This window comes from Sceloporus occidentalis, unplaced genomic scaffold, assembly GCF_023333645.1.
Source record: "Sceloporus occidentalis isolate IW3139 unplaced genomic scaffold, rSceOcc1.0.p SCAF_26, whole genome shotgun sequence".
In the NCBI taxonomy this organism is placed as follows: domain Eukaryota; kingdom Metazoa; phylum Chordata; class Lepidosauria; order Squamata; family Phrynosomatidae; genus Sceloporus; species Sceloporus occidentalis.
The window spans coordinates 8696894-8801454 of NW_028317006.1; the positions used below are offsets into that span (position 1 = coordinate 8696894).

General features: G+C 40.4%; 3 protein-coding genes across 3 annotated transcripts in view; 2 read left to right on the forward strand and 1 right to left on the reverse strand.

Annotated features, from left to right (window-relative positions):
- The window catches only part of LOC149300127 (rab11 family-interacting protein 1-like), a 22682-nt gene extending 20452 nt beyond the window's left edge, over positions 1-2230 (forward strand). Inside the window, exons 5-6 of the mRNA XM_089485562.1 lie at positions 168-380; positions 2189-2230. Of these exons, the coding sequence (XP_089341688.1) occupies positions 168-380; positions 2189-2230 (255 nt within the window). The remainder of the gene's footprint in view (positions 1-167; positions 381-2188) is intronic.
- A 3381-nt stretch (positions 2231-5611) lies between these two features.
- Positions 5612-10249, forward strand: LOC149300128 (transcription factor IIIB 50 kDa subunit-like). Its single transcript, XM_089485564.1, has 4 exons — positions 5612-5765; positions 7308-7367; positions 7829-8150; positions 9589-10249. The coding sequence occupies exons 1-4, from the start codon at positions 5612-5614 to the stop codon at positions 10247-10249; spliced, it is 1197 nt and encodes a 398-aa protein (XP_089341690.1).
- A 3589-nt stretch (positions 10250-13838) lies between these two features.
- Positions 13839-102074, reverse strand: LOC149300129 (adhesion G protein-coupled receptor A2-like). The gene is made up of 19 exons (XM_089485640.1): positions 101923-102074; positions 59556-59627; positions 38321-38392; positions 36528-36599; positions 34498-34569; positions 32999-33162; positions 31735-31948; positions 28202-28366; positions 20923-21121; positions 19524-19673; positions 19235-19396; positions 18628-18834; positions 17997-18186; positions 17459-17667; positions 17167-17294; positions 16479-16602; positions 16152-16297; positions 15472-15561; positions 13839-15060 (listed from the first exon to the last, which is right to left on the reverse strand). Exons 5-19 carry the CDS (start codon positions 34563-34565, stop codon positions 13839-13841), a joined length of 3438 nt encoding a protein of 1145 aa, XP_089341766.1. The 5' UTR covers positions 34566-34569; positions 36528-36599; positions 38321-38392; positions 59556-59627; positions 101923-102074.
- Between the last annotated feature and the right edge of the window lie 2487 nt (positions 102075-104561).

The following is a 104561-nucleotide window of genomic DNA, read 5'->3' on the forward strand; positions in this document are numbered from 1 at the left end:
AAGAGGAACAGGTTGGCCTTTATTGTGATAGTTGGCGCAAAACATCAGTCTGTGCATGATGGCATTTACATGGCACACTTATTTATCTGAACTTTTGGATGAGTGCAACTTGCTTGCTGGAAGTCAATGTATTTCAATCACTTCTTTACGTTCCTGTTCTATTCCAGAAATATGACTCCTCCGATCCATCTTACGCTTATGCCCAGCTTACACATGACGAGCTGATACAACTGGTCCTGAAGCAGAAAGAGACCATTTCTAAAAAGGAATCACAGGTACGGGAGCTGGAAGATTACATTGACAATCTGCTGGTACGAGTCATGGAGGAGACTCCCAACATCCTGCGGAACTTCGCAAATCAAAGCAAGAAGGCCGGCAGGGTATAATCCCAGATGTTATTTAGACTGATGCAGTACTGCTCTCTATCCGTGTCTTAGACCAAATCGGGGCACAAAGCATATGCCTAGGTTACTGAGCGGGACTATGGTGAGATGTACCCTTAATCAGATAATAGAAAAATCAAGCATCTTCCTTTAAGGCTATAGTAGATAAATGTATATGGTAACTTATCTAAGGAAATATTTAATATCCGTTACTGTAAATCTAAATCTCCTTTTGATTTGATACCCTGAAAGTATCCATTAAACTGATGTCTTTTGCATTTTTATGGGTGGGCTCTGGGGAAAAATGCAGATAGTGCCTAATCACATAAACCTTCTAAAGATGTCGGCACAGTCTTCCATATATATATATAAATATATCGTGCCTTAACCTTTCCCAATGTATAAAGGTGTTTGCCTTTTCTAATAAACGTTACCAAGTGGTTAAACGGGCTACCCAGCAGAACTGTTCCAAGTGTCTACAGCACGTCCATAAATAATTGCTTCATGCCCAACGGTGTTTGCGATCCCTTTTGGTTTCGCCAAAATGTCTAGGATACACTCGCCCAGTTGTGACTCAGCTTCTAAAAAAAATAAAGTTTCATGTTGCGCTTCAATAAAGAAGCTTTTATCTACATACTCGCAGACCTGCAGTAGTCCGTATCTGTGCAGTAATAGCTGCCAAGAACCTGCTTTCCTTATGACTTCATGTGCATTCCACGTTCTTTCTGAAATCTGTTATATGCTGGTCACAAATCTAGGTACTATTACTCTGATCAGCGAGCTGAATTGAGGTTGGGTCGAGTTTCTGCTGACTGGCTGCAATAACTAAAATTCTAAATCCGTTTTCTGTAATATTGTGCCTTGTATATAGTCAAAACTGTAAATGGATCAGAAATGATGTCTAAGGTGTCTTCATGGTAAATGTATATTTCTATTCAAAAGCTGATGTTTTTATATGCTAATCTGCATTTAAAAATGAACAAATTGCATTTACAGTTATCGGACCCAGTGCACTGTATTTAAAGTACGGTACAGCTATTGTATGTTGCAAAGACAATCAGGACTCCATACATGCCTATTTTCTTAGTGGTTAAACTTCTTAAATAATAAAACGAAACCAGCCTCCCCCCCCCCCCCCATACGCTGATCACTTACATGAGGGTGGATATGCTGTTCACAAGTGGTAAATAGTATTGAATAGCAGCGAGTATACACTGTGTTTATTATGAACCAGGAAACCTCTTTTTAGGTAAACCTAGAAAATATGCAGTTTCACCTGCTTGCCCCCAACTGTCTTACATGGCTATAAAGGGGGCAACTTTAGCAGAAGTCTGCCTGACTTGACCCTTGAAAGTTGGTGAATATATTGCTCATTAAACGGATTAGAATGTAAGTGGATGGAGGGAACGTGTTTGGCATTTTGAGTTTATTCTTACTCTGTTAACACTAATCACTGTGATATTTAGCATAACGTTTTTCTTTATGATAAGCTTTGTAGTATAACCATGTACAAAATGCTTAAACATGCGTTTCCATTAAAGTCTTGCTTGAGACAGAAGTTGGATGAAGTAGGTGACAGAATCTTAAGAGATAGAAAGCAAAGATGATTGTCCGGAACACTAGGCTGTGGGGTTTGCTTTACCTCTGATATTCAAACTTGGACGCGTTCCGCTGTGTCCTTTCTCTGGCTTGCATACTCTTTAATGCAGGCCTTTTAGTACGGATGCCTTCTTGAGTATGGGCCTTGTTGGCCAAATCTTTGGTACTGGAATGATCCCACTATATTAAATATTTTCCTGTTTCAGGATGAGACAGACGGGAGGGTCAGTTCATTGCGAGGCGATTGAAATACTCGCCAATGGTTTTTTTTATGGTTTACTTGAAGAAGCCTGGCAGAGTTACACAGCGGTTAGAGGATTCGCAATGCGTTTTCTCATCTCGAATGCGTGTTTTAACGGTCAAGGTTTTGTTTTGCAACACATAATGGTTTTAATGCAACCTTCGGGTTTTATGAATGGAATCTTGGTTTTGGTGGTGTAGCTTCCAGCAACACTAAGCCAGCACTTTATTAAGACTTAATGATATACACACTGGATTTTTTTGTAGTATCATTGGTATATTTATAAAGAGAATAAATGTATTACTGTATTTTGAATCTGAAAAAAATAAAATAAAAAGAAAACCTATTTTGTGTCTCTGTGTCAAAAGAAAATACAAAATAATTCATGCCACGGAAAAAACTGTATTGGGTTATTCTTTTGCAGTGTGTAACAATTCATGAATAAACCAGTGCTATCATATGGATGGATATAGAGAGATATATATAATATAGGAGGCAGATATAAGTTTTAGGAGCTGGTTGTTTTGTATGCATCCATCAAGATCTATAAGGCATACAGAATATGTAAAGCATTTACCGGAAAAATATCCTGATAACTTCAGCCTGATGTACCATGCATCAGCAGGGAGCTCTCAATCATGACGCAGAGAGGACGTGTTCGTATTACTTTTTCATTGTAAAGGACGTTACACCGAAAAGGACATACTAACTTCTAAATAGTAAGCTAGTTTGAGCATGGTCCAGGGCTGTTATGCAAAACATGTTATGTCCGGTTTTCCTATTTGAGGAAGATGATGGCGCTATAGAAATCATATGTAGATGTTTGCATGTGATGCCTTCACTTTTTTTTTGTTGTTTATACGCAGCTTTGTCCAGTAATTGGATCGCTTCCTGCGTGGCCACATAGTCTAAAATGACAGCAGTTAATTTAGACAAATGGTGAAGGAAAATGCAATTGTTACTTTAGATTGTTTAATTGAGCAACGCAAAGTGGATCCGCATAGAAAGGTACACAACAAGCAACAGTGTTTCCAACGGCTGGCTGTTTAAAATCTGGAAATGCCAAGACTTGATCGGGTAAAGTCCCAGTGTGTCCCACCGGAGATGAGGCTTTGCTCGCCCGAGTACTCGTTACACACCCTGGCTTTTAGTATGTGCCGGGCTGAACCTGAGTACCCTCCAGTAATTCCAGGCGCTAGATACAGAAAAAGGAATATAGCCAGATTGGTCCACAAGAAGATTGGAGTTTTTAATGAAAGGTGATGGATTTGTTGGGCCATCACAGAATAATGAATGTAAGGTCACAAAAGCTTAGATGGCACATGAGCCAAAACATAGCACTGATCTAAGTAGACATCAATCTTTTAAGAGGGGCGGCTTGTTTGGAAAGTACCTAGATATAAGTTTCAAATTAAAAGGAACATTTTTTTATTATTATTATTATTAATGGTATCAGATTAAGTTTTTAAAAGTCATGTGTCCTTGCCATGAAGAATCAGTGTGGTTACCTGAGCGGGGAAAGTCACCCAACATATCGCGATTGACAACAATGGCAGCCTCCAGAAAGTTTATTGGAGCGAAATGAGGAATAATAAAAAAAAAAAAAAAAAACAGGCTTGTCAATGCTAACCTACATTGCTGTATACAACACTGGATTTTATGCTCAAGGTGTGGCGTGCACGGCAGTTTGTGGATCTCTCCTTAAGACCCCTGCTTCACTGTGATGCTGAGAAAGGAGCAAGTAATGTGGGTGTACAAAACCAAGTCACTGGGTGCTGGGAAAGGTCTATTCATTATTAGCAGCTTAATATAGTGCCATCATATTCCACAGTGCTGTACAATAGTCTGCACCACGATAGCAAGGTGGAGCTAAGTTATGTGGGCCAGGAGGTGGGTGGAGCTTTTGGTGGGTGTGGTAAATTTGATAGCTGCAAAGTGTCCCTGGAATTTCTTTTTCTCTTTCAAATGTTGGTAGCTATGATATTGGGTCTTAAACTTTAATGAATGAACCAGTGCAAGCCAGGGCCAACTTTAATTCCAATGAGGTCAGAGGTCAATGTATACTGTGCCACATACAGATATTTTATGGATACTATATGCAACTTATCGTAAGCTGCCTTCATTTGAAGAATGCAAAAGGAGCCTCCCATGAAGCAAGTGGTCCTCTTTCTAGCTCTGGGACACCCTTTAGTCAGGAAGCATGTCCTGGAAGTGCCCAAGATACTTTATTCCAGGAGACGTGGACTCTATTCTCCCCAATGTCTCGTAACTTTCCTCAGCCTGGTTCTTGACCAACCCCAACCACATGCTGCCGAGCCATGTCCAGGGCCTGCTTTTGGAGTGTGCCAGCTGTGCGGCCTCACAGGACAGCAGGGGCGCCAGGTGGCCGTCACATCACCAAGGTGTCTTTAAAGTGGGGCAAAAGGGGCAGCTGCCCCTGACCCAGTCATTCAAGGAGGGCCCATAGCAGCTCCCCTATGAGATCGCGATAAACACGACCCTGGCCCCGCAGCTCATGCTTTCTCCTTAAACAGAGCAGGAGCAGCACACTGAAAGCTCCAGGCGATTGACGAAGTAAGGGGGTGGAGACTGTCTGGAGAAAGGTGTGAAATATGAATAAATGAGTAAGATAGTTGTGTGGATGAATTGTGTGATTGAGTGAGAGAATGAGTGAATTTGTGTGTGGATGAATTGTGTGAATGAGTAACATAATAAAAATGTGTAAATGATTTATGTGAATGAGTGAGAATTAATGAATTAATGTGTGGATTAATTGTGTGAATGAGAGAGAATGAATGTGTGGATGGATTGCTTGAATTATTTGTGAGAATACATTAACGTTTTGTGTGAATGAGTGAGAGAATGACTGATTGTGTGAATAAGAGAGCCACTGTATTTTAAGTGTGTGTATCACACATGTATGACACCAGCTGCTGGTATTTGATTAGGAGCGCCACCTACTGCCAGCTCTAGCAGTCCTTTACCTTTTATGCAATCAATTCAACAGACTGCAAGTGTTTATAGAACCCCATATTAACCCTCGCTAAATCTTTTATCCAATGGGCTTTAATAAAACCATCAGACTCTCCAGCAACCCGTCCAGCGAAGTGCGCTAACAGAATTGCTCTTACAGGAAATGATGTCAGATGACGTAGTTTGCTTCCGTGTCTGTAGCGCAGGCGCCATTTCGGCGTAGCCGCGTTAACTTAACAAGCGAAGACCGTGGTCTCCGGGAAAATGGTTTCTTCTATGCGGTTGCGGGTCGCCTAATGGAAACCTAGTTTTTAGAACTTTGAAAGCGTTTACGATTAGGCTCCCTGGTGCAGCTAAACAGTCTATTCTATAGAGAAATAAAGGGGCCGTTTTCCGTTGTCTGGTGTTTTGTAGAATGTCGGGCCCCAGGGGATGCCCGGACTGTGGCTCCTCTGACATTGTGGATGATGCTCATTACTCCCAGGATCAGCTAGTGTGTGCGGACTGTGGCTTTATCCTGAGCGAGGGTCTGCTCACCACAACACATACAGAGGAGGGCTTTCTGCAAGGTGATGAACGCGCTGTTATATCGCTGTATGTTATATCGCTGTATGTTATATATACTAACCTGGAGTGCCTGTATAGCGTGGAGGAGAGAGGGGAGATGTGATTAACGTTTAAATACTGAAAGGGATTAAACAATGTACAGGAGGGAAGGTTATTGCAAAGGATGGTAAATGTTAGAACAAGAAACCGTAATCTAAAACTAGAGGGTCAGATGTTTAAATGTAACGTAAGGAAGCTTTTTTCACTGAGAGGATGGTAGATAAGTGGAACAGCCTCCCATCTGAAGTGGCAGAGGTTAATAAAGTGTGAGAGAGTTTCAACATGTATGCAACAGGCATAAAGCAGTGCTAAGAATCTAAGACAAGCTAGAGGACTGATTAAGGACCGAGTCTTTACATCAGGAAAAGTGGGCAGACTAGATGGACGAATGCATTGTACGCTCCTGTGTTTTACCCCTTGCGTTCCAGAGGGGCGATTTGCTATTTCTTGGTCAGTTGCACGGAGGTTCTAGGTGGCATTGAAAGTTCTACGATTAGTAGGGAGATGGAGAGCTTGACAGGTGCTCTCGTTACCATAGGAACCAATGGGATGTTCTTATAAGCCTGGCTAGTTTATTGGTTGCAAAAAACAAAAATTCTCTGCGCTTCTCACCCTAATAAAGTTGGCCACAAATATATAAACCTAATATAAATGAGAGGTTTATTGGTTGCCATGGTGATGTCGCATTACTTCCATATTCTTAGTTTGATCGCTGGAAGAATGCGTTGTGTGTGTTTTAGCGTCACATACTATATTACTATATACCGTATTTATTAACCTTATTCTAGCCGCTCTTCACATAAAGTGTCAATGAACAAGTAATTGGCTTTACAGGGGAGTTTCAATCAATTCTTACCTCATGGGCTGCCCTGTAACAATATCTGTTCTTAAACACGATCCTTAAAACTAATGATATGTGAATACATTGTCTTATTTACATAATACGTTATCAAAGCTGTAGTCGGATACACGACACGTTTTATCTGCAGGTGGGCCGTGTGGTCAGAGCTTGTAACTTAAAATATATATATTTCGGGTGATGCTGTTAAAATAGAACGGGTTAAACCAAGGAGATATGTTTTATTTAATGCATGGAAACTGTCTCTCTGTATTGGACTTTTGATGTATGTCGAATGTTTTCAGAGATCTTTATAACATTTTTCAGGTGGAAGAAGAAAAACATGATGGGCTTCAGCCGTCTTACTTTGCCTTCTAGCCGGTTACAAATATCTTAAAACCAATAAATTCTGGGTCGATTGGAGGCTGTGTTTCTTCTTATCCCACAACAGCGTTCCTTTAACCCTGTCTTAGAGAATAAAAATTTAAGACAATATTACTTATTTCTGGGAAGCTGGCTCTGGGTTATTACTGGACGTTAGTAAAGGTGTCCGTGGTATAAGAAAGAGAATAAATCCGGTGGGTCTGATTATTATTTAACCTGTTTCTGAATTATTTCATGTATGCTGACTGACCTGTGATCATATTTGTTTCTTCTTTATATCCAGCTGTAAGGTTTTCAGAGAGTACTGGCGAGCGCGATACCATAAGCAGGAGTAAACTCCACGGTAAGAGTAACTTTTTACTTTAAAGGCACAGATATTGCTTATCGAGGAAGGATAATGTAAGCCAAGCGTGTATCTGGAATTACCTCCCTATTCTTCACCTGGATGGCTCTATTTGGTTGTAGAGCTTGATGACTGTTTGAGAGATCGCACACAAGTCCAGGTGGTAACCTTTTCAGTTTCATGTTCTTGTTACTATTATTATTTATTGTTTTATATATATAGCACCATCAGATTCTTCGGCGCTGTACAATGGGTAGACATACGAAGTAGTATATAACGTAACAAGATGACTTACAGAAACAGGTGGGGAGGGCCCTGCTCAAACCGGCTTACAGTGTAGAGATGTTGGCTGATAACCGTAGCGTGATATAGTGTTTATCGCATCAATGAAGCCGGATCGTTCAGAAGCAGTAACGTAGCAGCCTGCTGTGGGATCGCTAATTGTGTGCTTCGTCTCACAGGCATAAAGCGAGTAAGAGATCTTTGCAAAGTTTTGAGGCTGCCAGATAGCTTCACTGACACCGCGGTGTCCTACTATGAACAAGCGTTCAGCCATCCCACGTTCCACTTTGTCACCCTGCAGAAGAAGGAGATAGTGATGGGATGCTGTGTGTATGTGACGTGCCGGCAGCACCGCTGGCCTCTCACTATGGGAACTGTCTGCTCGCTGTTATACGCAAAGAAGGAACTCTTTGCCAGCGTATATCTGGACGCGGTGCAAGTTCTGAAGCTGGATGTACCGTCTCTGGGCCTCCAGGACCTGGTGAAGAGCCATTGCAAGAGGTATAATATGCCATTATTTTTCTAAGCGCATGCAAGAGGCTCTTTGGTATTTAAATCCGGTTCACATCACCGTAGCATGTAGTCTTTTCTGAACACAGAATGAATGTGGAGCTTTCCATGTACTCCGTTCCAAAATGAATACATATCTAAATAAACCAAAATGTTCAAACGTTCTGTATCCCATTACCACTCTTGGAACGAAATATCGTATTTCAAACATTAAGAGCTAAATGCTATAACCCCAATTATATTTTGTTAGGAAAAGTATTAAGTCAGAGACTTCTCAGCTACATGCCAGGTATCTGCAACTTTTTAATCTATATATTTCCTAGCATTTAAAGGGGAAGTCTCATGGAAACAGATCTTTTAACATGAGCATGAAATGCAGTGCTTTATACCAAAATCTTCCTTTATCTGCAGACCTGGAGGCTGTCATTGTTGCCAATCATGATATTATGACGACTTCTGGCTGATTTTGAGAGACGATGTCTCTCCATTGCTGAAGTCTCCCCTGTCTCAGAGCATTGTTACACTTGAATGAAGTCCAAGCTTCTATTTGGGCACTCTTTGCCACCAGAGTCGGTTCAGAAAAACAAAGATTAAAGTAAAAGAATCCCATAGAGTCCTCAGACCTTTGATGACCTCTCCATGCAGGTTGATCGCTGGCACTTTGGGCTCTAGATCCCTGCAACGGGAATCAAAGTGAAAAGATGGAAAAAACTACCTGGCTAGTACCTCGCAGTATGGCCAGCGAGTGCCTAATGCACCCTGGGTCATTGCTTAATTAATTGTAATGTCACTCATCGAACTATAAGTGTTTAATACTAAAGAAATAGCATAATATCTAAAGGAGCACTTTAAATGGACCAATTGGGGTTAAATTTAGAACTCATTATCAGCATTATTCTTAATATCTGAAAAAAATTGATTGTTGCAACCCACACACTTATTATGAGATTGGAAGTACTTTATCCTCGGCTCCAGCAGCCCGTGGTGAAACCTGCCATCATGTTGAAGCCTGAGGAGACCAAAATGTAGACATACTGCCCTAAGATATCCAACTTCTGTGTTTTTTGTCTGCAAATTCTCTACCGTGTTGTTTTAACCCCTGTTTTAACCCTGTATCAGAACATGTACTGGTCAGTTTTAAACTGTGTTTTTCACTTGCTTGGTCAGAAATGCTTTTGACTTGATAAAGGGAGGACTCCCGAAAGCTCGTCTATTATTTTAAATACTGTTAGTCCAATAAAAAAGGTATTACAAGATTCTGCAACATTCTGTTTTTTTGCATTCTTATACACTGGACTAATACGGCTACCCCAAACTACAACTTCTGAGTCAAACTTTTTGGGTTATGTCAGCGCTGCCACGTACAAAATCCTTGACGTTTGCTGGCGTAAAAATACTTCCACATTTATTATCTGTATTCTCCTTGCAGTTTCAAGTTATTTCAGAACTCGTTTTCGGCTCCAAGAGGATACGCAGAAGATCTGGAGAAGGTGCTAGAGAGGACTTTGCAGACAGTAGAATTGGCAAGTGACGTATGGCTGGTGACCGGACGTCACCCCATCCCCATAGTCAGCGCAGCCGCCTACCTTTCCTGGCAGTCACTGCAGCCGTCACGCTTGTCATGCACGTTTACACGCTTTTGCAAACTGTCTGATGTGGACTTCCCCCCACCGGCAACAAAAAGGCTGAAGGAACTTCACGAAATCTTCCTCAAGTTGGCCGCTCAGCTTCCTTGGCTGAAGGTACTGCCTCTTAATAAGAAAACTGTAGTGCAGCACCTTGGCGACATCCTGAAGCATCGTACGTACCTTCTCAGACGAGCCCTAGAAGCCACAGATACAGGGGATGGAGACGGAAAAGCCGATACATTGTCCCCTCATGGTCAGCCAATTCCAGCTACGTCTTTCCTACCTCCGTGTCTGACACATCCACCAAAAAGAAAACACAGCCAAGCATTCCCCCAAGACCGACAAGACGTCACAGGGGACGAGGACATTTCTGACAGTGAGATTGAGCAGTACTTAAGAACCCCCGCTGAAGTGGAGGCATTTAAACAGGCTCAGGAACAGGCACAGACTCTTAATCCTTAAAGTTGCTTTCGAGATTTTGTTAGCACTTGAGCAATGTACGTAACTGGCTTCCGATGTATTGGCTGACCTTTTTATTGTTGCACATAAAATGTATGTTAATGTAAAAATACACTGAATTATAGAATATCTCAAGTTTTTTGTTTTTTTTCTGAAATCAAGAGAAAAGTCACGTAAAAGCTAAACTTCCAGGGAGACTATACATGTATTTATTTAATTGAAGCCTCCAAGATTTCAATACTTAATAGACCAGCCGATGATTGCAATCATCCCAGATAGCTTATATATCTGCATGTAGAAGTGAATGGAAATGCTTCCAGCACACTCATTCCAATGTATTTAAACCCTTTTGTTTTTATTCACTTCTGTCCCCCAGAAGAATACGATTCCCTTAAGATTGATAAAACAAGAACTTATTAATTTGACTTTCCTCTCCTATCCTTATTTTGATTATCCATTTACAGTCAGGATATAAACTATAACACCGAGCTTTATCTGCAAGGTGCTATTCAGTACTATAGCTGATGAGCCAAGTTCTTTGTGGATATTTTTAATACAATTTTATTGATGATCACATATATATATATATATATATATATATATTTCTAAATATAGACAGCCTCTGTTTTTGTGTATCAGATAAACACAAATGTTATTACAATATCCATCCAAAGTCATTGCAGTTTGAAACTTTTTAAAATATTTTTTTAATATAAAAAAGACGAAGTACATCATTTTGGTGACATTTCAGAAAGCACAGTACATACTTTGGACATGTTTTCTTTGGTGCAGTATAGTTGATTGTTGGTTAATCCTTACAGGTGGAACAATCTTCACGCAAAAAACATTTTAAACAGACATCTTCAGAAGTGCATTAAATCTGCTGGTTTTGATGATTGATCTATCAAAGCTTGAATAATGTTGATTAAAGTGTCAGTAATGCATTAGTGTAACTGGGTTTTATATAGAATGGGCCCATGGACTGAAGTTTAGACAGATATGAACGGTTTTGAGTCTTGGCTGTGTGTTTATTGCTCTAAAAAGCACCTCCTCTTAGCAGGCCATTAGAAAAAGAATATGCGGATTGTGGTCATATCGGGGATAACTCTCCTGTAAACGCTCATTAGTAAATAAACCACTGGCCGTGATCTTGCATATATAAACTGTAGTGTCGCTGTCTCTTAAATATAAGCTAAAGTGTTTGCGGATCTTTTTTATTGCCACCTGTACAGTGAAATCATTCTAAAATGCTGTATTCTCCATGCACCACCCTTAATTGTCTACTTGCATGAAAGATATACATTAAGTGCATAATGCAAGTAATACAAACAACCGAACAGACGTGAAACCAGTCTGGCATTTGGGATCAGGGAGTTGGTATTTGGTATGGCGGACGGTGGCTCCATGATGCTTCTCCAGCCGCATATAGGCGAGTTCATATAATTGCAAAACAAAATTGTTCCTCAGGAGCCGTTCAAATGATGGACCATATTAATCACCAATGGTGGCTTCAGAGTGGACATTGGTCACCACATATTCTTCTCTCAAAGGATAACACAAATACAATGTGATGCTTTTCTCCCGGGATATTTCAATCCCCTTTGGAGACTTCTGTAATTTTATACTGCCATTTTTTTTTAGCAGGCAACACATTACTTTGATTTCATAACTAACAACATATTTTGTACATTTAAAATGAATATATATATATATTTCTAGTATTGCATTGGTAAAGGAATGTACATTATTTATACTGGCCAAACCTTTTTTGGCACTGGATGAACCATTTAGAATAATCCCAGTCTGGTTCCAGTCCTAATACACATTTTATACACAAGGACATAACACACATAGCACATGATGCATTTTTTGGCACGTAGTCCACATAACTGCCCAATTATCTACAGATTTGCTATAATCTAAGAACTTTCCAAATACAGCTTTTGTGGGCTCTATAAAAAAAATCTATAATTAAAATAGAGCGTTTGTGTTAATGTAATGATCCTCCTCTGAAGCCAGGGGGGGTTTTGTTTGCTAAAAAAGGAACATTTTGACTCCCTGATATCGCTATGCAGAAGTAGGTCTGATGTGGCCCTGTGCAGTGCATAGATAATGCAGGAGCTTTATTAAAAACTCTCTAAATAACCTCTGTCCTCACCAAGCCTGTCTACATCACTAGCCCCCAAAGGACACATAAGTGGTAGATTAGTGTTAAACGTCACGGAGCTGTGTGTATCACTGATCTAAAAGACCACCGCGATTTCTGACCACAAATTCTCTTTATTACACATTAAGCTTTTTATTCTGGTTTTAAGGCACTTGTGATCTAAAACGCAGCCTAATATGGCACATGTATGTAATATGACATTTGCCACGTGTCTTATTTGATTCACAAGGAATTTATTGTATGTTGGCACTAAGGGTTAATCTTGTACTTTGAAGTGGACCAAGAAGGCAGACATCATGTAACCACATAATATCCCTTCTAGAATTTTCTATATAAGTATAGTTATTTTAGAGCTTGGCAGATCTATATACATAGACATGTTGATTATTTTTTTTTATAACAATAGTAAACAAAAATATTGCTTTTCTGTGCTTTAACACAAAAATAATACTGATACAGAAATGAACACATTTCTGAAAAATTGCTCCTGATCTATCTATACAATATTCAATATAGTTCTATATTTGAAAAATAAACATTTCACTCTGTTTTATATAACAATTATAAAAAATACATAGATACCATGCAAATTTGATTTACGAACAAGTGTATCTGAAGGCTGATTACTGTGATTGTCAAAGATTTTGCATAAATGTTATGCTGACCGGGATTTTAGAAGAAGGAAAAAATAGGACAAATAATCTATATGGGTGATACCAACGTGCAGCTTTTCTGGATTTCTCCATTAGTCCTCTCCACGTGTAAGTAATTCAGGCACTATTTAAACCAGAAACCATGGCACTGAAGAATTATACAGAGATTGAAAGAGAAACAAGGTTTGGGAAATATTTGGAGGAATAAGAACTTTGGAAAGTTAGAACGAAGGAACCATGGAAAAGGGAGTCCTTCAAAGTGCTCTAATCAGGTGGTCTCCTTCAATCATTCCACTTAGAGAAGAAGCTGACTGAAGATTCTAGTATAGGGCACTAATTACTATATAAATGAGTTTTTTCACATTATATGTGAATGCGTTCGACACGGTTGTGTGCGGCTACTTTAGAGCTGAAGTATTGTCCAAGCAAAATATATTTTTGGATGAAGTCAGAGATACAACCAAAGGAGGAAATCCTTATCACATCAACAATGCTGATAAATTTTATCCAAGGCACATCCCTTGCACGAGGCATGTATAAAAAAAAGTTCTCCAGGGGTCACAGGCCACTGGTCAATAAAGTATACACTGGCACAAGCGCATTTTGGCACATATTCTGGGCTCTCTTCAGGACTTCGGTCATCTCCACCATCCACTGTGTAACCACAAGCTAAGTCTGGGGAGAGCCCAATTTCTTGGCGTGTTGATATAGACTGGTGAGCCATGTCTGTAGATGACATTTGAAGCACCTGCTATTAACACTTGGATACAAACTACACAGTAGTCTCGCTTTTCCAGAGGCCAGTCTTCATGGTTGCTGAATTTTCTGTAGTTGCTAGATTGATGTCATACTCGCTACCCTTTAGTACCCCATTCTGGTTGGCGGTGTTGAGAGGGTATGACCTGCGTTTGGTTTCTCTTTCCATGCTGTTGGCTTGTTTAAGGTTGTCCCGACTTGCGCTTTTCCTCTGGGCCCTAGCAAAGTCTTGAGTTGGGTGTCCGCTGCTATCGCTTCCTTCTGAGTGAGTTAAAGCTCCTTCTGGATCCCTGACAACTACCCCTGCCCTGCCATTGTTTAAAGGGCTGTGCCTGCTGTTGTAACTTTCTGAATGGCTGTTGTGGATGCTGCCACTCTCACTGGAGGGTAGATCAGAAGATGGGCCGCGAAGCACCTTTAACCTGTGATGTTTCCCTTCCCGATACTGCTTAGTTCTGCTCTTATGGTTTCTGCGCCCATGAAGGTTGTTCATATACCTGCTGGGAACAGTAATGTTTTTGTTATTAGTTGGTTCACTGTCTTCACAGCTGGGTGGCTTGGGCGAGCAGCTCTCCACCTGATTCTGGGCCACCTGCAAGTTTGTTATTTTACAAGGTCCATTATTGGAATGACTGCTGCTGCTCGGTGAGGATGAAGACTTGACGGAATTAGTCAGCTCTGGGTTACACCCCATGAATACCTGAGGAGAGTCATCTACTGGTGAGCCAGTTTGGACATACGCCTGAGATGGTAAAGTTTCTATGTATCTTGGACAGCAGGCAAACCAAGAGCTCTTCACATCCTGCCGTCGTACACAATGGTGAAGGAACATAAAGATTCCTAGCACAACTGCCGTGACTCCATAAAAGCAGCTGAAAATGACATTGAAATACCAATCCTGTGACACAGCCAAAGCCCCAAAAATCCAGAGCACAATATACAGAACGTGGACAATCACCAGAGCCCAGAACTGCACGTGCAGCGAATACACAGCATCAACGTCGGTTGGCGGGGATGCAGAATTAATGGTCACAGATATGGAACTCGAATCGCTCAGGAGGTGGCTAATGCCGCCGGGTTGCTGATGTGGGTCACTTGGCTCTAGAGGATCCTTCTGGTCAGTTGGTTGTCGCTTCAAATTTATTCCTGCACACAGTAGGTAAATCCAAGTGACAAGGAGGATAAGGGCAGCTGGGACATAAAAGGCTCCAAGACTTGGCCTCCATACCAAACAGCAGCTGTGTATGACAAGACCAATTAGTATACAACCAGTTCCTATTTTACAGACAGGAAGACACTACAAGACACATGGAATGAGCAAATTCGCTGTGGAACTGGGAAAATAACGTCCAAAGAAAGACTATTGTCAATCTGAACATATGGTTTGCCTGTAGATCATCATTAGGGGTTAATTCCTAAACCTACAGGAGGTTTATTCACTAAAGCTGGTGTGGGTAGGTTAGTTTAGAGGATAGCAGTTATAGCTCTTTAACGTGCATCATGAAGGGCCAACACTGGAAAGTGTCCACTGCAAAGGAGTGTTGGTTTTGTATAATGCACAGTTTAATTTGTGTTACAGTTAAGTATTAAAACCATCCTTTTTATGTAGTGACACAGTAGACAGATTATTTGGCTAGTAGAGTACTCACTAGGGATTGTTTTCCCTGTAGTTGTTAATGTTCACAGCAGCTGTGATCCCGCAGATGATTAAAGGAATACCACCTGCGATCAGGTAAAACCTGCAAAAAGAAAATATAGTCAAGAGCCCCGCTTTCTGGTGTGTTTTGGTGCAGGACACCATATTCAGTAAGATGAAACCCCACAGCTCTCTTTCCAATTCCCACTTTAGTGAATAAATATCGGTGTCCTGGGTTTACAATATCAAAAAATATTACAAGAGCCTTTCAGACCCATTTTGGTTTGGCACATAATATGGTAGGCCATTAGAACATGATTTAGAAGTCTTAAAGGTACTATGGCTAACATTATACTTTGGATGCTGATTCCTTTAAGTCCCTGGATATTCTTACAGTTGAGACCCCGTCACGCTCAAAGCACAAGAGCAAACTCTGGGCACACCTGACCTCATCTGGGTGCGCTAAAAGCTTATGGATAACATGATTATTTAATAAATTAATGGCACTGGTCATCCAGTCCTCCATGACTTTTCTCAAGTTTGGACAAATACAGTGTCTTCAGTGATCTGCGTCCACAATCATGTTCCTTTCTTGTACAGGTTACCTGGCACACAATTGGGGAGGTACATGGACCTTTTCAATGCTCACATAGGATAACCTGGTCACTGACCTGCCCATCAAAAGGTGATTACCTGAGCATTGGTCGTTGTGGGGTTTGGACAGCTTCCCCTTCCGGTTGTGGCTGAGGTTTATAGGTGAGCTCTTTGTATATGACCCTGGCCTTCAGACTCATCCAGAGCAAGGTGGACAAGGAGGAATAATGTAGAATGATGCTGACCTGAGACGGAATGTAGGACTTGATTATCAGAGAACAAAGCTGGACGTCATAAAAAACAACTAACATTTGCGTAGTCACATTTGTGTCACGTGTTGGATTTATATTACATATTACAACTGTATATAACACATTCATCATAGACATACAACATCAGTAACTTATTGCTACCCACAATACTAACCGCCTGGCAGACAACGAGGTATCCAGTCAGGTTGATTCCGCCTGCAAACACGGCTGACGTCATTGCAATATGGAAACAAAGGTTCAGGAGCATGTGCCAGCCCTTTCTGGAGATCTGTATAGAACTACATTCATAATTAAAAGCATTAAGTGTTTGGATATCAAGTAATTGATAACAAGTAACAATCTAATGGCATATAATACTGAATTATAACATCCCTCTATAACTTCTCATTATCTAAATGCTCGGTATGGATCCCTTACACAACTCTTCCCACTGTTCCATTGGAATCCTCCATGTAACTATTCTTCTAACATGTAATGGAAATCTAGAACTCTGGCCTCAAATATGTTAGATCCTGCATCTTGCACAAGAAACACTTATTGTTCCATATTTTCTCACAGCCCTCATGATCCATTGCATTAAGCACTAACCCAGAGCTAGCGTTCCACCAATCCAATTTCACAAATGTCTCCCTTTGCTGGGTCACCCATAGGTGTCCATGATAAACCTTCCAGGAAGGGTTAAAAACAAAAAGGGACAGATCTAGGGCTGAGCATACACTGAGGCAGCAAATTCAGTATTAAAGGGGTGATGAATGCGAGTGACCCCCTTTGGCTCAACCCTGCAGCCACCCACGCCAACACCATTATTTTTGACATGTTCTTCCTGGCTCTCCTGTTCATACCTGTGATGTACTATGTAAGTAATGATGGTGGTGAAGAGGCAGAGCAGAAGGATTGCAGTGCAGGAATAGATGACGGGATGGAGAACTTCAGTGCCGTTTTTAACTGGTTCGGAAAATGTATTCAACTCCTGCTGGGGCAGACAGATATTACAGATGACAAACAGTTATCGATATATGAGGCAAGGGGAAATTAATGTCAGGAGTCAATGGGACAATTTGGAAAAATGTCCTTTCACTTGAAATCCTGAAAAACCATATGTCTATCATAATGTCAGAAGCTTTGTCTACTCACCGTCAGGATGGCAAAGTTGCCAAGCTGCTGGCACTGCATGCTGGTGATATTAGGCTCCTCTGACAAAAGGCGGCATCCCTCAGAACTCCAGCTTCCATAGCCTTCCAGGGATTTAAAGTTCCATTTGGCAGGGAGAGGATTGGAACCCTTCACCAAGTGGCGGAGAGTTACCGTGACAGGGTCTGTTAGGTTATTAGATCCACAATCTCCTGAGAAAAAGTAGAGATTTTTCAAATTCCCTGGAACTGCATGGCCCTTAACATCATCACAATACTAAGCATTTTAGAACGCTATAAACAGAATTAAGAAAGACTGATCACAACATGATCTGACAGTATAACATTGCTCTACAACATTGAGAAGTAACGTTTAAAACATAATCTGCTAAATGTTCTGTCTCATTAATTTATGGTGTTTTCTTAGCGGCAAATAAAACGCTTGAAATCAAAATAAAGAAAAAAACGATTATTATAAACATTAAATGTTAATACTGCGGCATTTGGCTTTTGTTCAGAAATTTGGAATGGAATTAACTTACGAGTTCCCACATATATGACTGGAGTGGAGATACTTCGCCTTTTTCCATCTTCAGCAAGTCGAGAGGAGTTTCCTACACTTCTAAACAGCTTTCCATTCCTGAAAGATAAGACTTGCAACTTGCAGCTTGGTGAAGATGTGGACGTGAACAGGCTCGGAGGCAGATGTACAGATGCCAGGGCAAGGCTGTTCTGTAGGAGATAACAAGAAATTCAAATTCAGACTTTGGCACAAGGGATCTGAAATCGCACCAAGATGCACCTTGCTGACACAAACATTAGACAGATCCACCATATTATATATATCATATGTTGTAATAGTGGTATTTGGCGGGTAAATGTGTTAAAACCAGTTTCCTCAATCACCTAATCACTATGAACTCTTACAAGCAGCTAGTGTGGGGGGCTTAGAAGGACGCTTCACTCAGAATGTGATTCAGAGAAAAACCACCCTGGTTAACAGATGATCTGTGTTCAATGGCATCAACTATTAATACATCTCAGGATAAATGTTCCCTGGTCCACAAGCATTAAATAACATTTAGTGAAAAAGCTATCAGACTAGCCTGTCCTACTCCACTGCTGGAGAACGTGGCTTCTATAGTCCCGGGATGTCACACTCTCTGCAGTTACCTTGACGTGAAAGTTGGGCAGGGAGATGTTTCCTTGTCCCGTGGTACATCGGAACTTGAGCCGTTGCTCGGAGTGAAAGTCAGCCTCCCCTTCTTTTTTGTGTATCTCCTGCCGGTGGCCTCCTCTTCTCTGGTAAGCCGTGCAACTCAGACCAACAAAGCTGTGGGGTTTGATAAGGTAGGCCTCCAAAGCGATGTTACGGGTGCTCTGCCAGGAAATGAAGAAATTAAATAAACCTGTGAGGTTTATTTTCCATCTGCTGGAGGATTTAGCTCACACCTAAATAACACGCAATCAATACCAAAATAAAAATTATACTATCATCTACAAAGTACTGTTGTACCCTCTATGTTAAATTTAAAACATCTGAAATTAAATGCAGGACTAGAAACATTATTAATGACCCAACTTTGACCAACTAAAACTTTGCCTAATTCATAATAGGCAAATGGTCATGTGACCCAACACCGGGCAGAGATATGTTTTACCATGAAAACCCTTCTTGATTTTATGAGATTAGATGATCAGAGGAAAGAATAAAGGCGACAGCCTATCTGCTTAGCATACAAGATTTTATTTTGTAATATTTATCCACATGGGTGCTCACCACGGACAGATCCTGGGAGTTACTGCTAAGTGTTAAGCCAGCGATCTTCTCCACAGTTTGGACAATACTGCTGCAGGCTTTATCTTCTACCTGGGCCATCCATAGGATGTGGTCATCAACCTGCATTAGGTTACTAGCCATCTCCAGCATGACCTCTGCTAGCTGGAAGAAAAACGGCACAACAAATGGCCATTGGTAAAACATTTACAGTAAGACGTGCCTTCCATTGGTGAAGAATAAGAGCATTAACATGTCTTACAAAGTAAAAATAATAATCAGTCTCTTTTACCTGTTTAACGTGGTCTATTTGGCGAACAAACTTTTCCATTATTTGAGCCACATAAATCACATCCATCATGTCCGAGAAGGTGGCGGCCTCGGCTGTGTATATCTGCAACTGGTGAGCTAGGCTTAGCACGTTAGAGGCATTAATGTGCATCTGAAGGACACAATAATCCGAGTCATTTAATGCAAACAATGACTGTTCATAATGTCAACATCCTACAGCAAGGTCATCTTCTGCTGAGCAACTGGACAACATTAACACTGTAATCTCAGATCATCTTTGTGTATATATATACCGTATTGGCTCGAATATAGGCCGCACTTTTCCCCCCCACTTTAAGTCTTTAAAGTGGGGGTGCGGCCTATATTCGGGGTCTAGCGACGGGCAGGCAACGGGGTTAGGATACAGATCCCCCGCAGCGGTGCAGGGGACCTGCATCCTACTCTCCGATACGCTCAGACAGCCTCCCCTGCCAGCACTTCCCACAGGGGGGGGGTGCCGGCACGGGAGGTTGTCTAAACGCATCATGCGGACCGTCCGCACGATGCGTTTTACCTCTGCCCCCCCCCGACTTACCGGAGCAGACTCCCGGGTGTCTTGCGGGGCCGGCGGGGGACATCTACGCAATACGCGTATACAACTTCCGGTGCCGGCACAGTGCAGCATATCTCGGGGGGGGAGGACAGTGGTAGCATATCTCGGGGAGGGAGGACAGTGGCAGCATATCTCGGGGGGGGAGGACAGTGGTAGCATATCTCGGGGAGGGAGGACAGTGGCAGCATATCTCGGGGGGGGGGGGAGGACAGTGGCAGCATATCTCGGGGGGGGGAGGACAGTGGCAGCATATCTCGGGGGGGACGACAGAGTGGCAGCATGTTTTTTTGGTGCTTTTTTTAAAGAAAAAGTTTTTTTCTTTAAAAAAAGCACCAAAGTTTTAGGGTGCGGCCTATATACGGGGGCGGCCTATATCCGAGCCAATACGGTATATATATATATATATATATATATATATATATATATATATATATATATTGTGAGGACACCACTCCTAATTATTGAGTTTAGGTGTTTCAGCCACATCCATTGCCAACAGTATATAAAATCAAGTACATAGGCAGCCATCTCCATAGACTGGCAGTAGAATGGGTCATACTGAAGTGGCGCTGTCATAGGATGCCATCTCTGCCAGTCAGTTCATGAAATTTCTGCCCTGTCAGATCTGCCCCGCTCCACTTTAAGTGCTATTATTGTGAAGTGGAAGTGTTTAGGAGTAACAACAGCTAAGCCATGCGGTACTGAAGCCTGTCCTCTGTAGTATCAATCACCACATACTTTTGATCATACAGTTTGTATATACCGTATATATATATATATAGATATTACGCAGCTCAGATAAACATACCTTGGCCAGTCTGTACAGGACGTTGGTAATGTCATTGGTATATTGGCAGTTAGAATAATCGCCTTCCTCCCAGTGCCCAGAACGGTCGCAACGACGGGATGCTTTCCTCTCCGGCATCCCATCATTCAGGGTGATGGCGGTGAAGGGATACGGTGGGCATGTTTGGTAAGAAGTAATGCCAGCCAGTGTCCGTGGCCATCTGTAACGCAAAAGGTAAACAATCCACGCTGTAAAACATCATTTCTACTAAGAACAGCATCGCACTCAGCATTCATAAAAATATAGGCGACATGCTCCAAAGGAACAAGAAATGGACGTGCCTATATGAACGCGGGTTTCTTCACGGAAATACCTGTCTCCAGGGACAATTATTATAGGAAAAATGACGGCTTCTTCGGGCATCATATCTACAGCCCTCTCAGGCAATTAGCATACTGTGACTTCTGACAGGGTAGTCGGCACACGCACTAACACTCGTTTTTATGGCTATCCCTATATTAACGTAAGTTAAAAATTTTACCTCTTCATTTTCCAGTAATGTATTGCCAATTATATATGTACAATTATACCCTCTATAAAGTAGCATTTTGACATCTGCACGATGACAGATTCATTGGAACTGCATCGTTTAGTCACTGACACTTTTAGAGAAAATAAAACATTATGATGAGGCGCAGGTTAAAGGGGCTGGCAGATCTCGGTCACAAAACTGGGGGGGGCAGATTCTCCTGTTGGCGAGACCAGGCTTCCCGGTGGTAAATACATCACAGATCTCAAGCAGCAGCGCAGGGATCTAAACTAGCAGGGGTACCAAGACCATACTCCTTCCTATGCTTTTAACCCCTTAAGGACCGGGCTCATTTTTCGTTTTGTACCCTGTGGGACCGAGGCTGTTTTGACACTTTTGTGGTGCTTGTGTTCAGCTGTAATTTTCTCCTCACCCATTTAGTGTACCCACATAAGTTATATATTGTTTTTTTCAGGACAAGATGGGCTTTCTTCAGATACCATTATTTTGATCGTATCATCTTATTTACTATAAAAAAAATTAAAAAAACATGGTGAAAAGTTGAAAAAAAAACACATTTTATGACTTTTATTTGAAAAATCTTTTACTCACCTAAAAAAGCAAGTAAAAAAACTAGCTAAATAGATTCTACTACTTGTCCTGAGTTTAGAAATACCCAATGTTTTTATGTTTTTTTGCTGTTTTTTGTAAGTTATAGGGCAATAAGTACAAGCAGCGTTTTATGATTTCCAAATCTTTTTTAACAAATCTGGTCAGTCTGCCTCCATCTCCTCTTTGGAACATCTTTGAAGCCGGTTAACTCAATTTAACCCATTCAAACCATATATTTTTGAAAACAAGACACCCCAGGGTATTCCAAATGCTGTTATTTTAACCCTTTCCATGCACCAATTATACAACTACACTTTGTCAAACTTTGTAATAGTAATTTTTTTTATTTTTTTTTCACACAAATTGTACTTTAGTTATAGATATACAGGTCCTGGTATATGCCACTGTCAAACAACACGCCAATGTGTGTTCAGGAACATCTCCTGAGTGCAGTGATACCCGACATGCATGGGTTTGTCGGGTTGTTTCAGATTTAAAATGCCACATTTGGGAAGTGCGCTTTTTTTCGCCATTTTGGTCAGTCTGTACCTATGCCCTATCTTTGAGCTAGGCCACTCCAATTTACCCCATCAGCCATTTTTTTTATATATTAGACACCCCTTGGGTATTTGAAGTGCTTTTATTTTAACTCTTTGTTGAGATTTTTGAGAAATTTTAGCACTTGCTCAAAATAATAAACTTTATTTTTTAATTTTATTTTTTTAATACTTTTTTAATATTTTTTTTTACACATTTTGCTGGTACTGGATGGTTCATCTAGTGACATCACTGCATAATTATTTTTAAATGTTAGCACATTTTTTTTAAAAAAATTTTTCCATTTTTTATTTATTTTTATTTTTTTTGAATATTTTACTAATCACATAGTGATTAGAAAGCTGGGCTCCATTGACTTGCATGGTTGAATGCAGTACCTGTATTCAACCAGCAAGTGGAGCCAGTTCTCTAGAGGGTCTGGAGACCCTCTAGCGAACTTTTTCGTCTTTATTGTTTTATTTCCCGGGCCGCCGCCATCTTGCTTGATGGCGAAGATCACCGGCAGTCGTTGATCGCCTCCTAAACGCTTTTAAAACGGGCGTCCGCCGCCATACAATGTATGGCGGCTGTTGACGCCCCGGGGAGGGGCCAGACATGGCCCCCGATGCCGATCTCGGCCTTGCTGAATGCCTCGACATCGAGGCATTGCAGCAAGGCCGTTTAAGCGAAGAAAGTGATCCTTGATCACTTTCTAAGCTTATTTAATTTTTTGACGGTTCAGGACCGTCAAAGGTCATTTAGTGACCTTCTTGTTATGACGGTCCTGAACCGGCAAAGGTCGCGAAGGGGTTAAGCATGTTTGTGCAGGTGGGGAAGACCAGGTATATATTTAACAGAGCATTAGGCACCCTAGGGGCAGATTGTGTAAGCCTAGCAAGACTCCTAGGTCACATATGCAGAAACATTGTAGCACAGCTTCTGCCTATAATCTCAGAATACCTATCTCTATAAGAATATTTGGGCGGTATTTTTTATTATTCTGAAAATTGCTTATTTTGCATCTAGTCTTTCCATTTTTTACCTTGGTCTCCTTGGTCTTGTCTTAAGATTCAGGATAGCTTTATGCCTATGTTTACATTCCCTCACTGTATTAGCTTCTACCACTTCTGCTGGGAGACTGTTCCACGGACCTCTTAGATCCCACACTGCTCTCCTAAATCTACGTTATATGTAGGTTACAACGTAAGTCTCATTCTCCACCAGCAGAGGGCGTCATTGCAGCTAGGGACATTAGATATTATTTTCAGCAGAAATTGAGGCCAGTGAGGAATTCCATCCAGCTTAATGTGTTTCGAGGTGCAGTTATTATTATTATTATTATCCTTTATTTATATAGCGCCAACAGTTTACGCAGCGCTTAATACAATACATAAATTCAAGGGATATGACAAGACAAGAATTGACAGACTAAGACAAACCGATACATTTGGTGGAGAGAGCAGTTAACTCAAACATAAATAATCCCGTCGTACAAAATAAATGACACTCTTGCACAGACAAGTAATACAGTAACAATTGCTCAATTTCGATAATTGTTAACAATCTAGATAATTCAGCACTTTTTAATCTTGATTAATGTTACAAATATTTAAAATATAAAGCTAATGATAAGACTCACAGATACAGTACAGACGGTGGTTACAATACTTGCCCCCTGTGTCTATATGATACATATTCTATGATAATTCGAGGGAAGAGATCGGCAACATCTCAAACTGTAATAAAATTTTACAAATTCTGCACGTTTGTAAAGTACTTTATACAATAAATACCATATTATTTTTCTCCTTGTGTAAGGAGTTTGCCATGCGTTTCCCTTAACTTTACTTCAACACCACCTAATATGTCTTTGTTTATATCAGAGATTTGTTTCTTTTATATTTTTGAAGGAGCTTCTGTGGAACACAATGCCCATCATAATAAGCCAATAAAACCCTGAATGTTGCCTGTTACTAAAGATTACTGAAATATTTAGCATTCAGCACCAGATGGAAGACGAGGACGTCTATAGCCAGACTTCGCTAGGATCTAAGAGTATTTAGTCTATGCGCATCCAGAGCATCCAGTCTAAGAGCATCCGGTCTATGCGTAAGAGAATTCCACATAGATGACCCCAATGACCTAAGTGTCACTTCCATTAACCCAGTGCTGATGACAGAAAAACACGGTAACTGGAAGCCGCCAGCTTCATCAGGAGCCTCAGTAATGTGTTAATAGAACAATAAGTGCCATTTATATTTCTTTATGACAAGAGGCGTACATTATATATTTCTTTCCTTTTATGTTTTGTGGCCCAGATCATTAGTGTTGCATTCTTTTTACATTTCCATGTTGAAACCCTAAATCCCAGTTCCGATTGAATGACATCACTTTGTGTTATCTGCATATATTTTGGGATTTTGCTTTGAGTGCCGGTTCCTGATCTCTGATAAGTAAATTTATAAAAAAAAAACAACAGGCCGGGGACAGAGCCTTGGGATGCTCCACTTTTGTCCAACTAGAAACGTTCCATTAACTGCAACTCTGTATTCTGTTTCTCATTCTTATCATTTCTTATCCAAGTACAGATACTTTCTGCCAGGCCTATGTATTTGAGGATCTCTCCATACTGCCCCGTGTGGAAGCCCAGTCTCATGGGTACGGCGTGGGCACTAAGTAGGGTGTTGTCCAATGCCACCTCCCTGTCCACAGAATAGCTGCCCTGGAGACCCGCAATTAGCTCCAATACCCAGGAGCAGGTATGATCATAACACAGCCTTACCTAGAACCTGAATCCAAGCTGAGTACCACCTTCTTACAAAGCAATGGAAACAGCATGGAGCACGGTGGAAAAAGTTGACAATAACCCATAACGGATACCCTTTGGGGAACATACTAAGCGATTTGCCCCATCACTACAAAGGGAAGCTGGAACATGATTCTGCATATGATCTGCTGACACAGCATCTATCCAGGCTGAAACACTTAGAGGTAGTCTAACCCAGAACCTCTCTTATTTCCCCTGGTACCCTCTTATACATCCTTCTCTGTTTTTAAAGGTATGAGAAAGAAGGGCAGTTGAGGAGGGGGGATGCTTTCCTAATTGAAGCCACATTGGCTGTGCCGATAATTTATATTCCATAAAGGAACAGACGCCGCTTGCACCGCACGGCATTCGGCTCTTTATTCTGCAGCCAAGCAAAATTCCAGCACCTTGAATTTTACGCCCTGCGTTTTCTGCCAGGAGAGACTATGTGAAAGGAGCCTTCTCTGTAGTGCGTGCTAATAGCTAACAGATGAACCCAAACCTGCCGATTTTAACACCTTCGCTGCCAAAACCAATGGCACTACCAAACTACCGGCTAGTTAAACTCTGATAAAGTTGCAGATGACATGTGTTAAAGATTATTTATTTTAATAGAACCCAGGACCCAAAGAAATTCCTTAATGCATACATCAAAAAATAAATACGATTCACATAGCCAAAGAGGCAGACTTTTTGTTTAAAGAGAAACATGTTTTAGCGGTGTTTTTAAGGTGACTTTATGACCTATTAATAAGAAAAATTGATATATTGCGGACTATAGCCATAATGGAGATCCTACTGGCCCAACACATAAAAAAGATGGACACATGAGCCTTCAAGACCTCACCGGCCCCTTATTCAGGTTAATAGACCTCTGAGGTCATGAAACTGAATTCTTAAGTACAATGTATGTCGTTCCTATACACATTATTGTCACTTGACTCATACCCAGCAAGCAGCTCCCAGAAAAAAGGATGACATCAAGGGAGAAAAGAGACAGAGAGAGAACTGGGTCCACCAGAGGGAATGCCCCTTCTCAAAAGGGACACTTGGCAGGTATGCATGTTGTTTTAAACACAAAAAATGTATCATGCTACGAGAAAAGAGCCTGCTGCTTACTCTTTGTAGAACAAGTTTAGAACAATTACAACGAATGTCCCGAGAGAGAGATACTCCAGCTAACTGACACTGAGACCGAAGAGGCGCAGAACAGAACAATGATATAGGCTTCCATTATTAATTCTTTAAAAGAACGTGGAATGCAGCTTAGTTACGTGTCAGTAAAGTGTCCATTGAGCCTGTCAGTGGATCTACACGTATGTGACTGTGTGGACGTACATCTTTAGTTGTAATGTAGCCGAAACTCATACAGAAAAAGGACAGCTGTGTGGTTTTAATGTAGAGAAAGTAATAATGTTTTTAGCCTGCATTTACACCCTGACTGGATCTTCTCTGTCCTCCTTAGTTATATATTCTGCATGGTCCGTTTGGTGAATGCGTGTTGGACAAAGGTTCACTGGGGATGTTATCTGTACCTAAATTTTTCGACTTAACTTTACTTCAACCTTTACTCATCTTATGTTTCTATCTAAGGGCACATTTAAATTCCCCCCACTGTATTATAGGTGCTGAGCCGCTAAATGCAGCAGTGGAAACCATTGCTATTACTATGATCAGTAGTAAAAACATTTCCCAGAAATAATGTTTTAATCACATAAAATTCTGTCTCGTTAGAATATTTTTTGGGAACACAAAGCTGTCACGTGGCACAAAAAGTTTATGGTTATAAAACATATCCAACATCTTCAAAGTGAATACGGTAAGTACTTTCTAACATTATATCCAAGCCTCTGGCATGTTAATGTATACAATAATATGTGATGAGATGCACAGAGCAATTGAGTGGAGACCCCCCTCTACCTTCCAGACCCCTGTCAGCCCTCAGGCACATTTACCCATCTTCAGAGTCCTCTTAACCGCTTAATGGGGTCTATTTATGGCAATACACGAAGACACCATGGAGACATAGTGCTGTTTAAAAAAACTTTTGTTAATCCATATGGCACATGGCTGCTCCTTGAAGAAGCTACTGGAGCCAACATTTACGAGCGTAAAATTGCCTCTCCACATGGGCATGGGAGCTGTTTGCTCAATACTATTTCTGTTGTTGTAAGCATCTGCACGATCAGTCTCTTCTACCTTTTCTCTAATTTTAGGGTCTTACGGCCACATTATTATATGATCCATTATTTCCAATTATGTGTTTGTGCGTATATATATATATATATATATATATATATATATATATATATATTTGATTTTCATTCTGTCAGGGTATTATTGCTCTCATTATTCATATCTGTAAGAGATAAGATTTTTTTCGGGGCTATATTATATTTTTAGCTTCGCTAAAATTTCAAACAAAAAAAACAAGTCCAGTTTATAGTAAAATGCATGTTTATAGGTATGAGGGGTAAACGTGTTGCTGGGAAAGGGTTACAAATCAACACTAACCCAGACTATTGAAATATTAAGGTTGACCGCAGATAACGGTTTGGCCCATATATCATCATTTATATAACCTTGTTTCCTTCATAAGATTTCAGTGTGTCTACCCAAGCCGTTCATGAATTCCCCTACCACATTAACCCCTGTTTCCTGTGCTGGGAGGCCATTGTAATCATCACCGATAGTGTAAAAAAGGCTATTTCTTAAAGCCGTCCTGCCCAGCGATGTGTTATGCAACTGAGGTTCTGCCAACAGTGTAAATAGATGAATATGAGACGAAGTCATGCATAATTATCTTGAATTAGTACCTGAAGTCCCCCCTGTTGTTGGAGACCCTTTCAGCCGGACAGTATGATGCAGAGGTCTCCAGAACCACCAGTTCTACTTTCTTGCTGACATTGCCATGCTCCGTAGCTACAATGCATTCCCACTCTCCGTTGGCTGATAGGTGGATGTTGAAAAGAATAAGCTCACTGGAAGAACATAAAGAAAATTATAATCAGAAATAGAGTTTACAACGGGGTGAATCATATCAGAATTATTTGAACAATGCTACTTTTGTTTTTTCATCCTATTTCTTTCTGTGCTTCAAATGCCTGCTGGTCAGCCTTGAGAAAAGGTATAAAAGGACTCAGCAGCTGAGTCTCCTGATTAAACACAGAAAGTAAGAAACATTTTTCTAAAATCATGCCAGGTGCCCCCTGTGGCCAAATGCAGAATAGCACATACTAAAAAACATGGTCGAATCGAAAATCGGAATTCTTCATGGAATGTCTGTATGAAAATAACAACTTAAACATTGCGTTTTTAATATGATTTAACAAAAACTAGTACATTGTACATCAGCATGATTGACCAAACAACATTTTAAAATAATAGCTATACTGGCAGATATTCTGATTTGTCTAAAAACTGTAAAATAGTAGATGGGTAGTATAGGGTAAAATATAAACGACATTGTTATTTAATATAACGAAATTAGTTTTTACAAATAGCTGGTAAATATTGCTTTTAAAATTGGCCGCTAAATTGTGTAGTCATAGAATGGAAACTTAATTCTAATTGGAATTCTACATAGAAATATCCTAATGTGTTTTTATTTTGTATTAACATTTTTTGTGAAGCTAAAATGCCCCAAAAAGTTGGTACTATTGTTGTCTTGACTGGAATCCAGATGATTCTGGCAGTAGTTGCTGGATTTTCTATCTTAGAATAGAGAAGTACCTGGAGTCAACAAGATGAGGGAGACATAGCGACTAATATTGTTCAGATCAAAATACAATTTTTTTCCACCAAAGGGAGAGAGAGAGATATTCAATCTCTCAAGTTATTTCAGTGGTTCATTTAATATAAGCCTACGTACTTACATTTCAGTTTTCTCCTATTTTATTCAGCTTAATAAAATACAAAGGTTTTTAGAGTTCAGGAAATCAAAACCATGAGAGGTTGTTTATCTCTGTGTATCATAAACGGCCTATGTATGGCTTGGGGTCTGGAGTGTTTCTAATTCCTGATGACCTTGGAGGACCTTGGAGGAATGTGAACACTAAGCTTCCTAAGCAAGTCTAGGAGGCACCTTTGGCCGAATGCCCTGATGTGATAACCCACAAGCCCTGTAAAAGGCCAAGAACAAATGGATGGGTGCAAGAACACTGAAGGATAAAGAGGGAAGTGGTATAAATTTCATAATACAAAAACTGGCAGTGTCTTCTGCCCCATAGAATGGTCCCTCACAGATGATTCATATAACGTAATTCATAGAGCAATCCAGAATGTCTAGGTGTTTGGTTTCAACCTTTACTTCGTTATTTTCATCACAGACATTAAGAATGCTGGGCTACAGGGTCAGGCTGGCAACGACCAGAATGAAGAGCCAAGCCAAGCCCAGCCAAATGGCTGCTTTATTTTCATATCCAAGGATTTATTGGTGCATGGACTTTACTCAACATAAATGAACATTGTGCACCCTACTATTTACTAATAATCACCAAAATGAACAGAAAATAGACTATATCAAGCACTAGAAAAAAAATGGTTTTCCTATAACACGAATGGATCATATTCCAGATGATCCATAAAAAGGCAACTGGTGGTCGATTTTAAAATCCAAGTACAGACTTGCCAACTTTTTCTATGCTAATATCAATGTAGCACTAAATACTATGCGGTTATTTCCTTACAGACCTATTAAACTAAAAAGTATTTTCACGAAATTGTACTTTAAAAAAATAACATTTGTCTTTGTTTTTAAAGACTTTTGGGGCTACTTTGAAAACACGTTTTCATGTGAATTCAATTTAAGGAGTATTAAACCTTAGAAAACTTTAATGCAGGCCAATAAACATTGGTGGGTGGCGAATGTTTCAGAGACTGTGCTGTAAATGAACTATTAAAATAAAGAAGCTTATTCAGACCATAGTATATAGGCTGGCAGATCGTGGGTTAATAGAATCAAATCGCTTCGCCAATTTTTTTCTTCAGTGCTAAAGAAAGCTTTCCGGAGTTATTTTTAAATTGACAATGGTGAGAGTTGTTAATATGGTTTATTTGTATAATTTTTGATAATTCACTAGCAGGTCATTTCTTATAAAGGAAATTAGCATTTTCTTCCATACTGAATTTTGCAATTTGGGAGATTTGGGGGAAAACTATGCTCTTTAAAAGCTTAGCAGCTTAATAATGAATATTTCCTTCCCTGCACATTCACTCTCGCTTTCATTACCTACAACCATCGGTCTGTGACAAATGGAGCTCCTGTCCAAGACCTGAGCAATAGCTTTCTTCTCTGTTTATTGAACAAGGAGTGAAGATATCTACAACAACCCCATGGCAAAATCCATAAAAATAAGTATAACCACAATGCAAATGACAACTAGGTGCAAATGTACATAGAGGGGGCACTGGTGTGGGTACTATTTCTGGTGGGGGGTAGGTGTTTCTTCTTGGTCTACAGTTAGGACAACCATGAAAGTTGGAGACCAGTTTATGTTCTTTCATGATTATGTACTAAACTGTGGAAAGCCACAACCATTCTAGCACATAGGATCTATATGTGAGACAGAAAATTTGCACTGGAATGGAAGCTCTCCAACCCATCACGTTGGTGCAAAATAGATTTTTTTTTATTGGGCTGTAGTTATAGTTTTTTAGATGTCTGGAAAAGAAAGGCATCTAGATAGATAGGCGTAACATGTTATATGTAAAAAAAAAACCCCAAAAAACAACATAATGACTCTGGAATCTGAAGTCTAGCACAGTTTACAAACGAAACAGTGTTTTGGAAAAGCCTGTGGGATCTATGTAACACGTGTTTATTTTCAAGTGTTATTTTGCCTGAACTTTAACAATGAAACATGTACAGACTAGGTGGGCCAAGTAACTCTTATCTGAATTCGGTTGCCAAGTTTCTTAGAGCACCTTGGCAGAAGAAACGTACATCCGATAGGAGCCCCTGAACGCACAGGATGTGCCTTCACGCTGGGAGGAAACGGCTGATTTGCCAGCTAGGAATAAACAGTTTATCAGCGCTGGAGTCAGCAGGATGCACAATCCTAATACCAGGACCATGTGCTAAATTTAAACGCAGACACCAAATGTAAACAAGACATTCCTGGTCTCCCTTAGCTCATGTCTAACATGCACTAGAACAGCCAGAACTGATTCTGGAACTGGAATGTCATATGTTGCATTGTCCGTGACCCATGTGACTTACCACACATGACACATAGCCCATTTTCTATAACACACTACATGTATAAGGAAAAACAAGAGAGAGTCCTCCTGGCAATAGCAGGTTACAGAATAATCATGTAAACTCTATGGTGAAAACCATGAGCAGTACCTCGTAATGTAGGTGCAGTCATGGATTATGGTATCTTCCAGTATTATGCCAAGCTCCTCGTCCTCTTCTACCTGCTTCCCGTTGTGGTACCAGATGACTTGGCTGCGGTTTCCCATGTAGCTGGCTGTGCACTGGATGGGCAGACGGTCCCCCTGGAACACGACTTGCCGCAGAGATGGAATGAGGTGATGAGTGTGAAGTTCTGGAGTCCCCTCTGTGAGAGAGAGAAGAGGATCAGCTCCTGGAGTCATCAAATGAGCATACTATTCTTAGAATAATTTGTTTGTGGAAATATTACAATAAATATAAAGACGCTACATAATATAATATCTCCTTGATTGTATATGTATGTCCACCCAGTCCCTGGTGCTACTTAAACTGTAAGCTCTACAGGACAGGGACCCCCTTTCTTGATGTAATTATAACTATAGTTCCCAATCAAAATGTCTGTAGACTGCTGTACTTAATATATGACGCAATTAGTGTGTCTCCTGGTATTATTTTGTAAACTGCAAAGCACTACTACTGTATATTAATACTTTATAAATAAAAATAGACACATACATTATACCCGAACCTCATGGCTGTAAATGGACATTAGATAGGTGTCTTCCTCGTGTTTTAAAATGTATACTATATATCTAAACACAAATAGTACTGTGCCCTCCACAAAAATAAAGCAACTTCTAATTCATAACGTGATCAGAAGTAAAAGCTAAATTATAACAGTTTACCATACCTGGGAACTCCCAGGGTTTGACCCGGAGATTGCTGGGTGAGCGCTGCTTCTCCGGTTCTCCGGTTCAAGACCTGAATTCTCCAGGTCGTGGGAGCGGGGTCTTGACACGCCCCACTCCCCGCCCATTTTCCTTTTAAATGGGGGTGTTTCCGGCTGCCGCCAGCAGGAGTGCCCCCAACGTCAGTGGGAGCTCCTATCAACGTAAAGCACGGCGCCAAGAAGTTCACAGGTATGCAGATCAGTCCATCTATTTTAAAATATCTTGTATGACCTCAAACATTACTCATTCCTCTATTCGGAACGTCCATTGCATCAGATAAATAACCTCTACCAATTTTGTACTTTGTTAAAAAGATGACAGAAGAATCCTGCAGTGTTCTGCTTGCTACGTGCTATGGGCTCAAGGATGGCCAATGGGCCTGATACTGGTTATAAGTGGTGTTTTAGATTGTAGACTGCACACAAAGGTTGATATTCAACCAGGTTACGTGCGGTCTTGTGGTCATCATTCAATGGGTAACTCACCACAGTGTAGCTGATTTTCCTTCAAGTTCCTCAGAGGCCGATCTCTAAGAGCGCTCGGATAAACACATAGGGTCCTGTCTGACACTTGAGCCGAGCCATTCCTGGTCCACGATGCCAGCCAACGCAGATTACAGTCACAGGTGAGATATTCTGATGCCAAATCCCTGTTAAAGTAAAAGCGTTTATTCCACTAGATCCCTGCCATACAGTATTAAGGGTGCATGCTTCCTCAACGGTTCCGTGACATACGACAAGTGACATGGCCTGGAGCTGTTGTAATTCAGACACGTTCAAAGCCGAGTGCAATGCAGATGTATAAAGAAGAAGGCTGCACAGTAGGCATAAACACTAGTACACACTCACTCCTCACTACACATCCAGAATCTCTGTAACAAACACTAATTCATTAGGCAATTTATACTGGGATTTTAATTCTACATATGCACTGATAAACAAACTAGGATTGAACTCTAGTTCCATCAATACAATCCAAGCATAAATAAACTTTTAAGCACTTGCTCTTGTATAAATAGGATTTGGAGAAGTTTTATCACCACTTACTGTGTAATGTTTCAAAAGATCCATTTGGACTTTTTACTCAATTTATTTTATACATAAATAAATAAATATTAGGATTTTCTTTCCACTTGATGGTAAGCATTATTCGACATGCCTATGTGTTTGGTCCATTTGACAAAGACAGACATTTAGCTGTTTTGCAAACACTGGACAACCTTTATGACCTGATAGTCCATTAAAACTTACATTTGGCTAAATAAATTCCAACGTTGCTGAGAATTTAACCCAGATGTAAAAATGTAGACTATCATAACCATCATACTTGGTGTTCGTCCAACTAATTAGTGCTTGGCAAACATTCAAATCTTGAGTTGTACAGAACTCAGTAACTACTCATAGTTGAATTATCTACACTCAAGGTACTTGTTTGGGTTGGTCCAATAGTTAATCCTTATTAGTAGTTGTACCTTCCTTCCCTATGTCATAAAAACTGTATCATCCTTACTGTTTACCAATGTAGCCAAAATATATGAGAAAAAAAGAAGTTCCCAAATAGCTAATTCCGTTGCCCTCTTATATTGGCTCATCTCCTACTGTCCTCACTTTAACCATGCCCCCCCCCCACCAAAACATGCCCTGGAGACCAGATCCTGTCACTATGTTTGGATGCAATAGTCAGTCTGAATATACATTTGTTTAGTCAACATTGAATTAACACATTTTCTAATTTGTATTATTGTGTTATTCATTATTGTGACTTTGAGGCTGTAGAACACAGTGAAACACTCATACCCATCAATTATTCTGAGGGCCTAGAAAACTGGGACAGAGACATTTGGGTACAACTTCTAAAGAGAAGTTATGTTGCCCAATTATTAATGTAAAGCGCACTACATAGCCTGACAAGGAAAAATAGGAACAGAGATTTTAAAATACTGTTTCAGATTTACGTAATTCGATACAAAAACATAGATACTTACACAACTTTCAAGGAGGGCATTTCATCAAACACCCCTGGATTAAGGCTGGAGAAGATGTTTCCTGACATGATGCTACAAAACAATTAAGTGGAATTAAACCATAAAAGAATTATAGTTTCCTATAAACGGTGTGACACAAAGTGTGGAAAAAGTCTTATCACTATAGCAACCAATGGAATCTTATGGCTGAATGGACCAGTCCATCAATTGCTATATATGTATATATATATATATATATATATATATATATATATATATATATATATATATATATATATATATATATATATATATATATATATATATATATCACATGAAACTAAGATGACTCTTAAAATACTACTTCTACAGCCTATTACTATTCAACTTTTGTAACCCATCAGAATAGTTAATCTAGAATACTAGCTTTCTATACTCGCTGACGATGCTGACAAGCTCTGCATACCAAACGTGTGATTTCAGGTTGGTATACTGTCCAAAAAATGCTAAGATTAATGCAACTCGATGGGAATTATTAGATCAGGTAGACAACTTGAAGCCAAGAAAATCTCTATTCAGATCATTTCTTGGGAGTATTACTTCAAAGCACAGAAGAATATTAGTAATGATTCAAACACCAAATCAGTGAATGACTTCTAAGATTGTGATATATTTTATTGGCCAAACTCATCCATCTAATGACATTTTGTAATGTTTTCCAGACAGCAGAAGCATGTTCATCTAGAGCTAGTATGGCCAAGAACATCCATTAATTTTGGATCAGTGAAATTCATCACTTAATAGTAGTAAAACGGCTTCAAAACACGTTTTCAGCTTAAAGAGAAATGCACATCTGGCATTATCTTTAAATCCCCGCTGATGCCAGCAGGAGAAAACATCTCTTCTCCTGTAGAACGAGGACACAAACTTGACACTGGAGGAGCTATCCAAGACTTCTCTCCGGTAGCACAAACTCACTCATTACAGAGTCTGTAACTACATAAATACTGCTGGAGACACTCAGAAAATTATACAGATGACCATCACACAAGGTGGTAACGTTACAGCCACAGTAGCGAATGTTCTGGATGTCTGCCCCTGTGGGTGCTGGAATTATAGGTTTTATTTTAAACTACAACCCCACAGCTCCTCAACAGCTGGAAACGGAGCAGCGTGTGTGCAGCGGGATGGATCTTTCTAATGCCACAAATAGCGCAAAAAGATAGAAGAGGAAAGAAAAGGAACAGAGAGGATGGTAATTTAACCTTCTCAAAATAGAAGTTGGTCTCACAAATGCTTAGTCAAGAGGTTTTATGTGGATGGTAGTGTCAGATGAGTTCTGGCATTTTAATAGTGGGTATATTTTAAGAAATTGGTAAATGATCCTCTGCTTTGTGGTTGCACAAATAAGAGGGTATATTCTAGTCCCCGTATGGACCCACTGCCAAGATATACAAATGCCTGCTTTTCAGATTTTTTCAGTTTGAAATTTTCCTAGACTGACTGTCCTATGAGTATCGGTACAGATAGTTCAACCATAAAAAATACATTAGGTGATCCATAATATATAGATACCTACTAATCAGGAACATGAGAATGAAAGTACACATCATATATATCAGGAGGCATGCAATATATATATATATATATATATATATATACATTTATACACACATACACAGACTGAAAAATGTTAAGGGAACAGGACATTCTCACAGCAGACATATAAGTTAGTCGCTGACAATGAACACTGAAAAAGAATAAAACCTACAGGATAACAACAATTTTAATAAAGCTCTATTGTATGATTTTATCATTAATTTGCCAAAAAGTAAAAAAATAAGACATGGCCACCACCCTACTGACATATTTATTATATGATTCATTAAGATGGTATGCCTACATACATTCAGGTAAGGTCATGTGAGTTCCCACACCGATACCTCTGTAATAGTAATCAGATGTACATGCATGTAAGTGTCGTGTACATTGTAAATACAGAATGTCAGAATGCTTATATAAAAAACAGATGAACTTGGGAGCTTACGTACAGGCGGGTAAGACTGCTCAGACCCTGAAAGGCAGCAGGGTTCACGCAGCCAATTCTGTTATTCGAGATGTCCCTAAAACAGAAACAGATATGGCATTCAGTAACAGAAAAGAGAGATACATTTATATTCTATTTAATAGGCATTATCTAGTTGCGTGTTTTTATTACTCATGTTTATAAACCCCAATATATCCTGCAATGGTACAACATTAAAAATATTAGAGAGCACATGTACATAGCATGATGGCCCCTCGAAGTTCTCTTGGGCCTAATGCTACGCCCAGAATAATGGTAACACGTTAAGCATATTCACGTAAGCAGAATTCCCAGACCATCTAAGCAGCAACCACAACCATATACTCTCCAGGAATGGAATCTTAGAGTAAACCTTTGCCTGTATTACCCTCTCCAATTCCATGCACGACATTCTCACACTGCAGGGATGATCCCTGTCGTCACCACTCTTAAAGTGACGCAGACAGTAGTAAATGCTAAAACATTGAACTATTTCTATTTTAATAATAATAATGGCAATATCATATTCAAATTCAAACTCCGCAGTAACGTGCACTACTTATGTTAGGTTTGGTCAGACTACGGTATATCGGCAGAAGACAGGAAGCTGTCGGTGATTCCTTCACTGGAATATGTATGCAAAGAAGCCACCATAATGCATTTGATCCCAAAGGACGTTCCCAGAGGTCCCCAGGATGATCAAGTAGCTTTGAAAGACTGGTTGGGGGTTTTAACAAAAGTGCACACCGCAGCAGAAAGAAATAATTATAAGGGGTCGTATAAGAGACTTAATTGTGACTTGTTGAGTTTTTATAAGGCACAGAAAATTGGCCCTTGGAGGAGCCATTATTTAAGAATATGACTCGATGCATCCCACTAGGACCACAACTTTCTTTTCTCCTTGATGCTCAGACACTCTAAACCTGTTCTGGATGCATCTATTTTTTTCGCCCAACACCACCATCTATTTAGTGCTGTACAAAGGCCAAAGGTAGTGTGACCACATCGGCCATCTTCACATACAGCTGCACAGGTGAAGCACTCCCCCCTGTAGTATGTGTGATGTATAAACTCGTGGAAGGGAATCAGTTAAAGATCTCACACCCTGGAGAGCCGCATTTAACCTCTCAGCAATATGAGAATATTCTATGTGCCCTGGAAAACATGGCCAATATGGAGGCCCCCCCCCCAATCTCAAGGTTTCCAAGAACTGACTCCTTCCTATTTTGTGATCATATACAAGACTCCCATTTTAGATTTTAGTACAAGTGATTCAATTAAATAATAAGTCAAGCTTTCCATGTGGACCGCTGTTAGAGTCATTTGGATAACACTTTTGGAGAGTCACTACATAGAATCTTCACGACAGTCAATTAAAGAGCAGATTTTTCAAGAGTCTCAGTTCCCAGGTATGCCCCAGCTAAAAAGGGAAGTTGCTTAGTAATAGTCAATCCGCTCATGTCTTTTTCTCCCATTTTGCTTATTATCCGACCCCGATCCTTCCGCTGCGCTCTAACTGTGAACCTTGTCCTAAAAAGCATTTTTAACCATGGGGCATTAAAGGTATTTCTATTTACTCTGTAATGTCACTGGGGATCTTCCCGTCTTATAAGCAAGATTTTCTTTTAAGTTACATTAACCATTCTGATTCAGCGTAGTCACTTCTTGCAGAGTTCTTAACTTGAACCCGACTGCGAAAATTCTCAATGTAACTTTTAACTAAAGCAACGGTTTAAGAGGCGAGAAGCCAATGGTTGCTGGGAGCTGCTCTATACTTACAGACGCTTTAACTCGGACAGTCCCAAGAAGGCTCCAGGCTCTATCTTACTGATCAGATTGTTCTTTAAATCCCTGAAAGGAAGAGTGAAAATAATAACATACATTATAACTGATACTGTAGGAGCTAAGATCTTTATAAATACTACAAGAGAGATCGACATCTGATCATTAGGTAGATGGTGAAATCAAAGCTTAGTCTAATAAGGGCATTATAGAACACAGTATAAAAAATCATGCACACAAACAGATAAAATAAGACAGTTCAGCTCTAGAACCATAACGTTTTAGACTGGATTACTGGAACTTTAATGCGGAGACACTTAACACAACAGCTGGTTGATCCGGTTCATTTGTAATATAGGAGAAATAAAAACTAGACATGACCTCCAGAGATCTACATTTACTCCAGCAGTGCCCGATTTTATACCAGGTGGGGCAGGGGCAACGGTGTCCTAGTGATGCCCAGAGTTGAACATTTTAGGCTACTATGTTAAATGTGAGTTTTAATTGCTGTTCCACATATAACCACTAGAGTGCCCATAGCATCAGGAAGATAGGGCAGCACTTACACATTTCCTGGGACCTTTCTGTGCTCGGCTTCTGGGTTTGCTATACAGTCTTTTTCAACATACTGTATGTTGACTGGAGAGCATTATAAAAAACTTCAGTAAAATGCTGCCCCCTAACGTGCCATGAACCATACCCCCTAAATCAAAAGTGCCCTTTTTTGGCCCTTTTACGTTGGCAAGTATGATATTGCCTGATATAACTATATAACCTCAGATGTTTCAAGTTTATACATTCCTCCGTGTTCTTCTGAGTGTTCTGAGCAGCATCTTTTGGAAAGTGTGTAGATGCAACAATTCAGTTTTTTTTAATTTTCTGTCTTTTTTGTTATATATATATATATATATATATATATATATATATAATTTTCTTTTATTTATGTAGCGCCAACAATCTACGCAGCACTTAATACGATACATATATTCAAGGAGTATGACGAGAATTGACAGACTAAGACAAACCGATACATTAGGTGGAGAGAGCCCTGCTCCCAAGCTTAATTATATATATAAATATAAATATAAATATAAATCTATACAAATACATCACCTCTGCCAAACTTGTCTATATCAGCAGCACCTTATTTTCTAAAAGAAACCCTGGTGGGATAGAAGAAAGTCCCCCGACCCCCCATAGTACTAGAGAGTAACAGAAACGTCTAAAAAATACCGCCCCCTATTTGTATCATTGTAATCAATCTCAGAAACCACATTTTTAAATTCTGTATTTTTGATTCTTACCATCTGAGTTAAAGGCTAAACATAGTAAAGGTAAATGTGAGTTCTGCTTGGCTTTTGCAGTTGCATTTAGCTTGGACACACAAGCGAATCCTGAGCTGGGGCGAATCTCCTAAGTGACATCTCTAAGTGAGGAGTTACAAGCAAAGAAGGAGAGTATATTCATTACTATTGCAAGGGGGAGCACTGTGTTTGTTTGTGTTGTGTTCAGTGTAAAGTTTTGTTGAAAAAAGCAAAAAAAAAAAAGGGTAAGGGCTATTTCAGGTGTGTTGCTAATTAAGTAACCTTCTCTGTGAGTTCTGCTTGGCTTTTGCAGTTGCATTTAGCTTGGACACACAAGCGAATCCTGAGCTGGGGCGAATCTTCTAAGTGACATCTCTAAGTGAGGAGTTACAAGCAAAGAAGGAGTTAAAAAGCAAAAAGGAGTTAAAAAGCAAGAAGGAGGGTGAAGTATAAATCCTTGTGATTGCATATAATATATTTATATATATTTTGCGCCTTACTGTCTGTTTTTGCCAGTTATTGGAGCTATCCCCATTGCCAAGATGTCCTCCATGTTTGACAATGCGGTCAGGTGTACATCTTGCTCAATGTATGCAATCCTTGAGCAGCGCTTCGAGGGTGCATATTGCTGTGCGAGATGTGTGCGGGTTGCTCATTTGGAAGCACAAATCCTGAGTCTAGAGGAGCAACTGGCAACACTGAGATCTATTGACAACTTGGAGAGGAGTCTGCTGCTCACTGAGCAAGCTCTCTCGCAGGTAGAGGTGGGGGAGGATAGTGGGATGGAGGTACAGGACAGTCAGGCAGCTAGCTGGGTTACAGTTAGAAGGCGGGGTAGGGGGAAAAGCGCCAGGGAGGCTAGTCCTGATCTAGCACACCCCAACAAGTTTGCCCGGTTGGCAGATGAGGGGGATGTTAGTTCAGAGTTAGCAGTACTGCAGCAAGTCACTGCCTCTGACCACCAGAGGGGTGTCTGCTCCAGTAAGGAGGGAAGGAGGAGCGCAGGGCAGGCCAGACAGGTGCTGGTAGTGGGGGACTCAATTATTAGGGGGACAGACAGGGCGATCTGTCACAAAGACCGGGATCGCCGAACAGTGTGTTGTCTGCCTGGCGCTCGAGTTCGGCACATCGCGGATCGGGTTGACAGATTACTGGGAGGGGCTGGAGAAGACCCAGCAGTCATGGTGCACATTGGCACCAATGACAAAGTGAGAGGGAGGCGGAGTGTCCTTAAAAATGATTTCAGGGACTTAGGTAGCAAGCTTAAGGCAAGGACCTCCAAGGTAGTATTTTCTGAAATATTACCTGTACCACGTGCCACACCAGAGAGGCAGCGGGAGATTAGGGAGCTAAACAAGTGGCTCAGAAGCTGGTGTAGGAAGGAGGGGTTTGGGTTCATGGAGAACTGGGCCGACTTCTCTGTCGGATACAGGCTCTACGGTAGGGACGGGCTGCACCTCAATGGGGAGGGTGCAGCTGTGCTTGGGGAGAAGATGGTCAGAAGGGTGGAGGAGTGTTTAAACTAGGGAAAGGGGGGGAGGGAAACTACAATATAGAAGGGGAAGATAGTGTAGATAGAGAGCTGGGGCTTATAAATGTACCTGGGGGTGGAGCAGAGGGAGGGGTTAGAATAGTTAATAGGGATAGGCTTCATAGGGAAAAAAACCATACACCTCTAAATTGTATGCTTACTAATGCCAGAAGTCTGACCAATAAAACTGACGAACTGGAGTTAATAATGTCTGAAGAAAATTATGACATAGTGGGTATAACAGAGACATGGTTGGATGATAGCTATGACTGGGCGGTTAACATACAGGGGTATAGTCTATTCAGGAAGGATCGGAAAAAACGAAAAGGGGGAGGAGTTTGCCTTTATGTAAAGTCCAGCCTAAAGGCCACACTGCGGGAGAATATATGTGAGGGAAATGATAATGTGGAGTCATTATGGGTAGAAATATATGGAAAGAAAAATAATAAAATACTGATCGGGGTTTGCTATAAGCCGCCAAATATAATGGAAGCAGCAGAAGATCAATTATTAAAGCAAATAAACAAGGCAGCTAATCACAATGAGGTGGTTATTATGGGGGACTTTAACTATCCCGACATAAACTGGAAAACCGAGACCTGTGAATCTCATAAAGGAAACCGGTTTCTGACTATAAGTAAGGATAATTATCTGTCCCAAATGGTACAGGACCCGACCAGAGGGGGCGCCCTACTGGACTTAATATTAACCAACAGACCTGACAGAGTAACTAATGTGCAGGTCAGGGGACATCTAGGAAATAGTGATCACAATATGATGCATTATAACTTGTCCTTCAATAAGGGAACTCTTAGAGGAGCCACAAGAACTATGCACTTTAGGAGGGCAAAGTTTGATCAACTAAGAGAAGCCCTTAACACTGTAAATTGGGAAAATGTCCTCAAAAACAAGAGTACAGACGCTCAATGGGAGATTTTTAAGAATATCTTAAATTCTCACTGTGAAAGGTACATACCGTATGGGAATAAAAGAGTCAGGAACAAGAGAAAACCAATGTGGATAAATAAAAATGTAAAGGGGGCAATAAATGGCAAAAAAAAGGCATTTAAGCTACTAAAACAGGAAGGCAGTGAGGAAGCACTAAAAAGCTATCGGGAAAAAAATAAAATATGTAAAAATCAGATAAAAGCAGCAAAATTGGAGACAGAAAGACTCATTGCCAAAGAGAGTAAAACAAACCCCAAAATGTTCTTTAACTATATAAATGGTAAAAAGGTTAACAATGAAAGCGTTGGCCCCTTAAAAAGTAATGAGGGAGAAGTTATAGACGGGGATCAGGAAAAAGCTAATCTATTAAATATATTCTTCTCTGCTGTATTCACAGAGGAAAATGAAATGCCAGGTAATATACAGCAGGATGAGATAAATGCCCCAGTACATGTCGCCTGTCTAACCCAGGAAGAAGTGCAGTGCCGCCTAAAAAAAATCAAAATAGACAAATCACCAGGTCCAGATGGCATTCACCCCCGCGTTCTAAGGGAGTTAAGTAATGTAATAGACAGACCCCTATTTCTAATATTCAAGGACTCTATAGTGACAGGGTCTGTTCCCCAGGACTGGCGCATAGCAAATGTTGTGCCAATATTCAAAAAGGGGACAAAAAGTGACCCGGGGAATTATAGGCCTGTTAGTTTAACTTCTGTTGTGTGTAAACTGTTTGAGGGTTTCCTAAGAGATGCTATTTTGGAGTATCTCAATGAAAATAAGTGTATGACTCCATATCAGCATGGGTTTACAAGGGATCGGTCCTGTCAAACTAACCTGATCAGCTTTTATGAGGAGGTGAGCTCAAGACTGGATCGGGGTGAATCGCTGGATGTCGTATATCTTGATTTTTCCAAAGCATTTGATACGGTGCCACATAAAAGGCTCGTACATAAAATGAGAATGCTTGGGCTGGGGGAGAATGTGTGTATGTGGGTAAGTAACTGGCTCAGTGATAGGAAACAGAGGGTGGTTATTAATGGTACATACTCTGAGTGGGTGACTGTTGCTAGTGGGGTACCACAGGGGTCAGTTTTGGGTCCTATTCTTTTTAATATATTTATTAATGACCTTGTAGAGGGATTGCATAGTAAAGTATCAATCTTTGCAGACGATACTAAGCTCTGTAACGTGGTTAACACGATAGAGGACAGCGCACGATTACAAATGGATCTGCATAGGTTGGAGGCTTGGGCTGGGATGTGGCAGATGAGGTTCAACACAGATAAATGTAAGGTTATGCACATGGGGAAGAAAAATCCAGGCTGGGAATATGTATTAAATGGGAAAACACTGGGGACGACTGACATGGAAAAGGACTTAGGAGTTTTAGTTAACAGTAAATTTACCTGTAGCGACCAGTGTCAGGCAGCTGCTGCTAAGGCAAATAAAATCATGGGGTGCATCAAAAGGGGCATAGATGCCCACGACAAGGAAATAATTCTACCCCTGTACAAGTCACTAGTCAGACCACACATGGAATACTGTGTACAGTACTGGGCACCAGTGTACAAGAAAGATATAGTGGAGCTGGAGAGGGTTCAAAGACGGGCAACCAGAGTAATAAGGGGAATGGGAGGACTACAGTACCCAGAAAGATTATCAGAATTGGGGTTATTTAGTTTGGAAAAAAGACGGCTTAGGGGGGACTTAATAACTATGTATAAATATATAAGGGGACAGTACAGAGATCACTCCCAGGACCTATTTATACCCAGGACTGTATCTATAACAAGGGGACATCCTCTACGGCTGGAGGAAAGAAGGTTTCTACACCAGCACAGACGGGGGTTCTTTACAGTAAGAGCGGTGAGATTATGGAACTCTCTGCCAGAGGAAGTGGTGATGGTAAACTCAATAAAAGAGTTCAAAAGGAGCCTGGACGTGTTTCTTGAAAGCAATAATATTACAAGTTATGGATATTAGATTAATAGGGACAGAACGTTGATCCAGGGATTTATTCTGATTGCCATATTTGGAGTCGGGAAGGAATTTTCCCCCTGGTATGGGGCAATTGGCATCTGCTTCATAAGGGTTTTTTGCCTTCCTCTGGATCAACACAGTAGGGACACAATATGTATATAGGTTGAACTTGATGGACTTTGGTCTTTTTTCAACCTTATGAACTATGTTACTATGTAAGTGCTGTGTTTAATAAAACCTGACCTGCTCTCTGCGGACCCCCTCTCCCCCACCGCCGCTCTTGCTAAAATAGCAATAGTCCATTTTTCTGCGTTTAATAATAAAAAAAGATGTTCCTTTCTTCTGGCCGCAGTTAAAAGCTGGAATATCAGTTGGACCAATAAACAGAGGGAATCAATCATGCGCATGGCTTGCAGGAGAGAGAATATTTCAGCGGTGACTTCTTGCCTCTTTGGGAGAGATAAAATAAAATCACAGTCTGGGGTCAGCGCATCAGCTGCTTAACCTGTTCGGTGCTAGTATGGATCCTGTGAATATCACCACATGTGTTCATTTGTAAATGTCTGCAAGCAGAGCCGGCCTTAGGCGTTGTGGCGCCCTGTGCGGACTACTCCTCTGGCGCCCCCCCCTCTCTGCCCCTTCAAACTACCTGCCCTCTCTGCCCCTTCAAACACCCCCCCTCTCTCTGCCCCTTCAAACTACCCCTCCCCTCTACCACTTCAAACTACCTCTCCCCTCTGCCCCTTCAAACTACCCCCCCTGCCCATTCAAACTACCCCCCCTCTGCCCCTTCAAACTACACCCCCCCTCTGTCCCTTCAAACTACACCCCCCCTCTGCCCATTCAAACTACACCCCCCCTCTGCCCCTTCAAACTACACCCCCCTCCCTCTGCCCCTTCAAACTACACCCCCCCTCTGCCCCTTCAAACTACACCCCTCCCTCTGCCCCTTCAAACTACACCCCCCTCTGCCCCTTCAAACTACACCCCCCCTCTGCCCCTTCAAACTACACCCCCCCTCTGCCCCTTCAAACTACACCCCCCCTCTGCCCCTTCAAACTACCCCCCCCCTCTTCCCCTTCAAACTACACCCCCCCTCTGCCCCTTCAAACTACACCCCCCCTCTGCCCCTTCAAACTACACCCCCCCTCTTCAAACTACACCCCCCCTCTTCAAACTACACCACCCCCCCACTTACCTTGTTGCCGGAGTCCTGCGGTGAGAGCGAGAGGCATCCGTCTTCTCGCTCTGCCGGCATTTCATGTTGAGCGCCGGAATAGTCGAGATGCCGGCACCGTGATGGAGTCACGGAGAGTAAGGGGCGCTGTGTGGTTGCTGAGAACTTCACGAGCAACCGCTCGGCGCCCCTGACCGGGACTTAGATTAAAGCATCGTTTTTGTTTTTTTAAACTTTATTTAACATGAATGATGTTAAATAAAGTTTAAAAAAAACAAAAACGATGCTTTAATCTAAGTCCCGGTCAGGCGCCCCTGCAACCATGGCGCCCTGTGCAGTCGCACAGGTCGCACACCCCTAAGGCCGGCCCTGTCTGCAAGTCACTGGCTGAGCAACCACAAGCTCTACGGTACCCATTGTACAGCGCTGTGGAATAGGATGGCGCTATATAAAACAATAAATAACAATAATACAATACATTTTGCAGGACACAATATCTCATAATACTGTATAGTAACCTTTATGGGCCCAATGAGGGTATACCTATTTCTGACCATTATATTTCATTCTAAATAAAAAGTAATTTCAAAATCTCAAGACACGTTATAAGAGCTGTTATGTTACAAAGCGGTGAAATCTGCAGTCTATTGGCTGCTATGGTGACTGCACTACCATTACCACTTTGCACTAGGATGGCTTTTAATACATAACAAAAGCTGATATTATTTATTGATTTATATGGCGCACTCATATTCTGTGCCGCTGTACACATGGTATAGATGATATCGCAAGTAGTGCATCGCATAACATTTTGGACTTGATCGAAAGGTAAGGTGGACCCTACTATATAGGCTTACAATCTACGGTATCTGGCTATATCAGGGAGTAATCCAAATAAACGCAATTAATCAATAAAACTTTAACCACTAACCCCTACATCAAGAGATTATTATTATTAAATGTTTTATATAGCACCATCATATTCTGTAGCGCTGTACAATCGGTAGACAGAACATAACAAGTAGTATATAAGATAAAAATCTGACTTACAGAAACGTACAATCTAGATGGTAAAAAAATAGCCTCTAGCTGTAATACAAAACCTGTGTGTCAGTTACTGTGCAATAACTGTTACCACCAAGCCAGGACTGGCCATCCGGCAAACCAGAGCAAAATGCCCCGTGCACCGGTGCCATACCTGGGAACTCTCCTCCGGGTCGCAGGAGCGGGGTCTTGACACGCCCCACTCCCCACCCATTTCCCTTTTAAAAGGGGGTGTTTCCTGCTGCCTTCAGGGGGACCGCCCCAACATTGGTGGGACCGCCCCCAACATCAGTGGGACCGCCCCCAACATCAAAGGGAACGCCCATCAACATCAGCGGGAACGCCCCCGGTGTCAGCAGGAACTCCTACTGACATCATTGGCAACTCCCACCAACGTCACAAGACCGCCCGCTGATGTCGGTGGGCAGTCCTGGCCGCATCCCACTAGGGAAGTCTCCGGGTAGCCGGAGCCCAGAAGTTCCCAGGTATGACTGGTGCCTGATGACGCCTCCCCATAACTTTATTGCCACTGGCCCAGCTGATCTCATGTTAACCCACATGCTGCAAGAGTATAGCATCCAGCAAGCAGTCATGTTTTTCGGCCACTGGCAGGGTATTAATCCCTAGTCCGTTACCAGTGCCTTGGACTATTGTATTATCTAAAATATGGGTTTACATATATATTTTTGAACCAGGTTTGCCAAAAGGGTTGAATATCTTCTGTGAATATACACCATCCATTTAGACATCAAACAACTTTGTCCTAGGTTGGCTAAAATTGTTCTATACATTTACCGCAGTCCCCGACCCCAGGACAATGTAAAATTTCCAGTAATGTTAGCAAGTGAGGCACATCTGGGCTTGCTATCAAACACACATTAGTACTGAGGGACAACAAAAACACATGCAACACACATGACAAACATCCTATACCATGAGAAAATGATATAATTTATTATATTCTTAATGAAGAACACTATGGCAACCATTGCAATTAGGCAAGTGGCCCGTATCTTTGACTGCTTAAACCCATAGCAAGGTGAACAAACAAGAAGAACCAAATACCCCACCCAAACCCCAGAAATAAAGACACTAGACACCATTGAGTGGGATAGGGCATTGGGCCACAGCTTTATTAAACCATTCCCCAGGCCAGCGGAAACCAAACATTACACATCTGAAAACAACCTTCCAGCTGCTGAGCGCTAGGCCCAACAGGCAGTTAAATTACCACCGATTGTACCAAGAGTCCCAGCCCTGCGGGTGCCATGAGCGGCCCGCAGGACACGCCTCCCCAAGCCCGCTATGGGCAAATGATCCAGGTTGCCTGAAATTACCGCGTTGGCCAGGGGACCCAGACCGCTGCTGTGACAATGAAGAGAACAAACAGGAAAGAAAAAACAAAACAATATACACAATACAACAAAATTATACACGACCAAAAAAGGGGGCGGGCGGGAGGGGAACGTCTGGAAACTGCTGTTGGTACAGGAAAAAGAGGTAAGAGTCACCTCTTCACCTTCCTATAAACCCTGATAGCTGCAACATTGTTGCAGCTACCCACCAATGAAAAGAAGCTTACTAACCACCATGCATGGGCCAGCAGTCATGATCCCCCTTTCCTATAGGTCCAGGGGGCCCCCTTTACCTGAATTAGAACAGACATGAGCAGCCACACACATCTTGGCATCCATAACGTTATGTTTTTATTTTTTTATTATTTATGCCGCAATGTAATTAAATATGAAATATAAGGAAGCAGTGCCTGTTAAAGCATTTGAATTGGTTTAAGAAAACATAAAAAAAACAAAACAACCTCGTGGCCAGTATTCTTCCACCCGAAGCCGTAGCATATTGTGAAACCAAGTATTTTCTGGACAGCAGAAATAAAACACGGTAATTGGAATCGGAACTTTATGACCCCGAGAATCTAACCACGGAACCTAAGATCACCATTCCAGATCCTGAGATTTACAATAACAGGGCGTTATGGGTTAAACGGCCATCCATGTTGTCAAATACTTTAGGGCATTGCCTGCTGTGAGAGAATTGAGTGTCGAATAAATACAATGGGTCAGAAAACAGATTCTCAGGCACTATAAAGTTTATGGGGTCAAAAATGACAACCACGAGGACAAAGCCAAACAGAAATCAAAGGGGGAGATGCCCTGTGTGTCAGTAAATAATACAGGCCCTCATTGATTTAGCGTGGCCAGCAAGCTTCCAGCACCACAAAAAGCATATTGTACATTGTTACCGAGAAACAAAAGCCACTTTCCATAGTCCATGAGGTTGAGGAAAATAGAAGCTTCTGTCTAAAAATGGTATCTTCCTCTTTTAATTAACCCTTTCAAGAGTAGCATATCACAACGTAAAGAACCAAGAACACAATTAGGAGTATTTAAGCAGGGAAATATACAACTTCAATGGCTAAGCATGACCAGAGTTGTAGTCTATAAAACTGAAGCGGTACATATTCCTTTGGATAGTTCAACTTTCCCTATCCATTCCTTTAACCTTTTGACTAATCAATGGCACAATTTTCAACCAATAGCACTAAATGGACTTGTGTTTGGGGCTACAATTTTAAACATTAATGGACAATATACTATCGTGTCCTTATCGGTACTCATCTATTTAGCCTTAGTTACGCTACTAAGCAATGGGGAACTCGGCCCTAAGAAAGATCCTTGAATAACTGAACTAATAGTTCTTAGCTACAGTACCGCTGAGGTCCACTTGAACCTACTAGGGGTTTAGTGAATATATTCCTCTTCAATGAACAAAGTATGTAATATTGAGTCGACGCTCGATTGGAACTTGTTTGTCTGGTCTCCGTGAAGCACAGATTTGGATGCAGGATATCACCTCCTAGCTCCAGAGGATGAAACTTCGGAGCCAGAGGCTGACTTTGCACTAACTGGGTGGGACGGCTCAGCACGGAGGGGGACAAAGATTCATGATAGGAAAATGTTTTTGGTCTGTATGTCACGCTGACCTCATTGCTGGATTTGTACCCAAAGCCTTCCAAGCAAAACAGGCCCAGGCGTTTCCCAAGACCAGAGAAGAGGTTCCATCTGCATGTGTCCCACAAAACCCCCAACATGTTAACTCTACCCTGCCCGTACATTGTACACATCTAACAATACATGCAAAGACATACGACAGCCTGCAGAGAGGCAATAAGAAACATAGAACTGCAATAAATCTTTTCTTATATGTACAACTTCATGTAATTAATTACATTGAATAATGTGAACTGTCCAATTGGGGTTATCCAATAGCATCACCTTTAAATAATTAAATAATTACCCTCGATGTGGATAATAAGATTTGTAGCCTGCACTTAATACAGGCTTTCATGCTCTAGGTTATTTATGTAGCAAGCATATGTTGATTAAAAGTCTAAGAGGCAAGGCAGATTTCTGAACAAATGTCACGGCTGGTACATTGGTGTCGTTGGTGCTCATTGATACAACTTTGTGAAAGTTGTTTGATTAGATTTAGAAAAGAAAGGTGGCAAAAGAAAACCGGTTCAATCAGTATTCCTGGTGAACCTGATCTCAAGGCCATTCGGTAATATCTCACAGCGAGGGGACCTTCGGCCGACAGTTCCCAACCTGGTCCTCAGGTAACACTAACAGAACAGGATTTAGTATAATTACCCCATTCGGTTCCAATTGGGAGATTCAGAAAACCAGGACTACTGAAGCGCTGTGATGACTGGGTTACAAGCCACTTGGCTTAGGGTCTATTTCTAAATATGGTGTGCAACAAGGCATCACATGAGCCCCTGGGACGTTTATCAAGCTGCTACTTTTATATTCAGTATGTCTTTCAGGTGTTGTTAAACTGCAGCCCCTATGAACCTCAACTATCCCTTGGACAAGGTTGGTTAATGTTCATAGGACCTACACGCGCCTATTCACAATGGTTTGTTGTGTCAAATTGACAGCTGAGTTGCTGAAGCCAACTTTACTGTGCTGGCCAAAGTTAAGGAACTCATCTATTCACTAAAGTGAACTTGGCTATCAAATTGACTGCAGACGTGTAGTGAATTCCTATGAGAGGCATAGAAACTTGTCTTGAGATGACTTGGCAGTTGAAAAAAGTTGAGAAAACACTAACTCAACAAAATCAATTCATCATCTTGCGAGGAGGCCAGCTGACCCAGAAACCCATTAATCGAAATAGGACAGACTCGACCATAGGAGTAATCCAATGACCTGGCATACAGACTCATCTGGCAACTAGACCGACACATATAACAAGCAGCTTGAAATTGGTAAATGGGTTCTGCTGCCCTATAAATGAAGTGAAATAAGTGAATTAAAGCATTTGGGCCCATGGAAGTATTTTTTTTTAATTTATAACTTCACAAAAGGCCACAATGGGTGTCATGAACACAATAAAAATGTATCCAAGTCTCGAGGAGACCATGTCATTAGGACAGCGCTGGCCAACGTTCATTTCATGAAATGTGTTTCCGGCCACTACATAACTCCAAAACAGGGGGCTGATGGGAGACATTGCACACTTTATGGAAATAAATGTCTCGTAATGTAGTTGGGGGTTTGACTCACTTTCTATAACTTAAATCCAGGCATCTCAAATATAGACAGTCAGATATAGAATAACGGCCATTGGTTTTGCTTCCGCACTCACATGTGCACATCCCGCTGTACTGTAGCTGCGGTCAGAACAGTTGATGAAATAGATGTATCTGGCAGGAGTTATACATCCACTTTCCAAAAAAAACAGAACATTCAGGAAGAACAAGAAACTAGAGATCGGCTTCAGATCTACATTGGTCTAGCAGTGTCCAACACGCAGCCTCTCTCTCCCCGCTTCCTAATCTTAACCTTCTTGCTCCTGGCTGATTGTATTATGAACTATTCTGCAGATCTGAAACACATTAACCAGGAAAGTTTAATACTCATTTATTTATTCAGATGAGGCAATATGTTAGCATGAGCCATTGGTATAGAAATAACCTCTACTAAGGCATTGGGATGCACAACTTTCCGTTAAAAGGAGTTATTTATTAATATATCTGCATTTTGCCATTATATGTATATGTATTCTCATCAGAAATCACCATGGGCTTATATATAAGTCTGTATGTGGCCCAATAAAAAATGTATCAGTAGTTAATCCATGAAAATTAATACAAGGGATCACTTCTCACCATATGTTTCCATTAAAAAGAGCTGGGAGCTTTTACATCATGCCGTTCTATCTAAAATACATAAGATCTCATCCAATCTCAATGGCCCTAAACTCCACGGGACAGCTTTACTGTTTCTTTTTTCTTTTTATGCTTTAAAAATATTTTTTCTAAAAGAAGAAAAAAAAACGCTGGTGCGTTAGAAGTTGAAGTACTGTTTTCATTAAGACTCCTGGAAGCACATTTCATCATGAGATCAGGAGTAGGGGTTTTACATCTTAATTCTATAGTACAGGCCAATATACTCACATGATATTTAAGAAAAGTTTTGCACAGGGCCTCCGACAGTCCAAGGATAATGAACGTAGTATCTGAGAAGCTCGAGAGTCTGTGGTTAATCTCATTTCCTAATAGGAACCAATATCCACAGACAGGGATCACTCCTGTTCTAGGTAGACATTAGAAATAAAACGATACAAAATACTCGTATAATAATAATAATAATAATTCCGTAGAATCCCTCAACCCCTGGCAATCTGTCAAGGTCAAGGGAAAGCGGGTGGACAGCTTCCTTCAGCCCCTGGGTAATCTCACAATATCAGGTGAGTTTCCACTTGAGCGTTCCAGCAAAGTTAAAGGGGATTCAGCTCTGCACAACGGAACGTAAATGTATTGAGTGAAATCCCCCAGGGATGATATTCGTCCCTGTCATAGAGTGTGCGGCTCAACAAGGCAGGTAAATCAGGCTGGTGCTGAAAGGAGAGCTCCTACAACATAAACTCACCTGCTGCGGATATACCGATCATCAAACCATAAGGACAGGGAGATCCACTATCTCAGTCCCTCCACCTCCAGTCAGAGTTTCCCAACTATTCCTCGTTACCTGCTCTGCGTAGTGGCGATTTTTTCCTTATAATCTTATAACTACGTTCATTATTTGCAAAACTGAAATTCAAACATTTCTTTATGAATGCTCTTACCATTCCTTGGATACATTCTGCTTTATTCACAACTATTCTCTAGATTTTTCACCCAAAACTGAGCTGCACATTACACATTAGGTAACTAAAGTAATTTTTTACAGTGACAAGTAACAAATTCGGCAGCGTTCCATGCTGCTAGTAATTAATTGTATTGTTTTGCCTTAGATTTTTCCCCACGGATTTTCTCTTCTCATCATAATTGTTAACCTTATTTGCATGCGCCTACCCAGAATCCCTTGTGGTTGTGGCAGCACCATGAGATTTCTGAGGGGAAAAACAAGCCTTCTGGCTTGTCTGGTGTCTGTGGATGAGTGTGTAATAATACTTCTACTACCCCTTAAATTTAAGTGGAAGGGTTTCCATCACCTTTACTCACCATAACTTATATAATGGTTTCTCTTCTCATCTGCGCAATGCATCCTCACTACTACGGTGGCTGTTTAGGTGGCTCAAGGGAAAGTTGGCATGGCCCCCTAAGAGACGCCTGGGCAAAAGGGCAAGTGTTTCTTTTGCCCCGTGTTAAAGATAGCGCTGGCGAGACACTATATCCATGTAATTGCAGTTGTTACTCATTTGTTTAACATATTGGCTTCACTTTACCGTAATTAAATGCCAAATATTACCCATATCCAGTATCCTCTTATTATGTGTCTTTTGTACATGCGTCGCTAGGTACGATACACATTTCCTAAAAAAATATTCTGGATGCAACTGGAAGGGAAGCACGTGTGTTCCTTTAACTGCCGTTCTGGTTAAAGTATATCCATAATTTTTTTCTTAACATTCATAGCAGTTGAACGATTATCCATCAGTGCTCCACTGACCCCTCGCTGGTTGCTGGGACACTTTCCCCACTTCTCCTTCTTCTCTTTTATGTTGCTAATCCCCTCCACCCATCACCCATGGACATTTTGGGTAAATATTTAAGCCCGCACTAAACACAAGTATTCAGCTCACTATGTAGCCCAGGGTGTGTAACATAAACACTTCCCACAGCGTGGACTACAGTTAACCCTTTACATAAATAAGACTAGAGTCCGTCTTCTCAAATGGACATTTAAAGGGGCCATTCACTCACTAGATTAGTACCCAGGCTTTTATGCAACTTTGTGATTTATTAATACTTCTGTAACCAATAAGGCATTTAGAAGAATAATATATCTTATTACTTTCATAATACAATTTCTTATGTTTTTCCTTTAAATTAACTTGACTTCTAAGGCTGTGGAACAGTGTCATGCACTCATACACAGAAAAGAAAAAAAAAAACACGCAATGAAAGAGGGACTTGGGGATCAGGGCCTAAAAGAGGGACTGTCTTTCTAAAACAGGGACACTTGGACGGAATGCTGTTACTGAACAAAATCACCCATTGTTCTCTATTAATCATGTAGATCTGCAGCATCTGAGATTCATTCATGGTAATCAGTGAGGATTCTTTAATTTAACCCTTTCTGGGGTAGCAAGAATGTCTGTGTAAAGCTCTGTGTCGGCTGCAAGTTAACATTGCTGATCAGAAACAAGACTCCCAAACGATGGGCAGGTTTAAAAACAAAAATCAGCCCATCTAGTCTGCTGAGATTTCCTGCTGTAAAGAGTCCATCGGTCCTGGGTCTTGTCTTAGATTCAGGATGGCTTTATGCCTCTCCCGGGAATTTTTAAATTCACTCTACCACTTCAGCTGGGAGGATGCTTCATGTATCTATCACCCTCTCAGTAAAGGTGCATAATTAAAAGAAGGGTAATGGATACCTCTATGACTGATTATTATTATTGCCGGTTGCAAAAAAGTGGGACTTTTTCAAACCCATTCCCTGCGAATCCAGTTTTGCTAGTAAGAGTTATACAGAGAGCGTATCATATTCATTATTCCTCCCCTCATCCAGTAACAAAGTCAAACCACGCAGTGCAGTGTAAACAGGCTGTGACCTAGGGGCCGAGGGAGGATATGGAGTGAAGTGCTGGGATGTATTCCTCATTATGTCACTTCCTCTCCAGAACCATTAGAGTGCTCAGACTTTCCAAGTATTCACATCTCTGATTAAGTGATCCGCTCTTCTCCTCTCCATGCCTTGTTTGTAATTCTGCTTCCTCCGCTGCTGGCACCGATCTGCACCCCCTCCCTTCATCCCATCAACACTCCATCCTGCGGTCCCGCTGATATGGGCGCTCCTTATCTCGGGCTCATGTAAATGACTCTCAGCACCCCTGTTTATATGTAACAGGCATGTTCATTCTGCGGCTGCCAGTCTCATGACTAATACATTATTATGACCCGCAGCACATTGCACGGCAAACGTCCTCCATGTGGCCGTGGAATGGTTAAACATATAAGTACATACAATACACTTTTCTGGCCTGACCCTAAAAAGGTTAACGGTCTCGGTATGTCTCGGCAATTTTAAAACAGTACAATTTTAAATTAACTTAAAAAAACATTCTGGTTATAGAAGTATAAGGGACCCCAAGGCACCCATGTGGCCCTTTGCTAGTCACAGGGGGCCTGAAAGGTTTCTTGGGGCAACAGCTAGCCTTTTAAAACTGTCCTTAATCTGCTATTAATGGCATCAGTTATATTTTATTACCAACTACACACAAGGTGTTTGTTAAAATAAATTGGACCCTCCAGCCATCATTTGCACTTTAATGCATATAATAGTTCAAATAGTTGAAAATTTCTGTCATGGCCCCCTTGCAAATGCATGGGGGGATCCAGTAGACGTGATATACTCAGCAAGTGGCGCATACACAAAAGATCAGTGGAGTGAAATGTCAGACTATGGAGGAGTCCCACTGCAGATCTGGAGCTGCAACTTCTTCTAAAATTAAGTAATTTAATTAATTTTTTCTACTTTAGTTAATCCATAAGTAGAAGGTCTTGAAAATACATTCTTTGTTGAGACGTCTGTCAGTTTATTTGACATGTTCAATGTTCCAGGACAGAACATAAACAGAATACATAAATGGGGAAGGCACCCTCCCCAACATAAATGAGTATATGAGAACATACTAGTCTACATAGGAGTATACTATTCTACATCCTACACTTATTATAGTTGGAAAAAAGACAAACACATTGTGGTAGGGATTGGAATTGAACCTTAATGGTACCATGACATGGTAGCCTACAGAAACCCTCTGCAGAGCAAGAGGATGGGGTAGAATGATATGTGTAGCATAAGCAAACTGTCATAAAATATAACTGTTCCTTTAATTGTTCCAATGAAAACCACTTAGGACCCCTGGGTAACCACTTAGCACGTCCATGCTCCTGACCCCTCATCTCTAGGTGTCCTTCACCACAAGAGCAGACCCAAATAAAATCCCTCTAAATGAGAGCCTAACGCGCAGGATCTCCTTCCACAATTAGTTTTAATGATGCTGAATTATGTGGGATGATTCCCAGGCAGTTTCCATACCATCAGGCTGGCGGCGTGCTGTGTTTTAGAGGATACAGTAGCATGCAGAGGACTTGTTGATGTCTGCTGCAGCAGAAGCTTGTTTGGCCTCGTTCACCTATTGAGGTTTCACGGCTCTAAATGCAGGTCTTACCACTCACTTCACCCATGCCTGATGCTGTTAATAACATATGATCTGTACAGAAGGCAAAAAACAGGTGGTAGCCACCTGGCACGTTACTTTCACAATGTCCCCTCTCTCTTCCACAAAGACGACAGCACAACATTTCATAGAAGACACAACATACTTACCAAGGCACATTGTCTATCATTGGTTTCTCTTTAACCTAGGACTGCATTCATCATGCAGAAATATACTTATAAGACTCCACACAGTTATGGAAGTCTAATCTCTCCCAACAAAGGGTTTATATGTTAATGTGAGGGCTGATTTTAGCTTATATTTCCGCACCAAAAACCAGTAATCTCCCATGATGAAAAGTCCATCTTATTTACATGTACCATCCTAATATTTTCATGAGCCTGCTCTATTCTTTCCAGGTGGAAAATAAATGCTAAGAATAGGGGAGCATCAGTGACCAGGGCCCAAACGCCCAGAGTCCCAGTCCTGTGCCCGGCTGACCTAGGGGTCAGGGCCGGCCGAAGACTTAACGCCGCCTGGGGCGAAGTTTAAAATGGCGGCATTATCTACCCCCCCCACCGGTACTTACCCTTAAACAGTCCTGCGGCGAGTCTCCCTGTGCTGCCACGGTGCCGGCTTGTAATGCTGAGCGCCGGAAATTCACGTCACTTCCGGCGCTCTGCATTACAAGCCGGCACCGAGACCGAACAGGGAAACTCGCCGCAGAGGAGAGAGAGAGGGGCGCCGAGCGGGTAAGCGAAAACCACTCGGTGCCTCTCTCTCTCTTCTCCGCTTCAAAAAAAAAACCGCTTGGGGCGGCAAAGTGCCCCAGTCGGCTCCATTGTAGGGCCGGCCCTGCTAGGGGTAATCAGAGATATCAGTACAGACCTCTTCTCCTGCTCCCCACTAGTATGCAAGGGTAGCTTAGGGTGCTAAGTTCTGACATCATAGAAGAGCAATAAATAAAAGTACCAACAGGGGGCAAAACTAGAAAGCTTTGTGCTGACGCAGTTACCAAGTAACTTCGAGTACCTTAGAATTGTATGGAGGTTGCCCCAGGTTTCCTTTAGGGGGGGGGGGGTTATGAATGCTTAAATTACCAAAATAAGTCTCTGATTTCATCCAAGAATTATTAATTGTTAGGCAGAATGCTTTTTTACCACTGCCGGTTTAATGCAATTTTATAAGAAATTATTATATTTCGCTCCTCTAGGATGATTTGATGACAACAAGCGTGGGAATTATAAAATAACCATGAGACAAGAATGTAGCCTAAAAGAAACTAATACAGCAGTATGTTACAGAGATTTGACATGCCAGACAAGATTCCTCCCTTTTATCATGGCAATGTTACAATGTATTAATACGTTCTAACATAACATGTAATGGAAATCATTGCTTTGATTTTAATGGAATGTCCCTTCAACTAACACAATGTATCCAGCATAACACCCATAATAAACTAAGATGCCACAGGGACACTCAAGCCCTTTATGGCGGCTCTGTATTTGTGTGTCTGCAAATAAATGAAATATTATAAACTATTGCAATGTCTTATTTGATGGACTGGTATTCAGTTTAACGGATGTATCCTCTGGTTTCTCATATATATATATATATATATATATATATATATATATATATATATATATATATATATATATATATATATATATATAGGTATGTATCAATCACACTCAATAAAGGTGTGATATAGGAAATTACTTTGTGCCCACCTAACTGGGGTAACACATCTTCTCTTAGCTTCATTTTAAACAGTATATATATATATATATATATATATATATATATATATATATATATATATATATATATAAACAAGCCTATTTAATTTACCAAACTTCTGTTGGAACCATGTTTGCTGTTCTTTATCAATAATCACTAAGAAGTTTAAAAAACTAAATCCTGAATGTGAAAAGGGTATATGCCTAATGCAGTCCTGATTAACATATATATACGGAATGTCTATGTCATTCTATTGAAGGGGTATTATCCCTCATGGATGAAAATACGATTGCAAAAGAATTGCTGACTTTTCTAGGAAAAATACTCCGAAAACAGTAATCAGGAACCTAGTACTTACTGGAGTGGTCAGGCATTCATCCATATTCCCAATATTTATTGTGCCTTTGAAACCATTACGTCTTTTTGGCTTTTTCTGACAGCTGTTTGAGGGAACAGTAGCCAAGTGGGCTTGGTGCTAAGACCACATTGCATGGCTATAACCTCCAATGATACTTCAAAAGCATCTTATTCCACCTCATTAAATGACTTCACCTCTATTTTTTTCAGCTGGAGGAATGATCTACTTATCTACTACTCTTCACTGAGATGCGTAACTCTGCCTTGAATTAATGGCTAAGGACCTAACATGGTTTGGGGTTTTTTGTCAGGAAAAAATGCAGACTAGATGGCAAAAAGTGCTTGTTATCTGCCATCAGTTTCAATGCTACTATGTATCTTAAGCTGATCATCTTTATCCTCGGAGCACCAGGTGTCCAGCTGTGTATAAAATAGCATTTTTCTCATTATCGTTTATGGTTCAAACGTCAGAGCCTAGCATGCATTAAATGGTATGTACATTTCTGCACACAGTTTGGGGAGGAAATTACATGTTCACTTTCCATATGTGCCGAATGCCCGATAGTCGGGACCTAACATCTGCTCAGATTCCTTGACTTCTGCTTCCAGTTTTGAGTATGACGCTTTGGAGGTCTTCCTTATAGCAACTCGGTGAAGGATAGTAACAGAACTGCTGTCACTGGAACTATCCAACAACTACATGTGCTACAAGCAGTAAAAATGCCAGTTCAAGCACGCATAGCACCATTGCTCACAGCATACAAAGGGTTAATTGCCTGCCACTAAGCCAAATACACAGGACAGAAAGCCAGGACCCCAGAACAGAGCCCTCTTATCTGTAGCAATTGGAATCTTTATAGCCAGGCCTCTGGTAATAAGGCTATGATTTATTGCAAAGTTGTGGGTTAGAGGTAGCTACACAAAATCTGGGAGAAGCTGAAGGCTTATGTTGTCCTGTAGACCAGAGAGAGAGATCTGTTATAGGTTCCAGCTGTAGGATCAGGGGGTGGAGGGTAATTCTGTTTGATGTATAAAATGGAGCGTCTAAGGAGTTGGTTGCCAGCAGCCACATAGAGGCTCAATCATACAAAATTAAAGGCTCCCAACAGCCAGTAGTTTTCCGATGCTAATTCTTCACCTTAGGACAAAGGAATTTAATCACAAAAGTAGACTTTTGTAGGAGGGCTCTTCATTTTAATTCAATAAAACCATTATGCAATATGAAAGGACAAATCTAGTAAGCGTACCCTTCAAGAAGGGGTGAGCTGGACCTCCATAATACATAGGTCAAATGGTGAGGTGGCCTGTAAGAACTCTCATCACTAGCCAGATTAACCAAGGGGCACGTATTCATATATTTGTGCATTAGCCACGTGGGACGTGAATAGGGTCATCTAAAGAACACGCAAGTACCTATATTTCAAGGGTGCTCACACATTTGGAAAGCCTACTTACAATTTCTCAAGGTCATGCAGTCCATAAAACGATCCATTCCTCAAGACTGTAATCTTGTTGTTGGTTAAAATCCTGTGAAAAGAAACAAAAAATCGTATTATAAGGCAGACACAAAAACACAACTCATTTAATGAAACAGAATTATTTTCTTATTACCCTTATTACCTTGCATTATCTGTGGACAGAAATTATAGAGAGTAGACATCTCACAGAAGAGGAGAACTGTATATAGAACAAGAGAGGTTTGTAAATGGATTAGCATTCGCAGAATAAGAAGTCACATAAGCTTTTGAGACCTCACAGGTAACTTTTAGGTAAGACAGGTCATAAGCTTATGTGACAGTACATCTTATGCTGTGAATGGTGTTCCACCAAAAGATATCACAACCATTTTCAGCTATGCTTTCTGGGACCAATACTGCAATATCCATTTCTGTGTTAAATTTATGCAAAGAATAAGTGACCATTAACCACGAATGCGCGCATCGTCCTGGATTCATCCTCCAAGGTAGACATGATGCTAATAAATGGGACACTGGCTCTTGAACCTCAGATGTATTAGGCACAGCCAGAAGTCATAGATATAAGAATTTGAATATATAAGGTAATATATTACCCTACTACCACTAATCACAATATTTGTTTATAGCTGCGTAATGTGGCTGCACAGAAATATTTTTTCATTGTATTATGACTGTTGATAGATTGTATGTATGGTGCGCATAGTATGTATATAGTGATTGTGTAAAGTTGGGGTGGGTGGGTGATTGTGTCTGTATGTAGACAGGATTATTTTATTGAAGGCTGCTATCGGCTAAGGACCCAGATCTTGTATCAATGTGAGATCAGAAACCAGCGGACACAGCTTCTAGAAACACTAAAACCTCATGTTTATGGGCTACATTGTAGGAAGTCCAGAGGTGACCAAGATCCCCGTTCCAGGTAGGTAACTTTTGCACTACCCCTTTAGGTTTCTTTCACAGGTGGTCCCTCTTCTTTTCCAAGGCTATTGAGTTATCTGACACCCCTCACAGGTACAAAACATAAAGAAGTACTGGTGGCAAACCAAGAGCACTTATGGATTTGTGAAGGGCAAAAGTAATCCACAACTTGGATGGACATCATGGGAGTTGTAATCGACCAATAAGCAGTGGCAGATGTTTCTCATCCCTGTACAAGGGTAGTGTAAGGGGTAAATCATACCCTGGAACCATTCAGCTGATACAACAATAGAGTTCTCCTGCATATGAATAATTCTTATTGCTGGCTTACAATAGCATATTGAATGCTTGGCTTCCAGTTTGTAGATACATTTCAAAGGACTGGACCCATATTTCTATGAAGCTGCCAAAACTCTCATTTGTTTTAGTGGGGGTAAGGAATGTAGCAATATTTAACCCACAAGTCACATAAGGTTCAGCACTCACTATAAACCCATCGGGAGGATTTCCAATGATCATTGCTTGGACTTTGGTGAGAGAGAATCGCCGATCTGCCGACTAATGTCAAATAGTTTTACCTGTGCTCAAAGATTTGTCTCTGACCAGTTTTGGATCTCGAACAGGGTTGTTTGAGGACTCCCTTCAGACCCTCTAACATAAAACAAATAGTTTGTGGTTAGCTGGGAACTCAGTGTTATACAGAGAAGGTCTGTAGTATGATTTATTACAGAACAGTATCAAGCCCTGTCTGATTTCAATATGCGGAGTAATTGGTATAAAGCAATCTACCACCCCGATGGACATATACGTTATAGAGCGACTGCTTCAGCTTTATGAAAGATTGTATTATTTTATGATTTTATGCTATATAGCACAGGAACATATTATATTTATTGTAAATAGTCTATTATGTAATAAATAATGTGAAGTTTAAACTATAAAAAATATGTACATATTAAATTCATTGGTCCTTTCGTTGACTTGATTCTCTATTTTTCAGCTGTTTCGGCCTATGTTTTGTAGCAGCGCGAATGCCAAAACATGTCCCATTGAAATACCTGTAACTCTCAATGTGCCCAATGACAATTTGCTGGGCATTATGGGAGTTGTAGTTTTTTCCATGAGAGCCAGATGTTCCCTTGACCTGCTCAAAAATATAGAATTAAAGGTACAGTGCAATTATGAAATTGCATTCCTAACCCAGACTACCTCTGATTGAGATGTTATGGTTGAAAAAAAATCTCTGGTAAAAGAGACCATTATGGAACTACGAGATTTTGTTTGAAAGTGCAGCGCCCTTTCCGAGTCCAGATGTACAATCAATGGCCCTTTATTACAGGAAGTTGCACTCAAGATGGGTGGAGTTTTACAAGCACTCACACTTATCCAACTTCCTGTCATTACTGCGGAATCACAATGCTGGGTCAGGGGTCCTGGAACATTCAGTTGGAGCTGGAGGGTGGAATGCGGGAGATTTTTAGAATAACAGTGAAAGGGGAAAAAAACAACAAAGAATGGGATAGATTCAGAGCTTGATTTTAAATTTGGGTAAGACTTCCCCTTTAACACAGGATGCTTATGGAAAAAGAATAGAGAATGTTCATAATAAAGACGTAAGTGTAACTCTTTATGGGACACATTGTAACAATAAAGAAAGTATGATTTGTAAAGAAAATGATTATTTATTGAAATACCAAAATTACCTTGAAAGCTTACACTCTACCCTGTTATGGTACTTATAGCAGCGACGAGAAGCTGGATCTTCCTAGCTGGGGAATTTTAGGGTTTGATCTATTAAGTTTGGGGTTTTGAAAACATTATCAGTTTCAGGGTATAAGTCACATGAACAATTCTCAGTTGCTCAATCCATAGCTGTATTCTCTAAGCTTTATGAAGATATTGAGCCCCCAATTCACTACTTTCTTGTCTTATTTTGATATCCCTGCTTGAATACAGGTGACTCATCTGGGGACATCTGCAAGTGTTCAAACATTGAGGTTTTCTAAGGAAAAACCTTAAATATAATTAAAAAATATGACCAAAATCTGGACAACCTTTCTCTATTTCTTTTTATTAGTACATATAAATACATTGTACAGCGTTATGGAATATAATTGAGCTATATAAAACAATAAATAATAATAAATACCAACAGTGCAAGATTTAAAAAAAAAAGGTACAATAAGTACAGTAGTCCCGGACCAGTAGAGCCTACAGTCAAGCACATAACGATATCTAACACTAAGCTATTTGTATTGTTCGTATGCGTGTGTATTGTTTATTTTAAGCATAATAACATAATTTGCTTTATCTAATAGATTATATTATTATTTTTCCAGTTAATTAACTAACTAAAGAAAAATCTACATACATGCCCTTATATTACGAAACGTACATACTCCATGTTCAGGGAAATTCCTTAACCCTTACAGAGGACTGATTCCATTTATTGCCAACATATTTAACCAACCATGGGTGTGCCACTGAAAGGGTTAATGATTTTTTTTATTAAAAGTATAATCATTTAGTAGTTATAAAGACTATCAGTATTTACACGGTCAAGTCTATCTGAGCGAGATTCTACTACTATAAGGGCAATAACCCATAATCCTTCTTCTCCCACAGGTATCACATCAAAAACAGCCCAAACACTCATTGTGTCCCTTAATACCTTCCCCGCCATATGTCCCTATACAGTTAGCACTGATGTCCCAGCTGCGCATGACTGTGTCACAAGTACTCCAATTCTTCTTCCTATCTTCATCTTCCACAAATGATCTTCCTATAGCAACAAAAGAAGCCAGAAGCCAGCACGGAGTTCAAGGGCCCAGCCATTCATGCAAAAGCTCATTAAAGCTCTTTTAATGAGCACTTAAGGCATGTGGATGGGGACACGGGCTAATGGGGTCAATCCCCCCCACCCGCTTCACTCTTCCGTCCCTATTTGTTGGTTCTCTGACTGCCAGCAGTGGACACATTCCTTCTTTTAACCTCTTATGCTCTAAAGGCAGCATGGGTCTTGATACAGGAAAATCTCTTGACTGACCCTATAGTTTCTCTCTTTTAAGAATAATCCATAATATTGCATAGTAATGTATAATAATATTAAGAATGCCACCAAACCAAAAACCTGTAATTTTGTACTAAAACGGAGTTCAATATAGAAAAACCAAAATCCTAATTGCTATACAGCTCATTATAGTAATTATTCAACTCTTCCTCTGTGGTACCAGTTATCAATTAGGTTGTTGCTAAACACCCAAGGAATCAAAACACAAGTCTAAGTTTAACTAAATATATGATTTTTTTTATAACTATGAGCAGATTATTTATATATATATATCACAGTTTTCAAAGTTCTACTACTCCTCCAATCAATTTGAAAATCCCTTCTGATTCTGTTCTATTGGTTTAACAACCAAAATACCAAAATTACCTTGAAAGCTTACACTCTACCCTGTTATGGTACTTATAGCAGGGACGAGAAGCGGGATCTTCTTAGCTTGGGAATTTTAGGGTTTGATCTATTAAGTTTGGGGTTTTGAAAACATTATCAGTTTCAGGGTATAAGTCACATGAACAATTCTCAGTTGCTCAATCCATAGCTGTATTCTCTAAGCTTTATGAAGATATTGAGCCCCCAATTCACTACTTTCTTGTCTTATTTTGATATCCCTGCTTGAATACAGGTGACATCTGCAAGTGTTCAAACATTGGGGTTTTCTAAGGCAAAACCTTAAATATAATTAAAAAATATGACCAAAATCTGGACAACCTTTCTCTATTTTTTTTATTAGTACATATAAATACATTGTACAGCCTTATGGAATATAATTGAGCTATATAAAACAATTATAATAATTACAAACACTGCCAGATTAAAAAAAAAATCGAGAAATTGATCCAGGGGAATAATACTACTTTACGGTAATAACCTTAATAACATGAGCAACGGAATAGTTGTACAAATCAATGGGACAACTAAAACTGTGACGTGGCATACAAGGGGTTACATTTTCCAGGAATGTGTATCTTTCCATGGGGGTTAATGAATGATTTTGAATTCAAAAGCAGCAAACATCTGGTTTTCAAAAGGTTATGGACCAATATTTCTGCAGATTGGCCAAGAGGATAAAATAATACTTTTGTTTCATCACGAGACCTGTTTCTCATTTCTTGTGCAATTCTATGTGATGTTTTTCAAAAAGAAGGATAACAAGATAACGGAGAAAGAATGACTAGAGCCGTACAGCAATGCCAATTCACGTTACATACACCACACGTGTAAACGAGCGTGAGGACCAAGAACCTTTAGAAGGAAACCATCAACTCTTGGGTTCTTTCAAAGCCTTGTTCACTTGGAGCATAAATCTTGTTGAAAGAAAGATACATATCTATTTAGTGTCCGAAGCTAATCAACCATCAGTTAAAAAAAATATGTTATTGTAACCAAAACCTGACTTAAAATGCACATTTGAGAATTGTCTCTTTTTTCTGAAAGTTTTTACTTTACGTTCTTCTGGTGGTGCTTACAATGTGTTAGTATAATTTTCAGTAGCTAGTAACTTTCATAAATAACAAAAGTTTTTTTTTGCCCATAGTACTTTGGTCATTAACAAAAATTAACAAATATCTTTGGAATCAGGGGTTAGTTGTGTAGAGCCTGAAGGTACTGATTTTTATCAAATACTAAGGGGTTTGTGGGACCATCCAGAAAACAGGACTGGCAATCTCTGGTTGTATAGCTGTAGAGTAACAGAGGAGAGCGAACAGAATAAAAAAAACAATGAGTGCCCTTAGGCAATCTGTAGTGATTTACTAGAAGGTAGCTGAATTAACAAAGGGGTTTCAACCCCAAAACTGTTCCTGGCTTTGTGGCATGCGGGAATAAAGTGATTGTGCAGCGCAAACCGATCACTGGAGTGTGTGATACTGTGTATATTTCTATTGGATTTGCAAGAAGAAAGTGATATGGTGCATACTGTCCCTTTAAATCAAGTTTAAAACTATAGGTATTCATAGAAACAAGTGTTCGGTGCCTTAGGTGGCGCTTACACATAACTAAGCACAATCTAAGGCACGAAATGTGTTAAGCTTTGTGTTTTTTTCTGATTATTATGTGAACATGTTTGAACACTTTATATTAATTACTGGAGCGTGAAGCCGGTTTCTCAATTTCATTATTGGACCTGGCTATTAGTTACCATATAGGTAACTAAAAAACAATTTTCAAACTTGATACCACGATGACTTGTACATCACCCACAGAGGATCAGAAACACAGAAATTGGGAGCTGATAACCTCTTTTAAAACAAAACAACATAATGTATACGGGATTGCATGTCAGTCCTACAGTATTTATAAAGAGACACTATCATGAAAACATACTGGATTATCCTATTCATCTAAAAAAAAAAGAGTTCTTTAAAAAAAATCTAGTATTTAGAGCAATTTATCTTTTTTACAAAAAAAAATCTAATTTGATTTATTACTTATACCAAACAGACGACCTGGGTGTAAAGTGATGCCTCTTGGTTTTTTTTTTGTTTTTTTTTTTACATCTGTCTATAATTTCTGCAAAATCAGTAAGATGGGAGCCATGCTGCACTTTATTGCAGTGCGTATACCTAAGCAGTCTATTACAAGAGATGTATAATAAATATAAACAAAATACAACCAAAAAATGCTTATTCAAAGCACTGAATGATTCTATGTGCTGCTTTACAACAGTAAAATACAACATTTTTTTCAAAGGTGTCCCTTTCAGCTTTGTATGGGCACGTATGAAAACATTTAGCCTGAAGGAATCTTATGCCATAAACAGTAAACTGCTTGTGTTACATTTACAGGAAAGTATAGTATTTCTTTTCCAAGGATTTTTAGCTTTTAGGCAAAAAATAAAAGCAGGATAGTTTAGGCTGCAGTGGGTTTTGTGACGTCCAAAACATGGCATGTGTGCCATTTCAAGGAACAAAGCCTTGGGGGCAAAAAGAGGTTTCAATTATATATATAATTTTATTTTTAAATATTAAAAAAATGAATAGAAACACATACAGTATATATATATATATATATATATATATATATATAGTCTCAAAGAGACTGGTGATCCTGGGCTACATACATATATATTTTGTTATAGGATGCAGTTACAATTGCCAGGAAGTATGGAACTTTGAGTATATTATATGAGAGGTGAAATACATAATTAATTACTATATATTTACTATATGCTAGATATTCCCTTTGCACCAGTGTAGCATGTCCTACCACTGTCCAACTGGTGTGATTTACAGCCCTGCCCTTGCTTATTTAAAATGAAGCTCTAATGAATTGGTCACTACGTCATGTCCCCACGGTAAAGAAAAAAACAAAGAGTACTCTCTTGGCCGAAGCGTTCCTCGCTATGGTTTTATTTTTTTGTAGCACATGACCTGTCTCTGAAGTGGTTCCAGATTGCGTCTAGACCTAAACGCAGGAGAGGCGGCAGGTAGGAAGGAATATCATCCAAAAGGTTTAACTAGAAACAGACTATGGCTTCGGATGCGACCCATAAATGTAACTGTAGATCTGAGTGTACATCTAAGTATGCCGGTAAATAATAATTGATTCCTACAGTTAACCATGGAATCACCCCTTCTGAGATGGGACAATAGACAATCTCACTTAGTCAGAGAAGGCTGAAGGATAGACCTTAAGTTACTATTCAACTGCAACTCTACAGCTGACAAAAATATTCTTTAAACACCACTAATGTAAGCCTTCTGCTTGTTTTTTGTGAAAAGCATGTAGGGGAGTTGACAACATTAAGTGTCAGGGATATATATAGAGAAGGGAAGTGTTCCACCAAGCAAGCCATTAGAGGGATAGTGATATGTTGGCTAGCTAAGCCATCCTGTACAAACAAGCATTGTCTACACTATCAGATATCCAAAGAGAGTGTCATAAAAACCTATAAGCAGGAGACCATACAGTTACACCTCTAAAGGACTGTCTCATGAAAAGAGCCAGACGAGTAGAGATGTATTTCACAATGAAATGGAAGAAATAACATTCCTAAAGACAAAAAGAGCCAAAGTGATATTTATCCCGTAGGTCTGAACTTGTTGTTAAAGAAAAACCCACATTAGTCTCAACAACCACTGAAAGGCTGCCTGCGGTTCATCAGAATTTAATCTGTAAAGAAACAGCAGCGAGAGACTGACAAGGATCTGACACAATATAGATCGGTGATTCTGCTGTGTTGTTGACAATGGAAAAAAGTCCTTCTCTGGTGCAACCAGTCGGTATGGCTCAAAGCATTGTCATCAGGCTGACTGAATACTTCTACCGAAGTCTGCTTAATGTCTCCGTAATGGATCCCAGGACACACTTGCAAATGACATATTTATCCTGAAGTACCTAGTAAAATCTTTTAAATAAATACGGGCAGAAACCAAAGAGATCCAACTATATGCCTAGAGGGTATACGTGACATATGCTCTGTGTTAGCATACTTTCACAATATATACGTATATTTACAGGGACATGTAAATATCACTTCCAGACACAACTGCATGTATGGATGTATGACATCGCATGCCAAAACCCACCGTTTTACTACTACAAACTACAATGCCTAGTATGTCCTAGATGCTGCTTCTGTAGGTAGATCGCTCCTAATAATAGATTCCAGATCAGAACAAATAAACGTGATCCTTTATTTATTTATTTTTTACACTGGTACAACTTGATACTACACTATATCTACATTTAAAACACAATGGCATTCTTCTACCCACAGGACAAGCTTTCCTTATTTGTATTTGGATTATTCTAGATTTAAAAAAGCCTTGAAAAAATGTAACGGAATATGTTATCATAAATTTTATACTTTATTACCAAAAAATCTGTGTAACCTGAGCTCCATATTTGGGAATGTTTTTTGGGTTATTTGTCATGAACACAGATGGAATGGATGATTTGGCTGGGAATTGAGTTTTCTTATTGCAAACAAATTCCACCTCTCTAATGCAACTTGATAAGGATTTGCGGGAGATTAAAATAGCTCTTTCCAGTTATAATGGTTTGAATTTGTATATTAATCATTTCTCCCTGGTTCTAGTAACATAGTAACATAGTAACATAGTTCATAAGGTTGAAAAAAGACCAAAGTCCATCAAGTTCAACCTATATACATATTGTGTCCCTACTGTGTTGATCCAGAGGAAGGCAAAAAACCCTTATGAAGCAGATGCCAATTGCCCCATACCAGGGGGAAAATTCCTTCCCGACTCCAAATATGGCAATCAGAATAAATCCCTTGATCAACGTTCTGTCCCTATTAATCTAATATCCATAACTTGTAATATTATTGCTTTCAAGAAACACGTCCAGGCTCCTTTTGAACTCTTTTATTCCAGTATATTTGTTATGCAGTGAGAATGCAAGGAAGAGAGTCAAGATGCCATTCTTTACCAAGTGGGTAAAGCGCTCATTAGAGTACCTTGCTACCTTATATAATAAAAGACTTGTTGATTCAATAGCCTTTTTAATCCTTATCCGAGTCAATGCAGCTTTCGTATGAAAGGTGATTCTGGTTTAAAGTGTGCAAAATGGTCTTATCACCACGTTAACCCATGGAATGGGCCATCCAATCAGTTGCTTGCTATGCTGGTAAGAACATATTTAAAATTTGCACCAGATTCACTTTCTATACCTAACCCTCAAAGTTTTTTTTCAATATAGCTCCACAGTATAGAGCTGATGGATGATGAACACTGGTACTATGGAGAAGTTACACCGATGTTGCTAGTAAAAAGCAAAAGTTGCTTTTAACTTTTAAAAGACACACAGGGTTCTGCAGGATCATATAGTAGACTTATGGTAGCCGGTGACATGCCTGGGAACTCATCAGGAGACTCTACTTACTACCAGACCCATGGGTGGCCACATCCCGTTTTCGAGGGATGCAAATTATTATTAATATTTAAGGTGAGGGGCATAACTGAAGGATAGAGAAGGTTGTAGTTAATGATGTATAGTCAGAGGGATGACTTGTTACTAGTGTACTTAGTGTTACTAGTCTATCTCAAGGATCAGTATTGGAACACATCATTTTTAATATTTTTATTACTAATACTACGGAATGTTTTTATGGTAATGTATGTCTTTTTGTAGGTAATACAAAGGTATGCAACAGGGTAGACCTTTCAAGTGGAACAGGTGAAATACCAAATGATTTAAGTACGTTGGAACTGCAACTGCAGTTTAATGTTAATAAATGTAAAAATCCCAAGGCAGAATATAGCATTGGGACAATGTTTTCTAAGTGACAACTGAAGAGAGGGACCAAAGAGGCTTTATTTATAATGACTCAAAGATAAACAGACAATGCAATAACTAATCTGAAAAAGCAAGCAGGGTGCTGGGTTGTATAGGGAGAGGCATTAGTAGCAGGGACAGGGAGCCACTTTACAAATCTCTGCTCATGCCTCACCTATAGTATTGTGCACAGTTCTGGAGACCCCATATCTGGAAGGATATTGACAGTTTTGTTATCAGGAAAGACTAAGGGATCTTAATATGTAGAGCTTGGGGGGGGGGGGCGGATAATGAACATGTAATATAAACAAAATGTTAGAACACAAGGTCATACAGTAATCTAAAACTAGGGGGTCAGAGGCTTAGGTGTAATTTAAGGAAGCTCTACTTTACTTAGAGAGTGGTAGATAAATGGAACAGTCTCCCAGCAGTAATGGATGCTAATACAGTAAGTAAATTTAAAAATGCATAGGACAGGCATAAATCTTTCCAGACTATGGGACTGAACCATGGACTGATTGGGGTTTGAGTCCTTACATCAAGAAAACAGGGCAGAGTGGATGGGGCGATCACTGGTTTCTATCTGCCATCAAATTCTATGTTTCTATGTTTAACAGTTTGGCATTATGTATACTTAGGGAGTTACAGTATATATAACAAGTAATTCTGGTGCAAAGTAGTCTTATGATCACAGCAATCAATGGAATGGATCAGAAAGCAAAAAAGCTTTCCATGATGATAAGACATATTTTCACACCAAAAGCACCCTTTCTCCTTAGGTATGAGATCCATTCAGTCCATCTAGTCCACAATCTCCTCTACTTGTTATCTAACCTCATTAGGTCCTGGGCCATGTCTTGTGTTTAGTATGTCCCATTCCCACGCTTACATTTCCTTACTTATAAAAGAATTTAAGAAGAGTCTTACCATTAGGTGGGACAACATCTGACACACAACATTTTATCTGATATTAAGTCCCTTGTCAGACTGTTTAAAAATAGCACAAGTAGAAAAGAGTCTTGAGAACCTTGATTCTGAAGGAAATACTCCTAAACCCACAATCTGAGGCAAAAGTGTCCCTTGAATTCTTTTTTTTACATTCAGTGCTATTTTTGTATAACCACATATTGGTATCTGTAACTTCTGTTCTCCAAATCAATGCTTCTCAACCGATTTCTAAACCAAATGCTCAGGGTAAATGACTTGCTCAACTTATTTTCCATATGCTTTTATTTAGTATTTACATCCGTCTCTATTTCCTACAAAAATATAATAACCATTTAAGTTATAGAGGGTTTGACGTGTTCCCAGAAGTATTCCAAAGTATAATATACAGTACAGTAGGTAAAGAAACATTGCTTAAGATTGATAACATTGTATAGGACACATTCCATACAGCGTGTGGCAGTGATGTGGTGGCCAAGACCGGACAGGCCATCTAACACAACGGGCAAATCCCTGGTCAGCGGTTAGGTGTCATTATTCCATAATCACCCAATCTTGGGTGCTGCAGTGTGCAGTTATAGGCTGTATATGCCCGGCTGCAAGCTGTGTGAGCGTAAAAACATGTCAAAGTGCCAGGGCCACCTCGTGGTCCCCAGTTTGGCCCTGGTGGTGGTTGGAGTTGTGGCATGGCATCACACTACTCCCATTTTATGTGGCATTGGCGCGACTCCCTACAGTCCCAGTTATTGTGGGGCAATGTGTGTCCGCTATCCCTGCTACCTGCCTCACTGTCCTGCTGTTGGGACTTTCCAGACCAGATTTGAGCAGCTGGTTACTACGCAAAAAGAGATTCTCTTCCTATATCTGGCTGAATGTTCTTTTTGCTTGCTATCCAAGTGCTCAGCTCTCTTACGCGTACGCATATATTAGCTGTTAGCTGTCAGCAATGGTGTCGAGCTGGATAAGTGTCACTTTAAATACACCATAATGTCACACGCTGCTGTGTGTAACCGCGTTTGTCCACAACCAGCTGACGATTGGCTACTTCCCCAGCAGGACACGGGGGGTGTCCCAGGCTACCTCAAAGGGGATTTCTGGCGGCCATCTTGCGAGTGGATTGGAACCGTATGCAGAATCCATGCACATCTGCTTTGTGTTGAGCAGCTGCAGACAGAGCGCGTGTGTATGATAAGCGGAATTCCAGCACGGGGCCGCCGAGCTCTGCTACGCTCTGAGCATCCATGAGAGATGTAGCTGGGATGTTCATCTTTAAAAATTCCTGGCAACAGGAGGCAGAGAAAGAGGCCCACAAAAAGGGTGATAAAGTTGGAAAACCAAATTAACCAGTCCTCTACTCACATTTCATGGATATTTTTTTTTCTCCTAAACAAGATGTTGTTGAACATATACATACATGTATGGCGCTGTTTTATTGAGCAGTATAATAGGATGAGCTTCTCCACATCACTGATATACAAGCAGTTGTTAATAAATGTACATAAACTAAGTACTTACAAATATGAAAAATAACAGAACATAACAGACAAGACAACCTTAAATAACTAGGTGTCATAAATTTCTGGTGCCCAGGATTGGCCAACGACCAATGGGTTTCTTACGCACTCCGAGTAATGTGCATTAAATGAGGATCTAGAAGAACAAATGTGCTGGGCTGATAATTAAGGCTGATTTGAATTATGCTTTGCATTGACAATAGATTTAGAATGGGGAAAACAACATATGAGAGGGCAACCGGAATTTCTAAATATACAATAATATTGTACAATTAGAACCCAAAAGGCTATTTGGAAAATATATGAGCTACATATAGTTTACTAGGACAATGAAACATTAAGGACCTCGGCCTGATCCCCCATCATGGGTTTTTGTTGGAATTTGGTGGTTTCGGGTAGAGAGTGACGGAGTTAGTTGATAGTGGTTCTTATCGAGAAGGCACAGGATGTCCAGGATGCAATTCTTGTAACTCTTCTGATTCCCACAGTTTTCCTTTTAATCTTGCGCACCATGCTCAGTACCAGTTTTAACATTCATAAGCATTTACCTGTACACGTATGCATTATATATTGTGTCCTAATGCCTTAAAAATTGGGTTTCTTACTTGGTGATAAACAAAATGTAATCTGAGAATGCTGATCGGAGTGAGCCAAAGTGACGATCACAAACAGACTGTATTAAGTAATTTGAATTAACACGTGGCCTGTTCTACAGCTGGACCACAGATTTATTCTCCCAGATGGAACAAGACTTTTGGGAATGCTAATGATGTTTGTTCAGGAAAGAGGGGATACAGGGTCACCTGCCAGGAATTTATACTGGTATATCATACGCTATTCCTCAAGTGTTTATTCCAGAGTTTTAGCAATACCAGCTTCATCTCAAACATAGTTCCATTTAAATACTGAAAGGGTGTAATAGATCAGTATAAAATTGATGCTTCTAAAGTTGTCCTGGGTGCAAACGCATCAATGTTGCAATATCTTACCACTGCTCAAGGGCCGCTAGCAAGGTGTGAAGAGAACAATTATGCCTTCTGATGCTTTAAAAAAAATTGGCCAAACAACTTTTTTATTGTTTTTTTTAATTTTTATTCTATGTATAACCTCACTTTCTGTTCGATTCTGTGTTGTGCTAGGATAGCCATGGTACATTGATCTGGTTAAAATAACCTGTAGATTTTTTGGTCATATTTGTATTGGCTGGGTTCTCCCCTAACCAGTTACTGGAGGTCTGTTACTGGAAGTGCAATAGTAGAGGACTGTGTAGTTTCTGCTGTTAGAGCAATTGCTGATGGGAGCCTGGATGACAAGCAGGGCCCATCTTCTGCTTAGTATCTAGAATAAGCTGGCCTGATGAAGTACACCGACCTAGAGAACAGCATGTAAGGACAACAAGGGAGCAGAACCTGGCACCAGCCTATCCCCTCCTGACACAAACTCTACAGAATTATATACATATTACATTATTTACTTATTTCCTCCTGATTTGTATTTGTTCTACATGTTTGACTGTATAATCGAGTAGCAGATGCCGATGAACCCTTCATTGAACATTACAGTATAATAGAGGTGTTACAATGTACCTCTACATAAAACATACATGGGGGCTTCCCAGTGATTTAACCCTTAAATGAGCCAGGGCATATGTCTAAGTTAAAGAGAGGAGACGGTGGTAACCATGGGTAGGGAAAGGATAGCCCCAAAGAAAGAATCATAAGGGACAGGATCGGACAAGGAGAAAGAAGGACTAAACTTCCTTTTTCTTTCCTGAGATAAAACACACATAGAGTTTCATAAGCCTCCAGAATTTCAGAGATCTCTTGTTCTGTCTGAAGAAGGGAGCACTGGGATCATAAAGTTTACATAACTGCATCTTTTTGCTTTGATGGCCCAATAAAAGATACCAACAAAATAAATGCCACCACAAAACAACTGTGCTACGCTACAGGGCTTCAATACAGTGAGACACCAGTTCTCCCATCCACGGCGTTTTATCCTGCAAGAACAATAAGGAAATAACGTTTCAATGGGAAGGGGCACAGAGGTTACAGATAAGGCTGTTTCAAGGCTCTTTCCAGGATAAGCCCCCTTAACTTAGTACAATACACTTGACAGGTCAGTTCCTTAGTGGATGCGCGTCAGTATTCCACTCAACTTCCAGTACTCCCAGCTCTTCCCCTACAAAATGCATATTTATAGTTTTCTTTATAAAATAGTATGTCCTTTTTTTGTGTAACGTTTGTAATACGCTGCCCTGACACAAACAAACAGGGCCTTGTGTGACCGTATTAAGGATTATTACTTTAAATAAGAAGAAAATAGTTAAAATAAAACCAGGAGTGGGGTCTACCTAAAAAACACAGAGGGGCACATGTTGCTTTTACCTTTTTTGTTACGTATGAAATGTTTTATAAATAAAATATATTTTCATGAATATCATGTTTGATATTTGTTGTTTCTACGCAATATTTTGTTTCTTAATTATTACAATGTCATATGTTTTAAGCTCTGATATCCACCAATCACATTGCTTGCTGTTTCATGCAAGTATACCATATTTTCCCATAATACATCGGTGAGAATTGCATTGAAATCCTAGTGTCAGGCCAAGCAAGAACTTGTAACGTGCTTCCTGGACTCCACCTGCAGACCACATGAGTCTCAAGCAATTTAAAATATGCGATCCAGCAGCAAGATGGCAGCTCTTACACAGAGCACAGGAAATAACAGTTCATTTCATTTTGTATATTTATACTTAAGTGAGTAGGAAAGAAAACAGCATGACTACTATGCTGTACGTAAAATAAGACTGAGTATAATCTAGAATGTAAAGGTTCCCCTATAACAGGGTTAAGTAGTATCTCATGCATCACAAATTGGTCAAACACCTCGACCTATTACATTATAGCAGTGTCCTCCAGCTTGCTTAATGTTCTCCAAGCTACGTGGAAAAGTAGACTACGTAGCCAACCCTACTTACTTATTCAAGTTATACATGAGACATGACATAAGGACGGATGGTGTAGGCATATTACGGGCAATAATAAAAAAAACCACTGATGGCTGCATAAGAACGGACATCGACATAATAGAGAAAAAGAAGACATTTCAAGCTCAATCCCGTTAAAACTATTATTCTAGAGTAATTATTTGATCCAAGTCATTGCCGTCTGGGTGGAAACAAACTATTCCCATAGACCAGCTTTTGGGGCAGGCGATTATCTCTCTGATTTTCTATACAGTAACTGTATGGAATCCATTTTTCTGTTGTGCATAAAAATACATTTATTTAGAAGCATCTCACTAACCAAAATAGCCATTCATTTACTTGACATTAATGTATGCATGCCAGTGATATACAGGGAAGGAGGATGTACACATGGCTGGCAGATGCCCTGTGCAGGAGGCTGAGCAGACTATGCATAGGGTATGTAATAACATAACTAAACATCTAGGTTGCCTGGTATCAACTATTTGCCGAGCAACGTCTCATTTAAAGCCCAATATAGAACTCAACACTAACTTAGTTTACGTTTTTGCAAAATCTGACCAGTCAGCTGAATGTAACCAGGGATGGGGCTATTCAGTGCCTAGAACTTGATTAGAGAACCTGATCGAAGCAGAACCCTGGTTGTCACTAATCAATGAACGGGAACACTGCATATAACAGAACAGTTATCTAGAAAAGTAGGTTACACATAGTGACAAGAGCTTACATCCTAACACCATTAATGTCCGTGTAATTATCAGAGATCAAGGAGGTGACAGGGGGAACCGGATGTCTATAGGAAATAAATGATTAACAGAAGGGAAGCCTGCATGGAAATAGTAATCAGAAATTTAGTGTAAATATGAAGTCCTAATGGCGCTTAGAAATCAGTGTTAAGTCATATTGCGTAATATTCCAATAACAATCTGCCGGGAGTCAATAATGGAAATGAATATGGGGCAGTATTACATTTACTGGTCGCAAAAAAAAACCAACAAGATGGCAATGTTTGAATCTGTCATGATGTAACTTGAGATGAGGTCAAAAAGTGTAAGTGTGAATTGCTGTATTTTTTAATCAATTTGTATTCTGCCAGTTTTTTTTTTATCCTGACTTCACTAGCACATCAGGTTCAGCCGTTGACAGATTTTCTTCCGTTTATCCGGAGGAAGGCAAACAATAATATCCCAAGTCATTTCTAAGTAAACAGACGCGGAACAATGGGATTCATCCCCGAAGTAGCATCCTTGTAAGCGATCATCACTTGATTGCCCTTACTGGAAAAAGAACCATTTCTTATTCCAAATCTCAATGGATATACTGTGCCCTTTGTGCATACTAAATACTACCGTATTGTTACTAAAAATAATGCAGTCACTGTGGACTTTTTTCTTTCTTTTTTTTATTTTTTTTTTTAAGTGTGACCAGGGAGGTGCAGAGAATACTGTCCAAATTAGTCCTGAGCCCTTAAAATATCGATATGCCCTATTGTGTTCCTTAAAATCAAAGCATACTATGAAATTAACAAAGGGTGCCAATATTAGCCCCCCACACACAAGTCAACCCCTCTACCACATGACAACTGCTTGAATCCCACCAGATTGAGAATAATATTAGCCAGTTCATGGAGAAAGGACTATGTATAGATGCCTACATATGGCAAATGTATTACAGACTCTTTGAATAAATAGTTTTCTACATTATATTAAGACCATGATATTTTAAGTCCACTTATATCGGCAAGGATAAACAAAATTCCTGTCCTGTGGCCATCAAGGAGTGGAGTTTTACAGCCTTGTTTTAAACCATGTACTCTTGTCCTGACATTTCTCATCATTTGGAATATATATATATTTTTTCTGTACTTAGACATAAGCCCCTGTATTAATACAAATGTTTATACTATATTGCCCTTTTCTCCTTCTTTCTCCAAACAATATATGCTGAGATAATTTACCCTTCACGATTTTAGCCTTCTGTTGACTGCTTCTTGAAAATCTTTATAGAGATGGGGTCTCCATTACTAATGGTGGCTTTAAGGACCACTGGTTTCTTAATACTATCCCAGTATGATCCTGATGTCATTAGCTAGAGTCTAGTGGGTCAAGTACCTCATTCTCAATGATTTATGGCTTATGAGGGGGTGGTTTGACCCTTAGTAAAAAGTAAACCATTACGGCAAAGTCAAGGGTAACAGGGTCCCCTTACTGCCTTGAGGAGAATCTATAACATATCCACCACAGCACAGAAGAGTAAGATGGTTATTCAAGTAGGGTTAACTACTGTTAAGACTATAGATGGGGCCATGGCCATTCTCCCTGCACAACCTACTCTAGGGACTAGCCTAGACTAGACTTAATGTTGAGACTAAACACGAGAAGATGCCTCACAGACAGTATGTATGTTCTTTGGTTGACCAGATCTTTCAAATAATTGACAAAATGGGTTTTAGGTTTAAGATGATCATTTCCCCCAAAAAAATTATAGTTCTTTGCTATGAGTCTATGAGTCTGGTACGGGCAACATAATAAATGCAAGACATAATACAACTGTTTTGCAAAATGTTGGTTTCTCAAACCTGTCTAAAATGAGTTTTTCCCATTCTCTTATTTGCACCAGGCAAGGTTGTTGGCACCTTTGACAGAGAAGGCTTTAACCTACAGGGTTCCTAAACAAAAAAAAACCTGAAGAGCGACCAGGAGAGTTAACCCACAATAAGACTCCCCGAAGTCTGAACTTCATGGAAAAACATTTCACCAACTCTGTCCTGCAGCTCCTTAAATATATGACAAGCTGATTTATAGCTTCTAATTAAGGGGAATGTTTGAAACACTGCAAGCAAACTGCCCTTAATTGCACCCCTCAGCACACAGCCATTAAAGGTGCACTCCGGGTTACATACAAATACAAGAGGATTAGAGATGTGCATGTAAGGCACTCTGCGTTTGTAAACAGGAATGATGGGGAATATTTACACCCCTCTGCTTTTAAACTGGTAAAACAATTGCCTTTAGTCTTGGTGTGTAGTTTTCTGATGCATAAAGAAACAACATATATCCACTAAACTGTGAGTTTGGGGGTACCGTGGACATTTCACTTTCCATAAAGTTCTACCCCTCTCGTCACCTCCTTGGGATCTGTTAGCCACACCGCAAAAGGTCATGACCTATTTATCTATACATTTTGCAGGGCAATCACAGTGGGTTCGTAAATGCATAGTAAAGTCCTACAGCTGGAATATTCATGATCTGGACATTCCTAGCATGATGAATAAACCATCAGGTTGACATCTATATTGTGTGCAAACATGTGAAAAATACTCTGTATGGAAATTAAAGGTAAGGTTACCAATACATCTAAAACAGCTGCTGTAGGTATCAAGGACAGCCCTGGAGAGGGAGCATCAGCTGGAAGGACACCATGACCAAAGGAGAGGAGCAAGACCCGTCGACACTCTCTGACTGGGCAGTGTAATTATTCTGCGGTGTAATGTACAGGATGGGGAGCCTCCAACATGGGATATCCTGTAAGCCTACCTAAAGCAGTGTCTTGTGGAGTACACCAGTTTCAACAGAGAGAGCTGGTCAAGTTGCCCACTTGCCAACCCTTCCCTGGTTTTGGTTTCTGATGGCTATCCTGTTTACAGCTGCTGCCAGTGTTAAAATTGGCTGGTATAGTGCAGGGGTGCTCAAACTGCGGCCCTCCAGCTGCTGCAGGACTACATCTCCCATACTCCTCAGCCAGCCCCTTAGCTGAAGGAGCATTATGGGAGATGTAGTCCTGCAGCAGCTGGAGGGCCGCAGTTTGAGCATCCCTGGTATAGTGCATGAGTTAACCGTTGGGTGGTATGGTTACTCGTGGTGCACAAGTCTAGGGGTTTAGCTACAAGACATTCCCTGGGCATAAGTCTTGGTACCAATCAGGCATTGGGACGCTGGTAGTTGCAGTGGGGGAAAAAGGCCTTACACACCTGTGTCAGCCACGTGGTGTACATGGCTCTTCTGGCTGAAGTTGGTCATAATGGTGCTATACGTTTGCCCAGGTGACATTTTGAATTAAGTTGTCTTTAATGGTTTATAAATAAGTCAGAAATAACAGAATAAAGCGACCTGGAATTATGGTATGCCAAGTGTTATTTAACATCAAATAAGTGTGGCAATAATGGAATGTGTGCTGATGCCATATGTATTTTGGTACCAAAGCATGGTGTCTTTCTCTTTCTTTCTGTTTTTGGGGGTATGCATTTATCTTACCATGTAACATTTATCACAAGGCTGCATAAAAAACAAATAAAATAAAGCCCTGGTATCCATACATCATTAGGACAATCCAGTTTAAGAATTGAAAAAGAGAACATCAACTATAATAAAATACAGAGGGTCCACTTATATTTTAAGTCAACATCGTTTAGGGATATGGAAGACTTTGTGCTGTTACATTAAAACAGAGAGACCTGTAAAGTATTACAGTGAAGTCATTGATTACATTGTACACCGATGCCTTGGCAAGGAAATCACATCTGCATTACATTAGGTGCATATCTAATAGGGACGTTATAGGCACAGCTCCACTTCTGGCCATGAAGTGGTTAAAGGCCGGTTTATATGTTTCCAGCTGTTCTGTGTTAGGAGGGGCGATGACTTAAGATGGAATAAAAGTGATGCAGGAATGTCGAACCTTAATTATAAGGCTGGTTAATACAGCCCAGGGACCCACAGAGCCCTGCAATGTGCAAACATCAGTGGAAATCCTGGAGAGACTGTGGGGTGGTTAGAACTGAAAAGCACATAGTTGAGCCTGAAAATTGCCCATCTTTCCTACCGTAAAGACTCAAACCTTAATTAGTCCTTGGTCTTGTCTTACATTCAGGATGGCCATATGCCTATCCCACGCATCTTTAAATTCCATCACCTTACCATCTCTGCTAGGAGACGGCTCCACTTATCTGCCACCCTCTCACTAAAGTAAAACATTGCATTGCATATAAGAACAGGCTAGACTTGAGTGTTGCTCATTATGGGAGCCTGGCGTATGGCTTGTGCAGTACCGGGGCTGGGCAACATATGCACCCTTGAAAAACAAAAAGAATAAAAGCATCCAGTAGCTTAGAAGTCATCGAACATGTTTGTGGTAGGCCTTGAGAAATATTTCACATGCTGAATATAACTGGCTGCTACCAGTTGTCACATTCACTCATATACAATACTGATCAAAGGTTAGAATATCTTCACAGAAGCCCTTTGTCACTCCTGTGTTCCAATGGCACGTTGTGTCCGCTTATCCGGGTTTAAGTTTAATAGGTGTGACACTGTGAGCCCCAGGGAGATGTTTCATAGATTTGCTGTACAAATCCTGAATATGGGTTCCTGGAGTGGAGTAATCGGAGAGCAGTGGGCCAGGGATCTATCCCCCCACCCAGTGGAAAGCCCATACTAGAGTCTGCAAGGTGTCTACAGGATCCAGTCTGGGTGTCCTATGAAACCCGGGTCAGGTACAGGCGCTGGACATTTAAATCCCCTGAACTGTCACAATCAGGGATACTCACCTGTAGAGGTGAGTGGAAGTCCCCCGATGCTCCGAGGGCAAGGAGAGGACCTGACAACTACCTGTCTGGACCTGTACATGCGCGGAAGACATTATGTGGGTCTGTGTTAAGCAAAAGGTAGAAATCTCAAGGGTACCCAGAAGAACAGATGACACCAAATATTGATTTAATTTAGATGTTTCTTCTGTTCACTCGCTTTGCATTTTGTTAAAAGATAAAATTAAACTATTCTTACTTTTTTTCACCCCTGCCTGTATACTGTGTATACTATGTAAGGAAGCACTTGGAAGAATACGTCTGTAAGCGAAGGGGGGAAGTGGAGGCAGATGGAGAGACTGAGGGGGTGGTGAGCTCTCCAATTTGAAAGAGGATGCCACAGTTTCCTGTCTTAAGCAAGCAGCTGGACCATCTCTGTGTTTGAGAGTTGACCCTTCAGATGAGATTTCCACCTTTGCTTAATACAAACATAGTCTAAAAACCACTGGCCCGGATAATCTCTTCTGCGCATGTACAGGTGGCCAGAGGACACATTCTACATCGCCCGCATGCTCCTGTAAATGTATTAATATGTGTTGTTCCTAACCTGGGGTGACAGATTTAAGATAACAAAATCTGTATGGTTTTCTCTGCTTTAAGTTACTCCTGGTGCAGGGCGCTTCCTGTTCATCTTTAACACGTTCAGTGCCAGATGCATTGTTAGCCTCTCTAGGACCGAAAATGTTAACTCCAGCATAAATGTTCATAGTGATAATATTTGTGAAACAGCTGTGTTTACCTAGTTTTTATTTTAATTCAAATAAAAAAAAATTGCCTTGTTTTAAGTACAAATACCGCCAAACGCAGTTTCAATATGTTCATATACATCAGTGAATTTATCAGAATGCAGGCACAGCGATCTTGCCACTTCAGCAAACCTCCTATAGATCTTGGTCGATGTATACATTTGGAATTGTTTCCTATTGATCGGGTTCATGTTTATGGAGCCCTTATCACCATAACGAGTCACTGATCACAGCTTGGACAGCAGCCAGGGCTGGACTAGCGATCACGAGGCGGCTCTGGCCCTTTAGGGCCAGTGGTTGCCTGATGATGTAACTGCGACCAATGGCTGGATACGTGCGGCTTTTTATGCTGACGTAGAAGTGGCCGGGCATATACAGCCGCTAGCCGCTCGCTGGAGCACCCGTTCTGTCGCTGCAGTGGTAGATCGTGTGTGTGTGGTGTTGTCAGCTAGCAGCCCACCGGGCATTTGCCCAGTATGCCAGTCCTACAACAGCACATGAATATTCTACTTAATTTCCACATATACCTGCGATTTCTGCCATATGATACATTTAGAATGGCATGCATTACATGGATGGGTGGATCTTAGCATAGACATAACAGCAATGATTTTAAAGGATCCCTGGAGCAAACATTTTTAATATAAGATAAAGAGTTTAAGTTTTAAAGCGGTGTTCCTGTTAAAGTCTGGTGTCCTTAGAGACGCATACAAAGTAGTCACATTTTCCAGACATAAATACGCCTAACCAGTTGTTTGGGCATACTTGACCTCCCATTATATTTACTGTAATGGCTGAATAATTTACTGGCACCAGTGCAACCTACTACTTTCCATTATTAGAAGCCAGGCCAGGGGATACTACTGGGGTCCCCCATCTATTGTGTGAGAAGGGGCAGTTGCAGACCGGACACAAAGGGTAGAGGTTCTGGAATTGTCTGTATTTTTAGTGCCTGACTTTTCCCAAATAATAAAATTTCCCACTCACTAAGGAGAAAAGCGATTGAACAAGTGACATTTTATTTGTCGCTTTACCGGGAACTGTCTCAACAAGCAGATGTATGGAAGTTCTGGGAATTGGTTGTTGCTGGTGGCCCCAGAGCACTTAGAGCGTTTCCTTGCCCAAATGACATGTATACTTTTTAAGATGAAGGGTTGATATGGTTTTCTTATTAATTTATTGAACAGTGAAGAAAGTTTACAGGTTCTTCAGTTGTATACCATAGTAATATAGAATAGGCTACTGACACATGTATGAGCCATTTCTTGAATGATAATGGGTCTGTTCCATGTCATATTTACTCGGAAATGTAAACTCTGGACATCTTCTGACCTGCTTTAACACTCTCTATTTATGGTTTTCTACCAAACAAACCATTCATCAGTGCCTACAACCAAAACAAGAGGTTGGATGTGTTTGGGTAGAGATGAACATCTAAACAGTTTCAGAATATAAAAAACTTCCCATAACGATTGTTGTATCACAGAGTAAGCTTGTCCAGAAGCACAATGGCGTGAAGATATGACTCCCTATATCTGAGAATAGACCAGCACTTGACCTTAATTATAAGACCGACCTAGGTTGCGCTAATGAAAGATTACTCAGACGTGAATAAAACCAGACTCATTTGAGAAATGAAATTTACATTCCAGGCCTGTGGGAACAGCTCTGATAAAGTGAAAAAACTTCTGGCATGATTCAGAAAATGAAAGGAAAGGAAACTGTTATGACTGGAGTAAAATGATGGGTGTGAGCCTTCTGTGAATATGGACCACGTTCAAGAGAAAGCAAGAGGGTAATGAACAACATTACCCTGGTCAGTGCAAAATTGGAAAAAGCGAAACCGGGGGGGGGGGGGGGGTTTGCCTTCTTTTGGATCAACAGCAACAAATTAACAGATATAGGAAAGGCTGAACTTGATGGACGCATGTCTTTTTTCAGCCTATGTAACTATGTAACTATGTAACGTTGCCCTTATTACAACATTGTTTCTAATTGAAGGTGTCAAATTAAAATAAATTATATAATTTAAACATGTTGCCCATGAAAAAGTTACAATAGCATGATACTAATTTGAGTCTTAATCCACAAAGAGCTCAACAGATGTCAACAGTGCCCTTTTTTTTATTTGCCCAACCACCACCAATTCTACTGTAACTAAATACATAGCACTCCAGCAATATAATCTAACAATTGTGATATTCAAAAAAAGAGTATTTACATAGAAAACACAGCCAGGAAATGAATGCCAACTCTTAGTCTAGTGACAGATCTGGGTGTCCTCCAATTAAAGCATTCAGTTTAGGCCAGGGCTTGGCAGGGATAGACTTCTGGGCTACGTTTCCTAAATGTTAATACTGATTAAGACTGAGAGTCACAATCAGCACCTAGATTCCTGCCGCGTGTCCTACCAAAGCATCCTTCTATTTGCTGCACTGATCATTCTTCAGAGTGGACCTTTAAGAGTATTTCAACTAGATTTTGGTATGGCTCAAAACATTCTTGAATTGCCTTACCATATGTACCTTTAAGGGAATATTCTATGAACTCTTCATTATGCCCGTAAAATTTTAAAGCACTGTTAAGGATGATCCAGGATTAGCTGTCCCACAATGGCAATACAGATCCTAATTTAGGACCATAGGACTCAACTATGGAACCAGTGGCCACACGTGTTGCTAGACATGTCAAGCTATATGCAAGCTCAGAGTCAATGTGCAGCTGGCTGACAATTCCATTGCGCTTATTTTTATAGGGACAGAAGATTATGTAGCACTATGAAGATATTTAATAAGAACAATTTAAAATTGATAATAACATAAACGCACATTAAAACATATGGGTACTGAAGGATAACAGGGCCCCGCTCTTGGGAGCATACAACCCATTTCAAGAAGCCACTCAAAAATATATTAACCGCTGGCGATAAAATAGATTACATATATGCTTACACTGTGAAATGAGCATATATTGCCATTTTCTTCTGTTTTAGAGAATGTGTTTATTTATTATATTTTAATATACAAACGTTGCCAGAGAATTCTGCCTACGGACCACATGGATAAGCCGACGGGTATTTGGAGTTGGCGTGTGATGCAAAGTCTGGATGATAGCGGAGTGGTATGAATTATGGATATAGACAGCCAAAGCTGAGAGGAAATTGAGTTTGGAAAGAGTTGCGCATGACGGTTTGCGATTACTCTCAAAAAAAGCCTGGATAAAACATTCGCACACAAGATCCCTTCATCTTTCCAATGAACGGTGAAGTGAGCAAGGGTGACTGCTCCATCGCTCCGCCAGTACACACAAAGAAGACAAGCCACCCTTCTTACCAGCAAAATGAGTTGCAGGAGAACTCCATCTCCTAAACAAACCAATGTTTATTCAAATCGGCCCTAATGGGAAGCCAGGAGGCCTGTGTGAAAGAGACCCTTTTAGTCCTGTCTCTCTGACTCTTTCCAGCCTGTTTCCTGTTAAGAAGCTTTTGTATTTATTTAGTTAGGATTTTTTTCCCCCTACATCTCCCTCGAGGTTTTGGCTTACTGATACAACAGTGTAGATTTGTTAAAGGGTCCATATGTTTCATGACAGACCCCTCTTACCAAATGCACTGTGGCAATGTTTTTCATGTTACCGAAATACTGGGAGACTGTGGGACTTGCGGGGTTAAAATTTTTGGGTTGGGGGGGTATTTTGCTCCACAAAGAGAAGATTTCTTTGGTTGCTGCTCAGTGGTTGTAGAACAATTACTGTAAAAGTCTGTTCTGGAATACATTCAGGGTCCTACTACTTATAGAAGAGACAGAAACATTCTGTAGGGATTTTATATATAAAAAAAATGTTTCTGGAGACAATTTTGATATGTGGTCTTCTCACCATAGCAACCACTGCACTGGTTTAACCAGCAGGAGCATTCTGTTGCTACGGTGATAAAACCACTTTTCAAACATTGTACCATAATCACTTCTTATACATAATCCTAGATATTTTTCAAACCTCCTAGTTAGTCAAGTTGTTTCTGGTTTGCCCCACCTTGGTACAAGTGACCCTTGTGTCTTTTGTCTGGGGCCATTTTCTCTGGGGCTAAAACCCCCTCTGAAAAATAATGTTAGACATGAGCTATTACTTTAAACATGCCCATTATTATAAAAGAGGGGGTAACATACATCTCTGTGCCTTTCAAAGCTATCTACACAACAGAAAATATAATGTTATTGTTTAATGGAATCAGCTCCGGAATAAATGATCCTGAGAATCTGTCCATCCGTCCTTTGATTGCCGTAAAACCCACAGTCAAATCCTGACAGTTCCCAGGTATTCCTGCCACCCGTCCCACACCATTTCCACACAGACGTTTATGGCAACGTAACACATAGCACTCCTTGATGCACATCCAGAACTCTATTAGTAACAGGAGCAATAACCTCTATGCATTGACTCTCTTTCCTCGCTCTCCCCCGTCTTTTACATTGCAGCAGAGGTGTTTGGCTGAACGCGCTTCCTGCGCAGTAATGCACATGTAGGCATACTCTCCACCAGGTTGTTCACGTGAGAAATGAACTGTGTGCGCATCCGTTGGAAACTCTTTCCTGACGCTGATTGGCTGCTTCAAGCTACCAATCAGTCTCAAGCAATTTCGAACCACAGAGGAGGGCAACTGCAGCAGCTGGGCTTCAACTTCTCGGTCAGGGAAGTGTTTTTTTTCCCCTACAGAGTACTTTAATGTGCTTTCTTCATTAATAAGGGGTGATAGGGACATTAAACTGTCCCTTTAATTTAGTTTATTTGCTTTGGTTAAGAAAGGTGAAAAGTGATCAGTATAAGTGCTTTATAAAAAATGTAAAAAAGCCTCTGGACCTGTTTCAAACACGCATGTGGATCTGCTGTGGAATGCGAGTCAGATTCCGAGTCACTCCAGGAGAGCTGAGAGCTGTGGTGACCTTGTACTGAGTGCGCAGTCAGCATAGCAGTGACCTTGAACATGGAGTACAAACTCAGCTTTTACCTTACATAGAATATGCAGAGTCAGCGAGACAATACCCTCATATAGAATGCTGTGCCGCTGTACTGAGTGCTGAGTTATCACATAATAACGTAATAAACGGAGGTTGAAGAGAGATATACGCTTATCACGTTGAACCTCTCACAAACATTCTATGCTATGGTTGGTCCATCAAAAAAATGAAGAAAAAAAACAACTGACTTTTTCCAGTGACGTAACAAAATTTTTTTATCTCTGTACTGATACGGCAATCCAAACCCACGTTCAGTCCGTGGCAATTCAAATATTTTGTGCCGCTGGATGCGATATCTCCTCTGCATGCTCCATACAGATCTTAAATGTATTTGTATACAACTATTGCATCAAAGTAGCCACAGGGTGGCTAAAAAATATAGGAAATAATATTAGAAACAAAATCATTACCTTTATCACCTCTCTCCAGTGCAATAATTAGCACATCTGTCCTGATAACTTAGAACATGGGAAAATAATATCATATAATAATGTTTAAAAAATGGTGTCTATTGCGCAAACTGCAACACATGACCAGTAAGGAGCTTTCATTAAAGGAGAGCTAAGAGAACATATTGCTCATATTGTTTTTTTTTTATTCTCATTTAACAATTAATAAAAAAACTGATTTTCCTGCTGTGATGTGTACGGCAGCTGTCATCGTGGTTTCGTGTTACATGTTCTTAAAGGTACACTCCAGGCAGCATATGTCAGCTTTGTGGTCCCTAAATTACATTTTCGTAGTGTCCTTTTTGCAAATGAATGGGAGTTTCTGTCTCAAAACTATTTTCCATTTGGCTGAGCAGCTCAAGTTGTAGGTAAGGGTCTGTTCAGATAGAGCAGAAAGAACTGTTGATTTCAGTAAGATCTCAATCTTTTTACTGATTGGCTGCTTCAAACAGCCAATCAGTAGCAAGAATTGTTGGACCATGGAGGAGGGACGATGTAGAGCTGCAGCTTCTACCTCGGGTCAATGCACTTTTTTCGTTTGTGGGACTGTCAGGGAAAGTAAACTCTCCCTTTAATACATGCCTTAACCTTAAATAACTTTTGACGATATTTTTACAGAGCAACTGCATAGTTGCAAATACTTGTAAAACAATGCAGATGGAGTACAGGAAGCAGGTTTCAACTTCCGAACTTGGAAGTTTAATACACCGAGAGAGCATGGGAAAATTGGTGGAGACAGATACAGGAAAACTCGAAATACTTGAATAATTGTAAATGGCACATGAAAGAAAGACATTTTAATATTTTGAATAATGGCATCCCTAATATCATTTTGGTGATGTTTAGAGATATAGACAATGCAGAGAGATGTTCGAAAATTACTTAATCTTAAATATAAAAGCCTGTAGTCAGCCCCCACTGCTTGTTCAGTCACTAATTGTGGCGTATGACCTGTCCAGAAGAAGCAGCAGTGCCTATGAGTTTGAAGGAACAAAGAAGTGACCTTGTGTAGAGTCAGTAATGACCTACTACAGTGGTGGCCTATTGTGAGTAAAGATTGTGGAGTGCCCCGCATGAGTGCAGCCGTGATCCCCGCAGAGAGTGTGGGGAACCAGCCCTGCTTACGGTCAGGAGAAGCTATGTCCACAAACAGCCATGATCAGCAACTGTGACCACACACAGAGTATAGACAGGACGAGCAGCAAAGCAAACTCTACGGTGTCAGTAATGACCTTCACAAGTGAATACAAGGATTAGTAATAACCTCATGCATCCACCAAACCACATCAGTCTTCACATATGTACTCAGGCTAATACTTATCGATAGATGCTTGCACCGGTTTTTATGCACAATCATTCCTAGAGAGATGTATTTTTGAAAAAAAAATTTCCCTCCACAATCAGCTTCTATAGCAGCACTTTTTGGTTTATATGAATTCTTGAGGCCATACAGTGTTACTGACATATTCAATGATTTATTAAAAAAACAACTTCTCAACTGTTGTTAGGCTGGCCAAATGTGCACAGTGGTCATGTAATATCAAGTCCATCTAATGATAATCAGTTATATAGGATTAAATCAGATTTGGGCAACTGTGTTCCAGTCAAGGAAATATAATCCATCAAGAGAACTGTATGGACCCATGCAGGGCCGGCCCAAGGCAAAATGCCGCCTGGGGCGAATTTTAAAATGCCGCCCCCCCCTATCTACCCTTCCTCTCCCCCCCTCTGCCGCCCCCCCCATTATCTACCCTTCCTCTCCCTCTATCCCTGCCACCCCCCCCATTATCTACCCTTCCTCTCCCTCCCCCCTTGTACTTACCTTTCAGCAGTCCTGTGGCGAGTCTCCCTGTTCGGTCTCGGTGCAGGCTTGTAATGCAGAGCGCCGGAAATTTGGTAATCTTCCGGCACTCAGCATTACAAGCCGGCACCGAGACTGAACAGGGAGACTCGTCGCAGAGTAGAGAGAGAGGGAGCGCCGAGCGGGTACTGACAGCTTGGTAAGCGAAAACCACTCGGCGCCCCTTTCTCTCTCTTTCGCTTTAAAAAAAAAAAAAAGGGCTTGGGGCGGCAAAGTGCCTTTCAAAAGTGCCGCCTAGAGCGGTTGTCCCACTCTGCTCCATTGTCGGGCCGGCCCTGGACCCATGTGCTTCACATGCTTACTCTGGGTGTTAGATGCTCAATTCTCATTCCTTATAGTCTCAGTTTCACTATAACTTCCATCCCTTCATTCTTTCGTTTGCTGCTTCTATTTTGCTTTTTCCGCTTCCTCCCCTGCCTTTGTTTCCCAAAGCCTGGGGTGAATCCCGTCCCCTGTGAGAAACGCTTTCCTTCCATACTCACACACACACTCACCCTGCCTACGCACTCCTTTGCACAAAAAGCCATTAGAAGATGCACTCACATTTGGCATACATGTAAGTCTACACAAATTCATAAGGACCAGCTGTAATTAGGAGCACAAGGCAACACTAACCCTCCATGCCAAATATACAAGGTTATTTCACCGAGCAATCCCTCATTTTATGTTGGTCATAATCCCTCTATTCATTTGGATGCAACCAAAAGCGATCCGATATAAGGTAAAACTCATCATATGCATTACTATGAACACATTTGTAACTAAATGCAACGTGTAAAACATCATTTCTAGTACCGTTGAATGGCCAAATCCTTTGCAGAAATAATTCTTTAATCAAATAAAATTTTGTCCCACTCACTCGACATGAGAATAATTAAAATGTCATGTGACTCAAAAGCAGGCACTGATAGGTTGTTGCCATATAAACTGAAAAAAAACTTCTTAAAGGCTTCTGAGTTTGTTTTTTTTTTACACTTTCAGAGGAAATGATAAAAGAAAAGTGCAATATAGTAGAGAATGCAGTTAATATTTTCCCTGCATGAAACAGCGCCTCTGAAACTATGGATACAGTTATAAACACACTGACAGCGCTATGGAAGGAAGCGATTACTGAAAAGAATAAACATATTTCAAGGTGGATCCTGTACACGGATGGACAGTCATATATGCTGACCCTCACATGACTGTCTATGTGTTCTCTTGTATATACCTTCCAGTGCTTCTGGCAGCTACATCCCTTCTTCAGGTCTTCTCTCACATCAGCCTCTTCCTGTAGACTTCCTCCCTCTTTAACCTCCTTCCCAACCAGCTCAGAGTAATATCCATCTGCTCAACACATTACCAGGGTCTGGACCAACCTTGGCCACTAGAGATCAGTAAGCTGAGGATAAAGGTCATTATGGCAGCTGATAAATTATCATTCTCTTCTGTTGAGGAGATGTCTGTATGTCATCCGTGAGATGAGGGATGGAAAAAATGAAGAAGAAAATGAAGGAGAAGAGGGAGAAAGAAACACGAAAGGGCAGTGGGTGAAGAAGAAATCAAAGGGTCCAGGGACAGAGAGAGAGTGAGACAAATTGAGGTGGAGTTGAAAGGGCATCCAGAGGAATGTATACGGTCACCTGTCCTTAAAGGGAATTCCATATTACTTTACAATGTGGGCTTATTTCAATTTAAAACATCTGTAGCCTTTCTTGACTCCACCACTTCTTCATAATTCAATAAAAAAAACTACTAAAACCTACTTCATCCCTTTGATGAATATTATTTGTGGTTACACTGTAATAAAAGAAAGCATAAAATATTAAATCATTAATGTCACTAAAAATGTGGTAACAATATCCAACAAGGCTGTTTATTTCTCACTATAGAAACTTACGGACTTACTTGTTGGACCGTTCTTTACTCCGGTATTATGCGTGTTCACATATAAGCTATCGAGCGGGGTCTCTTTCATCTTAGATCTTGTTTTTTTGTTTTGTTTTAAATAATTTGTTGTGATGTGTCGTAAGAAGGTTAATGTTTAAGGTAAGGAATATTCTTCCCGCATGAGTATTCGCAAATATACTTTGTGACAATTGTCCTTTTTCGTTAACTCTCTCTTGGTATTTCAGACACCAATAGAAGTAGTGCAGAAATTTTTCATTTCAATTAAATGATGGATGCGACTGCTCTATTTACTTAAATAAAATAACACAAGTTTCTGTTGGACGGGGAGGGGCATTTCCCACTTTTTTGTGATTTCTGCCATTTCTACTTTTGGAGAGAATTCCATCCCAATTTTTTTCTCGGTCAGTGGTCTACTCCATACCCATCTGCACATGCCCATGGGGAGTCTCATCAGATCCCGCTGGACCTCTTGCAGAACCAATCCTGTAGCTGACCGACAGCAAGTAGACTAAACGGGGGAACGGACCAGGAGATTTGTGTTTGGCCAAACGCATCTCCTGCAAGCCACAGAGCTGCAGAATCTCTCCATGGGGACCACACAAAAATGTAAAGGAACCACTCAGCTACAGTATCATATGTATTAAAATGTCCATTTAAAGTGCATGGCTATGGTGGCATGACATTAAAGGGCCCTTGAACACGTTTAATGACGTCTCTCCTTTTACCGGAGGCTTCCTTGCTGTGTGGAAAGCATTAATATCAGCCAAGCACAAGCTGCAAAGCTTTTAATCCTACTGAGTTTTCGTTAATATTATTTGGATTGAGAAAGACTCCCTCCTTTAGGGGCAGATACAAATGTCATTCTAAATTAATCTCCCTGTTTCAAACCCTATGTTAGGGTGATGCGAGTAACCCCAGGCATTATTCTCTCTGTGTGTTGCCCCTCACACACCAAATAATCTTGACCTCCTCTGGGTTAAACAGCTCTCCTTACCATTATAGGAGCTGCAACTGGAGGTGAGGGACAGAAATATAAACTAATTCAGAATTTCATACAGAAAAGAAATATTTCTCAAAAAATAGAGCAAAAATTTATTTTGAAAATAACAGGAAAGCTTTTTTTGGACTTAGAGATTCTATATGTTCCTCTAATAGCATTCTAAATTAGAAAACTTCAGAATACTTACCTTGTTAAGAACATTAACCCTTTCCTGCTGTATAGACTCTACAGCCCTGCCATACCAACTGGAGCCTACTGGCACTAAGTGGCATATTCTTTATACATTTTAGCAGAAACGTATGTAGAGCGGTGTTCCACCTTATGCCACCATACCCGAGCATTTTAAGTCCTTCCCTAAACTTGAAAGCAAAATGTACCACCTAAAAGTGCCGTTAATCCAAGAAGCCCTGCTTCTTTGACCAATTAAGTGCCTGCCTATTGACCTTTCGCTGAGCGCTTGTTACCAGTGTATACAGCTTTCGCTGTGCGGCACCACAATTAGTTACATTATGACAAGAAGCAGCTCATGCAGCAAAAGACATTTTAGGAGCCGCCTGATTAAGGGAACTCCGTCCACTCTGACCAGCAGGAAGAGGCCTTGTTATAGGGGGACGTTTTTAGGCTAAACACCTCAGGACTCCCAATCCTCAACAAGACTGAGACCAGCTGAGATATGAAGCCTAGTAAATGCGCGTTTGGATAATGTGTAAATGAGTTTGTGTGGAAGATGTACAAGGTCAGTGTATCTGCTGTCGTATAGTAGCTTTGAATCGTGAACCCAAAAAAATTGGCCTACTTATGCCTCGCTACGTTCTTCCACTACTTGAACAACCTTTACCTACTTCTCTGGAACAAAAATGGACCTCACTGTAAGTCCATTATGATTATAAATGCCAAATAAAAATTAAGCAAATAAACATATTTTGTAAAAATCTCATTTTTTCAAAACGTTGGAAATTATTACCCGGGTGTTATTTGGCAAAACATTTTGTAATAACCTAAAGTAAGGAAAGCCATTGCGGAAATGTAATTAAATGCAGGCAGACTGCCTGCCTGCCTACACAACAGCAAGCAAAATATGTATCAACATGAGTGGTGGGTATAGACAAGAATGGGTGGGGCTAAAATCAAGCCACGCCTCCTGGCCTCTAACATCTATATTTCTATAATTTGGAGATGTATATTTAAAAACCGACACAAAGGACGTGTTTTGTTTCTTTCTACAACTTTACATTTAAGTTTCCTTTACAGCCTCAAACATTTTTTTTAATGAAAAATTCAGATTTTATTTTTTTTTTTTTTAAACTAACCTCTGTTTTTTACCAAAATGCTTTAGTGCTTTTTTGAGGCTGTAGGAAGCTGGAGCTCCTGTTACAGCCTGGAATAGCAAACTCGGCCCAGGCACAGAGAAATGAAAATAAACAGCTCTCTTTTAGAGACATTTTCCGTTCTGTACCTTTCCGGGAGCGTCTAAGCGCCTGTTGTTTTTACAGAGATCATTTCACAGAGCCTGTGGATGTCTCCCCCATGCAGATATTTAATAGACCCATTCACTGCCACATGGACATGCAACTAGATGAAGACAAGACCAAAAAACAAATGGAAGCAATCGGAAGAGAGGCCAGAAACTGAGGATAATGGTACACAGTAATAAGATGGGGGACCCCTAAAACTGCATTGCCCAGGGGTCCGTATGTTCTTAATCCGCCCATGTATATAGCTGCAGGTACACAATCACTAGGAGATCAAAAATCGCAGACAAAATCATACGGCCAAATTGTGCAAAATTACGCTCAATCGCCATAGAAACCATTGCTCCAACCATAGTCGTATTCACAAGCACGGCTCCAGCATTACTTTATAAATGTTCCTGAAGAATTCTAGGCGCATATTAACATAACATCGCAAGCCCCAATGACATCCAGCGCACCGCTACGTACTTTACATGCGCCGACAGCTATATTCACTAAGTAATGCATAATGGGAATGTTTAGGGATGACTTCTTAGGAAAAAAAAGATACGAATACAGAAACCTCAAATATGATGTCACTGGTAATTAAGGACCATCCCACTTCTATAAAGTGCAACCTCCTTTTTCATTCTTTTTATCTCTAAAAACTGACACAGAGCTCCGCCGTGATGCTGTTCCCTGCATTTACTACTCTTTCTGATTCATATTTCTCGTAGCTGTGCGTTCAGTTCCAGCTGGTTGATTTCAGATCACTTGAATGCTGCCTTTGAAGTGGACAAACCTGATTCCGAAAAGGATCAGGTCGCTGTGGATCACCATATCTGAGTCTGATATAGAATAAAGGTAACAGAGCATTATAGTACAGATTGTTTAAGGGCTGTCTCCACCATCTCCATTTGATTAGGGGATTGTCTCATTCTGTCACTGTGCCTTTCATCTTTGACATAATGTATGTCCATCTCAGGATCTCTGACATTCTTCGGCCTCCAGTGGGACAGCTGCAGGCCCCACTTTATTTTCACCCTCTTACCCCTAACCTTTGACCCGAAAACCATCAAATATCTGTTAGTACTAATTAAGATGCAGGGCGCGCTCATCTCTGTTCTGTAAATCCCCTAGAAAAACTAAATTGGCTATGGATATTTCTTAGAAACATGAAGACCAAAAATCTGCCTGTTTATCATTTCAGGCTTAGAGAATAAGTGACTTTTGCGCACTGCCTCCGATATTTGAACTATACATTGTGCAGGGCCAGCTCGGCCCTTTTTGCTGGAGAAACCTGCCAGTGTTGGTCCTTCATAATGAATAGTGAGGTGGGGGAGTTGAAGCCACAGCTCTCCTGCAAACTCCCCTCTTAGTGGATAGACCCCTTTGTGGCTCATTTGCTAAGGTAGTAGTTGATAGGAGTGTGAAGGCTTCAGCTCGCTGACCTTACTATGAAGGCCTAACGCTCTGAAGAATGTTAAGCTTTGCAACTTCATTTGCTTAGTTTTAAACTGATCTCACCAGGACCCTCGTTTTGGCCCAGTTTTAGTGATTAGATCCTTAGGATAATATTATTGCAAGAACTGGAAGAATTTAACAATGTGTAAAACCAAATCAACAATATTATAGGGAGGCAGTACAAAACAATGCTTGCTTGATCTTTCACTGCATTTTTAGCATGTGAAAAAGAGACCTCTGAGGTCCAGAAAGCTTGTGTCCCGGGCTAAAACGGCTATATCCATTTTTACCATTATTTTTTTATTTTTATTATGTTTAAAAATCACTTAAAATCCATTAGCTTAAAATTCCTGTTTTGTACACCAGATATTACCTCAATGTGACTGGTGCACACAAACTTCTAAAGTACAAATCGGACAATTCTTCAAGCGGCAGAATGGCTGCAAAGGATTGCAGTTTGGCACACAGAAAGTTAAACACTGGAGCCCATCAGCAAATCCATTTTTGACATTGGGATTAGAAATGCGACTTTGTACATGTCTTCAGTATGGGGGAACGCCGATCCAAAGTTTATACTTCTATAATGAGCCGCTCTTCCCCCATGGTATAGAATTTCACTCGCTCACACAAGGCACATTGGAGAACTCTGTTCTTCAACATCTGGAAACACTTTGAGTATTTGTGAGCCTGGACGTGTCACACAAACCCTTACTGCACCTATCCGCAGATCTCTGCATTCAGAGAAACAACGCGATGTGGACTTGGCTATCATCTCTTACAAAAGGTTGTTCTGATATTTAACACGGAAATCATATAGTTTTATTAAGATACCGTTATCCATCTGTACGCTGATATTCACGCTACCGCTAGGTTTTTCTGTTTAGGGTCACAAAACGTATAGGTCCTGTGATTTACCAGATTTTACTAATATAATTGGGGGATGGGAGGAATGTAGAGGCAGTTCATGCTAAAGAACCAATGATCACCTTGGATTGTGGTTTTGTTAGAAAACTGGAATAGTGAAGTCCAGATTTCACATATAATGTTTTGCATCTTTTGTAAAGTGAGTGTCTATGTTCCGTTAGGAAGCAAAAGGTTAGCCCATCCATTTACTTAATTTACGTGATGCAACTAAGCAGGAAGATACACACACAGACTTGGACAACATTGCTTGTAGGAAAACTCCCCTAGTCATCCACATTCTTATATCCTGAGAGGATGAGATTTGTCTTTTCGCAACTTTAATTTTTATAGTATTTTCCAAACATAAATAGAATTCTATTAAACAAGAAAGAAGTAACACTTTGTAACATAAACATGATTGAAGTTCCCTGTGTTAACTGTACAAACTAGGGTGAAGCCCACCAGGGATGAGATATTGGGGGTTCCCATTTACGTACACAGTACAATTTATTCATTCTTTACGTAAAAATATTCTCATTGAGGTTACAGGTGGATGTGATGATAAAGCGGGCAATATATTTTGGGTGGCTACTGTCACATCTACAGTATGAGAGCTGCTCGCTGCAGCCGTGCTAGGGCATGGTCTCCTCTAACTGCTCGCATACTCGACGTTGGGACGTGAGAAGGCCAGAAGATGCTCCCAAGACGAGCAGTAAGGGGCGCAGTGGGGGGCAGTACAGGCTCAGCACCATAGTTTAAATGACGCGAGCCCCAGCTTCCAGACACCCTAGTTTGATCCCCGGTTTGCTCTGGAGGTTTTGGCATTTTGTTCTTGTTATCCTCTGCTGTGTAGGACTCATGGCCGGTTTGACTTCTCTTTGCCTTAGTGTTTTGTATCCTGCTTCTATACTGAATCTGGCATTTCCTGGCATCGTCTGACTACTTGCTCTGTGTACCGACACTGGCATTGTCTACCGACTCTGTGTACCGACACTGACATCGACTAAACCTGTGTACCGAAACCGGCATACTAGCTCTGTCTATCTACCCGGGGCATCTCAAATCTGTGGAGAGTCAGATTATATCGGGCCTCCTCTGCAGTTGCCTTGCCACTCAACCACATAGTCCCTAGGGTTGTAGCCATTACTAGAGGTTCCACACTCTGGGATCATCCAAGTCGTTGGCCAATCTGATCTCACGGCTGAACCCTGGGGTGAAGTTGGCCAGGGTAAACAACTCCTGCTGGCGTGAACTCGTTGTGACAGCTATTCTAAATATCCATGGTTTTGGCTACTGCCAAAAGGTAAAGTGCACAGTAATTAACCTGGTGCCTTGTTGCCCAGACAGGAGGTCTGCCTGGAATGTGGATCATACCCTGTTTTGGGTTACAACTTGGACAAACTCCTCCGGGACCTACAGTCAACGCAGGAACCAAAGAACAACAAATTTCCTGACAGCGTGAAAAATGAGCTCATCAGTTAAGTAAACGGCATTGAAACGGAAATTACAACAGAAAAGTTTGCATGGTTTAACTAACTTTACCATCTGCTCTAATTATTTTTCAATGTGCACAACTGCATTCTTATCATAATTGCATTAGCAACATTCTCAGCATGAAAGTAGCAAAGGGAGCCATTTCTAATTGCTTATCTTGGGAGATATTTAACAAAGGGAACACCTTACAAGCAATTAGAAGATAGACAAAAAAAAAACCATTTTACATTCCCAAAGAAAATTCTGCTATGCAACCGAGCAGCCTGCTGGCACCCGCAGAGTTAATCAGCTTGAGCCCGAGTCTTGTTGCGATGTGCGATAACAGTCCTTCGGTGGTATTATTGCTGGCACTGGTTCTATACGGAATAGGCTGCGAAACATAGGAAGAACACAGAATCTCACTGTAAATAACAATGTACACCCAGAAAGTGTATAAACTAAAATACCTCGTTCTTTATCATAATATTTGTATTTCAATAGCCATTCACATCCTTGGGAAGACAGAATTTCATAATCATTGAAATACATTTGACACCCCCCCCCCTATGTAAACATACACCATTGTATTGTAAATCTGCCCCTATATTGTTCAATAATACATACATATCCATCTATGCACACACATACATACAGTATATACACACACATCATATATATTAACATATTAACATGGACTATTTATCACTAAATATTTAATTATTATTATTATTTATAGTATTTTAGCTAATTAAATATAATGATATTACACATGAAAGTAGTAGTTACGATGAGCCATTTTAAATCTGATTTCAATTTATATCATCATGTCAAAGACTCTATTTTGCCTTCCTATTATTGCCCCCTTGTACAGGTGGGGTATGGGGATATATATATATATATATATATATACACACACAAAGTATATTGAATGGACATTGCTATTTAAATCGCTTCATAAAAAAACATGACTTTTAAATTACTTTCTTAATGTTTTCTTATAAAAAAACACTTACTTCCATCACCTTAATCTCTCAATTATTTAATGCTTTGAAGCCAAAATTTCTCAACATATTAAAATAGTGAGATTTAATCTTCTAAAAGGTGAACGTGACCTTAAGCCACACTTAATAGAAACTGGTTTTAGAATTACAAAAGTTAAAGTGGTGTCTGGCAGTGTGGGAATAACCAGTGTTATCGTTTGATTTCTAAATAGGCATCAGAAGGGCATAGAATGCAATAAACAATGCGATGTGATGCCCTACGGGCACGTCAGGGTTACGATTCCAAGATGCTTTTAGGAACCCTGAAGCAATTGATTAAAATCCATAACCATTATATAGCAGGCCATATCAGCATCCAAATAATGGTCCTGAAACTGGAAAAGTGTCAAGGTTGGATTCTGGAATCCAAGTATATTATGTACTAACGTGAAAATTGTTCTTTCGCAGCAATGAGTGACTTTTGGGAAACAGGCCTAAAACTTCTAAAGTACAAGCTGCTTTATTGAAATTCTAAGTACATATAGTATAAATAACTGGTTTCTTCAAAGTTTACTGGCCTATTCAGCCAGGGCAGGACTGGGGTTTACGAGACGGCCCTGGCTCTTTATTATTATTATCATCATTATTTTTATTTTTATTATTTTTATCCTTTATTTATATAGCTCCAACAATTTATGAAGAGCTTCTTACAATACATATATTTAAGGACTATCTAGACAGTAGCAGCACCTTATCTGCCGCTGGAGTATGGATTGATTTCAGTCAGCGGCCCACTGGACATTATGTATATAACAACATTATAGCGACCTATGGGATCTCTTGCTTACAATTTGTATTGTTTAATCACATACCTGCCAACTTTCTGGCTCCGGCTACCGGCTCCAGGTTGGAGGTCCCACCGACGTCGTTGGGCATCCCCGCTGAAGTTGGTTGGTGTCCCCGCTGATATTATGGGACACACACTTATGTTTATAATTATTATTATTTATTGTTTTATATAGCGCCATCAAATTCCGTAGCGCTGTACAACTGGGAGGTGGGCAGGGAGTGAGGCATGCCGCAATGCCGCTCCTGGGACCCTGAGTTTCCCCATAGTGACCCAGAGACCCAGGTATGCATAAACTGGACACCAAAACTATAGACAAAAGAAAATATTGGTTTCTTTTTTTTTTATTTAGGGCCAACATAACCAACAAAATACATATTCTAACCAAACGTTCACCAAGTAAACTAGAACCAACCATGACACAGATAAATCTTAATGCCTTGCTGAGGAACTCTTACCCAATCTCAATAAAGAAAGCCACAACTAATATTTATTAGTTGGGAACCATGTTTCAGTTGCATTTTCAGTTTTTCTACAGAATCCCCCATGCATTTGCAAAGAGGACTCCACAAAAATGTAAAGGGACCATGCAGCTGCCATATGCATTAAAGGGCATAAGATGGTTGGAGTGTCCTTTTACCAACTTGACAACTGGTCTGCCAGAACTGCATGCGACTGATGGCTGATCTGTAAGTTTTGAAATACAGATTCTTTTTTTCTATGGTATTTTCCTTTGAGTAATCAACTTCAGTATATCTTCCCATCTTCCATGTCTCATGGATGTCCATATGGACAAGGCCACAGCACTGACAGAGTATTTCCAGCTGCTTTCTGCTCCGTTCTCCCCTTATACAACCAATGAATAGCCAAGATATGGACACTACCGCCGTCCAAATCGACCAATTATGTCTATTGCTAGCCAACAGCCATTGACCGAACAGATACATCTACCCTTTTCTCTTGATTAAAGTCGATAATGTTTTGAAAGCAGCTGCCAAATAACTAGACAAGATAAAAAAGCTGAAATACCACTGATAGGTCTTAGGGTAAAGGAAGATTGGTTTGAGTTGAGGTTCTCCTTAATTACTGAATGATATGGTATATGATACACTGGATAGAGCATCAGAAAAATAATTACAGAGATAATGAAAAGAATAATGAGAATCTGTAATAAAATCATGTTGCCAATGAAAATACTGGTAAACCTTTTTTTACTCATCGGCAATTAGATGGTTTATATAAGGCAACATGTAAACAGTGAATGCAGAACACCTGTACTTAAATATACAGCCCATCCCATTACTACGCATTATATCATGGTTACTCTATACATTGACCTGGCGTGACTTGCTCCTTGCAGTTCCCATGAGCAGATTTTCGTCTAAATATTTGATTGAGATAATACTACAATAAAAATGGTGTCCTTAAAATGTCCTTATATTCCACAAATGTCTACTTATATTCCATAGTCCCCTACACACCAGGTGAATTTACTTTCTACAAAAGCGTACTGTGTCTTATCTTCTGAAAAATATGGGATTCTGGACTGTTTTTATACGCCTTTTCTATCCAAATAATGGTTCAAGCCATTTGTCGTGGAATAGCAGTCCCTTCAATGTCCTGTAAACCCCATCTTAGCCAAGAACCATGAAAGTTGTGGCTCCACAACAGATGGAAAGACTGTTAGTATTGTAAATTGTCGACAACTAGATTGCTGGTTGCATCAAAAATGTTTCCTTACTGAGGACACACAATACCACGGATCACTCATGTCTGCGGTTGATGTTATCCGCCTTTGAGTAAACATACTTGATCTATCACTCCATTGGTGATGGTTGGAAAGCATCTGCCATCTGCTGTCCCACAGATGTACGTCCAAGGACTCTGCACTGAGCGAGTATTTTCAGCTGTTGGTACCTCTCCTCCACCTTACTACAAACCAATACAAACACCACTAAACCAGGTTACTGGAATGACAACAAACATGAGGGTGTCTAAACCAATATACAACCGCTCTATCCTTGCAGGTGTTTTAGTATTTTTTAAATGTTTGGTAAGACCTTCTCATACATTAATAAATGATGTCATCACTTGACATTTTTATGTACATAGCCTGCTGCAATGTTTTTTCCAAGCAGAATATTCCCACCAGCCGAGTAGCTTTATAACCATAGTGTCATCCCTTCTTCTAGCAAATATTGAAATTTCAGTTACTTAAGAACCCATAAGTTACACCTATCGCAGAACCAGAAACTTTGGTCCGGTGCACTGAGTTTAATCAAACCAGCATTTCTTCCAACATAGTTACCCAGGTGAAGACACTATGAAGATCCACCAACAACATTCTGCACATCAACAGCACCGCCAAGTCATAATGATGGAAACCTTAAAGGAACACATCAGTCTGCATCTGGCTCTCCAACACATGAAATTGCCATGTATGTCATGCCTGTCCATAAACTATCCCCTAAATATACAGATACCAATATATGTTTCAAATGATTATATATATATATACTTATATATATATATACTGATACAGTATTGGCACACATATTAGGATCTTAAAACACTGTGGTAGAAAATTAATTCTTGACAATAACATGTTGATCACACGCATATAAAATAAACATGATATACAGTTTGTGTACATTGTGTCTGTGTGTGTGTGTGTATATATATATATATATATATATCATAAAGGAAAATGCACCATATATAGTCATATCCAAACATTGTTATGTCTGCATGGAAATAAGCAGTGATGTATGGAATGTATACATGTCGGTATTACTTGTGTAGATGTATATTGCCCATGTGTGTGCTTTATGTATAGGTGTCAGTGGCAGGCTATATGTTCTTGTTTTATTGATATCATGTATATTATCAGCAGCTGGCACTGATCACTATTAACCATTCATAAAATTAACTGCTTGAGAACTGTCACTGCACTGGACCAACAACCCCCCCCCCCCGACCAGAGTCCCCCAGCACCGGTACCGGTCACTTACAGGGTCACAGTCCTGTTGGGCAGCAGGGCAGGGTCCGGTACCTCCAGCAGATCCTCATTAGTGCAAACCACCTTCTTCCTCGGGGCGCCGGCAGATCCGACCCCGAGCTTGGGGCGCTCCGCTACACACTTGCAGCTGTGAATGAGAACGGGGCAGCCCAGCGTGCAGGGTACCAAGGAGAGGAAGAGGAGCGCAGCCCGGAGGTAACAGCGGGATGCCATCAAGCCGGGCATCCTGACCAACACGGTGTCCTTATCAGCCCATCCTACAGCTGTGGGTGCAGTACCGGTGCCTGTCCCTTTAAACCCGCTGGCTGGCAGTGTTGGGAGTCCAGGTATTGGGGAGTCCTGATGACAGCTCTGCTCCGTTAATGTGAAGTCAGCGCACACTGCATGCCGGGCTTTGCATTGAGGCTCGGTCTGCGTGGATATGCGCTCCGTGTTATATGATGGGATATAGCGGATCGTATCCCTGCCTCGTAATGCTGTCTGCAGCTCTGTGCGCTCCCGTTACTGGAGCCCATACACCGCCTCCCCGCGCACACACTCTGCCCCGGGTCCTAGTGCCGCCACATGTCTATACCTATATACTGTATATTCTAGATAGCGCTATTATTGTATGAACAACCACTTTATAAGCACGTTTCTGTTTTTCTCTTGCTGTTTCATCCAAACCTTATTGTAATTTCTAGGGCTGTAGAACACTGTGATAAACTCCTAGCAAGGAGAGAGGTAAAAGAAAATGTGATTCACCAGACCCGGGCACCTTCTTCCATTGCTCTGTGGTCCAGTTCTTGTGCTCACGTGCCCATTGTAGGCACTTTCAGCAGTGGACAGGGGTCAGCATGGGCACCCTGACTGGTCTGCGGCTACACAGCACCATACCCAACAAACTGCGTTGCGCTGTGTATTCTGACAACTTTCTATCAGAACCAACATTAACTTTTTCAGCAATTTAAGCTACAGTACCTTCTCTGTGGGATTTGACCACAGGGGCCAGCCTTGGCCCCCCACCTGCATCAAAAAGCCTTGTCCGCCCATGACCCGTACTGACCGCTGCAGACCCGGAACACCCCACAAGAGCTGCAGTTATGGAGATGCTCTGAGTCATTCAGCTATCCCAATTTGGCCCTTGTCAAGGTCGCTCAGATCCCTATGCTTGCCCATTTTCCCTGCTTCTAACACATCAATTTTGAGAACCAAATGTTCAATTGCTGCCTTATATATCCCACCCGCTGACAGGTGCCATGATAACAAGATTATCAGTTATTCACTTTACCTGTCAGTGGTCATCAGTATGTATAGTTTAATTATATTAATTTTTGGTTCAAGTATAAAGAATAAATAAATAATGAGGAAGTTAGTGAGGAACAACCCCCATATATTAATATCTAATCGATCTATTAGTATGTGAAAAAGGAAAAAAAATCTCACAAACAAATATTTAAAAAATTAGATCAGTGTCCATACGCATGTATCTATTCGTTGTTTCATCTTCTCCTTTAAAGAAAATGTTTGTACAGAAAATCATCAATCCACTGTAGTATTTAAATAACTGTGTTGATTCATTTGTAGTATCTTCACAATTAATGATATTCAGGGTAATAAATAATTGAAATACTCCATCCAATCTAGAATAATTCAGAAGTCTTACCATCTTGGTACAAGGCCAGCAGTGAATGATACTTAAAAGTCATGGCAGTCCAGTAAAGAATGGGCAAATCCGGATGAAAGCATTATTCATATACAAACACCCGCAGTTTGTTTATTAGATGATCCTGGGCTAGTTACATGGAATAGGGGCTATTGATAAGTCTATGAAACTGCATAGGACTTATGGGGAAGTAGATGAACAACTTAGTGGTATCGAAATAAAGCAGTGTAACATGCAAACCAAGGGGATCCTTTGCAATTTTATTTTTAGCAGGAATACTCAATGTGTTCATTATCACTGGCTTATTTTTGTGCAGAATTGGCATTTGCTTTTATTTGCTCGATAATATACCAAACCAGATTCACACATATATATATTATATATATATATATATACACACATATCGGTGCCTTAAACATCCCCTCTGTAATGCATTTAACATGTTTTTTAATTAATTGTAGGAAGTTTGGTGCTTTGTTAATATTATACGTCTGACCTATGTTTCTGAAGCTCATCATGGTGCTAAATGACCCATCTGACGAAGCAGTGGGTGATAAAGCAGTTCTGTATTTATGTACTTGGGGGTTCATGGCATTTAAACAATGCTTAATTTCGATTTGCAGATCTGTTGCCCCTACATCTGGTGGGTGTGTGGATGATAATACGTTACCGGGCACGTTATGGCAAGTACTGCAGTTGGATTTATCTCTTTCTGATCAAAGTTTAAGTTTCTTAACTCCCAAGTGTCAACTTCTCGAGCAAATCAGTAAATTGTTGCCATTATGTAGCTATCCATACACTGAAGGGGCTCAATACATGTCCTAAGTATTGACCTAGAAACACTGGTCTGTTTCCTTCTTGGTCTTTTGACTGGATAAAAGCCAAGAAAAATATGACAGCATATTTGTTTTATACATATGTTATGCTTCTTATGTTCCACCCTTTGCCTGTCTGGTGCAATGAGTAGCCTACTGGACTGGAGTTCC

What these genes read in the sequence shown, in the direction of transcription:
- LOC149300128 (XM_089485564.1), top strand. Translation starts at nt 5,612, where the DNA reads ATGTCGGGCCCCAGGGGATGCCCGGACTGTGGCTCCTCTGACATTGTG. An exon ending in AGAGGAGGGCTTTCTGCAAG is followed by an intron (nt 5,766 to 7,307) that starts GTGATGAACGCG and finishes CTTTATATCCAG; the next exon opens with CTGTAAGGTTTTCAGAGAGT. An exon ending in GTGAAGAGCCATTGCAAGAG is followed by an intron (nt 8,151 to 9,588) that starts GTATAATATGCC and finishes TTCTCCTTGCAG; the next exon opens with TTTCAAGTTATTTCAGAACT.
- LOC149300129 (XM_089485640.1), bottom strand. Translation starts at nt 34,565, where the DNA reads ATGTCAGGAAACATCTTCTCCAGCCTTAATCCAGGGGTGTTTGATGAA. An exon ending in GGAAAATCAGCTACACTGTG is followed by an intron (nt 31,949 to 32,998) that starts GTGAGTTACCCA and finishes TCTCTCTCACAG; the next exon opens with AGGGGACTCCAGAACTTCAC. An exon ending in TACAGGGAAAACAATCCCTA is followed by an intron (nt 15,061 to 15,471) that starts GTGAGTACTCTA and finishes TGTCATACACAG; the next exon opens with CTGCTGTTTGGTATGGAGGC.